The sequence below is a fragment of the Mesocricetus auratus genome, unplaced genomic scaffold (assembly GCF_017639785.1).
Source record: "Mesocricetus auratus isolate SY011 unplaced genomic scaffold, BCM_Maur_2.0 Super-Scaffold_4256, whole genome shotgun sequence".
NCBI lineage: Eukaryota > Metazoa > Chordata > Mammalia > Rodentia > Cricetidae > Mesocricetus > Mesocricetus auratus.
In genome coordinates, this window is record NW_024429182.1 from 82678412 (window position 1) to 82818585 (window position 140174).

The window sequence follows — 140174 nt, forward strand, 5'->3', positions numbered from 1 at the left end:
AAAAAAATTCAAGCAAAACGGGTATGGTGGTGCATGCCTTTAATCCCAGCCTGAGTTTGAGGCCAGCTTGATCTACATAGAGAGCGCCAGGTCAGTCACAGCTACAGAGTAAGATCTTGTCTCAAAATAAGCAAGAAAGAAAGGATGGAAGAAAGAAAGAAAGAAAGAGAGAGAGAGAAGGAAGGAAGACAGAAAGACAGACAGAAAGAGAAAGAAAGACAGAAAGAAAGACAGACAGAAAGAAAAAGACAGACAGACAGACAGAAAGGAAGGAAGGAAGGAAGAAAGAAAGAAAGAAAGAAAGAAAGAAAGAAAGAAAGAAAGAAAGAAAGAAAGGAGGGAAGCATTGGCTGCTCTTCCAGAGGACCCTGATTCAATTCCCAGCACCTATTTAGTGGCTAACAACTATCTGTAACTCCAGATCCAGGGAAATCCAATGCCATCTTCTGGCTGCCTTGGGTGCCAGGCACACATGTAGTACACAGACATACCTGAAGGTAAAACCCTCATATACATAAAAATAACAGGTCAGGCCTTGTGGTGCACAGCTTTAATTCCAGCCTGGTCTAGCTAGAGTTCGGAGCTGGTCAGGATAACATAGCAAGAAAGCAAAACAAAATTAAGTTATAAACAAATAAATTAATAGAACACAGGCTAGTGAGATGGCTCAATAGGTATAGGCACTTGCCAAGCCTGAAACATAAACGGGCTGCCTTTGATGGCTCCTCCTCCCCACAAACAGTGCAATTGTGCCTGCTACATTTCTTCCAGTTGTTCATGAGCCTCACGTGGCCTCTTTAACCAGACAGAGAAAGCAAGACACCATGCCCCCACAACCCACGTGCCTTCATGGTTGCTCCTAACAAGAAGGCTGTCTGCAAGGCAACGTCTAGGATGCTCTGTTGTCTACATTTCATCACATTCTCGACAAGGCTGCAGAAGCAGTCAGCCAGTTCTTCCTCCTCCTCTGCCCTCTCCCCCTCCTCCTTATCCCTGCACTCCTTTGAGACAGGAGCTTGTTTTGTAGCCCAGGCTCGCACTGAACTATGGCTCCTCCTGCCTCAGACTCCCCAAGTGTTACAGCTGCAACCACGGGCCCTACATAACCACTTTCATGACACACAGAATTGATATTCTTTCATAAAGCATATAAACAGCTGACATTTTCTAACTTCATTTTATGTTTTATGTAGTAACTCAACTCAGTGTTTCTTTTTTTAATATTTCAATTTGAATACAGATGCTTCTCACCACTGGCTTACAAAGTAAGGCTTTGTGATTCCAACTAAGGGAGGTGGGGTGTCAAATAGAATTCATTTCATTTATTCATTCAAGTTCAAGCTTTTTGCTGAGTATGGTTGCTCTTAGCCGTAATTCCAGCACTTGGAAGACAGAGGCAGGAGGATTGCTGAGAATCTGAGGCCTCTCTGGGTTACAGAGTTAAGTTGAAGACAAGCCTTGGCTACAGAATGAAACTTTGTCACAAACAAACAACTTGTGCTCTGTGCCAGGCACTGCTCTAAAGGAAATAGTGATGAACAAGACAAAGTCCCTGTTGTCACTGAATTTACTTTCTCATGTAGAAAGAAAAACAACTAAAATTAGAAAACTATAAGGAAATGGCCAGTTCTTCCCAGGGCTTTGAAGTGTCATTACACAGATAGTTCCTCCATGGCTATTTTAGACAGAGTGGTCAAGTAAGTTCTCAGGAAGGAACATTTAGGCAGAGATCTGAAGGATAAAAATGGAGCCAACTAAACTCCAGGGAACAGTATTCCAGGCAGGAGAATCACTAATACCAAACCATTAGAGTAGAAATGGGAAGGAGGCTTCTCTGGCTGGGACACTGTGGTCAGAGGTAAACTGGCTCTGTTTGCAAAAGGTTTTGGGAGCATAAAATTAAAATAAAAAATGATTTTAAAAAATTTAAAAGAATTAAAAAAAAAAGGTTTTGGGAGCAAATGGGAGGTTACTGTAGGTGGGATGGGAAGGTTCTAGAGAGTTTGTCTTGTTTTTGTTTGAGACTGTCTCGCTATGTAGCCCAGGCTGGCCTCAAATTCACAGCAACCCTCCTTCCTCAGTGCCACCACACACAGGTTTATTGGTGAGTTTTAACCAGTTGGTGAGAAGATATTTGCTGTTTTGTTTGGTTGGTTCTTTTGTTGTCATTGTTTTTGAGACTAGATCTCATGTAGTCCAGTCTGGCTTTGAGCAATCCTAAATTCATAGCAATCTTTGTGTTTCACTCTTTTGAGTGCTGGGATTACAAGCATGTACCATTACCCACACCTTTTCTGAATTCTGAGTTGCCAAGCATCCAAATGCAAATATAGGGTAGACAGTTACATAAGGGAGTTCAGAGATGTTAGGGACTGGCTATACAAATTTAAGCATCATTGATCCAAAAGTGGTACTTAAAACCATGGGACTTGATGAACTCCAAGTTGGAAGATATAAACAGAAAAAAAGAGTTGCAATCTAAGTCTTTAGCACCCACCTACCATCAAAGGTTTGATAAAGAAGGAGCTGACAAATGACACAAGGAAGCAGAGAAGGTTGATAAGGTGGTGAATGCCAATAACCCTCAGAGAGTAGCTGAGAATCATGAGTTCAAGGACAACCTGGGACATAAAGAAAGACTGTCTCAAAGAAATAGTTACTCTGTCAAACTCAGAAAAGGGGGCAGGCTGCATGGCAGAGGTTCTCTAAGTGACTGTACTGACAGGCTTTTGGGAAGAACAAGTACATTATCTCATTAAGGGGACAAATATTCCTCCCATCTCCTTAGCATACCTTCAGCTTTTGGCAGGGAATAGATTCCTGTCCCAGTGAATGACAGGCCATCTGGATTAACTTCTCCATCTCTTTTATTTCTTTTTAGATTTCAAAAAGGAGAACTGGGATAGCTCATTGGCTGACTTCTCTAGCATATGTGCCTCAGTTCAATCCTTAGTACTAAAATTCAAAATAGAATTAACTAGCCAGTATGTGAGGAAGAGGAACAGTAGGAAAAGCTAGGTGACCCTAGAGTCCTAGAAGTCTCTAGAAGGAAGTAGTCACAAAATCAAAAGTTGCTGAGCGGTCCAGAAAGACAGGGTCTTAAAAAGACATCTCAGGGTATGTAGGGGATGAGGCTCACTAGGGTGAGAAAGCAGTCAGAAGGCATGGGTGATTCTTTTGAGTTTTGTTATGAGAAGTGGAGAAAGCATGTTTGACAGGATAAAAAGGGTAGATTACTCAATCTGCTCTGAAAAGAATAAAGGGAGGATACAGAGATGTTGAGATGAGTAGGTGGATTATTGAATCTACTCTTAAAAAGCAACTACTGGTTTTTAAATATTTTATATTGGATTGGACTTCTGTATATTGTATACAAATGTATACTGATAAAAATTTGAGATTAGTTTTACTGAAACATACTTTACATCCACTTCTAATACTCAAGGTATTGCATCTATATAGCTCATTTAACAATGTAATACAAATTTCTAGTCCTTGACTATTATTATTATCAACTACATATGGTAATAAGGAAATATAGTTTAGTAATTAGTCAACTATAACAATTAAACTTGTGGTCACTTTAGATATGTTTTCAAGGTCAAACTGATATATTAGAAGACAGGTCATCTTCATACACTTCAGAGATCTACAGAATATGGCATTTAACATGTTTTAGTAACATAGGTTCTTTTGTTTTGACAATGAGACATGTTTGGTCCTGGCAGCACCAATCTACATCAGAGAAGATGATGGGCATCAGAAACTCCACGTGAAATTTGAGTTCTTTGTGATAAAAGTAAGCCAATGGGCAAGAAAGTGCCCTTGCCTTAACTGCTGACAGTATGCTGTCCTAATTGGACAAACAGGACACCAAAAAGAGTGACAGCAACCCTTGCCAAGACAAGGCTGTCAGGTCTTTCAGATTATCCTGGTTCATAGAAATGTCTGTCAGAGATGTTATGCTTATAGGCTGAAGATGGATGCCCCAATGTTGCAGAGCAATCTTGAGTGACTGTTCAGGCAGCCAACTGTTTCTGTCATTTCTCACATTTTTTGGAAGTCATTTGCTCACACTTCCTGTTTACTCAATTAATATTATTTCCTTCTTGGATCTCTGAGGAAATTGAAGACTAAATAGTATAATTATAGTTTTCCTTGTTTACCAGAGTCAGTGAAGAAATCCACTATAGATGTATTAAGGTAATAGGTTTCAAAGATAATTTGTTATGCAAATTAGAATAGAAAGTAAATTATGTACAAGACTTTGGACTCATCAAGAAAGAATAGATAATGGAGTGTTTTCTCAGAATTTGTCATATGCTTATGAACTAGACCTTGTTAATATATTTACTGCCGTGTATATATTGTATATAGTTATTGTACTTATTGTACATAGTTTTCCTCATATTAGTTATAACCTTTTTTAAAATTTAGACAAAAAAGGGGACTATGTGGTGATATCTTTCTTGCACAGATAAAGTCTGTCTGGGGGTCAGAGAATGGAGTTTGCCACTAGCTACCCATAGAGGTCTGGAAGTGTAGACAGACAGACAGGAAGTGACGTAGCTGGGCAGAAACAGGATATAATCAGGGAGAAACAGAAATCACTCTCTTCTATGCTGAGATGCTTAGGAGGTAATGTGTTGTGGCTTGCTCCTTCTCTCTGATTTCTCAGAATTCCCCTGTGTCTGACTCCAGCCTTTTATTATCTAGACCAATTAAGAACTCCATTTACACATGTTATATCAAGAGAGAACAGGGCCCTAGAGGAATGGCTTGGCAGTTTAAGGGCTCTTTGCACTCTTGAAGAGGACCGGAGTTCTGTCCCAAGCACCCATATGGGACAGCTCACAACTCTAGTTTCAGGAGATCTAACAGCCTTTACTGGCTTCCACCTGCACCTGTATACATGTGGCATATACTAATAGAGACAGGTATGCATAAATTAAAATTAAAACATTTTCAAGAGAGACTGTGGGTACTGGTGAGGTGGCTCAGCAGGTAAGGGTACTTGCCACAAATCTGACAAACCTATATTCAAACTCCAGGACCCAAATGGTGGAAGGAAAGAAACAACTCCCTCAAGCTGCTATCTTACCTTCATGTTAGCACCGTGGCTAAAATGCAAAACGGAAATGGAATGATATATGTTTGTGCAGGGTTTTTGAATGGATGGAGAGGGTGAACTAGGAAGCTGTGCAACAGGAAAAGAGTTTTGAACTTTGGTCCTTACTCTTAGAGAGGTTATGATCATGTCTGGCAGAAACAATACTAATGACGAAAACTTTATGCTTGGCTGGGCCTGTTTAAATTCCAGCATTAAGAGGGTGGAGTCAGAAGTTCAGGACAGCTAGGGATGTAGCTCAGTTGGTAGTGTGCTTGCCTAGCATATAAGGTACTGGGTTTGAATCCCAGAACTATATAAAAATTGGACATGATGGAACATTCCTGTAATCACAACACTAGGGTATGAGAAGCAGAAAGATCAGGAGTTCAGGGTCATCTTTGGTTACATGAGTTTGGGACCAGCCTAGGAAACAGAAGACCCTATTTATAAATAACTACATAAAGTTCAGAAATTCAAGGTCATCCATGATTACATGAAGACCACAAGGCCAGCCTGAGCTACATCACATAGTCTCAAAATAAAAACAATTAAGCTTTGAATAAAATATGTATATATGACGTTGAACAGTCACAACTCACTCGATTAAGGAAACTATAATTATAAAAATAATTGAAAACATTAAGAATGCAGTGAAGGGGCTAGGGATATAGGTCAGCAGGTAAGATTGCTGGCTGCTCTTCCAGAAGTCCTGAGTTTAGTTCCCAGCACCCACATGGTGGCTGACAACTATAACTCTTGTTACAGTAGACTGAGGCCCTCTTCTCACCTGGCCATCAGATATACAAGTAGTACACCTACAAACATGCCAGCCAAATACCCATCGTATTTAAAAGATGGGATGTTTTTAAGGATTAATCCAAGAAAATAGAATCGGGACTTCAGTGACTGTACCTTCTCATTAAAAATTAAGACCCATCATATGGGTTAAACCCTGCTAATACAGTCGTGTGAAAAGTCAGCAAACTTCAAGAGCTTTAACTAGCTCAGAGGTAGAATACTTGCCAGCACGCACAAGGCTCGGAATTTTTTTGTCATTAATGAAAAAGGAGTTTACCATTTAGTTCAGGCTGGCCTGGTGCTTACTTAACAAAGGTTGACCTTAGCCGGGCGTTGGTGGCGCACGCCTTTAATCCCAGCACTCGGGAGGCAGAGGCAGGCGGATCTCTGTAAGTTCGAGACCAACCTGGACTACCAAGGGAGTTCCAGGACAGCCTCCAAAGCCACAGAGAAACCCTGTCTCGAAAAAAAAACAAAAAACAAAAAACAAAGGTTGACCTTGAACTCATGGTAGTCCTGCCTCAGCTTTTTAAGTGCTAGGATTAAGGCTCTAGGCTTGACCAATAGTACCATAAAACCACCACAAACAACAAATAAAAAAACCTATTCATGACAAATATTTATTTTTTAAAAAAACTATTTTATTTTATGTGTGGTTATTTTGCCTGCATGTGTGTATGTCATAAGGAAGTTAGACGATTCCCCTGGAACTGGAGTTATGGGTAGTTGTGAGCCACTACATTGGGTCCTCTGAAAGAACAATGTACTCTTAACCACTGAGTCATCTCTCCATCCCATATTGCCAATATTTGAATGAAGGCGATTCCAAATGTCTTCCCTCTGCCCGATGCACAGTCTCCATCTTTTCCTGTTCAACTCTACTCATTGCCCAGGTTGCTTCCTCTAGACGCCTGCTTGCCCCATCCGTGCCTCCAGCTGACTTGGGTGTTTCTCCTTCTCTGGAAATTAGAACTCAATTTTTCTTTACAGTTTTTTTATTGTTGTTACTTATTATTCCATGTATGTGCATATGGTGTGTTGCTGTGTGTGTGTGTGTGTGTGTGTGTGTGAGTGAGTATGTATGAGTGTGGGCTAGGTTTCCAGGAGTGTGCCACAATCCTACTTTATGGGATGCTGGGGCCTCACCCACCAGGGCTTTGTGCATGCTAGGTAAGCTAGTCTCTATCAACAACTCATAACTCCAGTCCTCAGTCAGCAATTACTAAACTCTGTTGAATTTAACAGTGGGACTTTGATGGAAACTTCTGGACACAAGTCCTTGAAGGCCAGATAAAAATCCCACTGCAACTTTGTTTCAGGTCTAGCACACAAGAGTCCTGTATTGTTTGTGTTTTATCTTCATTTTTGTTGATCACTGAGCTTGTAGCCAAACACGTTCACTGTAATCTAAATATACTTCATGCTCCAACTACCAAGCTCCCAGACTTTAAAAGTGTGTGTGTGTGTGTGTGTGTGTGTGTGTGTGTGTGTGACATACCACCACAGATGTGTGAAATCAGAACAAATTTGTGTATTCATTTCTCTCCTTCCCTTTACACAGGTTTCAGGGTTCAAACTCCAATCCTTAGGCATGTGCTGCAAGCACCTTTATCTGATAAGCCATCTCACCAGCCTGATAAGCACATAGTTTTAACATTATGTCATATTATTCTACCTCATAGTAGATATAACTGATTTAATTTGTGCATTAGGGTTCTCTAGATGAACAAAATCAATAGAATGCATTTATCCTATATACCATATATTATGTTAAAAGGGGGATTTGGGCCAATGAGATGGCTCATTGGGAAGCGGTACTTGCTGCCAAGCTTGATAACCTGAGATTGAGCTCCAGGACCAACACGTTGTCCTCTGACCTCCACACATGCACTGTACATGTGTGGGCACACATACACACACAGTAGAAATGTTTCCTAAAACTTTTAAAATAAAAGGTGATTTATTAGGTTGGCTGAAACGATACGGTTTGGGCAGTCAAACAACATATTGGGGAGGCTGAGACACCGAATGTTTCAGCAGTCCCAATCTAATGCTGAAAGCCAGGAGAATTTCTGAAAAGCCACTAGTTTTCAGTCTGTGTTGGAAGACTGAAGAAGCTGTGTTCCAGTGTCTACAAAGGATGGCCATGGCAGCAACAGGGTGTCACACATGCTAAGCAACAAGATACAAAGGGTAGTGGAACTTGCCAGCATGGCAGGAAGGCAAGACAAGCAGGAAAAATGCAAAAATTTCCCCCTGGGGCCTCCTTTTATCTGCCTGATATCTGAAGGTGCGGCCCATATTTAAGGTGTGCCTTCTCACTTCAAATACACTAATCAAGAAAAATCCCTTACAGAGCCTGGAGAGATGACTCAGCAGTTAAGAGCATGTACTGGTACTATTCTTGCAGAGGACTCAGGTTCCATTCCCAGCACCCACATGAAAGCTCTTAACCATCTGAAACTCCAGTTCCAGGGGATCTGACCTCTGCAGACAGCAAGAACACAGGTGGTACACAGACATACATGCAGACAACACACACACAATTCAAAAATAAATCCCTTACAGACATGCCCATTGGTTTATCTCTTAGTTAATTCCAGATCTAGTCAAGTTGACAGTCAAGATTTACCACTACAGGTTATTTTCACTCTTCATGCCATACAATTAATGATTGAATTATGTCACTTGTAAATTCATATATGCAGTACTACACTTTAAGGTCTTAGAAAGCATGCCTATTTGTGAATAGGATCTTTGTGGAGAGAGGTCAAGATAAGCTGATATCCTTAAAAGAAGATGGCCCAGTGGTTGAGAACACTTATTGAACCACAATAATCATAGTCCCCTTCTGGTTTTCTCACTTTTGTGTGTTCTCCTTCCGTTGAATATGGACCATGCTTATCCACTCATAATGAAAACAGTATAGGAGAAGTGACAGGATGCCACAAAAATATAGGTTTCCTCACATAGTCTTGTTCTCTTAAACCTTACTGTTTTTGAGACAAGGTCTTGATATATACTCCTGGCTTTTCTAGAACTTGTTAGATACTCCAGTGGCCTTAAACTTGCAGTGATCCCAGGGGAGCCAGCACTGTGCAGGGGTCTTCTCACTGCCTCATGAAGAAAACTTTACTATTGTCTCCCCCCATTTAAGTCACTAAATGAGACTGATAGCTGAAGTACCAATCTGAGCAATGCTTACATTTCTGACCCAAATAAAATATGAACATGAAAGGCTTGTTCCTTTAAACTGATAATTAGGGAGCAAACAGACATGAAGGCCACAGATAACTAACAAACCTCCCTTTTCCCTGTATCTTTCTTGGGCTTCCAAAGTTATTTGTACAGATTTCTATCAATGCTCATTCCATGCTACGCATCTAAGTCACTCTTCCCAACTCAACTGTCTCCAAAAACAGGAACCCTAGCTCAGATAGCTTAGTATTTACTGTGTCTTATGCAAAGTCCAAGGCACAGATATTCTAATTTCCAAATTAGGCTACTTGAATCCTCTACAGCCCCAATCTTGGGCATTTTCCTAGTCTCTATGAAATCTTTTAAAAAATACAACCCTGATCATTTGAAAGCTTGGAATCCACAGGGCCTTACTATGCCTGGTTGGCTAGTAACTCACTATGTAGACCAGGCTGGCTTTGAACCTCCGAGATCTACGTTTCTGCTTCTCTAGTGTTGGGATCAAAGACTTACGCCATCATTCCCAGCTAGTTTGTTAAAATTTCATTTTTAAAACATTTAAATTATATGGTGTTGTGTTTTGTTTTGGCATGAATCTATGCAATGTGTGTGGGGGTACTCAAAGAGGCCAAAGGTATTGGATCTTCTGGAGCTTGAATTACAAGCAATTGTGAGCAGCCTGATATGGTACTGAGAACTAAACTCAAGTCTTCTGGAAGAGTAATACATACTCTTAACCACTGAGTCACCTCACCTCTCCAGTCCCCAGAGACAAAGTTGGATATAATCCAGGCTGATGTTTAACTCTTGAGTCTTCTGCATCCACTTCCCTAGTGCTGAGATTATAAGTGTATACTATCATTTGACAAGATCTAAAATCTTAACACTGTCTCCACAACCCAGCATGAGATGCCTGCTTGTCTCAACAGGGAAATAAGTTACTTCCCTCTTATTCCCACTGTAACAATGACATTGGCCTTTCATTTCCTCTGCTGAACCTTACTCCCTCAGTGTCTTTGCACACAGTTTCCCTTTGTCCTCTTTAGACTTCTTTCTGTCCCTCCTGCCTTTTGAGATAGGGTCTCAAGCTGGAGAGATGTCCCAGCTGATAAAGGTTAGGCTCACAACTAAAACATGAGATCATATCCCATGTAACCCAGGCCGGTCTTATTTTGTAGCCAAGGCTGGCATGGAACTTCTAATTCTCCTGCCTCTAGCTTCTAAATTTCTACTCGGCCCAATGTCACTTCCTAGAGAAGGCCTTCCTGTTTTCCATTCTAAATCAGAGAACACTGTGATTTTCCCTCATACTGCTTATAACAATTGGGAGTAAGTGATTGCTTAATTGGGTATTTAGTGTTTGTTCCCCATGTACTCCAAACTCTGAGGACAGAGAAACACTGTCTTGTTGCCCAGTGTATCCTCAGTGCAGAGCTGTGTTTGACATAGAAGGCAAGGGCTCAGCATACCCCACTATGTTCCCTCAGCCCCATCTCCTTTTTTACTAAGACAAACATGTCTTACTATCTCCACAAACTTCATATCCTTTTATTGTTTACAAATTTAATATTCTGAGTGTCATTTATCTGTGTCAATGTTATTTGCCATGGGTAATAATTACTGAGTACAGACATAACTTTAAAAAAACAAAACTAGAGCTAGGATTGGAACCTAGGGTCTTATACATGCCAGGGAAGTGATACGCCACTGAGCTATTTCCAGTCCTATTTATTTATTTATAAGACAGAGTCTTACTATGTAGCCAATTGAACTCTTGCTTCTATCTCCCAAGTACGGGGATCATAAGTGTGGGTCACCATTGGCCAGCAGGGACCACAACTTAGAAATTTTGTAGTACAGTCCCACAGTGAAGTCTTCCCGTGTGACCGGAATACAGCATTATGGAAGGAACAGGCAACAGAACTATTTATTAATGGCCTGGCTTATTTGTAATGGGGTATTGATATGTTGTCCAGGCTGGTCAGAAACTTTATATATAGACAAGGGAGATTCCAACTTGGTGATCCTTTTGCCTTTGTCTGCTGAGTTCTGGCCTCTGAGGTGTGTACCACCATGCCTGGTTGTTAATGGACTTTTCAAAAGCTCTTTGGTTAATTTTTAAGGGTAGTGAAATGTTAAAGAGGTTGGTCTATGTGGTAAGATCTGGGTTTGGAGTCTTATTTAATAGCTGTGTGACTTTAGGCAAATTGCTTTTCTCTCTGGTTCTCAAAGTACTCAACTATAAATCAAGGATATAATAATGGCCCCTTTTCATTCAGGCTGGGGAAGGGATTCAGTAAGATAATACAAAGCGCCAAGAACAGAGCCTGGTTTCAGGAAATGCTCAATAAATGTCAGCCATTCTTTTCACAAATGGTAAAAAGAGCACTTCTCACTTGGTACTGAAAGACATTTGGGGGTGCTATAAAATTCTCTGTGGGAAGTTAAGGTTGGAGCAGTTTAAAATGTAATGCTACCCCTTGATTCTTCTCTCTCTCTCTCTCTCTCTCTCTCTCTCTCTCTCTCTCTCTCTCTCTCTCTCTTTCTACTTTGAAGTCTTAAAACTGAAGCCACTGGGAGAAAGTAGCTTCTAGCTAGTCTCTAGTTGGTTTCAAATGACAGCAGCATGGGTTTGCACTTTCTCTCACAGGTCTGTGTTCACATTGTTTAACAACCATCATCAGGTGCCATTGTCAGCCAGAGAAGGAAGGCTAAGAGAGGGCTACTAGCTCAGCTTCTTGACACCTAGCAATCTGCAATGCTGTTTCTTTTGGAAGCCACCTGTGTCTTTGCTTGTTCAGTCTGTTGGTACCTCCTAGGTGATCGGAGTACCAGTAGGGCCACATAAAGGCCATAATCAATGAGAAAAGTCAGAACTTCAACAAGGATTTGACTCAAACCAGGGCAGCTACCTGGATACCACAAGAAAGAATTCTTCCTTGGGGGGGTGGGCATGGATAAACATGTCATTTTGTCTCTGCATAAGACCCAGTATTTTATTTCCTAAAGGCACACTCCATTCTCCATACAGCAAAAGGTAGGAAGCCAGTCCTGAGAGAAAGTCAGTTTCCTCGCCCTTTTAGAAATCTCTCGGAAGAGCTGCCAAGTGTATAAATTCCTTCTTTGATCAGAAGATAAAGCAGGACAATGCTGTGCAGCTGAGCAGATCCCTACGGAACATTCTTCTGGGGCGGGGAAGCTAGCTTGGAAGTGCCAGTGTACAGAGGAAGGTGGGGTTGGTGGACAAGTAGGGAATGGGAGAGTACAGGCTGCTCCTGGACTTCCCCCACAGGATAGCTTTTTGTTTTACTTAGCTAGTACTAGACACTGAACCTAGACCTCACACATGCTAGTTAGGTGCCACTGAGCTAGTCTCTGCCCTGGTTTTGTATTTTATTTTATTATTTTGAGACAGGTTCTAAACTGCTGCGCTTAAGTAATCTCCTGCCCTAGTCTCCTCAGCTTGGACTACAGAAAGATGCCACATTCTCTTCTTCCAGTCTCCAGAAGTGCAGGCATGTTTATTTAAACAAAACGATCAGAGGTCTCCCCTTCCCTAATACAAGAACAGAGAAAATGTTGAGGATAAGCTTCTACATTCCAAATCCCAAGTAGGCACTGCCAATTTTATTTTGCCACCCCTCTCCTCGGTAGTTACCGACTGTTCTCTTTTGCAATCTGTAAAACGCGAATAATTTCCCCATCTGCTTCACTTTTGAACCAGACAGCGGAGGACTAAACGCTTTACAAGCACAATTCCTTTCGGTGCTCACGAGAAAGGTATGATTACTATGGGGCCTGGGTGTGATGACTGGTCGAGCGCTGTTATTATCAGGCAGCCTTCCTCTCCCCGCCTCAGCAAGGCTGTCTGCAAACACCGATGCGAGAACGCAGGCACGCATCCAGCGCTGTACAGGACCCACGTGATGAGCTGCTAACTACAAACTTCGAAGCACCTGAACGTCCGCGATAACTGCTGGAGAGAATGAAAGATTTCGTCCTGGCTGTTCTTTTCTGTCTTCCAATCCGAACTCATCTCCGGGCGGCCTGGGGCTGAGATTGTAAACCAGACTGCCGCAGGCCAGAGGTCGACGGCGCGCAGTGCTGAGAGAGGGCCCGGGAACAAAGGGCGCTTGGAAGTCCAAGGCGAGCCAGGGGGTCCCAGAGTAGCCTCTCCGAGAGGCCCCGAACCGGGACCAGACACCCATTCCTCGGGAAAACCACTCCAGCCAGCAACATCCCCTCGGCGGCCTCGCGGGCCCGCCTGCGCCCCGCCCACCACCTCAGGTAGGCCGTCCGCGCGAGCCAATCGCAAGGCTTTCAAGCACGGGGGCGGTGCTTGTGCCATCGGAAGTGACGTGCAGTGCTCGGCTGGCCGCGGAGTCGGTCGAAGCTCTCCTCAGCGGCCGGCTGAGCCAGCTGAGGCGGGGGAAAAACATGGCTTGGACCTTGGAAGGCGCGAAGGTTTGGGTTGCGGTGGAGACCAGGGCTCCCGCAGCGTGAGGTGAGGGGCAGCGGGTGCGTGTGGAGAGAGGCCTGGCGCTGCGCGGCCGCCGCCGGACCCAGAGGGGAGGGACCGCGGCCGCGGTGCCCCTTCTTCGCTCCATCCTCTCGGACTCGTACCTCGGGGCCCTGTCCCCCACCCGGCGGTCGCCAGGCTCCTTTTGTCGTGATCCGCTGGGCGCTGCTGTCCCCCAGGGGGAGGGGAAGCCACCCCCCTCCTCTGTCCCCGGGACAGTGAGGGAGCTGCCGCGGCGGGTCCCAGTCTCCGCTCTAGGCTGTTCTGGAAAGTGGCTGTTGAACTTCTGCTATGGCCTCTTCTTCCTCCTCACCCAGCTCTGTCTTTGGAGCCTCGGGTGGTTCTTTTTCTTCTCCTGGGACCCTTCACCTCCTTGCCTTAAAAAAAAATCCAGAATCTATTAATATGTGTATTTAGCGCATCTTTCTGGGAAGGCATTAGAGTAAGCATAATTTAACTCTTCTGAGTGACTGGGGAACAAGAAATAATTGAAGAGGAGGAAAAGTGTGTATGGTATAGTTCTTTCCCTGTGTTGTCCTGATGGAAGGTGAAGTTCTAATTCTTATATTTCTGTTTTAGACAGTGGGTGTTTGAATTGAGTGACTCGAAGGAAGCTTTCCTGTTTGAGCAAGATTACTTGTTAAAGAGGTGTCCCTAAATCTTTTCAGGTGGGTGTCAGGAGGAAAATCTGTCTTGGTGAAAATGATTGAATGTATGGGAACATCACAAGCCACAAGGACAGGGGGAAAAAGCTATTCTTAGAGGGCTGGTGAAATAGCATACAGGAAGAGAGGCTACATAGAGGTCCTGGAACACTGATTCCAAGGAAGACTTTGTACTCTTGCCTCCCTGATGATGGTTCAGTCTCCACAAGAAACCTTTCAGCAGCTCTGCTGTAGTTGGAGTTCGTGTGGTTATTCAAGGTTACAAACCACACTTGAAGTGCCTTAGTTGAGATTTTCAAAAATTTGAAGCTGTGTGTTTGACATTCACTGTTTTGAGCACTGAAAAGTACTGTGATTGATAGAGGTCTTTGTTAACTCAAACTTAGTTCCAAGTGATTTTAACATAGGTGCAAAATATATTCAGAACTTCCACAAATTCCATCAATGTTGGCTAACTTAATTCAGAAGCAGTTTGTCCTGGGAAAGTGTCTGTTGTCTTGGGCATGGTGGTGCACTCTTGTAATTTGCACTGCTTGCCTACATTGCAGAGCTATATGATAGAAGGGTGAAATTTAAGGCTAGCCCAAGCTACCTAGTGAGGCACTGTCAACAACAACAATAATATAGAAAATTCTTGCATGATTTGTGTTGTGTACATGATGCTTACAGTTTAATTTGCAGTCATACTTTAATGGTCTCAGTCTTCAGTTTCATAGAGCATATAGGCTAGCATATTTGCTTTCAGGATTTTAGAAGCAACTTTTTGTAATCAGTTGTATATTGAGCTTCTATTTAGAGCTCCAAACTTTCCATTCAGTTTAAAGTTGCTGCATATATTTCTGTGCTCAGGAGTAAATCTGGCACATTGTTTTGAATGTAGTAAGTAGCACATTCAATTAGGAAATTTGTACCTAAAGACAGTCTGATTTCTAGGAGCTCAGAGTTCTTACCATCAGACCAACCCCTGAGATCAGGAGAGGTGCAAAGCACCTTCTTAAAATGCTTCAGCAAAGCACCTGTAGAGATGAGCCTGAACTACAGGAGACCCTGTCTCCAAACAAAAACAAAGCAAAACAATAAAAAGGTTTGTGAACTGGGTGTGTAGCTAAGAATTGGTACAAGGTCCTGGCTTTGATCAGTATTTACAGAATAAAGTTGTAACTTATCTTGCTTTGATAAGACAATTTAATTTGTTTTTACTAATTTATCATATTCCCAAAAGAAATTTAAGGCAAGCAAATGATGGTGTTTTAGTGTGCTGCATTTACAGAATTTGGTCATTTGTTTAATCTCAACCCTCCCATTCCCCCCCTCCCTACTAGGGATTGAATCCAGGACCTAAGCAAGCTCTCTACCACTGAGACATATCCCCTTTAGTTTGGTGGTTTCGTTTTATAGTTGTAACTGAGTTGGGCCACAAACCCACCCTCAAAAACTGGGGAATGAGTAGGAGAAGAGAGAAGGAATGCAAAGTAGAAGTTGTTGTCTAGTCTACCTGGGAAGACAGTTTAGCAAGTTCTAACACTGAAGTTATAAAGACAGTGGTAGATTCAAAGTGCTAAGAAGGATGTGATCTGGGAGGGGAGAAGAAGAAATGAGTGGGTCTCATGAGAAAGATTATGCTCAAATTGAGGCTTGCAGAATGAGTTCTTTCTATTAATGAGGGCAAGATGGATAAATGTGCTCAGGTTCTAAGATCTTTTCCATTACCTCCCAGTGGTAAGGTAATTGAGAAAAGTCTTAATAACTCTGGTGTTTATTTGATAGTATTCATATACAGTGCTCTTTTAGTGGGAATCATGGTCTCACTTGGAAATACTGCCCTGAAGAGGTGTTGTCTACATTGTTCATAGGATTGTGGTTGAGGCTAAAAGAAACCACTTAGTTTCCTTACTTGTGTGGGAGTCACAGTTTTGTTTGCTTGCTTTTGTTGTTGTTTTGAGGTAGGGTCTCTCTGTGTATCCCCTGCTCTCCTGGAACTCACTATGTAGACCAGGCTGGCCTTGAACTCACAGAGAGTCATTTGTCATTGCCTCCCAAGTGCTGAGATTAAAGGCAGCATGAACCACCACATCTGGCCGTGAATCTTTATTTTGTGCATGTATGTATACCTTGTATTTTTTTGCAATCATATTTCTTGATTTAAAATTTTAATTTCATATATGTAATATACTTTAATATTTCCACTCCCTCCTGTTAGTCTCTTTTTTTATCTCTTCCTGGTGAACCATTTTTTCCCCCAACTACTTTCATGTCCTCCTTTTTCCCTTTTGTGGGAAATTTTAATTAAGGTGTCTGCAAGAGCGTGGATAGGTGGTTATTTACTTGACTGAAGACTGTTAGCCAGGGACTGCACCACTGACTTTCCCACCCCTAGCAACCATCCCTATAGCTCATTGAGAATAGGGTGGACTTATAAGTCTCTTCCCAATCCATGATGGAACGTTAATGGGCAGGTCTTGTAGCATTGCTTCTGTGAGTGATGGGTGCAGCAACGTGTCATGTCCTGAAGACTGTTTTACAGCATTCTTTCCCATATTCTGGCTGTAAACATTGCAGCGACTTTGATTGGATGAGATGGAAAGGTATTCTGGTACTTGGGAACCAAGGAATACCACAGGTCACAGTAAGTTTAGCAGCTTATAGCGCTGCTCCAGGGGAGGGCTTCCTGGCAAAGTTGTTACATTTGGTTCCAGTCCTGAGTGTAACTACTCCACTTCCCCCCAGGGGAAGGTTTCCCTGGGCTAAAGTGTTACAGCCCTGCTTAGCTCTCTGTGCTCTGGTTCCTGCTAAAAGTTATTTCTCTCCTCCGTTCCATTCTGGCAAAGGAAGGTCTCACCCAAACCTCATTCAAGAGATTTATTAGGAGGGAAGAATCCAGGAGAGTGGCTGGGTAGCCAGACAGTCACAAACTAAATAGACATGGGGTTTACATAGGGCTTCTTAGGGGCAGAGTTTTCCAGGGAGATTTCCAGATTGGGGATTGGTCACATTTCAATCCCTGAGCTCAGATTGGCAAGATCTCCTACTCAGGAATTGGTTGGTTTTCTGCACTGGTTCAGGGTCAGATTTGGCTCTGGTTTCAGGGCCAAAGTGTGATTCTTTCACTGGTCTTTTAGCCTTTTGGCTCTAATTTTAGGGTCAGGGTGTGTTTCTTTCACTGGCTTTGATCCTAGCAACAATGTGTTTCTTTGGCACTAATTTCAGGTTCAGGGTGCATTTCTTTGGTTCTTGTTGCAGGGCCAAAGTGTGTTCCTTTGGCTCTTCTCAGGGTGTGTTTCTTTGGCTGACCCCTTTCCCTACACTGGCTCTTAAGTTCTTTCAGCCTCTCTTCCTTAGTATTACCTGAGCTGAGTTTTGGAGGGGTGTTAGTGATGTCCTGTTTAAGACCAAGCCCTCAGCAGTCAGTTTTTAGCACCTGGACTAGTCATAAGTTTCTTCACTAACTTACATCCTCTTCAAACAGAAACTTCCCTGACCTACACTGAGAATAGCATTAATTTATATAAACATAAATATCTAGAAAGTAGTTCAATACTCTGTCCATTTAACAAAACAATAGTAATAAGTTTTCTCCTTGGGCCTATCATCCATTTACAGTACAAGTACAGTACAATGCATGAATTTCTCTGTGGAGTGGGCCTCAAATCAAATTAAAAGCAGTTGGCTGTCCCCATAACATCTGTGTGCTGGCTAATTTATGTCAACTTGACACAGGCTGGAGTTATCTGAGAGAAGGGAGCCATAATTGAGAAAATGCCCCCTCAAGATCTGGCTGTAGGCAAGCCTGTAGAGCATTTTTTTATTAATGATTAATTTGGAAGGGTATAGCCCATTATGGGTGGAACCACCCCTGGCCTGGTGGCCCTGGGTTCTATAAGAAAGCAGACTGAGCAAGCCATGAGGAGTAAGCCAGTAAGCAGCACCCTTCCATGGCCTCTGTTCCTGCCTCAGGTTCCTGTCCTGTTTGAGTTCCTGTCTTGTCTTCCTTCAATGATGAACAGTGATTTGGAAGCATAAGCCAAATAAACTGTTTCCTCCCCAATTTGCTTTTGGTTTTGGTGTTTCATCACAGCAATAGTAACCCTAACTAAGACAATAGCAGAGCCACTGTTGCACCAGTGGGCACATCTAGTCAGGAGGTTGATATTATAACTTACAGGATCCTTAGCAGGGTAAGAGTGTTGATGACTTTTCTCTTCTAATAACTTGCATAACGCCTTCTGACATGGTGAAAGGTACTCAGCAAGGAGGAAGTTTCAAGCTCTGTTGTAGCATGATTTCTGTATGTCCTGCAATCAGAAGTATTTGGTATCTGCAGCAATTGTATCTTATTACCTAGTTCTGGTTGGCAACCATGAGCAATAGCCAGTATGGGTTGGGGAGGGGGGCGCGGTTGGGGAACTTTTTTATCCAACAGACTTCCTGAAGGGTATCATATACCATCCCTTACACTAGGATTTTTGTTTTAATTTTTTGGGACATTATCCACTTGTGGTCTTACTGTGTAGCCCTGGTCTAGAATTTGCCATGTAGAGAAACCTCAAACTCAGAAATCTGCCTTCCTCTGCCACCATGCCCAGCCTATGTGTTGTTTCTGATGAGATGTACACAGAAATATTTTGACAGTTAAAGCTGAAATAAATACAACTGTGAACTACTTTCTGGATTTCTTTTTGCTTTTGTCGGTAGGCCCTCGTGAATCCTATGATGGCTTCAGAGTGTGCCCGAGGAGGACCTTGAGGTCTAGCCCCTCCTGCCTCTATCTACCAAATGCTAGGATGAAGTAACCCACCTTGGATTTCTTAAAAATTTAAATTTAGCTATTTGGGTATAAAATAAATGGAATTTTAAAATAACTTTTTAAACAGACTTGAAACCAAATTTTGTTGGCTTAGCTATTGGTATTACTTAACTTTGAGAATACATTAAAATACTATTTAATCAACATCCTTACTGTTAACAGTAATGCTTTCTGTAAGTCTTACTGTGAAACAGGGTCTTATAAATTAGTTGAGATTATCCCAGAAATCACTCTAGGCCAGACTGACCTTGAACTCAATGATAGTTATAATAGTTCTACTCCAACCCTCCAAGTCAGCCTTATAGACATGAAGCACCATATCTACTTTTGGTATTGAGATCCAGTCTTTCTTTGCAGTTCAGTCTGTCCTGGAACTTGCTAGCCTGCCTCAACCTCCTATGTGAGTGGAATTACAGGTATACACTACCATACCTAGCTTAACAGTTACTCTATAGAATCAAAGTATATAATATTGTTTCACTTCATTTGCTGTACATTGAAATTTGTTAGAAACAAACACTAATAGTTTAGACTAGTGATTCTCAACCTGTGGGTTTTGGCCCCATTCTCAGGGGTGACCTGGGACCATTGGAAAACACGGGTATTTACATTACAGTTCATAACAATAGCAAAATTACAATTATGAAATAGTAACAAAAATAAGTTTATGGTTGAGGGTCACCACAACATGAGGAACTGTATTAAAGGGTCACACCATTAGGAACCACTGCTTTAGATCAACAATAATAAAAGACTGCTTTTTACATTGATTGCCGATTATAGCTTAGCTGATGCTTTTATTCCTCAAGATCTTATTATTCAAATAAATAGTAAATATTCTTGTTTTCTTGGAGAAGAAAATGAGGCCTAAATATATTGACTTATGTAGTATAGTATCTAGAAGACACTGCTTGAATCCAGGTCCTATAGTGATGACCAAGTGTTCTTTTCACTGTGTTTCTTAAGTTGGTGTTTTAATGTTTACATGTGTAACATGTAGCACAGTTTTGGAGGATGAACAAGTTTGTAGTCCAACCTGGACAGACCAGTTATAATCCATATGATAATATATTTTCTTTGAGATAGGGTCACAGAGCCCAGGCTGGCTTTGAACTTGCTATATGGTCACAGATGACCTTGAACTCTTGATCTTCCTGCTTTTATTTCCCAAGTACTGGCTGGCTGACTGGCTGGTTTTCTGTCTGTCTGTCTGTCTGTCTGTCTGTCTGTCTGTCTCTCTTTCTCTCTCTCTTCTACCTACTTACCTTTCTTTCTCTCCTTTCAATAAATGGTCTTGAACTTAGAGTAATCTTACTGTCACAGCCTCATAAATGTTAGAGTTGCATTGTGTACTGCTACATAAGAAATCATTATTAAAGTTCCATTGTATAATGAGAGAACAAAGCAAAACCACAACCTCTCCAGGTAAAAGTATATAAGAATGAATGAGAGGAGATTAGTGCTGGTAATGCCTTCTGGTGAGGAGGGACTAGAACATGAGTGATTTTGTTTCAAAAAATTCAGTCTATTAGGAATCAGGAAAATACTTTTTTCAAATGTTCTATTTTCAGTTTGGGAGAGTAAGTAAACATGTATGCTCTTCCTACAAGATAAGCTCTGACGGAGACCAAACTATTCTTAGAAACAAAACCACAGTGCTGTGAGTAGCTGTAACTGCATTGGTTTATTTATTAAGTCACTTTATCTATGTTCATAATAGAATTTATGACTGTTCTAATAAACACTTTGTAGTTTAATGTATAAATCTGTTTTAGGCTACAGTGCTAAGTGGAAAAGAGCTTTTTTGTTGTTGTTGTTGTTCCAGGGAATACAGTTTGTACTTTCCCCTTTTTTTTCCCCTTGAGAGAGTGGGAGACAGATTCTTGCTGGTAATCCAGGGTGGACTTGAATCCCCTCCAATCCTTCTGTCTTAGTTTCCAAATGCTGGATTTATAGTTGTGTACCCCATAACTGGCTTGGAATGATCCACTTTTTTCTGACTAGACTTCCTCCCCTTCCCCTTTTGCATGCTAGAATACTAGGAGTACTTTGCCATTGAGTTCTCAGACTAGAATTCTGTGCATATTGAAATGCTTGACAGTGCTTGATTTGTTTTTTCTTTTTGAGTTATACTTTCAGTCTGTAGCCTAGGTTTGCCTTGAACTCATGGCACTCCTCCTGCCCCAGCCTTGTAAGTGCTAGGATTAAAGGTGTGAGTCACCACACCTACTTACTGCAGTTGATTTTCTTTTTCCAGTCATAGTTACTGAAAGGTATTTTTAAATAAAAAATCCATAAACCCATCCAGCTAGACATCTGTGCACCCAAAGTGAGCACTTCATGGAATATGGAAAACAGCAGTCACAGAACTGGCACCGCAGCAGCTAGGACAGAGAAATGTGGGATTGGGGATCTAGCTCCATTGCTAGAGTAGAGCTCTGGGATCAGGCTTGGTGTCTCACACCTGTCTTCTTAGTGCTTAACAGATAGAGGCAAGAATATCAGGAGTTACCCTTTGCTACTTAGTGTAGTGAGTCTGGGGCAATGTGAGCTACACAAGGATCCTGACAGCAAAAAAGAGTGGAGAAAGAAAATGAAAGAAGAAAGATTGTGTTTGTTTTTTGTTAGAGTCTAGTTTTGTAGATCAGGCTGGCCATGAACTTCTTGCTCTTCCTACCTCAGCCTCCTGAGAGCTAGGATTAAAAGCATGTGAACCTGGACTCAGTGGGTACAGGATACTGGGACTTGAACCCAGGACCTTGTACCTACTAGATAAGAATTCTACCACTGAGCTATATCCCCATGTCAGTCAGTCTCTCTCTCTCTCTCTCTCTCTCTCTCTCTCTCTCTCTCTCTCTCTCTGTGTGTGTGTGTGTGTGTGTGTGTGTCTTATATATACACACACGGACACCATTTGCTCATTTATAGTTCAGTGGCATTAGTTACAATGTTGTCTATCACTGTCTATTTCAAAAATCTTTATCACTGCAAAATGAAACTCTGCTTGCTAAGCAGTAAGTTTTCCACCCTCCTAGCCCATGCTTTCCTTGATAGCCATTACACTACTTTCTCTGAATTTTCTTATTCCAGTATTTCTTGTAAGTGGAATTATACCATATTTGTTTCTTTTGTTTGGTTTATTTCATTTATTTAATGTCTTTAAGGACCATCCATAGTACAACATTTGTCATTACTTTTTATGACTATATAATATTCTGTTCTATGTATATGCCACATTTTGTATATCAATTCTTTGATGGTTACTTGCTTATTTCCATCTATTGGCTATTTTAAATAATGATGCTTCTAATATTGATGTGTAAATATAAGTGTCTGTTTTCCATTCTTTTGAGTAGAAGTAGAGTTGCTGGTTCAAACAATAATTATGTTTACATTTTAGAGGAAGCACACAAAAGTGTTTTTCAGAATGACTGTACCATTTTCCATTCCTTACCAGCAAAATGCAAAGAGTTTCAGTTTATGCATGCCACCACTTCATATTTTTCATTAAAAAAATTAAAGTTGTCAAGTAGTTTTGAAGTGTGTCTGGTTGTGGTTTTGATTTGCATCTCCCTTCTGACTAATACTACTCAGCATCTTTTCATGGGCTTGGACTTCTTAGTGTTGGGAGCATATGAATGCTTATTTCAATGGTTGGACACAAATATGCACACACATATATACAAACATATTCTTCATGCATGTTAAGCAAACACTCTACCAACTAAGCACATTCCCAGCTTGTCTTAGTTTCTTATTGTTTATTACTGTTCCTTACTTTGTAATTCCTAGTTGTGTTTCTCAGTTTTATTTTTTCTCCTCTTTTAAACCATGTTGAAAATGGAGGTATATGCCATAACATTTAGCACACAAGATTTACTATTATTCGTCATGTTGAAATTTCGGTAACATCAAGGTATATTTAATGATTCATGTCAAATGAATGAACAGAAAAGTAGTCCAAAGTTCAGCCATTCTCCACCAAGTACTTCTGTTGGGAAATTTGTGGTCAGCATGTTGCCTTTGAAAATAAACTTTTTTCTGTGACTGTGTCTTCTCTTTCTTGACCCCTCCCACTCATATGCAGTTAAGACCCCTGTCTAGACACAGAAAGTTGTTGTGGCTGTATGCTGGATGTTTAGAATGTTGTCCTTAAGGACTGAGAAAGGAACAATGATTAGTGCATACTAGGTTTACAACATAGATATTGATTTTTGCTAAGGTAGAAGACTTAAGCTCTTTATTAATATACTTGTGCAAAACATTTTAAGTTGTAAAGATATGGGCTGGCAAGATGAGTTAGTTGGTAAAGGAACTTAGCACCAAAACTGACCATGTGAGTTGGATTCCTAGGACCGAAAGAGATAACCAACTCACAAAGTGCTGTGGTATGAGCACCCCTACACACCTCATACACACACCATGGTAATAATAATAATAATAGTAATTCAACTAAAATAAAGACAGCTAGAGTTGCTTCCCATTCCACACTTGAAATCCCATGCTCCTCTCTGCAGTTTATGTGGCAGCACTTTATCCACTGTGCCATCTCACTGGCTCACTGAAGTCTATCTTTGTCTTCCTGTTATACTGATAAGTACAGTAAAGTGTCTCCAACACCACACACTTTTCTTTCTTCTATTTTGTAGCTAGACATTGAACCCAAAGTACAGCTTCAGCTAACTTACTCATCTTCATCAAAAACATTTCACTAGATCCATAGAATAAACTTAAGTTTGCTTCAAATGAAAATTTTTCATTGTGTCAGACTGTAAGGCTATATTACTGCACATTTAATGTCAATTTGGAGAACAGAATTAAAATTTTCAAATCAAGTTTGATGTTGAAATGTTGATGTTTGAGTAAATCTTACTTTTCAATGCATAACCACTTTATTTACTGGAGAAATGGGTTTCCTGAGACGTGAAAAGCCTAATCAAAGCTGAAGTGCAGCTAGGATAAGAACCTAGTAATTGGTCTCAATGTCAGTGAGTCCCCTCCCCTCCTCTCCCCTCCCCTCCCCTTCCCTCCTCTGCCCTCTCACAGAATCTTTCTCACAGATTCCACTTTATTTCACTCTCTTGCTCATATGTAAGCTTGGGGGTAGCCTTGAACTTATGGCAGTCCTCCTTTCTCAGCCTCCTCACTGCTGAGATTACAAATGTGAGCCTCTATGCCAGTAACTCTTAACCTTCTTAATGCTGCAACCCTTTAATACAGTTCTTCACGTGTGGTGGCCTCCAACCATAAAATTATTTTTGTTACTACTTTGTAACTGTTACATTGCTACTGTTATGAATTATAAATATCCAGTTTTCTGATGGTCTTAGGTGACTCCCATGAAAGGGTTGTTTGACAACCCTCCCCCACCCCCACCCCCCTACCCCACCTCCACTCTCGCCCAAAAGGGTTGCTACACACAGGTTGGGAACAACTGTTCTATGACCTGCTGTCAATTTTATTTGGTTCTTTGTAGTTGTCTATTATAAGGGCTATATAATATATGAGCTAATAATGAATATAGTAATATAGCTTATTATAAAATCTAGGACTATTTGATTTAGATTGATCTAGAGTATTGAAAGCTTACATAAATCTACTCAAACTGCAAATGGATGGATGGATGGATGGATGGATGGATGGATGGATGGATGGATGGATAGATAGATAGATAAAATAACTTTGGAGAAGAACCATGATATTGCATCAGCAAAATATGGATTCTGAACACTGACATGATTCTATATGTCTCTATTTGTCAGCCTCACCAACCAGCTTGTCTGTTTCCAATCTTTTGTGCATACCTCTGAGTGCATAATGCCCATAAGACTACCCTCATGTTAAATATGAACTGCACATTGAAAAGCAGAGTTCTCCTAACCACCCTTAGGTTTGAGAATGTTAGGATTCATAAAACTTACTGATCGCTGTTATACTTGTGGTTAATGGTTTATTACGGGGAAAGGAAAGATTAAAATCAGCCAAGGAAAAAGCATGTAGAGCAAAGTCCAGGAGTGTTCCCAGTGTGGAACTTCTGGTAGTTTTTTCCCTGTGATATCAGAATGTCTTATGCTCCCAGTATCTGTGTGTAATAAATAGTATAAGTTTCAGGGACCATATGTCTTAATTACACAGGTGTAGTTGGTAGAGTGCCCAGTGTGGTTGAACTCAGTCTCCAGGTTGAATTCAGATCACACTATCACCAGAGTTTTCTTTTTCTGAGTCATAGTTGGTCGTTCTATATGACATTCCTGTCAGGTATGCCAAAATAAACTTTTTGTACATGGCTAAATTAATTACACAGTATATATAATTACAGCTTGCTTCCAGTCAGGCATGGTGACTAGTGCCTATTATCTACATGGAGACTAGTGGAGGCAGGAGAATCGAGTTCAAGGCTAGCCTGAAATATATGGAGCAAACACAAACCCTTTTACTTCCTTAGTCAAAGAATATACCATCTATGTAATAAATTGATTTGATACTAACTTCATACATATTACTAAGGGAGTTGCAGGTAGTTATGAGCTACTTAAAATGGATGCACTGAATATCATAATTTCTCCCTGGGAACTGAACTCCGGTTCTTGTCAATAGTGGTGCTTACTCTTAACTACTAAGCCATCTCTCCAGCCCTGTGGATTTAATTTAATTGAATTGAATGGGTTTTTTTTTGTTTTGTTTTGTTTGTTTTTTGAGGTAAGGACTCTACATCTGTCTCCTGAGTGCTGGGATCAAAAGCATGTGCCATTACACCTGGTTTGAGTGAATTTTTGGTTTTGGTTTTGGGTTATTTTGTGTGAGTGGCAGGTTCTCATGTTCTCTCTGGCTGTCCTGGAACTCTCTATAGACTAGGCTATCCTCTAACTCAGAGATTCTCCTACCTCTGCCTTCTAAGTTCTTTGATTAAAGGCATGAACTTTAAAAAAATTTAATTAATTATTTTAATTTTAAATAGCTTGCTTCATATGTCAATCCCAGTTCCCTCTCCCTTTCCTCCTCCCACCCCCCCATTCCTCCCAGCCTCCCACCCTATCACCACTTCCTTCCACATAGGGGATATCTAGAGTCTGTCATTTCACTCAGGGCAGGGTCCAGGCACTCCCCTAAGAGTCCAGGCTGAGAGAGCATCCCTCTTCTGAACAAGGGAGAGCTCTTGGCCCCCAGACCAACAGCTGGGAGGCCAGCATGGGACTGATCCAGACCCCCTGAGTGTGAGAGTCAGTGAGGAGGCCTGGGCAGTAGATCAGTGTTTATCCCTGGCATACAAACGGACTTTGTGTGTCCATAACACAAAGGCATGAACTTTTAGGAGAATGTATTTCAATAAGTGTGTTTCTCATAAAGTCACTGGGGAGCTTTTAGATTCCCCCCCTCAGTCCTTATCCTGTCTCTGTGGATTCTGACAATATTGATCCTTAGAAATTCCTGTATTTCCCTGTCATTCTTTTCCTGTTTTTGTGTCCTACTTGAGTATTATTGGAATTCTTGATTTCTCTCTTGCCTCTCTTTTTATTCTCTACATTCTCTGAGGGCAGAGAATTGCTTTCATGTCTTTAGGTCTTTAGATATACATAGATGTCACCTGGGGTTTTTCTTTTTTATGTTTAGCAAAATTGCTCTATTGAACTCAAGGCCTGGATAACTACTTCCCAAACAGACATGAAGTATACTTCTCGAAATAACTTCACAGTAGTAATGTATTTTTTCTTTTTTTTTATTATTTCAATTTTAAATAGCTTGTTTCACATGTCAATCCCAGTTCCCTCTCCCTTCCCTGTAGTAATGTATTTTGATCCAGCTAAAAGGGATCATATCATAAGGCTTTGAAAAAAAAGGATGCACATGATGTTCATCTGCATGAGAAAGAAATTGGTGGCCTATAGTTTGTTCCATTTAAGATAGCTCCCAGGCTGGGATAGAGAGCTTGTCTAACACATATGAGGTTTCAGATTCAATGCCTAATACTACTCCCAAAACTCCAAAGTTATCAAGTTATTTGGTGGCTTACAGCAGATTTTGGGAAGCTGAGACAGGTGGGTTGCCATGAATTCAAGATCAGCTTGAGCAATACAGCAAAATTTTGTCTCATAAAACAAAACAATGAGAAGAAAACATATATTTGGGCTCTGTATAAGGTGTGTATTAAATATGTACCTGTTTAGAACTTTTATACATCTCAATATGCAAATATTCTAAAATCTGAAATAGTTCTAGTCTTAATAATTTCAAATAGTGGACAGCCAGCTAGTAGTTTAATTTTCCTATTTGCTGCTGTTATTTCTTTTTCTTACCTTAGTGTACTGTCTAGAACTGGTTGAAATGTTGAATTAAGGTGATAGTTGGCATTCCGATTTTGTTTATGGCCATAAGGAAAATTTCAAGGTTTCCCATTAAGTGTGAATTGTTGATACCTTCAATAGAGGAAGGAGTTTCCCTGCTGCTCATCATCAGTTAACTACCATAATAAGCACATCTTTTATTTAAAATACATATTTTGTTTTAGGTGTTTTGCTTTTGAAACAGTTCTCATATAGCTCAGGCGGCCTTGGACTCTGTTATATTATAGCTAAGGATGTTGTGGTTTGAGTCCCAGCCCCCACATGGCAAGTAACAACTGTTTGTAATTCCTCTACCAAGGGGATCTGACACTCTCTTTTGGCTACCATGGGCACTGCATGCATGTGGTACCCAGACATACATGCAGTCAAAATACTCATACACATAAAATAAATACATTAATAAAGTTGGTGAAAATATTAAATTTTCATTTAAATTCTGTGCATTCTGTATCTTCTAATCTTTTTTGTGACAAATTAGTGTTTAATACCAAAGTACTTGGCTTCTCTTTTTAAATGAGTTCTCCCTTCCCATGAATCAGAGATAGAATATTCTCTTTTCATCTATTGGTATTTCAGTCTCTAATAGAGATGGAGCACCTATTTTTAGTTCTCTGTTGTCATATTCCTTTAAGATAATTGCCTCTCCCCACTTATTCTAAACCCAACCATTTGATTTTTTTTCCCCAGTAAAGAGAGAATTGTTAATAAATGAGCTGTTTTTGCCTGATTTTTGTTTTCCAGTTTGAGCTTCTCTTTGATAAAAGGAAGGGTATGTCTGGTCATTAGAAATCTGTTTATAGAAGTGAGGAAAAATTCTTACCCTCACTGAAATTATAAATGCACTAGTCATTTGTTGATGGTAAATTAACAGATAAATTGTGTATGTTGTAATTAAATAGCAGTGTTAACTGTCTCATGATAGGACTGAAGCAAAATTTATCAGTGCAGGAAAAAATAGTCCAAGATTGAGAAGGAAATTTGATATTTATGATGGATAGTTTATGGTGATTTAAGCCTATATTGGTTCCAGTTAATTTAAAAGTGTATCATGTAAGTTAGTAGTGCTTGGATTCATTCCACACTTGTTATCTGCTATAAGTTTACTTTTATTTTACTTTTTAGATTTATTTGTTTTATGAGTATGAATTCTTTGTCTGCGTGTATGTATGTATGTACACCATCTGTGTGCCTGGTGCCTTGGAGAACAGAAGAAGGTATCGGACTCTCTGGACCTCGAGAAATGGATGGTTTTGAATCACCTTGTGAATTCTGGGAACCAAACCCAAGTCTTCTGAAAGAGCAAGTGCTGAGTATTTTTTCTAGCACCTACCTGCTCTAACTTTAGGCATGTTATGTAACTGTGCTTATGTTTCTTCATTTGTGAACCAGAGATATTAGCAATAGGATTTTGTAAAATTTGCAAGGATTAAATTGCTTATATACTATGTGACAGTATCTATATGTATCTCTAGCTCTATATAGATAGAAATATGTAGGTACTTACTATTGTATTTTTATCAAGCATTAGTAATTATAATTTTCATGAGAGAGAGAGAGAGAGAGAGAGAGAGAGAGAGAGAGAGAGAGAGAGAGAGAGAGAGAGTGATTGTGTATCAGAAGTCAGTGTTGGGTGTCCTTCCTCAAGTGCTGTCCATCTTCTTTTTGAGACAGGGTCAGTCACTGGAAGTCAGCTGATTAGGCTAGGCTGGCTGACCAGTGAGCACCAGGGACCCATTTACCTGAAACCACCTCCTCAGTGCTGTGATCACAAGCCTGTGCAACCATGTCTGGGTTTTTACATGGATGCTGGGGATCAAACTTAGGCCCTTGTGGCAAGCACTTTACTGACTTGAGCTGTCTTCCCAGGTTCATAATTTTATTTCCAATAGTGGCATAATTGATTCTATATCATTGTCATATTAGGATAGTGTCTAGTTTTTTTAAGTGATTTTATTACTTGAGTATTTAAGATAGATTTATGCCACTAGAACAGAGGTCATGGATGACTCATACTTCCAGTTGAGAGGAGGATCTGCTTAGTTTTATAATAAGTCAATGAAATTCATCTGTCTATCGCAGTAAGGCTTAATTTAACATCTTTATCCTTTCTGATCCTCAAGATGCTTTCAGACAGTGACTGCTTTTTTTTTTTTTTTTTGGTTTTATGAGACAGGGTTTCTCTGTATTGTTTTGGAGGCTGTCAGTCCAGCCTGGCCTCGAACTCACAGAGATCCGCCTGCCTCTGCCTCCCGAGTGCTAGGATTAAAGGCGTGCGCCACCTCTGCCTGGCCAGTGACTGCTTTCTTAATGAAATGGTAGAAATACTCAGGAAGATCAGGGGTAAGGCTTTGGACTAAAGGACTCTTAAATTTTATTGCCAGTTACAAAACAGACCTGTGGCACCATGAGCCCCTCAAGATCACACTACTCTCTGAGGCCAGTTTGTAAATCTTATCCTTGACACCATGGGATGTTACCTTCAGCCAGGTTGGGGATATAGGCAGTAGAGCAATAGAGCAGAGCCAACTGGGACAAGCTCTTCCAAGGAGCATACATTCAAGCCATGATGGTGACTGACAGCAGAAAGAATTGTGTCTGTTGTTGAACTACAACCATTGCTTCTTTTTCTTTTGTTACTTTAAGTTTTAAATTTTTTGTTATTTTGTTACTTTAGGTTTTAAAAATTGTGTTTGTGTGTATGTGACAGTGTTTAGAAGATAACCTGGAAAACCTGGAAGAATTGCCTTTCTCTTCAGGAAGTGGCTTTTTCTTTCACCCATGTGGGTACTGAGAATTTAAGCTCATGTTGTCAGATTTCTTTTTTTATAAAGTTTGACAATATAGTACAAGTTAGACTGGGAACTCATGACTGGTACACACCCCTTGATGCACCATCCCCCCCTCCAACTTTCTGGAACATCATCCTCCAGTGTTCAGGGAGCCAACCACGCTTGGCTAAGTTTCTTGAATTGTTAAGATCAGAAAACATTTAGATGAGTAACAAGACTGACTTGTTTTATTTTTCCTGAAGTTTAAATTTAAATTGTAAATGAATGTCTGCCACAGAATGAGCAAGGAGCTTTTTAATTAATTCCTTTGTTTTAGGGCATGCAAATAGTGTCCAAACATTTGATTGACTAGTGTAATTGCCCTGGTTTAGAGGATTTTAAAGTAGCCACAGCCTTTGTGATCAGCAAAGAGTTACTGTGAAGGTTAGTGGTAGATACTGCATTATATCTTTAATCTGGCTTTTAATTTTCCATCTTTAAAATTAAAATTAGAACACTTTCACTTGCAAAAGATCATATAGCTCCTTCTTTCCTTCCTTTTTAAATTAAAATACAAAACAATTATTTAGAAGCTAGTTTAGATTGCTCAGTTTTTTAAAAGCACTTGTTCTTGCAAAGGACTTGGGCTCCATTCTCAGCACCTGCATGGTAATTCACAACCATCTGTGACTCCAGGGGATCCAATGCTTCTTGCTGACCTCTATGGATACCAGGCATGCATGTGGTGCACAGACATACATACAGGAAAAACAATTTTATGGATAAAAATTATAATAAGATTAATAAGAATTGAACATTTTATTGTAGATATAATGGGTGTTTTGTATACATGTGTGTGTACCACTTTAATGCCTGGCACACTTAGAGTGCCAGAAAAGGACAATCAATCCTTTGGAACGAGAGTTACAGTTAGTTATGAGTCAGCGTATTGATGCTAAGAATTGAACCTGGGTCCTCTGGAAACCATTACTCTAGCATCCCATCCCCTTCTTTTTTGACAGGGTCCCATGTTTTTTGTTTTCCTTTTATTGAAAAATATATTTTTTCGCATAATTTATCCTAATTACAGTTTCCCCTCTATTTCTCCCAGTTCCTCCCCACCTCCCCACTCATCTAGATTACCCCCTTTCTGTCTCTTATTAGAAAACAACATAATAAAATATATAATATAATAAGATAAAACAAAAGCTACCACATCAGTGTTGGACAAATAAAAAACATGAGAAAAAGAGCATATTATATTGGTCATTCTGGGTCTGGGATTCCTCTCTCAGGATGGCTTTTTCTAGCTCTGTCCATTTGCCTGCATATTTCAAATTGTCAGGTTTTTTGTTGTTGTTGTTGTTGTTTTGCTTTGTTTTATCAAGTTGTACTCCATTGTGTAAATGTACCACATTTTCCTTATCCTTTCTTTGGTTGAGGAGCACCTAGGTTGTTTCTAGGTTCTGGCTATTATTAATAATGCTGCTATGAATATAGTTGAACAAATGTAGATGGATTTTTCTTTGGCTGCCAGCTCACAAAAATAAGACAGAGACTTCTTATTAATTATGAAGATTTGGCCTTATCTTAGACTTGTTTCTAACTAGCTCTTATAGTTTAAATTAGCCCATTTCTATTAATCTATATGCTGCCACATGACTTGTGGCTTTTACCTCTCCTGTTTTCTCTGCATCCAGCTGGCAACTCTTTCTTCCTTTTTCCCAGTGCTGTCTCTATCTAGAAGTCCTGCTTATACTTCCTGCCCACCTATTGGCCAGTTAGTTTTTATTAAACCAGTCACAGTGACATATCTTTTCACAGTGTAATCAAATATCTTGCAACCTAAAACTATACGATGAATTAAATTACAATAAAATATTTGAGTGGAATATTATAGCATTTTATAATTTTAACGCTTGTTTTACTGTTATAAGCTGTGATACTTTATACACTTTAAACATTTCTGCAGTATAAAAAAGTTTCAATAATTTTTCATAGATTTTGATCAAGAAGAGGTGTTTATTTTATTAACTGATAAAGTTTGCTCTTGAGCAGTATAATAAATAAATAACAAGAGGATCATAGCTATTTTGACTTCTTAGTTGCATAATCATAAGCTCTATCTTGGAAATATGTGAATGGTACTTGTCCTTTCATGCCAAGAATAAAGCCAGAGTGCCACTGGGAAATGACAGGCGTTGTGACAGCTGATGTGAGCCTCTTTAACTTCACTTGCTCTGCCAAGTATTTTGATAACTCAGGAAGTAGGGTAAAGTGTGTGGTTCAGAGTCTTCTGAACCTAAAAGTGGATAAGGTTTCCATTAGTATTTCATGAAGCCTTTCACGTATTTTATTTGTGTGTATTTAACTTATTTGTTTGTTTTTTGAAATGGCATGTAACTATGTATCCCTGTCTGACCTGGAACTCACCATGTACACCATACTCACCTCAAACGCAAGAATCTGCCTACCTCTTCCCCTTAAGTGCTGGGATTAAAGGCATGTGCCACCACATCCAGCAGGGATAGGTTTAAACAAAATAAATTTGTGTCTAGAAAATTTAACTGAGTGTTATGTTTATTTTTATATATAGGTCTTGGTATTTTGGAAGCTACAAGAAAAAAGATTAAGAGGTTTGTTTTGTTTTGTGGACATGGCTCAGATTTCCAACAACAATGAATTCAAACAGTGTTCATCTTCACATCCAGAACCAATAAGAACCAAAGATGTGGACAAAGCAGAAGCATTACAAATGGAAGCAGAGGCCTTAGCAAAACTGCAGAAGGATAGACAAATGACTGGCAGTCCTAGAGGCTTTGAGCTGTCTAGCAGCACTAGACAAAGAACACAAGGTTTTAACAAACAGGAATATGATCTCATGGTGTTTCCTGAGTCGGACTCCCAAAAAAGAGCAGTAGATATTGATGTAGAAAAGCTCACCCAAGCTGAACTGGAGAAGATACTGCTGGATGACAATTTTGAGACTAGAAAAAACCCTGTATTGCCAGTTACTCCTGTTCTGAGCCCTTCATTTTCAGCACAGTTGTATCTTAGACCTACTATTCAAAGAGGACAGTGGACCCCTGGATTTTCAGGGACTTCTACATATACTGTACCTTCTATTTATCCTTCAACATACAGTAAACAGGCTGCATTCCAAAATGGCTTCAGTCCAAGGATGCCTGCTTTTCCATCTACAGAATCTGTGTATTTAAGATTTCCAGGACAGTCTCCATACTTTTCATATCCTTTGACACCTTCCACATCATTTCATCCGCAAGGAAGTTTACCAGTCTATCGGCCACTAGTCAGTCCTGACATGGCAAAACTATTTGACAAAATAGCAAGTACATCAGAATTTTTAAAAAATGGGAAAGCACGGACTGATTTGGAAATAGCAAATTCGAAAGCTTCAGGCTGCAATCTACAGGTATCTCCAAAGTCTGAAGACATCAGTAAATTTGACTGGTTAGACTTGGATCCTTTAAGTAAGCCTAAGGTGGACAGTGTGGAGATGCTAGAACATGAAGAAGAGAAGAAGAATCCAGTTTTGCTAGCAGAGGATCCTTGGGATGCTGTTCTTCTTGAAGAGAGGTCTCTGGCAAGTTGTCACCTAGAAAGAAAGATGAATGGAAAATACCTTTCTGGGGCAACTGTAACAAGAAGCCAGTCTTTAAACATTCGGACAGCTCAACTTACAAAAGCCCAAGGCCAAGCATCTCAGGTATAGTCTCTGCTTGCTAACTTCTTAAATTCAGTAGTAAAACAGAGTATACTTTTATGTGAATCATTTGTTGGGGTGTGGGGGAGTTTTTCTTAATCTTGCTTTTCTTTGTCACAAGGTGACCATGGTTCTTTTTGGGGTGGCAAAAGATTAAATGTGATTAAGTTAACTGAAAAATTGCTTAGTTTTTTTGTAAGACTAGAAATAAAAACCTAATTAAGCCTGTGTTACCAGAGGCAGGTGGATCTCTTGTGAGTCTGAGGCCAGCCTGGTCTACATAATGATTGATTACCAGGCAAGCCTCAAAAATAAACAATCAAGATCAGCCTAGTTGAAGGTCCTCTATCACTGAGGTGAGTTGAAGATATTCTAGGTCTTTCTGTATTATATGTGAACCTTCCTTTTTATTCTCTTATTTTCAGGGCAAGCAAGCGATTTTTTTCTGCCACCCATTATACAAATTTGAACACACTTTCTTTTGTTCCTAAACATAAAAGATACAAAGAAAAACATAATTTCAGAGAGCTAGGAAAAGGGCCATTTAAAGGTTTTTCCTTAAATACCCATATTGATAAAGGAGAAGAATAGAATTGTAGTATAAAGGTTATTACTAGTTTATGTTGGTTTTTTTTTCAATTCTTTGAGGGTTTTTTTAGTTAGAATTTTTTAAAGACTTATTTTTATTTTATATGTGTGGGTGTTTCATCTGCTTGTATGTCTGTGCCCCACATATGTTGAGTGCACATGGAGACCAGAAAAGGACATCAGAGTTACAGATAGCTGTGAGCCACCATGTAGGTGCTGGGAACTGAATCTGGTCATTGGTGAGAGCACCAATGCTTTCCAGCTCCTTTATTTGAGACAAGTCTCAAACTGGCCTCAGATTTGGAATGGACCTCCTACTAGATCTGCCAAAGTGCTGGGTGTGAGATACTGTTAGTTAAAGGGTAACAGAAATAGTATGTCTTTGGTCAGAAAAGAGTCAGGCACACTTTAGAATTTTCCTTTACAAGCATGCCATTACAAATATTATAATATCTGTAGGTCTTGGAAATGTTTAAGGATTAGAAAAGAAAAGCACCAATGCATGGCGTTCATACCTTTAATAGAAGCACTGAGGAAGCAGAGGCAGACAGATCTCTGAGTTTGAGGCTAGCCTGGTCTGTATAGCAGTTTCCAGGCCCACCAGGACTACATAGTGAAAGTCTGCCTCAAAAACAACATGGCAGTGGTGGTAGTGGTGGGGAGTGAGGTGGGCAATGTACTTGAGTGGTCATATGGTAGTTTTCTGTATAGTTTGTTTGGTTTGGTTTGGGTTATATAGTCTCTCACTATGTAACACAGGCTTGGCCTTGAACTCATGCTCTTCATCCCTCAGCCTTCTAAAGGCTGCTGTTTCAAACAGGCGCTAATATGCCCAACTATGTATATGTACTGTTTTCCATAACATTGCACCACTTACATTCCTACCAGTGATGTATGAAAGTTCAGGAACTCTGTAGACCAGGCTGGCCTCGAACTCACAGAGATCTGTAGACCAGGCTGGCCTCGAACTCATAGAGATCCGCCTGCCTCTACCTCCCAAGTGCTGGGATGAAAGGTGTGCGCCACCACTGCCCAGCATAAATAATTTTTAAAGGGGGCAAATGTGTAGAAAAAGGAAGCAAATTAGTGTTTGTATGGGCCAGATTGCTGTATGTGGAATGGCATAACAGTACAGGCTGCTCTTTGAAGTAATGAAACTTCTGAAATTGTTGGTGATTGTACCAAATTTTGAATGTCCTGAACCTGCAGAGTTATACAGTTTTAAATGGTTAAAATTGTGACTTTTTTGTTTGTTTGTTTTTCGAGACAGGGTTTCTCTGTAGCTTTGGAGGCTGTCCTGGAACTCACTTCGTAGACCAGGCTGGCCTCGAACTCACAGAGATCCGCCTGCCTCTGCCTCCAGAGTGCTGGGATTAAAGGCGTGCGCCACCAACGCCTGGCTAAAATTGTGACTTTTGTCCAAATTTTCTTAAGTGAGTGGAGGAGAAGGAAAGTTAGTCGTCCCCAGATCTTCCACCTTGTACTGTAGGGTACTGATGAGTTCCCGCTTGTTTGAATAGCAATCTATATTTTATAAGTTAAATTCTGTGTATGGTGCCACTAGTCAGGGCTTGAGATGTCAGCTGTTTGTAGTTGTTTGAAAAGGGCAGCTACCTGGAGCCCACTCACTTTGGGGCAATAGAAAGTTGTAATCTCACTATCAAAGAAAAATTGAACCTTTGATCTTATAGGAAACTTAAATAGTTTATCAGCTGTATGTGAATTTACCCCTAGTTTAATTCCAATTGATCATCGTTTCTTCCTCTTCCTCTCCCCCTTGTTAAAATGCAGTAATCAAGGCCTGGCATGGTAGCACTCTCCTTGCAGGGATGGTGCACACCTTTAATCTCACCACTAGGGAGGCAGAGGCAGACAGATCTCTGTGAGTTTGAGGCCAGCGTGGTATACTCAACTAAAGTTCTAGCATGGCCAGGGCTACACAGAGAAACCCTATCTTGATAAAACAAATGAATGAAATGAAATGAATGAATAAATAAAATTTAATAATAAAAAGATGCTTAGTCAGACTTTATCATTGGGACTGTCTGCTCTCTAATGACACAGAGACTTATTATTATGAAAGCTCAGCCAAAAACTTGTTTCTAACTAGCTCTTATAACTTAAATTAACCCATTTCTATTAATTTATGGCCTGCCATGTAGCTCATGACTTGTTACTCATATCTTTCCTATATGTCATGCTTTCTCAGCTTCTCTTCGAGACCTTGCCCTTCTTCCCAGCATCCTCTGTGCCTGGAAAGCCTACCTAGTTTTTCATTAAACCAGCCAGTGACATATCTTTAGTGTGCAAAAAGGATTATTCCACAATAAAGATGTAGTAACTATCTTAAACAAATTGAAGTTTCTGGGTAGACCGGTTCTCTACTGTTTTAAGACTAGGAGTCAGAATATAAGAACGTACATAGTTTTATCTGGATTGTATATGTTCATATTGAATTGTTTTGTTTAGAAAGCTACTGAGATAGTTACATTCACAAGGGCAGGATAATGTATCCCTATATTTACAAAAAGTGAATGAAATTGTTATGTAGAGAAGTTAAGGAATTATGTTAATAATTTGGTATAATACTGATTATAGTTAAATCAGTTCTTATAAGATAGATAGATAGATAGATAGATAGATAGATAGATAGATATTGATTGATAGGTGGGTGGGTAGGTGGATAGGTAGTTAGGTAAATGTATTTGTAAATGGACCAGCAGGTAGGAGTGTTTGCCACCAAGCCTGATGACCTGATGATCTGATGCCAAGGATCTACATGGTGGAAAGAGAGATTAGATTCCCTCAAGTTGCTTTCTGATCTCCACATGCACACTGGCAAGAGTGTGTGAGCACACACCAAATTAATTAATTGATTTTAAATGATTTGTAAATGAAATTACATGTAACTTAAACCAAGTGAGGTGTCATGATAGGAAGAGTTATAAGTGAAATACGATAGTTGTTGAAGCCAGATACATAAGTGTTTTACATTATTTTTTTTTGTGGTATTTCAAATTTTCCATAGTAACGTTTTAGTAGTGTAGGGGAAGGAAGGGAATTACTTGTTCGAAGCAAAGATCTGGTGTCAGGATGTTTTAGATATAAAAAGCTCCTGTTACAGAAGATATTCAAACATGTACTCCTTAGATCTGCTTGTATGTCATTGTGTCCTGCGAAGTTGAGACCACTCAATTCTGATTTGGGGTTAGGGTGAAAGAATGTGGAATTTGAGGAGAAAGATAGTTTTTCAAACTTTCCCCTAAATGGTCCTGATGATGCCTAACTCCCTTGGACTCTCTTGATGGAAGACTTAAAAGTTACCTCAGGCCTTAGAAGTCTATGAAGCTGGGGGGTATGGCAAGAAAAATAGCAAACTAGAACACACTGGGAATACTTTCTTTAAGGCCCTAAACCCATAGCTAGATTGCAAAGACTGGTTACTTTCCAGCCTTTGATGAGGGAAGGGGTATAATATTTATGCATGTCTGCCTGTGTGAATCTTTTCCTGCTTGTTTTAAATATTTTTCATCTTCAAATGTACCATCAGTACTATCCTGATATTTTCCCTGTGTGGTTCCCTTCAGAAGGCATTCTCTAGGAATAATAGGAATGGATAATTTCCTAAATACAAGATTTGTCCCTGTCTGAGCCATCTGGTCAACTGATTGTCACAAACTTCAGGAATTAATCATTGAAGTTGTCCCACATAAGCAGGGTTTGTTTCTCTTTTTTGTTGGTGACAAGAATTGACCCTAAGGCCTCTCACTTCTGCTAGGTAAGTGTTTTACCCCTGAACTACATCCCTGTTTTTTTTTTTTTTTATTGTTGTTATTGGGTTTTTTTGTTTGTTTGTTTGTTTTTCTCACTCTAGCTCAGACAGGCCTCGGACTTCTGGCTATCCTCTTTTCTCAGCTTCCCAAGTGCTGAGATTAAAAGCGTGAACCATCACACCTAACTTTGGGCAGTGTCAGATGTTTTAAATTAGTTAAATTGGGAAAGGATTAAAGAATAGGAAAACAGGTTAATGAGAACTATTGGTCAAAACCAAGTAGGTAAAAGTAACATAATTGGCCAGATGATAAGTTGGAAAAGGAGCTGACCTTGACAGTGCTGAGCACCCACAAGTTGACCAGTAGCATATCATCTGCCATGGAGTAGCTTAGAGTAACTGAAAAGTGGCTGAAGAGGCAATATGTGTTTATCATTCTGTTGTGCTTGACTCAATTGGAGCACATTCTGAGAGGGGTACCAATAAACAAGTGTCATGAAAAGAAGACAGTAGTTAGTCTTCAGGATCTTAAGGTATCTGAGAACTGTTGACAAAAATTACATTTTTCCAGGCTGGAGAGATGGCTCAGAGGTTAAGAGCACTGGCTGCTCTTCCAGAGGTCCTGAGTTCAATTCCCAGCAACCACATGGTGGCTTACAACCATCTGTGATAAGATCTGGTGTCCTCTTCTGGTCTACAAGCATACATGCAGACAGAACACTGTATACATAATGAATAAATAATTTTTTTTAAAGTGAGATTCTTCTGTTGAGAATTCTCTGTTTAAAAAAATACATTTTTCCATAAAAAGAGAGTATTAATTAGGTTTAAAATCACTATCTTGGGTCTGAGGGCTTTTTAATTTGTTTGTTTATTTTGGTCTTTTTGAGGTGGTCTTAGTAGATAGTCCTGAATGACCTTGCTATTTAGACTAGGCTGGCTTGGGACTTGATCCTCCTGTTTCTGCCACCCCAGTGCTGAGATTAGCAGATTTGTACTGCCATTCCTGGTTTCAATCTATGTTTCTTCATCTATGAAATAGTTATGCTAGGTAATTTCTGAGATCACTTTTGGGAACTATACTTAAATTTAGAAAGTTGCCATTTAAAGGAGGACGCTAATCATTTTAGTCTTAGTGTGATTGTTGTGCTTGTGCTAGGAATTGAAGACAGTGCCTTCTACTGAGCTGCATCCCTTAGGCGGTTTTCTACTTCCAGTGTATATTTTCAAACTAATGCATAAAATAGGATCCCTAGAAGGTATGGTATTCTTGTAAAGTATGATGAAGAAGTAATAAACCAACTTTATTTTTTATTTATTTATTTATTTTGGTTTTTCGAGACAGGGTTTCTCTGTGTAGCTTTGGAACTTCTCCTTGCACTTGCTCAGGCTGGCCTCGAACTCATGGAGATCTGCCTGTCTCTCTGTGTCCCAAGTGCTGGGATTAAAGGCGTATACCACCACTGCCAGCTTATACCAAATTTCTAATGCTTTAAATATCTAAGTTTTCCTTTATGCATGTTAAGTAAAATAGTTTGTGCTAGATTTGAATCGAGACAAGTACTCACTGCTGAAAGTTACATTTTATAGGAAAATCTTAAAGTCAAGCAAATTCTACATTTCCTATAATTTGAGAATTTAGTTTAGTAACTTAATTTTATAGTTCAGTATCTAAAAAAGTAGAACAAGTTCAGATGGGGAAGAAAATGAAGTAGGCAAGTTTGATTTCTAATTATCTACAAGGAATTTATAAATAGCTATTTCATAATGGTGACTCTTGGGTTGCAAATATAATTATTAGAAGCGTTCAATCAGAGTTTGATTGCAGACTTACAAATACTACAGCAGGGATTTTTTATATTAAAGTTTCAGGCCTATTTACTTGAATTTTTGAAAGTTCATATACTATTCATTTGTGCATACATGGGCATGAGAGTTTGCAGGAGTCAGTTCTACCATATGAGACCCATGTATCTACTCAAGTGGTTAGACTTAGCAGCAAACATCTTTACCTTCTAAGTCATCTTACCTATGCCTTACTAATTTTTTTTTTTGACCCAGGGCCTTGATATGTAGTTTGGGCTAGCCCCAGTCTTTCTCCAGATGCCAAGATCTTATACTGTTTGTGAGATTTTATACTGATTATACATGTACAAGAAGAAAAGTTGGGCCGGGTAGTGGTGGCAGACACCTTTAATCCCAGCACTCGGGAGGCAGAGGCAGGCGGATCTCTGTGAGTTTGAGATCAGTCTAGTCTTCAAAAGCTAGTTCCAGGACAGCCTCCAAAACAATACAGAGAAACCCTGTCTTGAAAAATAAAAATAAAAAAAAAGCAGAAGAGGAGTAGTTGGTGCACAACAACATGAATTCAATCCCCAGAACCTGTGTAAAGATGTAGAGAACTGATCCCACAGTGTTGTACTCTGACCTCCGCACATGCACAGTGACGCTCATACAGACACACACACACACACACACGAGAGAGAGAGAGACAGACAGGAAGGGAGGGAGGGAGGGAGGGAGGGAAAGAGAGAGAGAGACAGAGAGAGAGAGAGAGACAGAGAGAGATCATTCACATGCACTATAATAACAAAAGAAAGTTTGGTTTATATAGTCCAGAATGTAAAGAGAGCACCAATAACAGACAAACTTTGGAAGTCATTGGATTGGGGCTTTTACATGCTCACTCACATACCACTCATCTCTGTCTATTTATAAGTATTTCCCTGCAGCTTATGCTTTCTGTTGGGAAATAGTATTGCACTGCTTATTCTCATAATTACTGTGTGTACTTATGTGTTCATTTCCTGTTAGAAATTCTGTGTGTTACAAACCCCACTCTAAATGGTGTTTTTCTTCTTACTCAGCAGGCTTACTTCCTGTTTCCTCTTAGTGTCTTTTGTTTGGTTAATAATAATCTAAATACTTAAGTGCAGTTTTTGTGTGTGACTAAAACCAGGAAAAGGAACAGTATTAATAAGATCTTTTGGTACTTTAAGCTTAAATCAGACTGGTGGTCAATAACTATTTTAGCTAGTTTGAACGAATTTCAGAGATTTTAATGGTGAGATTAGATTACTTTCATAAAATTGGTTTTGCTAGTAGGGTATGACAACATGCATCTAAAATATTTGGAGCTAGAGACATGGCTACATGGTTAGAAGGCTACATGGTTAGAAGCATTTATTGCTCTTCAGAGGATCTAGTTTGTTGTGGAATATTAGATTAAGACATGCTACTTTTTTTTATGCTGTGGAACATTTGCTTAGTGATGCAAAGATGTGTTACATTCTTTTATGTTGCATTTGTTAATTCTGTGAAGCTGTGTTACTTTGTTTAAAACACCTGATTGGTCTTAATAAAGACTAAACCACCAATAGCTAGGCAGGAGAGACATAGACAGGGCTGCCATGCAGAGAGAATAAATAGGAAGAGAGACCAAGGAGTGAGGGGAGGAAGAGGGGAAGACTCCAGGAGCCAGCCATCTGGCTATACAGCAAGCTACAAAGTAATAAGAAAAGTATATAGAATAGAGAAAGATAAAAACCCAGAGGCAAAAAATAGATGATATTAAAAAAAAAAAGCTGGATTGAAACAAGCTACCATAAGGCTGGGCATTCATAAGTAAGAATAAGACTCCATGTATTTATTTGGGAACTGGGTGGTAGGATCCCAAAGAGTACAAAGAGCAGAGAGTTAAAAAAACAACAGCTACACTGGGCTGTGGTGGCACACGCCTTTAATCCCAGCTCTCGGGAGGCAGAGTCAGGCGGATCTCTGTGAGTTCGAGGCTGGGCTAGTCCGACAGCCTCCAAAACAGTACAGAGAAACCCTGTCTGGTAAAACCAAAAAAAAAAAAAAAACCAGCTACTGGGGCTTGAAAGATGGCTCAGTGGTTAAAAGCCCTGCCTGCTCTTCCAAAGGTCCTGAGTTCAGTTCCCAGCAACCACATGGTGACTCACAACCACCTGTAATGAGATCTGGTGCCCTCTTCTTGCCTGCAGGTATACATGCAGGCAGAAAACTGTATACATAATAAATAAATGTTAAACAAAAAATAATAAATTAAAAAAAAAAAGATTAACAGCTACACTAGTTTGGTTCCCAGCATCCATGTGGTGGCTGATAACTGTAACTCCAGTTCCAGGGCATCCTATTCCCTTTTCTGACCTCTTCTAGCACCAGGCATACACATGCAAGTAAAAAAATATACATATACTTAACAATGATAATAGTTAAATATAAATCACAGCACTTGGAACACCAAGAAAGGAAGATCAAGACAATGTCTGAGGCCAGCCTAGGTTACATAGTCCAGCAACGCCCTATTTTTTTTATTGTTTAATAAATTTATTTATCTGTTTGTTTTATGGCTCTGCTTCAGTTTCCCCTCTTTCCTCTCCTCCCAGTCTCTCTGCCCCACCCTATTCTCCCTCTGTTCCCACCCCCCATCTGTAACTAGAGGTTCTTTGTCCTGGCTGGTCCTACCCCCTTCAGCCCCAAATGAACACATGGACACTATATTAGTTATAAAACTGTTGGCAGGTGGCTTGGGCTTTATTGGCTAGCTCTGTCTTATTTATTAACCTATACATTCCCACATGGTCTTGGCTTACCGGAGAATGCCTGACACATCCTCTCTTCCCAGGCTCTACATGACAACTCTGTCTACCTACGTTTCCCAGAATTCTCCTCATCTCCTAGCCCTGTCTATACTCCCTTCCTGGCCAATCAGCCAATCAGTGTTTTATTCATCAACCAATAAGAGAAACATATATACAGAAGGACATCTCCCATCACCCATCCACTCCTTTTCTGTTTAGGAAAGGGCAGCTCTTCCTTGAATATTTAAAAAAAAAAAAACATGGCATATCAAGTTGCAGTAAAACTAAGCACCTCTCCATGTATTAAAGCTAGGCAAGGCAACCCAGTATGAGGAGTAGGGTCCCAAAAGCCTATAAGAGTCGGAGACAGCCCTTGTTCCCACTGTTAGGAGTCCCTCAAGAGGACCAAGTTATACAAGTGTAACATGCACGTAGAATGCCTGTGTCAGTCCCATGTAGGCTCCTGGTTGTTGTTGGTTCAGTCTCCCTGAGCCCCCCAGTAAGTCCAGGTTAGTTGATCCTATGAGTTTTCCTGTGGTGTTCTCGACCTCTCTGGCTTCTGCAATCCTTTCCCTTTCTCTTCTGCAGGATTCCCCGAACTCCACCTAATTTTTGGCTGGCAACACCCTAGTTTTAAAAACAAAAATGTGGTTTTATAAATGTGCATACTGGATGTTTCTAAAAGTTTATTGTATTAAGAGTCTAACTTTAATATTGACAATTTTATTTTATTTCTTTTGTTTATTTGAGGCAAGGTCTCATGCAGCCTTGAACTCGCCATGTAGCTGATGCTGGCCTTCAACTCCTACTTCCCAAATGCTGGCATTGTAGGCATGTATCACTGTGCCAGTCTCTACCATTAATATTCTTACCTTTCCCCCCTCATTTTTCTCTCATTAATTTTATAGAAGGAAAGTTCAAAATACTTTTATTGTATGACTTATCACATTTAATAACTCATATTTCTGGAAAATAAAGTATAAATAAGGAAGCAATGCATTTAATTCTGAAGAATAATATTCTTAGAGTACATTTACTACTACAGACTTAGTGCTTTTAGCCCATTTAATTTCTGAGTAGTGTGTCAGAGTCTTTAAAACTCATATTGTCATGAAGCTTTCCCTTTATAATATCTTACATTATCCTTCTTTCTTTCTTTCTTTTTCCTTTTTTCTTTTTCTTTTTTTCTTTTTTTTTTTTTGACAAGGTCTTAGTCTGTAGCCAATACTGGACTGTTTACTTATTATATAGCCTGGCCTGACTTTGATCTGGTGCAGTCCTCTTGCCTTAGTCATCCTAGTGCTTAGATTATAGGTCTAGGCCATTAGGTCTACCTTCCCAGTTAATATTCTTTTGTTGTTTTGAGACAGGTTCTCCCTATATAGCCCTGGCTGGCCAGGAACATTTTGTATAGACCATGATAGCCTTGAACTCACATAGCTCTACTTACTTCTGACTCTAGTGCTGGGAATGCTGAGATTAAAGGGATGTGCCATCAGGCCCAACCCATACAGTATTATTATTTTTTGTTTTTTTGGAGTATTTTTGTTTGTCTTTTGAGACATGGTTTCTCTGTGTAGCTTTGGAGTCTGTCCTAGAACTCACTCTGTAGACTAGGCTGGCCTTGAGCTCACAGAGATTTGCCTGCCTCTGGCTCCTGAGTGCTGGGATTAAAGGTGTGCATCGCCACTTCCTGGCCTCCATACAGTAGTCTTAATACAACTTTTTGTTTGTTTGTTTGTTTTTTGAGACAGGGTTTCACTATGTAGCCCTGTCTGTCCCAGAACTCATTCTGTAAAACAGGCTGGCCTTGAACCTACAGAGATTCACAGGCCTCTGTCTCCCAAATGCTGGATTAAAGATTTACACCACCACCACCTGGTAAAACAACTTTTTTTAATCAGAGGATATACTGGTAAATTTTTGTGCTAAATATATCCCATTTAGGGCTAAGTGCTCCTAAGTCTCATACTCTCTGCACATTGTCCAGTTATAGGTCTCTATGTTAATTACCATCTAATGAAGGAAGCTTCTCCATGGAAGGTTAGTCAATTCACTGATCTATGAGCAAAATGTCATTAGGTGTTGTTTTATTGCTGTATTTAGTAGAATAATAATGACAGGTTTTCCTGTAAGGTCCATGACCTATGTAGTCTTAGGCCCTATGCCTTATTTATAGTGTCTGCTATGGGTTCCATCTCATGGAGGAGGCCTTAAATCCAATTTTAAAAAACTGTCTGGTTACTCCCTCAACATCCATATCACTATTGCATTACTAGGCAAATCTTACAAGTTGGTCACTTTTGTAACTCATAAATTTTGTAGCTGGGAGAAACTGATGATTACTTTTCTCCTACAGTAGTGTTTCTATTGCCTTCCAACACTTTGAACACTAGACAGTAATTAAGGGTGAAGCTTCCAGTTGAGTACCATCTCTATGTTTCCTTGTTCTATGATGGCAGGAATAGATCTCATCTCTCTACTTATCAGATGTAACTCCTGGTATATCTCTTAACTTCACAGAGACTATCTTCTGTTGTTGGAGGTTAACCCCAAATTCCCTTTGGTTGAGGTGTTCTTAAAATGATGTAATAGATGTCAACAGTAATCAGGAGAAAGAGATTTTCCTGTAGAGAATTCTATAAGTAGGATGACACCTAAATCTGTTTTTATCTCTGGAATTTCTTCTAGAAATGGCATTTCTGGAAGAGAACAATTGGATGGTGACCTAAATATTTACTTGGAATTCCAAACATATGTTTACTTGAAAACTCAGTATCTTCCCCTACAGACATTTTTTTATTCTGTATATTGGCTAACAGCATTAATAGTTTTATTGATTATTGTGTCTTTTTTATTTGTTAAGAAAAAATGATTGAGGGTGGATGTAGAGTAAGCCTTTTCCTTGCCAGCGGCTTTGGTTTTTCCCCACTAGTCGCCTGGGCTCTGCCTCGTTGCAGTCCCCAAATAACACACAAGATGCTGTATTAATTATGAAGCTGTTGGCCTTGCTTGTTTCTTACTGGCTAGCTCTGACTTAAGTATTTACTCCATCATTGTTAATCTAAGTATTTCTCTTACCAGAGAAAGGGGTCCGAACATCTTACTTCTCTGGCAGGCTACATTGTGACTCCCTGTGTTTCTCCTACCCAGAGTCCTCCTGGACTCCAAGTCCCACCTATCTTGCTTCCCTATTGGCCAACAGTGCTTTATTGACATAGAACTTCCCCTTCAGGTGGAGAAATGGCTCATCTATTAAGAGCACTTTAAAGGACCTGGATTCAATTCCCAGCACCCACACGAAGGTTCACAACCATCTATAACTCCAGTTCCAGAAGATATGATGCCCTTTCTCACTTTACAGGTGCCAAGCATACACATGATGCTCAGACATATATGTGAGCAAGATACCCATACACATTACATAAGTATAAAGATTTATAATATACCATGTGTTATAACTGTTATTTTCAGACAAGATCTCTAAAAGAACTTGATCCAGAAGGGGGATTAAGATCGAGAACTGAAAGTATCAAACAGAAAGCTTTGAGTGCCACAAAAGAAAAAAGTCTTCAGGATTAATGGAAACAGAAGCTAATTGATGCTTTTGGTTGTTGGTGTGCTCTTAGGGATGTAGTGGGACATGGCTCAAAAGGATAGATTTAAAATTGTGTTGTTCCAGAGAGGAGGAAGGACTCAAATGGCTGTATGTGGTGGCACATGCCTACAATCTTAACACTTGTGAAGCTGAGGAAGTGGGGGCTTATAAGATTGTGGCTATTCTGAGCTATATAGTGAGACCCTGCGAAACAGAAACAAAGGTGATGTTAAAATCTGAGGTAGCCTAGGTAGCCTTTTTTTTTTTTAACCCATTGTGGGCATGAAACTTTCTTAATTATATTATAATCTTGAAATTCTTTTTGTCTAGTCAGTTGAAATTTAGTAACTTAGCGAAAAGAAGGGCCTCATTAATAGAAGGTATCATGAAAAATACATACTTTAAAAAAAATCTAAGCATGTCACTAAGAAGACTGGGAATCAATTCAGCAGAGCACGTTTCATGTCATTGTCGCCACAAAGGCCACAGTATTGTCTTCTAGCTTTCTGTGGTTTATTTGGTTTTGGTTTTGTTTTGGGGGTTTGTGTGTGTGCGTGCGTGCATGCATTTGTGTGTTTTGCTTTTTTGTTTTGGGTTTGTTTTTGAGACAGTTTTCTATTCTCAGACTTACTGTGTGCACTTGAGGCTGGACATGAACATCTGACTCTTCTGCCTCTGTCTCCCAAGTGCTAAGAGGTAGGGCTTCCCCCCTTTTCAGGGAGACTTGTTTTTTGTTGTTGTTTGTTTGTTTGTTTGTTGTTTTTCTTTAACTTTAAACACAGGTTATTCTGTTCCCTCCCCTCCCCATCCCCCCAATCCTCCCAACCCCCTACCCCACCCTATTCTCCCCCCCCGCTCCCCAGGAAGGGTAAGGGCTTCCATGAGGGATTTTCAGAGTCTGTCATATCATCCCAGGCAGAGCCTAGGTCCTCCCCCATGTGTCCAGGCTGAGAGAGCATCCCTTCATGTGGTATGGGCTCCCAGGGTCCAGTTGTATGCCAGGAATAAATACTACTCTACTTTCCAAGGTCCCACAGATTGCCAAGGCCTCTTCTCTGGCACCCAGGTTGGGGGGTGGGAGTCTGGATCAGTCCCATGCTGGCCTCTCAGTCATTAGTCTGGGGTCCATGCGTTCCCCCTTGTTTAGGTCAGCTGCTTTTGTGGGTTTCACCAGCCTGATCTTGATTCCTTTGCTCATCACTCCCCTTTGCAACTTCCAGGAGTTCAATTCAGCTGTGGGTGTCTGCCTCTGCTTCTGTCAGCCACTGGAAGAGGGTTCTAGGATGGCATATAAGGTAGTCATCAATCTCAATATCATGGGAGGGCATTTAAGGTAGCCTTAATGACAGATCATTCTTGTAGATCTGTGAAGATCTCACTAGTGCCAGATCTCTCCTCCAACTTATACTGGCTCCCTCTTTTATGTTATCTTTCATTCTTCTCTCCTCTGTTCTCTCCCTGGCTCAACCTTCCTGCTCTCCCATGTCCTCCTCTCTCTCTTCCCTCTTCTTTCCCCCTCTCTTTCTCCCATCTCCTTCTGTCCACCCCCCTCCAATCCAATTAGGAGATCTCATCCCATGACCCTGATCTGGGTTACCATGCAGAGGATCTTAGGGTCCTCCCTGCTTCCCAGACTCTATGGCAGTGGGACTTTAGGCAGGCAATCCCCTGCTCCATGTCTAAAATCCATATATGAGTGAGTACATACCATATTTGTCTTTTTGTGACTGGGTTGCCTCACTCAGGATGGTTTCTTCTAGTGCCATCCATTTGCCTGCAAATTTCAGGATTCCATTGTTTTTTTCTGCTGAGTAGTACTGCATTGTGTAAATGTACTACATTTTCTCTATCCACTCTTCAGTTGAAGGGCATCTAGGTTGCTTCCAGGTTCTGGCTATTACAAATAATGCTGTTATTGCTCTAGCAAGAACTTCAAGTACAATATTGAAGAGATATGGAGAGAGTGGACATCCTTGTCTTGTTCCTGATTTTAGAGGAATCACCTTGAGTTTTTCTCCATTTAGTTTGATGTTGGCTGTTGGTTTGCTGTATATAGCTTTTATTCTGTTTAGGTATGTTCCTGTTATCCCTGATCTCTTCAAGACCTTTATCGTGAAGGGGTGTTGGATTTTGTCAAAGGCCTTTTTCAGCATCTAGTGAGATGATCATGTGGGTTTTTCTTTTTTAGAGTGTTTATATGGTGGTTTACATTGATGGATTTTTGTATGTTGAACCATCCCTGCATCCCTGGGTGAAACATACTTGATCATGGTGTATGATTTTTCTGATGTGTTCTTGGATTCGATTTGCCAGTATTTTATTGAGTATTTTTGCATAATTATTCATGAGGGAAATTGGTCTGTAAAAAATTCCCTATCTTGGTTGTGTCTTTGTGTGGTTTGGTACTAGGGTAATTGTAGCCTCGTAAAAGGAGGTTGGCAGTGATCCTTCTGCTTCTATTGTGTGGAACAATTTGAAGAGTATTGGTATTAGCTCTTCCTTGAATTTTTGGTAGAATTCTGCACTGAAGCCGTCTGTCCCTGGACTTTGTTTGATTGGAAGACATTTTATGGCTGTTTCTATTTCCTTAGGGGATATAGATCTTTTTAAATTGTTTATCTGTTCTTGATTTCATTTTGGTAAGTGATGTCTATCCAGAAAATCATCGATTTCCTTTAAAATTCCAATTTATTGAAGTACAGGTTTTCAAATATGACCTGATGATTCTTTGGATTTCCCCAGTGTCTGTTGTTATGTCCCCTTTTTCATTTCTGATTTTGTTAATTAGCATGTTCTCTCTGTGTCTTTTGGTTAGGTTTGATAAAGGTTTGTCTGTCTTGTTGATTGTCTCAAAGAACCATCTCTTTGTTCCATTGATTCTTTGTATTGTTTTCTTTGCTTCTACTTTGATTTCAGTTCTCAATTTGATTATTTCCTGGCGTGTACTCCTCCTGGGTGAGTTTGCTTCTTTTTGTTCTAGAGCTTTCGGGTGTTCTGTTAATTCTCTAGTGTGGCAATTCTCCAGTTTCTTTATGTGGGCACTTAATGCTATGAATTTTCCTCTTAGAACTGCTTTTAAAGTATCCTAAAGGTTTGGGTATGTTGTGCCTTCATTTTCATTGAATTCTAGGAAGTCTTTGATTTCTTTATTTCTTCCTTTACCCCAGGGTGATGCAATTTAGCATTGTTCAATTTCCATGAGTTTGTGAGATTTCTGCAATTTGTGTTGACGTTGAATTCTAATTTTAAGCCATGGTGGTCTGACAAGATAAAGGAGATTATTCCAATTTTTTTGTATCTGTTGAGGTTTGCTTTATTGCCAAGTATGTGGTCGATTTTGGAGAAGGTTCCATGTGGTGCTGAGAAGAAGGTATATTCTTTTTTGGGTGGAATGTTCTATAAATGTCTGTTAAACCCAATTGGGTCATAGCTTCTGTTAATTCCATTGTTTCTTTGTTAAGTTTCTGTCTGGTGGACCTGTCCAGTGTTGGGTGTTGAAGTCTCCCACTATAAGTGTGTGGGGTTTAGTTTTAGCATGTGATTTGAGTTCTAGTAATGTTTCTTTTATGAACATTGGTGCCTTATATTTGGGGAATAGATATTCAGAATTGATACTTCTTCCTGATGATTTTTTCCTATGATGAATATGAAATGACCTTCTTCATCTCTTTTGATTAATTTTAGTTTGAAATCTATTTTGTTAGATATTAGGATAGCTACACCCGCTTGGTTCTTACGTCCATTTGATTGGAAAGTCTTTTCCCAATCCTTAACCTTGAGGTAGCATTTGTCTTTGAAATTGAGGTGTGTTTCTTGTATGCAGCAGAAAGATGAATTCTGTCTTCATATCCATTCTGTTAGCCTGTGTCTTTTTATAGGTGAGTTAAGACCATTCACATTCAAGGATATTAATGACCATCGATTGTTGATTCTTGTTTGCTTTGGATCCGTTTTTGGTGGTGAATTTGTGTGTGAGTTTTTCCCCTATTTCTGACTTCTAGTAAAGTAAGATTATCTATTGCTCATGCTCTTTTGAGTGTAGTTAACTTCCTTGAGTTGGATTTTTCCTTCTAGAACTTTCTGTAGGGCTGGATTTGTGGATATGTATTGTGTAAATCTGGTTTTGCAACAGAATATCTTGTTATCTCCATCTATAGTGACTGAGAGTTTTGCTGGGAATAGCAATCTGGGCTGAAATCTGTAGTCTCTTAGTGTTTGTAGAACATCTGTCCAGGACCTTCTGGCTTTCATAGTTTCCATGGAGAAGTCAGGTATAATTCTGATAATTTTGCCTTTATATGTTACTTGACCTTTTTCCTTTGCTGCTTTTAATATTCTTTCTTTATTCTGTATATTTGGTGTTTTGATTATTATGTGACGAGGGGACTTTTTTTTGTTTAGTCTATTTGGTGTTTGATAAGCTTCTACTTTCATAGGCATCTCCTTCAGGTTGGGAAAATTTTCTTCTATGATTTTGTTTTCTGCACCATTGAGCTGGGCTTCTTTGCCTTCTTCTATTCTTAGGTTTTGTCTTTTCACGGTGTCCCATATTTCCTGGATATTTTGTGTTAAGGATTTGTTGTATTTAAGACTTTCTTTTGTCGATGAATCTATTCCTCTAGTTTATCTTCAGTGCATAAGATTCTTTCTTCCATCTATTGTATTCTGTTAGTTATGCTTGTATCTGTAGTTCCTGATTGTTCAACTTTTCTGTTTCCAGCATTACCTCAGTTTGTGGTTTTTTTGTTGTTGTTGTTGTTGTTTTTTTTGTGTGTGTGTCTCCATTTTGGTTTTCAGGTCTTGAACTGTTTGAATTATTTCCTTCATCTGTTTGATTGTTTTTTCTTGGCTTTCCTTGCTTTCTTTAAGAGATTTGTTGATTTCTTGCTTGTGTGTGTGTGTGTGTGTGTGTGTGTGTGTGTGTGTGTGTGTGTGTGTGTGTTTTCTTCTATTTCTTTAAGGGATTTTCTCATATCCTCTTTGAGGGCCTCTATCACTTTCATGAGGTTGTTTTGAAGGTCATTCTTTTCTGTTTCATCTGTGTTGGTATGTTAAGGTCTTGCTGGTGTAGAGTTTCTAGATTCTGGTGGTGTTATACCGGTTCTTCTGTTTTGGCTGTGTTTTTATATTGCCATCTTTCCATCCCTTCTTTCAGTGGGAGCTCGTGGAGTCTCTTCCTCTCCTGGTGGTTTGGGTCTGAGGATCTCTTCCAGTGCATTCAAGCAGGTCCAATACTCTGATGGGTGCAGATGGGTCTGAGACACTCTCAAGCACAGGGTGGAGACCAGAGGGAACTGAAGACTCAAGCTCAGGAAGAGTGCTGGAGGGGACTGAAGACTCAAGCACAGGCTAGGGGCCGGAGGGGGTTGAAGACTCCAAGGGCTCAACCACAGGTCAGGGACCCAAGAGCACTGAAGACTGGGGTGTGGCCAGAATCAGGGTGATCATTCCAGGTGGGGCGGGTCCTCTCTAGGCCCAGAAAATGCCCAGGGAGACAGAAGGCGATGGATGTTGGGATTTAGAGCTCAGAGCAGGGCCTTCAGGGAGTCTTGATTGTGAGTCTAGTCTTCCATATCCCCATCTGTAAAAACAAGTTATAATAGTATGTATCTATTGAAGCTACTTAATAAACAAATAAATGTGTGTGGATTTTGTACACAAGAGTCTGGTAGAGTACCTGCAGTATTTGTTGCAAGTTATTTTTAGAATAATACTAATAATTTAGAAAACTTATTTTAGAGAATTAAATATTAATCAAAGTTGCTGCTGCTCTTTTTAGATTGTTGAAGAAAGCACAGAATTAGAGTTAATTCTCTCAATGTTTTGTGGTGTGTTTTTAGAGGAAACAAAATATTCAATGAATTGAACTGATTGATGGTTGAGTACCTTTTCAGCTGGGTGTTATGTTCTGTAAAAACACAAAACTCAGGTTGATGCTTGTTCTCCAGGTTTTTACACTAAGACTCAAGCAGAATATGGTTCAGACTAAACAGTTAGAGGTGATAGGGTGGAGCTGGAAGAGATAGTTCAGTAGAAAGTTCTTTGTCTACAAACATGAAGATCTGAGTCCAGATTCCTATCACCCATGTAAAAAGCTGGCACGTAACCTCAGTGTGGATTGGGGGATATTACAGAAATAAGCACTACTGCTCTTACATGGGTGCTGAGAACCCAAACGTGGGGGGTGGCATCTGGACCAATGGTCAGTCAAATCTCAATTCTTCAGAGAACTGAAGTCTTACCTGTTACAGTACTTGTTTCTATAATGCAAATTAACAGTGTTAAAGAAAACAATGGACTTCTGGTTCAGTGAGAGATCTGTCTCAAAAAAAAAAAAAGGGTGGAGAAAGATTGAGGATGACATCAACCTCTGGTCTCAGCATGGGCATGCTTATGCACACATGTATATGAGTGCATCAAAAGCAGGGGGGCAGGGGTTACTTACTTTACAGTAAGAATGTAGAATTATATTCACTGTACCTTAAAAACTTGCTAGGTTTTTTTTCCATGCTTCTGAGGGGAGAAGAAGAAGACGACGTTTTAGGCAAAGAGAAAGTTCAGAGCCAGGGTAAGCCCATTGTGTATTGTGTGAACAGGATATGATTCAAACTAACTGGAGCGTAGAAGTCAGTGGAAAGGTTAGACAAGAGAAGTTGGAGTAGACAGTGGCTGACTTAAAGTTTAAATACAGGAGATTGGGCTGGAGAGATGGCTCAGAGGTTAAGAGCACTGACTGCTCTTCCAGAGGTCTTGAGTTCAATTCCCAGCAACCACATGGTGGCTGACAACCATCTACAATTCAATCTGGTGTATATGTAATAAATAAATAAATAAATCTTTAAAAAAATAAATAAATACAGGAGATTTGCATTTTTAATTTAAATTTAATGTAATTTTGTGGGCATGTTCATTTGTGTGAGCCACCTGAACCGTGGTACACATGTAGAGGTCATCGAACAGTTTTATGTGTCAGTTCTTACTTTCCACTGTGTGAGATAGGGTTGAGCTGCTGAGTACACCAGGCTAATTGGGGAACTTCTGAGGGATTCTTAGTCTCCAGTTCCCATCTTCCCATAGGGGCACAGTGATTACAGAAATGAATGATAATGCTTTTATCATCAGGCTTTGGGGAGGCAACATTTTACACATTGAACCATCTAGAACAGAGGTCAGATCTCATTCTTTAAGAGATCTGAAGTCTGTTACAGTGTTTATTTCTATAACACAAATATGTTATTGATAATTGCAAATTGGTGTCAGTACAATAATGAAGTTATGCTAGTTCAGTTTTCCTAGCATGTTCCTAGCATGTAGCAATCATGAACAAATTTTTCTTACAACTTAATAGAGACCTTTAACAATATAACAGGTTTTTGTGGAAAATACGGAATATCTTGCAGAAGACTCCTCTTTTAGTGAATTCAAAGTTTCAGGAATAGTTCAAAGTCCACAGTATTGAACTGGTGAAATTGAGTACCTAACTTCTGTGAGGACATTAGCCCTTAGAAGAACTTTTGTCTGCTGGTTAGTTGAGAGGTCTTCATCCTCTATTATGTGTTTGTTATTCAGCAGTCTTCAAGGGAGCAAAAGTCCTGAAGAACTTCCATCACAAAACAAAAAGAAAGATGGGCTTTAGAGGATTGAAGGCCATAATGCGAGGGATAAACATGGATGAGCATTTAACTGTTAGGTTTGTTTTGGTGTATTTTTGCTGTTTGAGACAGGGTCTTAACTCTTCTCCTGTCAGTTGAGAGCCACCATGCCTAGCTGTGTTAATTTTTATTATAGAGATTTATTTTTGTCTTAGTGTGGGGTTTCTTGTTGTTGTTTTCTTTTCTTTTTTCTTTTTTTGTTATTGCATGTTGAATAGTCTATATTAACTATCTTCCCCAGGAACTGTGCTGTTTTTACTTGTGATTTTGTAAATGCCACCCACACACAATACACATATCACATTCTAGCAAAAGGTCTCTGGCACCATTTAAACAAAGGAAACTCATAAAGTAACTATTGTCCTTAAAATTTTAATTTAAGCATCTTCATAGGCATCAAGATCATTGAAATCTATTGGCTTTTGAAGTTTATATGCTGCTTATCTGTTTTTACATTTATTTATTTACTTAGAGTATGTGTGCACAAGCACAAAATTCAGCACAAATTCCACCATGTGGGATTGAACTCAGACTTCTATGTTTGGCAGCAAGTACCTTTGCTTGCCGAGACATCTTTCTGTTTCGTCTATTTTTTATTATTAATTTGTTTATTGGCATGCAGGATAGTGAACCCAGGTCTGTGCCATCTCTCTGCCATTGAGCTAAATCTTTGGTTCTTTGTTCACTTAATTTTAGATTGAAACTATTCCTAATTTTAAAGGAAATTTATATTTGAAATTTGTGTCAAATCAAATGTTTCTATGTTGCATGTCAAAACACCTCTAAGTGAATTCTACTGTTTGTATTTGATAGTAAATTGATCTCCCTAAATACTGCAAACAAACCTGGCCAATTTTAACTTATAAAAAACTACTATGGTATTTGTGTTTGTTTACTAACATACAAAAACAATAAATTCTCCTAAAACCTCATTCTCTACCTAAAACGCCAGTTCTTCTCTTATTACTTGAGGCTTGAGTTGGATATATGAATGTCCTGGTTTATTACATGAGTCCCAAATGAGCTTGATCTCCTTTCTTTAAACAGGTGGCAGGCTTTTCATATCATCCATCTGCTAGCTAACTGCAGTGTTCAGGAGGGAAAGGTCTTCGCTGTTCCAGCTAATCAGTACAGCATGTTCTTAGTTTTTATCAATTAAAACAATGAGTTAAAACTGGACTTAGTTGGTACTTTACCATGATAGAAATCCTGTTTTTCTTGTGTTGCTTTGCTTTCCTGAGATGGGTTCTTGATTATATGCAGTCTGTCTTTGAGTTGAAGATCCTCCTGACTCAACTTTCTGGGTGATGAAATCCCAGGTGTAAGCCAAGAAATGTGTTTTTAGCCAGTGGTAGTAGTTTATTCTTGTAATCCCCATGTTTGTGAAGCTAAGACAAGAGAAGCACTTAAAGTCAGGACTGTCTGAGTTCTAGGATAAAATACTGTGTTAAAGAAAGTCACTTTAAAAAGCTTTGCTAATTAAATGATTTATCTTATCTCTATAACTTTGTATAGCTTCATAAAATTAGTTTGTGAGGCGCTACTATGTAGCATTTTGGAGACCTTTCACTTTTAAAATAAAACCACTTTTTTAATTACAGAAAGACCCAAATGGGACCAGTAGTTTGCCAACTGGAAGTTCTCTTCTACAAGAATTTGAAGTACAGAATGAGGAGGTGGCAGCTTTTTGTCAATCCATTATGAAGTAAGGAATTTTTCTTCTTTAAATTAAAATGTCATTTAAAAAAATACTTTGTCTCGAAAAACAAACAAATCAAAGCTGGGCAAGGCAAACCATGTCTCAGAGTTCCAGGCCAGTCAAGGCTACGTAGTGAGACTTTGTCCCAAAAACACAAAAACTAAAACTTGCTACTTATGCCAATCCTAATTTTTTTCTTCATGTAGCTAAAATTTTGAAACAAACAGTTAATTGGTACCTAATCACAAGCCACAGATGAATCTAGATCTTAACTTATTGGGCTTCTAAGTAAGGCCAGGAGTGGATCTCTGGTCCCTTACTAACAAGTGAAAATCTGGATTGCATGTGTGTTTCCACACACCTCAAAATTGCCTCCTTTTGTTTTTAGACAGACTTCCATCTTCTGAAAAACATGTAGTCTTTGTTTTTAGACACATTGTTCAGTTTGTAGCCCAGGCTGGCCTCAAACTCTCAGTCTTCCTGCATTGGCCTCCTGTGTTCTAGGTTAACAGGCATACAGCCCATTTTCTCACAAACTTATCTAGCATTCAGAATGCTAACCCACTTATTTACTAAAAATATATTTTATAAATATCAGAAAAATATTGCTCTTAAATATTTTCTCACTCCTGTATGTCTTAGATAATATTGCTTATTTTTTGTTTTGTTTGTTATTGCTGTTTCAGAAATGGTCTCTAGTCCAGGCTGGCCTCAAAGTCCTGGGTAGTTGAGATGATCTTGAACTTTTTCTTTGGATTTTCAAAACAGGGTTTCTCTATGCAATAGTCCTGACTGTTCTGGAACTCCCATTTTTAGACCAGACTGGCCTCAAACTCGTAGAGATCCACCTACCTTCGGATCTTGAAATTTTCATTGCTCCTGTTTTCACAAAGGGCTGGGATTACAGTTATGAGCTACCACTTCCACTTTTATGCAGTACTGGGGATGGAACCCAAATCTTCAAGCATATTAGGCAAGTTCTCTACCAACTATGAGCTACATTTTCAGCCCTTGTACCATATTCTTTATAGATGGAAAAATTGAGACTCCAAGGAAATACCCTAACAAAGTTTTTTCTGCTGTCAGTACAGTGCCACATCGTTTTTGCTGCTGGTTAAATGTTTGTCTCCATTACATGATTGTATCTGTTAGGACTTGTGTTATGTTCTGCTATGAGATCTGGGGATCAAACCAAGTTGTCAGGTTTGTGCAACAAACACTTGCCTGCTGAAGTATCTTACCATTCCTGTTTTGTTTGGTGAAACAGGGAAGACCTCACTCTATAGCCCCTGCTAGGCTGCAACATATTATATAGGGTTCACTATCCCTGAACTCATGGCAATTCTTCTGCCTCAGCTTCCCTAGTGCTGGGTAATAGGTATGCATCAGCACTCCCACCTTGAATTCACTTTTTTTTAAAATTTGAAATAGGGTTATTCTTTGTATATCCAAAGATGACCTTGAACTTGGATCCTTTTACCTGTACTTCTCAAATCCTAGGATTACAGACCTGCTACTGTGAGGGCTTAAATTCACAATTTACTTCTCTCTTCAGACTTTCTGTGTAGTTGTATGCTGTTTTTTACTCTTGGCTTTTTGAGGAGCCTTGCCACCTAGCTCCCAAGTAAATTACCCATGGAGGCTTATGAATGTTTAACCTTAGCTTGTCTTGTTTTTAGCCAGCTTTTCTTAATTAACCCATCTACCTCTACCTTTCCCTCTGGGCTTTTATCTCTCTCTCTTTCATAAATCTTTCACTCGTGCTCCCTGGCTGGCTGGGTGTCTGGCCCCTGATGTTCTCCTGAAAATAATATTCCCTACCATTTCTGTCTTTCCCTTTCCTTTCCTTCATTTTCTTACCATGCTTACCTCCATGTGATTTAGCTTAATTTTTCCTATTACAAACGGGACTTCTTAAGACAGGGATTATAGCCACAGACTCCATAGTCTGATGTTTTTGCTAGCAGAGAGGAAAAGTGAATCTTATCCAGTCAGAGAAAAGTTATGCAGAAGACTGGAGCAGCAAACTTGAAAGCAGAGGACAAAAATCTGCTTTCTCATGCAGGAAAAGTGATCACCAACAGGGATTTATTCTGAATCTAGAGCTGTCTTTAGTAAAAAGAATTCCTTTTTAAGCAGGTCATGGGATCCGCCCACCAGATCATTTTTGAGTATATATGCTATTTTGGTTAATGGTTTAGAAGTAATCTTTTATCCTAATGCTTTAGAAATAATGTTACATTTCTTTTTGGTTTTTCGAGACAGGATTTCTCTGTATTGTTTTGGAGGCTGTCCTGGAACTCGCTCTGTAGACCAGGCTGGCCTACAGTGTGATGTTACATTTCTTACATAGTTTCACCCACCAATAAGTATTATATGGTTTGTGTTAGATTGTTTTGACTAAGTACTACGTTAAACTTTGCAAGTTGAAAGATTAAGCTCTTTATGATTTGCATTTTGAACTGTAGAGCTGTTTTCAAAAACGTCCCAGCTTAGCTAAGTGATTACAGTCCTTCCTTGGCTAGGATGGGCACATTCCATAACTCGTCAGCAAATGTCTGAAAGTGAATACTGAGTCCTATGTGAATTCTGCTTTGTAAAACATGTGTCTGAAAAAATTAACTTATAGAGGTCATTTGATGGCTCATTAGGTAAAGGTGCTTGCCATCAAGCCAGGTAACCCAAGTTTGATTCCTGAAATCTACTCCCTCTGGTTGTCCTCTGGACTCTACTATATGCCCCCTTCCCACATATATTAATTGGCTTATTATTTTATGTGAGTGAGTGTTTTGCCTGCTTGTATGTGCATACCTGGTTCCAGAAGAGGGCGTTAGATTCCCCCCAGGGTTGGAGTTGTAGACAGTAGTGAGCTGCCATATCAGTGCTGGGAATAGAACCTAAATCCCCTGCAAGAAGAGCAAGTGCTTTTAATCACTGAGCCAACTCTCCAGCCCCATCAGATAAATATTTACCATCAATCTTAGGAGCCTGAGCACATAATTTTTTCTTCCCTTATTGGGTCAAGATTTTTCCTTTTTGCTCACTGGAAGTATTTTCAGACCATAGTTGACAGGACAGTAACTGCAACTGAATAAGGATGCTGACATATATGTGTGTGTGTGTGTGTGTGTGTGTGTGTGTGTGTGTGTGTGTGTATTCAGAGTGGCTTATTTAATATGTAACTCCAGATGAACCAAATAGAAAATGAGTTCTTATCCCCTGACTTCCAGTAATACAGTTGCAGCAACTTTTAGAACAGAGGTTTCTGAAGCCATGTTCCAGGAATTTTTGTTTTTGCTCAGTAAAGATGAAGACTCAATACATTTGTTCCTCAAGTGGGTGCTTTTCTTCAGTATAGTCTTCCCCACAACTCCAGTGAACTTAAACACACACACACACACACACACACACACACACACACACACACACACACACACACACACGAGACTAAAATAGTTTCAGCCCTTCTGCCCATGCTGGGAGTTGAACCCTGGACCTCATGTATGCCAGACATCACTGTAATACTAAGGTTCTTGGCTCTCTTCTCCACTCCCTTTTTGAGACAAAAACTTGCTTTATAACCCAAACTGGACTAATTTATAATTTTCTACAATGCCTGACCCATTGGGGGACTGAACCCAGCATACACACAGCTGCTGAGCTACATCCGTAGTACCTAATTTATGCTCTTTTAAAAGTCTTTTAAAAATTGTTCATGCCATATTTTGATTCAGTTGTGAAATCAACATCAGACTGTTAGGGTGCTGTATGTGCTTACAGTTGAAATTACAGTATAGCAGTTTTAACAATTCACTGCCAGTTCTAGGCCTGGGCTTTTGTTAGTGTTTGTGTCAGTGAAATCTTAATAAAACTTACTAGATCTAATAGTCTAGAGAAAAATTTTTAAAGGATATTTATGTAGCAGGCTTTTTTGGAATAATGAAGATTGAGCCTAGGGCACTAGGCATGGCATCTAGTACCGAGCTCCAGTCCAGACCTGTGGTTATTATTGCTTCCTCTATGTTTCTCTATCACAAAATGAGAAACTATATTCTATGCCTACCTTCTCCTTGAATGTGATTCAGATCTCATACTTATGCCATATAATAATCTTTATTATTAGTCAGTGTTGTATAGAAAGGCTCATTGCAACAATTTCATACATGCAAATAACATTGAGCATACCCTCTCCCCCATAGTATCTTCATTTTAAGACATTCCATATGTTTTCAAAGATTGACTTCATCTTTGAATTAATAACTACTTATTAGGTACTGTCTCTTACAGTCCAATTTCACCTTGAACTTGCCATAGAACTGAGAATGACATCAAACTGCCAATCCTCTACTCTCAGTCAGTTCTCAGATTAACTATGTTTTGATGTATCTATTTTATGAGTTCTATTTATTAATTTTTTTGAGACAGGATCTAACTATGTAGCTATGCTGACCTAGAACTCTCTTGGTAGACCAGGCTGACCTCAGACAAAGAGATCTGTCTACCTCTGCCTCCTGAGTGCTGAGATTAAAAGTCCAGCTTTATTTCATGAATTTTAGCAAACAATACAATCCAAGTATGTGTGAAATAATTATTATATATAATATATATTTTTATATATAAAAATGATAAGTGTTATAAAGGGTAAGTTTAACAGCAACTAAATATCTTACAGTGTTCATATGTGAAGATAAGGTTCTGATATCAATTCAGATTTTATCACTTTGATCACATTTCATCTTTTTAGAAAAATTATTTGTGGGGGCTAGAGAGATGACTCAGCGGTTAAGGGCACTTGCTGCTCTTCCAGAGGACCAGGGTTCAATTCCCAGTGCCCACATGGCAGCTCACAACTGGCTGTAACTTCAGTTTCAGGGGATCCAACACCCTTTACACAATGCACCAATGCAAGTAAATAAATAAATTATTAAAAAGAGAAAAAAATTTGTAAATTTTGTATATATAGTTTGTATGCAGTTATGTGCATGTGAGTACTGGTGCCAGTAAATGCCAGAGACATTGGATCCCCTGGAGCTGGAGTTAAAGGCAATTGTGAGCCACCTTACATAGGGGCTGGAAATCAACCTTGGGTTCTCTCCAAGAAAAGTATATACTTTTAACCACTGAGCTCTCTTTCCTGTTGTGTATTTTTTCTTTTTGATATTGGATCCTGTGAGTGTCTTCTGAGATCACAATGTAGAAACCACATTTGTTCTTTCACTGATTCATTTATTTTATGAGACATTTGCAGTATTTGTTATATATGTAGTAGGCACTAAGTGCTTCATAAACTTATTTTACATGTTCTTATGACAACCCTGAAAAATAAATAGTCATATTACCCTGAAGCAAAAGAATGTCAGTAACTCAAGAGCATTTACACAGCCAATAAGTAATAAAAACTAGGTTCAAATTCAAGTAGTCTGCCATACAGGTTTTGTATTGACTGTTGAATTTGCTCTTGACATCTCAGACTGTTTTATTCTGTATGTATGCCTTGAATAGTTGAATATCCATAGAAGCACAAAAGTATTTCCAGCATGCATTCCATTTAAGACCTCATAAAAAACAGATGATTGCTAAATATATAGCTCAGTAGTGGTAATAGCCTATGTGCCTACCATGTATGAGGCCTTGAGTTCAATCCCCAGCTCTGCAAAAAAGGGTAGAAAAAAAGGAGAAGAAAACAGATGAGATGAGGGGACTGGGACATTTTACCAACCTCCAGAAAAAGGCAGTTACTGGAACCTGTGAAGTTGACAGTATTAAATCTCCCCTTTCTTAAAAATTGTTTATTATGTTTATGTGTTCATTGTGTTGTGCTCATGTGTGTATAAGTGAATGTGAGTTTTGTGTGGATGGACATGGCATGGTAAACGTGTGAAGGTTAGAGGACACCTGGGAGGAGTTGGTTCTCTTTTTCTGCCCTGTAAGTCCCAGGGATTGACTCAGATTTTCAGGCAAGTGCTGTTACACACCAACCCATCTTACTTGCTCCTTCCTCGAATCCATAATGGCAGTCCTGTCTGGAGATGAGACACATACTACATTCATGTATTTACATCTAACTGTAAATACCTTTATATGTGACCCCTAACTTTTTCTTCTTTTTCTTTTTTGGGGGGCTCAGGAAGTATTTTGGGAGGTTGTTTTTCTAGACAGAGTTTATCTGTGTAGCTCTGGCTGTCTTGTAATCACAAAGATCTGCCTGCCTCTGCTTCCTGCATGCTGGGATTAAAGGCGTGGGCCACCAAGCCTAACTTGACTCCTAATTTTTTTTTTCCTTTGGTTTTTACGAGACAGGGTTTCTCTGTATTGTTTCAGAGGCTATCGGTCCAGCCCGGCCTCGAACTCACAAAGATCCGCCTGCCTCTGCCTCCCGAGTACTGGGATTAAAGGCGTGCGCCACCACCACCCGGCTTGACTCCTAATTTTTAATGTACCTTATAGCACTGTAAAGGCTTTGTAGTTCTATGAAAACTATTTTCTATTTTTCCTTGTCTTATAACCACAAACAGTATTTATAAGGAAAAAAATCCTGCTTAGAAAAATACTACTTTGAAAAGAAAGAAACTCAGGTATTTACAATTTTTTTGTTTGTTTTTTTGTTGTTGTTTTGTTTTTACGAGACAGGGTTTCTCTGTATTGTTTTGGAGGCTATCGGTCCAGCCCGACCTTGAACTCACAGAGATCCGCCTGCCTCTGCCTCCCAAGTGCTGGGATTAAAGGCATGCGCCACCACCGCCCGGCGGTATTTACAATTTTTAGTTACATTGTTTGTATCAATAATTCATTTAAAACAGGCCTCGTTATGTAATTGCATTGGGTAGCCTAAGAATATAAGGCAGAGAACCTCATTTGATGCCAGCCATCTCTGGAATGCCTACATCTTGTTGACAGTATTACCAATGATATCCTGGCACTAGTTAATCTCTTCTTTTTCCTTGGTTCCCCTTCATTTAAAAGGCACATGCTGCTATTTGGAGTTTTAACAGGAGTTCATTCATTGACATTCATTCTCATGAGCTGCTCAGGAGTTGGACAAAGATCCAAAATTGAGTAGCTGAAAGCATGTAAATCTTTGTTCAGGGCTCTCAATTTCAGTATAAAAAAAAACAAAAAAATATTAAATATCTTATTTCTTACGACCAGATTGAAGACCAAATTCCCATATACTGATCACTGCACAAATCCAGGCTATTTGTTAAGTCCAGTCACAGTGCAAAGAAGCATGTGTGGAGAAAATGCCAGTGTGAAGGTCTCCATTGAAATTGAAGGATTTCAACTACCAGTTACTTTTACATGTGATGGTAAGTTTTTCTTTGACTGGGAAGAAAATGTTTCAAATGTCAGTCAGTATATTCTTTCTTTTCATAAACCAAATTTGTTATCATTATGTATCCTTTTTAGAACATTTGTATTCATTTGGAAAGTTTTCTGGTTAAGTGAACCAGGTCACAGTAGGACTATTTCTCTGAGTATAATAAATTCGTTCTTAGCTAAGGCCCAAAAGCATTAGCTATCAAAGCTAATTATAATACTTTCCTCTCTGCTTTTATGTCAAGAGAAGTGCTTTCTTTTTATTTTTCTTTTTATTTTTTTATTTTTTATTTTTCGAGACAGGGTTTCTCTGTATTGTTTTGGAGGCTGTCCTGGAACTAGCTTTGTAGACCGTACTGGCCTCGAACTCACAGAGATCCGCCTGCCTCTGCCTCCAAGTGCTGGGATTAAAGGCGTGCGCCACCAACGCCCAGCCTGAGAAGTCTTTCTTACAGAGAACTTTCAGTGGCACAAACCTTCAGATCACTTCCTAATCTGTGCAGGGAAGGTAGTTCTCCTTTGGTGTTAATTTTCCCTTCCAAGCTTGGGTAAATACTCTCTCTAGATCTGTACCCTGGATGTCTGTAATAGGCTTATTACCTTTTCTTTTTTAAACTACTTGGCTTTCTTTTAGTTTACTTATAGTGTATATTATTTAAATGAGCTATGAATGGTAGAGAAAGTTTTTCCTATCTCTAGTAATTTAGCTTAAGACTGAAGCCCCCTTTTTTTTTCTTTAATGGTTTTAACCAGTAGTGTGTCTATTAAGTGTAACTAGGCTGAGGGCATAGGTCAGTGGTACAGTACAATCCTGTGTTCAATCCTTAGAACTGGAAAAAAATTGTGGGTATTTTATGGTAAACATATAGACTGTATTATCAGATTATATATTTTTATTTGTTTTTGGGTCTGTTAAAAAATAGAGTTGTGTTATATTTTGGTACATAAAAGCTTTTGATGCCATGTTTATCTTTTAAAAGTTGGACAGGCTGTCCAGCTGGTGACTCATGCCTGTAATCCCAAATTTAAAGGCTGATGCAGGATTGCTATGATTTTAAGAGCCTCCTGGGTTACAGTGTCAGACTCTACGAAGAAAAAAAAGAATTGAACACAGTTTTAAGCATAAAAATTTATGATTTTTAAAACTTTAATTTGGGGCTATAGAGTTGACTCAGTGGTTAAGAGCACTTGATGCTCTTTCAGAAGACCTGGGTTCAATTCTCAACACCCACATGGCTGCTCACTGTCTGTCTAACAGCACTAATAAGAGGCTCTGTGTGTGTGTGTGTGTGTGTGTGTGTGTGTGTGTGTGTGTGTGTGTGTGTGTATGCATGCAGGCCAAACACTCATACACTTAAAAATAAATATATCTAAGAAAAAACTGAAAGCTTTAATTTTCTGTTCAATTGTCATATCAGTAGCTCACCTTTATCAAGAGTAAGACTGCCAGCCGGGCATTGGTGGGTGCACGCCTTTAATCCCAGCACTTGGGAGGCAGAGGCAGGAGGATATCTGAGTTCAAGACCGTCCTGGTCTACAAGAGCTAGTTCCAGGACAGCCTCCAAAGCCACAGAGAAATCCTGTCTTGAAAAACAAAAAAAAACAAAACAAAACAAAAAAAAGAGTAAGACTGCCTTCTTATTTGCTCTATTTTTGTTCTTTAGAAAATTCATTATACAAATATCTGAAGTAGTAATTCTTTTTCTATATAATTTGTTTTAAGACACTGCTCTCTAGGTACTGCTGACTTCTGCCCTATTTGAAGGAATCTGTAATATGGATGTGCCTTAGGGTTTCTATTGCTGTGGAAAGCATTTACTGGGGCTGACTTAAAATTCAGAGGTTTAGTCTTATTGTCATGTCAGAAAATATGGCAGCATGCAAGCAGACATGGTGCTAGAGAAGGAGTTAAGAGTTTTACATCCTGATCCACAGGCAGCAGGCATAGACTGTGTCACACTGGATGTAGTTTGAGCATATACGATCTCAAAGCCTGCCTCCAATGTGACATACTTCCTTCAACAAGGCCACACCTACTCCTACAAGGCACACCTCCTAATGGTGCCATTCCCAAGGGGTGTGGTGGTGTTCACCTTTAATCCCAGCACTGGGGGCAGGGGAAAAGGCAAATCTCTGTAACTTTTAATCCAGCCTGGTTGAAGGCTTCACACAGAGAAGCCCTGTCTCAAAAAAAAAAAAAAAAAATAGTGTCACTCCCTGTGGGCCAAGCATTCAAATATATGAGTCTGTGGGGGTACTATTCCTATTCAAACCACCACAGGATGTAACTTTATTTAGGCTTTCACTTCCTAACAGTTAATAGAGGCTGTGGACCCCTTGAAATATGGCTCATCGATATTGTTAAATGCTTTGAATCCAGAATACACACTAGAGTTCAGAGCCTTAGCCTAAAAAAAGTGTAAATAAATATAGATAGTGCTAAAATCATATATTTACATAGCTTATTTATTGCTTAGGATAGGGTGTTGTTATGTAGCCCAGGCTGGAGTAAACTCTGGTCTGCCGGCCTCTAAAACATATTATTAAAATTAGCTTTGCAAGGTAGAGATGTAGATTAGTTGATAGAGTACTTGTCATGAATCCGTGAGATAGGTTTGATCCTCAGCACCATATAAGCAAGGCATAATGGTACACGCCTGTAACCCCAGCACTTGGGATGGAAAAACATAAGTATCAGAATTCAAGATCATTCTCTGCATAAAACCTACCACATACACACGCATGCATGCACACACGCAGGCATGCATGCCCACGCAAACACTGAGTGTGGTGGTGGATAAGAGGCAGAGGTAGATGGATCTCTGACTTTGCTTTTTATTTATGTATATGAGTATTTTGCCCATGTTATCTGTTCCATTTTGCATACCTATTGCCCTTGGAGGCAACAAGAGGGCATTGGATCCCTTGGAACTAGAGTTATAGATGATAGAGAATTGTTATGTGGTGCTGGGAATTGAACCTGAGTTCTTTGGAAGAGCAGTCAGTGCTCTTAACTGCTGAGCCATCTCTCTAGCCTCTCTGTGAGTTTGAAGCCAGTGTGGTCTACATAGTAAGTTGCAGACCAGCAGAGGCTATATAGTGAGACCCTGTCTCACAGAAAGAGAGAGGATTTAAAGTGATACATGTGACCTACAATATGATATGCATTACATTTCTGTTATAGTGTCTTCTCTTAGATTATAAGTAATATTTAGAGGTAAGTGAGCAAAATGAAAATGACAGCTAACTCTCTTTCAGTGAGTTCTACTGTAGAAATAGTTATAATGCAAGCCCTTTGCTGGGTACACGATGACTTGAATCAAGTGGATGTTGGCAGCTACGTTCTGAAAGTTTGTGGTCAAGAGGAGGTTCTACAGAAGTAAGTTAATTTACTTACTATGACAACTGAATGGTATCTTTGGAGATTTCATTCTTAATGCCTTAAATTAGAATTTTTTTCAGTTTAGATTTATAATCTAAAAGTATATTTGGATGCCGACATGGTGTCACACACCTTTAATCCCAGCACTTGGGAAGCAGAGGCAGGTAGGTGGATCTCTGTGAATTCAAGGCCAGCCTGGTCTACATAATGAGTTCCAGGCCAGCCAGAGCTACATAGTAAGACCCTGTCCCTAAATTCATTCATATATTCATTTATATTTTTGTGTATTTATAAAATATAATATATTTGATCCTATTGTTAAAACTTGTGTTGAGGTTTGCTGTATCTAAGATAGTGGTAGAATTTCAGAAATAAGGAAGATATAGTATTCTCTTAAGTTTAGTAGCTTTATATGCTAAAAGTTGTAGCCAGTTGGTTAACTGCGAAATAAAATAACCTTCTAAAAAGTCAGTAATCACATCATTTGTAGACTCCATTCTCCTTTGCAGCTTGCAGTTACTATATATACAGAGTCTGCTGTTGTTGTCTTTTATTGGCCTGAAATAATAATTACATGAACTTTAGTAATTTGCTATAGCTTACAATTAGTCCAATTGTTTTAACGATCTAGGCTTTATACTCCTATCTGCCTCTTTATCTCCTTTCATCTTCACTGACTCACATAGAAAAATTCCTGTTTAAATGTTCACAATTGGCTTGAAAACATTGTGTTTCACCATTTTTTTCAATTTTTCATACAGACACAATTTGTATTTTACTTTTATGTCTATAACTTGTGATTTGAATAGGATAATGCTGATGGATAATTAATGTATTTTAACAGTAATCATTGCCTTGGAAGTCATGAACATATTCAAAATTGTCGAAAATGGGACACAGAGATTAAGTTACAGCTCTTGACCTTCAGTGCAATGTGCCAGAATCTGGCTCGAACAGTAAGTGTGTATGAATTGCATTTAGTGAAACAGAATAATCCTGATACTTGAAAGATTTTCAGGCTGTATGTTTTTTTCTGCACTAGACTGGGTTGATACTTTTGTTGTTGTTTCTAGCAGAAGTCTTCTCAGAAGATCTTTAGTCATAGAAGTTTAGCTAGCACATCCTTCAGATATAGAAGTATAAATTGGAAAAGCAAAAAGAATGAAAATTTGCCTTTTTTTATCAGAAAGAGATACACTATATGACAAGTTTTATACAGTGTTGGAGACTGAGCTGAGGACTTTGTGCCAGTCATTCTGATAACTTTACTACATCCTTAGCCCTTGATCCTCCCCCCCTTTTTTTTTTAAAGAAAAAGCTAAGTTTACCTACTTCACTGCAAGAGTTCTGAAGCCAAGGGCAATAACAGAAGAACTGCCTGTCCATATCTCATATTTAGTCAGTCTTACACAAGAGTGAAAATTTCAGAGTTAATTAAGAGGGAACAAAGAAGAAAGGGGTATTGAATACTAAATAAGGATTTTCAGTTTCTCTTGAATATGTTTGCATAATGTGGAATGTAGGAGAGACTACTACTTTTCTCATTGGTGGTGAGCAATGAGACAAACTTACTGAGGAAAAAAAAAAGCAGAAATTCAAATAAGCTTGTCTCCATCTGGCCCTACCATAGTTTTTGCCCAACGTTTTCCCCCATTGATTATTTAGGACAGTATCTTGCTACATAGCTCTGGCTGGCCTGGGGTTCATTATATAGACCATATTGACCACAAACTTGCTGCTATACCTGGATTGCAGGTGTATACCATCTGGCCCGCCTCAGTTTTTGCTTTGTTTGTTCATCATAGACTAGATTTAGGAACATTTACCTTTTCCATTTTTTGAGAAATTTATCACATATATTTATTTTGTGTGTGTTTGTGTGCTCAAATGTGCCATAGTATGTGTGTGTTTAGGTCAGGAGACAACTTATGACAATTGGTTCTTTCTTTATACCATGTTAGTTCCAAGGATGGAACTCAGGTTATTAGGCTTGAGGACAAATGCCATTATCTGAACCATATTGCTAGCTCTGTAAAATATGTGTTTGTGGCTGGGTAGAGTACTCCAGTATTAAGAGCACACTGGTTGTTCTTTCATAGGATGTAAGTTTGATTCCCTGTACCCACATGATAGTCCACAATCATCTGTAACTTAATTTCTAGGAATCTGACACCCTCTTCTTACCTCTGAGGTCACCCGGCACACACACGATTCACAGATATACACACACAGGTATAACACCCATACATATAAAATAAAATTTTAATAATAGGAGTTTTAGTCAGATTTGATAGTATTCAAAGAGACAGAAGGGTCAAGAGTTCAAGGCCAGTCTGAGATACATGAGATCCCCTCTTTAGAATTAAAGGGGGCTGGGGGTGGGTGGAGGGAGTTGGCACTAACTCAATGAATAAAGTGCTTGAAGGCTTGATTTTGGATTCCCAGTACCTATAAAAAGCTGGGTACAGCAGAGCATTAGGGAGAAAAAGACTGACAGATCTCCCAAGCTGGCTAACCAGCCAGTACAGCCAATAGATATTAGCTCAGAGTTCAGTGAGAGAGCCTGTTACAACAAAAGCTGAAAAGCAATAGATGAAGACATATGACATTTGACTTCTAATCTCTATGTATGTGCACTTTTTTTTTTTTTTTTTTTGGTTTTACAAGACAGGGTTTCTCTGTATTGTTTTGGAGGCTGTCGGTCCAGCCCGGCCTCGAACTCACAGAGATCCGCCTGCCTCTGCCTCCCGAGTGCTGGGATTAAAGGCATGTGCCACCACCGCCCAGCTTGTATGTGCACATATAACACACACCCTTGTGTGCACATATGCAAAAATAAATAGTGGAACATTTAAAGATTTATTTATTTTTATTTTATGTACTTGAGTGTTTACCTTTGTGTATGTAGGTGTATCTCATGCATACTTAGTGTTCATGGAAGCCAGAACTGGGTATCAGGTGTCTTGGAATTGGAATTACAGATGATTGTGAGCCACCCGGTAGGTCCTAAGAAACAAACCCAGATGCTCTGCATCAACATCAAGTACTCTTAATTTCTGAACCATCTCTCCAACCCCATTAATGAATCATTTAAAATAATTAAAATAATTTTTTCTTAATATTGACTAACTTTTTGAGTCAGTTATAAATAGTAGTTTAGGTAACATTACATTTATTTAAGATTTAATCATCTAACTATACTTAATTTGATAGAATGACCAAAGAATTATTTTTGGTTATTCTTAAACATGTGTGTATGCATTTTAGGCAGAAGATGATGAAGCACCTGTGGATTTAAACAAATACTTGTATCAAATAGAAAAACCTTATAAAGAAGTCATGACAAGGTATGGCATTTAAAGTATTCATTGCAGGTTTTCAAACTTAGTTTTGAATGTGAATATATTTATTTTCTGTAATATCAAAACAACTACTGTGATTTAAAAAAATACTTTTTTTGTTTCAGACACCCTGTTGAAGAACTCTTAGATTCCTATCACAACCAAGTGGAACTGACTCTTCAAACTGATGTAAGTTTTGGCATAAGAACTTAAAAGATTGCTTCTGTTTTCTCTGAATTAGATTAAATGTCTTAAAACGATATTCTTGGTTTTAGTCACCCACATAGCAGTGGGTAGCAGGTAGTGAGAGCTTTGGAAAAAGAGAAAGAAAGCCCAAAACATCAGAGTTTAAAAGCATACATAGTCTTTAGCTAGTATATGAAAGAAAAAGTCAGAAGAGAAGACAAAGCAACAGTTAACACCTTTCTGAGTCTTGACTTAGAGAAACAGTCAGACCCAGATGAACCAGACTCATGGAAACTCTCTGGCGACTCATAAACACAAGTATACATATATGATATATGGAAATAAGCAGTTCTATAGTAGTGTGTAAATATGAAATGAAGTTGAAGAAGAGTTCTTGAGAGAGGGCTCATTGGTTAAGAGCACTGGCTGCTCTTCCATAGCACCTGAATTTGATTCCCAGCACTTGAACAGTAGCTTACTATCATCTAACTCTAGTCTCAGGATACTTCACACCTTTTTCTGGCCTTCTTGGGCACTAGGCACACAAGTGATACACGGACATGCATGCAGACAAAATACCCATATACATAAAATTTTATGAAAAGGTAAGGATATAATGTTAGAAATGGCTAGACATAAGTAACTGCCTTATAGTTCATAGTAAGGAGTTTCACTTTATTCTGAGGTTAGGTTACTTTCTGACTTCGTAAATAAGTTTTTTTTTTTTTTTAGTCACTGAACCTATTTGTTCATATTGTTTGATGTAATTTTCATTTTGTATTACAGTATTAGATTTGATTGGTTATAATGTAGACTTTATTTCCTGCAAAGCCTAAACCATTTTAAAAATTTAAAACATTATTTATTTATGTCTGTGAGAGTTTTGCCTACATGTATGTGTACCATGTGCATACCTGGTGCCCTCAAAAGTCAAAAGAAGACATCAGATCTCCTGGAACTGGAGTTACAGACAGTTGTGAGCCACCATATGGGTACTGGGAATTAAACTCAGGTACTCTATAAGAAGAGGAATGAACAAGTAGTTGTAAACACATAGCCATCTCTCTCTGTCTATCCCTTTATTATTTGATCCTTTATAGAAAAAGTTGGCTGATCTTTTACAGAATAGTTGGATCTAGTCATTTAAGGTGTTTTTAGCTAAACCCAGACTGGGGTAATTGTTTAGCCCTGTCTTCTGAAGTTAACTTGAACATAATGTAGAGGTTAGGCTTAAAGGTGACAGAATTGGTTTCAGAAAGAAGGATTTTTGTAGCAATTCAGGTAAAAGATAAGCATTATGATTGTTACAGAGAGAACTGACAACAATACTTGGAGGCAAAATTGCTAAGAGTTAGCAGGTTGTGAGAGATGGGAATGTAAAATGAACAGATTGCTAATTACTAGTACATTTTTTCCGTGTTATGTGTATTTGGGCATACACATATCACAGCACACTACAAGAACAACATGCAGGAGTTGGTTCTCTCCTACCATGTGGATTCCAGAGATTATACAAAAGTCGTATGTCACCGGCATTGGTGGCTCACGCCTTTAATCCCAGCACTTGGGGGGCAGAGGCAGGCAGATCTCTGTGAGTTCGAGACCAGCCTGGTCTACAGAGCGAGTTCCAGGACAGCCTCCAAAACAATACAGAGAAACCCTGTCTCAAAAAACCAAAAAAAGAAGAGAAAAGAAAAAAAGTCATATGTCAGGATTGGCAGTGAGTTCCTTTACCCACTGACCCATCTTGCCAGTCCTACTACTAGTACATTCTTATCAATGCATAAAAATACTGAATATCACATCCTAGACAATATTGGTCTGAATACTGAACCCTCTGAAACAGTGAGCTCAAATAATTACCTCCCTTAAGGTATTTCTTGAGGTGTTTAGTGACAAGGAAAGTAACTAATTTGGGTGTTTGCGGTAGCTTTAACTATCCAAAAGAGACATTGAGTGAGTAATTGATATGAACCTGGAATTTAGCATAAGAGGTTCAAGTAGAGATAAAGCACTTAGGAATCATCAGAATATAAATGGAATCTTACAGCTGAAGACTAGTTGAGTTACAAAAAAAAAAAAAAAAAAAAACCCATTGCAGGAGGAGAAGAGTTATCTCATCAGGTAAATGACTGCCCTTCCAGAGGACTTACCTGGATTCTATTCCCAGCACCCACGTGGCAGTTCAAATTCACCTGTAACTCCAATTCTAAGGGATCTGGTGCCCTCTTCTGGCATTCTTGGGTACCAGGCACACATATAGTGCTCATATATACATACATACATACATACATACATACATACATACATACATACATCCCACAATGTTGAGAGCCTGTGTGATCTTGTGTTGACCACACCACTTCTCTATTCTTTTTGCAGCACAACTGAAAGTATGTGGTTTTGCTACTTCTCTCTCCTCCTATTCTCTTAGGTACCCACTCCAACTATGCCGTCCTTGCTAGCACTCCTTTAAAAAAAACATTTTAGTTGTTTTGTCTGTAAATGGACACAGATACGTCTATAAGTATGTATGGAAGTATGCATGTAGAAGTTAGAGTACATTTTAAAGGTGTTACTTTTCTCCTTTCATCATGTACATTCCAGGGATCCAACTCAGCTTATCAGGCTTGGTGGCAATCACCTCTGCCTGCTAAGCCAATCTTGCTGGCCTACTACTAGCACTTAAATGAAACTGTACTTGAGGTCATCAGGTATGCACATAATCCCAATCTGGCAGTACTTATATTTTTTTCTCAGTCATTCTATGTATTTTTTTACACCTGCTTTTTTTAAAGATTCATTCATTTATTTTGGTTGGTTTAGTTTTGTTTTTAGACAGAATCACAGAATGTAGCCTTAACTGGACTAGATCTTGCTATATAGATCAGATTGGCCTCAAACTCATAAGAGGTCCACATGTCTCTGCCTCTCAAGTACTGGCATTAAAGGTGTGCTCCACCATGCCTGGCCAAAAAAATTTTTGTTTGTTTGTTTGGTTTTTCGAGACAGGGTCTCTTTGTGTAGACCTGGCTATCCTGGAACTCTCTCTGTTGACCAGGCTGACCTTGAACTCACAGAGATTCACCTGCCTCTGCCTCCCAAGCACTGAATTAAAGGTGTGTGCTGCCACCACTCAGCACAATTTATTTTTATTTTTATATGTGAGTATTTTGTCTGCATGTATACTTGTACACTTGTATGTATGGTGCCAAAGTAGGCCAGAAAAGGGCACCAACTATATCCTAGAACTAAAGTTATGTTATGAGCTACCATGTTGGTGCTGAGGGTCTGTCCTCTACAAAAGGAGCAAGTACTCTTAATGTTTGATCATTTCTCTAGTCCTTTAAATAATTTTTACACAACCATGTATACATACACAAATTGGAAGGGGTTGTGTAGACATGCCTGTGTGGAGGTTAGAAGATACCTTTGGAGGTTAGTTTTCTCCTTCCACCATATGGCCATGTAGGTCCTAGGGATTGAATTCAGATTATCAAGCTTGGTAGCAAGTGCTTTTACTCACTGGCCCAAGACTATACTTTAAGAGAAGTTTTGGGTTCAGAGCAAAATGAGAAGATATCCCATTGTACCCCTGGTACTACCCATATGTAGTCTCGCTATTTTGCAACTCTGTTCTATTTGCTCAGGCTAAAATCTTGGTGTTATCCTTGACCTTTCAAGAAAAAGATATTTCATCTCCCATATTAAACCTAATTCTTACCATCTCTAACATTAAAACACATGGAGAATGTGACCATTATCATTCCTAAGTCAATTCTGTTATTTTTTTACTGGTCTTCCAAATGCCTTTCCTTCTGCAATCCTCCCGTGCCCCCCAGGCAACCAAAATGATACTTTAAAAATAATCCACTAAATGTAGGGATGCATCCTGCCTGTTATATCCTAGAACAGAGTAGGAAAACACTGGTATGGCTGAGTAAGTCTAGAGTTTACTTGATTGTATGCCACTGCTCTAGTCTTCATTTTGACAAATGCATCATGGTTATGCAAGCCACTGCTTGACTGGTTTATATGGGAACCCTCTGTACTATTTTTGTAACTTCCTAAATTCTAAAATTATTCCAAATGAAAAGTTTACTTTAAAAGTGAAAAATAAGAACAGAAAACAGATGTCAAATTTTTAGAAAAAGGACTTGTAGAGCCAGGTAGATGTGTAAGAGAACACATCTTTAATCCCAGCACTTGGGAGGCGGAGGCAGGTAGATCCCTGAGTTCAAGATTAACCTGATCTACATAGCGAGTTCCAGGAAAGTGAGGGCTACATAATAAAGAGATCTTGTTTCAAAAAAAAAAAACTTTTAGAAAAGGTAGTTAAAAATTATGAGCTATAAAGCAAAGTGAGCTCTTAAGCTAGTTTGAAGTTACTGTTTAGCCTGGACTGGCCTTGAACTTGTGAACCTTCCTCCTCAGCTTCCTATATCCTAGGACTGTATCTTTGGTTTATAATCTTCCAAGTGTGTTCCCCAGCAGGGAGCCTGGGACCTGAACTCTCTAGTGCTCTTCCCTCTGGTATTTGCTTGGCTTTCCCTTCCTTAATGTAAATATGTAGGAGGATGTTTCTTTCCCAATCCTTTGTAGATTTTTAAACATACTGTACCAGTCTAGAGATTTTTTTTCCATCTACTCTGTCTTTACTGCATACCTGTAACCATTTTCTGCTTGCATGAACAAAACTCCAAACCCACCATGTATCATTATGGCAGAGCTTACACTGGTATCTTCAGCCTGCAGGCAGTGACTAAAAGATGCCTCTTTGTTCCACAGCCTTGTGGGAGACTGCAGAAACCCACCATGCAGCTTAGTTTATGGTTGGCAGCTGGATCCATCTTGCAGGCAGCTGTTAGGAGACTAGTCCCTGCATTGTGGTTGGTGTGAGACTAGGAAGCTGTGTCTGGCTCCATTTTTGTGTGTTTAGAATCTTTTCTTAAGCATTTTTAGGTCTTATGTGGATCTACATCCCACATTGGATGCCATATGTAGATGGAAGTTTCCCATCCTGACAAGTGCTTCCAAATAACCACTCTAAGGTTTATATTAACTGTAAATGCTCAGCCAATAGCTCAGGCTTATTACTAACTAGCTCTTACATTTTAAGTTAACCCAGATTCCTTATTTACCCTCTACTACATGGTGGTACCTTTATTAACATGGATATTCTGACTGTTTCAACGTCTGTTCCCTATGTGCATGCCTGGTGCCTGCAGAGACTGAAAGAGGGTGTTGGATCCCTCTGGCACTGTAGTTACAGACAGTTGTAAACTGCCATGTAGATACCAGGACTCAAATTCAGGTCCTATAAAAAGCAGTCAATGCTCTTAACTGCAGCGCCATCTCTCCAGCCCATAAAGAAGATTCTAAGGCAAGAATTGACATAAAGTTTTTGTCTCTTATTTATTGTCTTTACCCTTAAATGAGTAGAATTGAATCTCACCAGAGGATGACTCACAAAATATAAAATATTTACTTAGCTAATTATTTGTTTGGTTTGGTTTTGAGATAATCTCAATATTGCCACCTCAGACTTTCAAATCACTGTAAGTATAGCTGTTGTCTTAGTTAGGGTTTTTATTGCTATAAAGAGACTCCATGACCACAGCAATTCTTACAAAGTAAAACATTAATTGTGGTGGCCCACTTACAGTTTAAGAGGTCCAGTCCATTATCATCATTGTAGGAAGTATCATGGTATGCAGGCAGACATGGTGCTAGAAAAATAGCTGAGAGTCCTACCTCTTGACAACAGGAAGTTGACTGACAGTCACACTGAGGGAAACTTGAGCAAAAGAAATGTCAAAACCCACCCCCATGGTGACATACTTCCTTCAACAAGACCACACCTCATAATAGTGCCACTCCCTTTGGGGACCTTTTTTTTTTTTCAAATCACCACAGATGTGTATCACCATACCTGACAATTAGTGGCTTTGGGGGAGGTGCTAGTAGGGGGCAGGGTTTTCCTGTCCTTGCTTTATAGCCCTGGATGACTTGAAACTCACTGTGTAGACCTGGCTGACCTTTTGGTCAAAGGTAAGACTTTTTGACTTACCTTTGCTTCCCAAGTGCTGGTATTACAGATAGGTGTCACCATACCTAAATACTTAATGATTTTTTTAAAGAAAATTTGCTCATCTTTATTTAAGATGGATTCAGAAGTTACAAATGTATAAAATCAATTGCCATGACAAGACTGTAGAGAAATGGACAGGTTAGGACATATAAGTACTTCTCCAGACTGAACTTTAACCTCTTTGAAGAGCATATGGATACCACAGGAAGATAGAGGTAAAGAAACTTTCCAAAGAACTTTAGCCAGAACTACCAGATAAAAAGAACATGGTCTGAGGATATAGGTGGTAGGGTATCTTTGAGAACCACTGAACTCTCATAGTGAGTTGAAAATAAATGAATAAATGCATATAGGACTGGAACCCAGCAGGGATATGTGTCCCTGTTGTTTTGGGGTTAAAGTGTCCTTTTAGTGCCCTCTGGTGACAAAATATGCTAGTGTGAGTTTAATTCTGGCTCTACAAAAGCAGAGCAAAGGATGGGTGGGTTTAGAACTGTTAGACTACACACTGGTCCGTTACATGTTAAGAGCAATGGAGAATAGTGCCAGACAGTGTCACAAACTTCAGATTGAAAAGGATTTTACATGAAGGCGAGTTAAAAGAATAAGAAATATAAATTAGATCACTAAAAAGGGAGGACTTGAAAGCTGATCTTCAATTCAGACCCTGAGAACTGCACAGTAATGGGTATTTAAGAAAATGAGATGGTTTCACTTATGCTTGAAGGTGAAATGAGCATTTGGATTATGGTAACCAAGTCTCAATAATAAAAATAAAAATAAAAAAACACTAAAAAGAAAGATGCAGGCCGGTCGTTGGTGGTGCACGCCTTTAATCCCAGCACTTGGGAGGCAGAGGCAGGCGGATCTCTGTGAGTTCAAGGCCAGCCTGGTCTACAAGAACTAGTTCCAGGACAGCCTCCAAAGCCACAGAGAAACCCTGTCTCAAAAAAAACAAAAAAACAAAAACAAAAAACAACAAAAAAAGAAAGATGCAGTACTTAATTGCAGCTTTTCATAGTACTTGACATAAAAGTGTAGTGTGAATGCTTCATGAATCTTTAAGCTTGAGCTTATGAATTTGAGACCAGCCTAGGCACTATAGTGAATCGTTGTGTAAGAGAAGGAAGGTTTTTTTTGCTTTGTTTTGTTGTTGTTTATTTGGTTGGTTGGTTTTTTTGAGACAGGCTTTCTCTGTGTAGCCTTGGCTGTCCTAGCACTCACTGTGTAGACCAGGCTGGCCCCGAACTCACAGAGCTCTACCTACCTTTGCCTCCCTAGGGCTGGGATAAAAGGCGTGCGACACCACCACCTGGCTAGAATTTAGTTTTTAATGCCAGTTTTTTTGTTGTTGTTGTTTTGGTTTGATTTTTGTTTTGATTTTGCAAAAGAGAAGGTTATTTTCAACATGAAAATTACTTCCAAGTGAAAATTTAAAGGATAATCTGGTTGTGCTTATTTTTTAGATTTATTTCGTTTTAAATGTGTGAGTGTTTTGCCTGTATGTATGTATACCACATGTGTACCAGATCTAGTTTTAAAAAGTGATTTAGTAATCTGTTCCTAATTTATTTTCTTTTGATTCTAATATGAAATTAGTAGCATTTGCATAAGATTAGTTGTGTCAAAGTTAAAAAAAAACTATGCCTTGCTTTAGTACATTTCACATATACCATATAATTGAGAAGCTATCTCTTTTCTTTTTCAATAGAGACCATCTATTTTTAGAATTGTCAAAATTATCTAGCTCTGACTTCATCTTTGACATGGGTAGTACAGCATTTTACCTAGTTATTTTTATTTTGCTTTTCATTTTTAAAGAACCAGCACCGAGCTGTTGATCAAGTAATTAAAGCTGTAAGAAAAATCTGTAGTGCTTTAGACGGGGTGGAGACCCCCGCTGTTACAGAAGCAGTGAAGAAGCTAAAGCGAGCAGTTAACCTTCCAAGGAACAAAAGTGCTGATGTGAGTATTTGTTTGGATTTATGAAACTACTTACTTCAACAGGAGGATATTCACCTCTTGTTATTTTAACTTTGACTTTTACTTTTGAGTTTACTGAATTGCTTCATTGGTGATGTAGGGATTCTTTGCTGAAATGATGGAAGAACTTTGTGAACATTGACACTAAATAGTGAATTCAAATTGCCTTCCTTATAGGTGGGACCCCCGGCAATTTAGGGAGCTTACATAGTAGTAGCTGCCAATCCTCTCTTAATGGAAATGTCATTATACATGGAAGTGTTCATTATACTTGTCTTACCCCCGCCCTAGTGGCAGTGGCCTTGCCTTAGAAGCAGCCAGATACTGAGCCTTCTATTATGCCATATGTCAGCTTTTAATAAAACTATGTCCTATGATACTTCCTTCCATGGGTCCTTAATAAATTCAGTTCATAGAAATGTTTATGCATCTCTGGGCAGTGGTGGTACAGGCCTTTATTTAGTCCCAGCACTCAGGAGGCAGAGACAGGTGGATCTCTGTGAGTTTGAGGCCAGACTGGGTTACAGAGCTAGTTCTAGGACAGCTAGGGCTGTTACACAGAGAAACCCTATCTCGAAAAAACAAACAAACAAAAATTTTTACGTCTTTGGTTGGAAGGAGTAAAGAAAAAGTGAATCTTAAACTACTTTAAAGGAAAAGCTATGTGTTTGCCCTGCTCCTCCATGTCTAGGTGCTCACAAGTCTACTCATTTTCAAAGAAATTCTAGCTACATGACACAACACTTGGAGAGAAATTCAGGTTTCCTTTTTGTTTTTTGTTTTGTTGTTGGTGGTTGGTTGGATTTTTATTGGGGTGGGGTCCTATTTAAAAATTACTGAAAATTGGGCTGGAGAGATGGCTCAGCGGTTAAGAGCACTGGCTGTTCTTCCAGAGGTCCTGAGTTCAATTCCCAGCAACCATATGGTGGTTCACAACCATCTGTAATGAGATCTGGTGCCCTCTTCTGGCCTGCAGGCATACATAATAAATCAATCAATCAATCAATCAATCAATCAATCAAAATTACTGAAAATTATTTGGAAACTATCAATCACCATAAACACTAGTATCTGAAGTGGCTGTTCTTTTTACTCCTTTACTCCTTTATTAGGCAAAGGAACACTAAAGGGTAGTTGAGAGAAGAGTTTACCTTAAATAACTATAAGAATTTCCTTCAATAACCAAATGGTAATAGAATTTAGACTCTTTTCTTTAAGTACATTACGCTCATGCCAATGAAAAGTTACAAAATAATTATTAGTTCATTTAAAGTAAAGGGCTGATTTTGTTATTTTCCCATAGCTAAAAATTTTAGGTGCTCTGATTTGTTTGACTTCTTAACACAGGTCTCATATTTTCCAACTTATAATTTAGCCAAGAAAGTCCTGAAACTACTGTCCTGCTTTTATTCACAAGTGCTGAGATTGTAGGCATGAACTACCACGCCTGGCTTTTTGTTTCTTTCTAATTTTGAGTCAAGGTCTCACTCTGGCCAGGCTGACTGGCTTTGAACTTGCTATATTCCTCCTTCCTCAGCTTTCCAGATGCTGTAATTATAGGCATGAACTCCCACTCTAGTTTGCCTTTATTTTCTTATTATTAAAAATCATTTGTCAGGCATAGTGGCACACACCTTTAATCCTAGGGCTTGAGAGTCAGAGGCAAGCAGATATCTGAGTTCTAGGCTCGCCAGGGCTACTTAGTGAGTACCTGTCTCAAAAAAAAATTAATTTACTTAGGTTTATGTTTCTACTTCTTGTTTGTTTGTTATTTTGCAGATTTTATGTGGGTGCAGATATTGGTGCAAGTGTATGCATTTTGAAACAGGGTCTTCTGCAGAACCTAAAGCTTATCAACTTAACTAGTAACTGGCCAGTGAGCTCCAGGGTCCACCTTCTGCCTCAGACCCTCTCGCTTACCTGAGCTGGCATGAAAGACTGGGTACAGGGAATTCTAACTCAGGCTTTTTTTTTGGCAGTTATTTTATGGATTGAGGCATTTCAGACATGTTTGGCAGATTTCTTCCTAGAAGGGTTTATTTGACTCTTAAAGAAATATATCAAAAGTAAAATTTATTTAAAAACAAAAGCAAAGGCCCCATGTGGTGATACATTCCTGTTATCCCATCATTTTGGATGTAACAGTTTAGCAAGTTTGAGATCAATGTGGGCTACACAAGACCGTGTCTCAAAAAAGAAAGAAAAAGTAAACATTTTATATTAAATTATGGTCAACTTATGACTAACTGATATATGTATATACAGGTGACTTCATTATCTGGAGGAGATACTAGCAAGAACTCAACTGGGGGTATGTTTTTAGATTCTTTACATTTTGGCAATGATTTTTGATTTTTCAGAGAATTAACACTTTGTTTCAATGTAGGCTCACTGAATCCTGAAAATCCTGTTCAAGTAAGCATGGACCACTTAACGGCAGCAATTTATGATCTTCTCAGACTCCATGCTAATTGTAGTAAGAGTTCTACAGACTGTCCTCAAAGTAGCAGAAATATCAAGGAAGCATGGACTACAGCAGAGCAGCTCCAGTTCACTGTCTTTGCTGCACATGGAATTTCCAGTAACTGGGTATCAAAGTAAGTAGATGGTTAAAGCACATGCGCAGCTGTATCCAGAAGCTACACTAATCTTAGTGTGATAACTACTTTCATTTTCTTTGTTTAAGTGGGTGATAGAAAGGTCACTGAGTACTTTGTAACTTAGTGGCTTTAATAAAATTATAGAGATACCTGAAGTCATTATAGTGAAAAACATCATTCCTATGACATGAAAAAAGAGCAAGAGAGCCAGGTATGGTAGTGTACCCAGGAGGCAGAGGCAGTCAGATCTTAAAGTTCAAGGCTACCTTGGCCTACATGGCTAGTTCCAGGACAGCCAGGGCTATGCAGGGAAACCCTATCTCGAAAAACATATACATACATACATACATACATACATTGCAACTGACAAGCAAAAATATTATTTAAAAAATAAATTTAAGATTGCTGGGCCTTTCTGCTTTCCCTTTAGAATCAAGGTAATACAAAAAGGAATGTAATGGGACTAGAATTCCGGCCCATCCCCTTTAATAGCTCACAGTCTACTAATTGTTAATCTTTGAATTCTACGAGAGCATGTTTCTTCTACTGAAGTTTTGATAAGGGTTTTCCCTTTGATTTTTTTTTGTCAATATCTTTAAAGCATAGCATTTTGGGGGCCAGTTTTAATTTATTTTGTAATAATATAAACTGAAAAGTCTGAAATGAGTATTTTTATTGAAATAGGTTTATAACGGTTCAGTGCTATAAGGTCTAGTGAAGTTATCAATAAAAATCCCACTTGAATTAAGCTTCAGATTAAAATAATGGTGTGACTTAAAAGTGGTTTTGGGTTTTACTTTGGTTTTTTGTTTGTTTGGTTGGTTGGTTGGTTTTGATTTTTTGAAGCAAGGTTTTTCTTGTATACTCCTGGCTATTTTGGAATTTGCTATGTTGACCAGGCTGGCCTCAAACTCACAATGATCTGCCTGCTTCTGCCTCCCAAGTGCTGGGATTAAAGGCATGTACCACCATGCCAGTTGAAAGTGTTTTTTTAAGTCATGGAGTAAGTGATTACTGATCCACATCTATAGGAAGAGTTCTCATTATTGGAAATCTGGTAACAAACAAGAATAATGCCTTTCTGGGACTTCCTTTTAACTGGCTACTAGTGCCTGTTTACTTTTGTTTATCTTACTATTGAAATGATGTCTCACTATGTTGTTCAGGCTGGTTTTATCTTCAGAGACTGAGGGATCCTTCCACTGCAGACTCTAGGGTTGTAGGTATGTGTCAAACCCAGCTGAAAACATGGCAAACAACTTGTATGGAATTTTTTTTGGTTTGTGTTTTCTTTTGTTCCTGGGAATTCCATATGGGAGGACCCACATAGTAGGAAAGAACCAACTCCCTTTGACCTCCTTATATCTAAATAAATGAAAATTTTCTTTGTTTTGGTTTGGTTTTAGGTTTTGTTTGTTTGTTTTTCGATATATGGTTTCTCTACGTAGCCCTGGCTGGCTTTGATCTCACAGAGATTGCCTACCCCTGCATCCCTAGTGCTCAGATTAAAGGCGTGTACCACCACTGCCTGGCTAAGAAACAGTTAGGGTATAGATATAACTGGGCATGACACGCATTCCTTTAGTTCTCGTACTTGTGAGGTGGAGACAGAAAAATGAGACGTCTCAAAGAACAGCAATCATCCTACCTACTCACACTCCAAAGAAACTATGGATATGAATAGAATGATTAACATGTAAACCTAGAAGTAAGTTAGAATATAAATATTATACAGTTTCATTGAGTCCAAGTCTCTCAGTAGATTGCCTTATTGTATCTGTATGTGCAGCAATTTGGAACTAAATCATTGCTGTCTAGTGAAAGAATACAGCAGTATCAGTGAAAATCAATGAATTGTTGAGTCCGTGTACCATTAATACGCTTAGCTGAGTATTTCAGTGATGTAGCAAAGGAAAGTAGCATCTCCACCACTGCCAAGAAAGAGAGCAAAAGAAACTAAACAAACCTCAACAAAAAGCAGGATGTAATGGAAGTAGCACCAAGGGAAGATAATATTGATTCTTTATTCCTGGGTTTTACCTAGAAATTGATAAACACATATTCAGTTGTCATTCACCTGTACTCTGAAGCTAGTAATTAACTGACCACAGTACCTGAAACAGCTTATATTGCATGGGTATCGTTAACAGTTCCCTTGAGACCGACACTTAGGGGCATATGTTCCCTCTCTATTCCTTTTGTTACACCACTTCTCTGTTTCTGTAGAAATTGCAAAAGTTAAATTTCAGGTGGATTTCAACAAAAAAAAAAATGAATGGTGACCAGTTTGTTACAGTTTGTCACTTGTGGGAAAACTGCTTATGTACCTGTGTTAGTTAGATAACTATTACTAACCTAGAAATCAAATTAAGCTTTCTTTTCTTAGTTATGAAAAATACTACTTGATATGTTCCCTGTCTCACAATGGGAAGGACCTTTTTAAACCTATTCAGTCAAAGAAGGTTGGCACGTACAAGAATTTCTTCTATCTTATTAAATGGGATGAACTGTAAGTGGAATTTTTTGCTTTTCTAATTATTTCACTGTATCCTGTTCTTTAATTTTTCTAATGTATGCGTTATTTTTTATTATCATCTCCATTGAAATACAATAAATTCTTACATATGTTAAAATATCTTCTATACAAAATTCTATAAAACAAACTGAAATTAATGTGAAAAATTCTCAAGTATTCCTTTAAACCTTTATATTTTAAAAATTTAATAACATAGTATTAATTCTTCCTAGATTTTGTCATGCCAAAGATGGAAATTTACTCAGAACTCTAGAAATAGTGTTTAACAAACAGCTTACTTAAGTGTTTTATTATATAATAACACTGTACAAGAATCTAGCTCTTGATTAATAGACAACCAAACTAAATCTTTAATCTGTGTACATGATGATATTCTGTATTGTTAATGTTTTTTAAATGCTGTTTTCTTTTTAACAGAAAGAACTCATAATTATTTGGGTAAATAGCTAATTTTATTTTGCCTGATTATCAAACTTCATATCGTTAGGTACTTAGACTTTTTTTTTTTGGTACTTAGACATTTTTACAGAAAGAACTGGTACATTTTTTAAGTTTTATGCTGATAATGAAACGTAAGACTTAATAGTACAAGTTAGCCATAGTTGCTACTTAATTAAAAGTGACTCAAAAACTAGATTACTTTATAAATTAAGTAAAACACCTAAATTAGTCTTCATTAAATGATTACTAAGCCTCACTTTTAATCTAATTTTTTTTCTTAACACCAGTGAATTTTTTTTCTGCCCCGTAGAATCATTTTTCCTATCCAGATATCACAGTTGCCATTAGAGTCAATTCTTCATCTTACTCTGTTTGGAATCTTAAACCAGAGCAGTGGAAGTTCGCCTGATTCTAATAAACAGAGAAAGGGACCAGAAGCTTTGGGCAAAGTTTCTTTAACTCTTTTTGACTTTAAACGGTGAGTATTACTGAATTGTCATAGCGAGTTCTTGGACACATCTCTGCATTACAAACAGGCTAGGGACAGGATGGAAACGGTGACATACATGAGCTTTGAGCCAAGCAAAATAGTCACTTTGCTGTAGTCTCAATGTAATCTGTTAGGTGTGCAGAAGATTGCTTGCCACTCATTGTTCAAGTAGCCAATGACTGTCATTCCTGTAAAGTATATCATGACAGAATGCCATGGCTCTATCAGTTTTTCTTGATGCTAAAAGAACTCTGTTTTTCATATTTCCTGCCTTTCTCCAGTTTTAGAGATGTGACATGAATTTACTATTCTCACTAACCAGTACATAGTGTTGTAGGCCCTTGGTCTAAAGGATTCTAAACATTTCATATGTGGATAGTAACCTATTTGCGCTTGTGGAGGCCAAGTGCAACCCAATTGCCTTCTTCCAGAATACCATCCATCTTATTTCTGAGGTACAGGGTCTCTCACTGCCTGGGGCTTGTCAGTTAGGCTAACTTGGTTGGCCAGTGAGCTCCAGGAACCTATCTATGCACTGGCATTGAAAGTGTACACTGGCATACCTAGCTTCTTCTTCTTTTTGGTTTTTACGAGACAGGGTTTCTCTGTATTGTTTTGGAGGCTGTCGGTCCAGCCTGGCCTCAAACTCACAGAGATCTGCCTGCCTCTGCCTCCCCAGTGCTGGAATTAAAGGTGTGGGCCACCACCACCCGGCCATACCTAGCTTCTTAATATGAGTTCTAGAGATCAAACTCAGGTTCCCATGCTTGTAGCGATCACTAACTAATGAACCATTTCCCCAGCCTTGAAATTGATTTTTGAAAAATATAAAAGTTTATAAATGGAATAATGTAATGACAATTTGAATTTATCCCCTGGAACTAGAGTCACAAATGGTTGTGAACTGCCCAGCATGGGTCCTGAAAACCAAACTAAGGTCCTCTGGCAGAGCAGTAAGTGCTCTTAACCACTGCATCTCTCCAGCCTTTGTACATTCATACACAAAAAGTTTTAAAGACTAATCTTGGGAAAAAAGAAAATTTAACTGTGTAATGATTTATCAAAGTCTGTAAATGTTTTAAATAGACCATAAATTGGTAGTTGAGGGTGAGGATCAACATATGTAAGCCCCACTGTCTTTTTTCTTTTTCTTTTTCTTTTTTACATTTATTTTTAGTGTATGCATGTTGAGGTAAGAGAACAGTTTGCAGCAATGAATTCTCTCCTTCCACCATGAGGGTCTTTGTAATTGACTATAGGTTGTCTGGTGTAAGACATCTTACCAATCCCTACTGCCTAAATATATTTTGTTACAATATATCATACAGCATATTCACTTGCATATTATTCATAGCCACTTTGTATTATTATAGCCAAATGGAGATTTTGTAATAGAGGCTGTTAATGCTGAAGTTATAAGCATGTCCTACCATGTCCAGCCTTTTAACATTTATTTATTCATTTATATTTAGGTATGTTTCTTTTATGCATATGAATGTTTTGCCTGTATGTGTGTCTGTGTACCATGTACATGCACAGTGGTTACAGAGATCAGAATAGAGTGTAACTAGAGTTACAGACTGTTTTGAGCCACTGTATGAATGAAGGGAAATAAACCTGGTTACTCTGCAAGAGCAACAAGTGCTCTAACCCACTGAGCCAACTTTTTTTTTTTTTTTTTTTTTTTGCAGTAAGTCACTCTGTAGCCCAGGCTTATGGTTTTCCTGCCCCAGCCTCTGGGATACTGAGATTAAAAACACGTGCTGGTTCCTAAATATTTATTGTCTAGTCTTTTTAGAGAAAAAAACTTACTGAAGAATACGCAAATATAACTTACCTCAAATAATTTGTGCTTCAGTTCAAAGCAGTTACTGATTTTCTTGGCATGTGCTTTTTATTCTAATGGTAAAAATCAGGATGTAGTTCTATAATCCAAACCATGACCTTGAAGTCATGATCTCTCAAGAAAACTTTGAAAGACAATTTCTTTTTACCTTCCTATTTATAGAATGTTTTTGGGGACAGTGGTTGACCTTTCCCTTCTATGTTCTATCCTGAATGCCATTCTTTCCAAGATGCATTTTTATTCTCCCTTTCTTTATTCCCATCCCACACTTTTTTAATTTTTAATTTTTTTGTTTTGTTTTTTTGTTTTTTCAAGACAGGGTTTCTCTGTATTGCTTTGTAGGCTGTCCTAGAACTCGCTCTGTAGACCAGGCTAGTCTGGAACTCACAAAGATTCGCCTGCCTCTGCCTCCCGAGTGCTAGGACTAAAGGCGTGCGCCACCAACACTGGCTTAATTTTTTATTTTTAATTAATTTTTTTCATTTATTTTACATACTGAACACATTTTCCCCTCCTTCCTCTCCTCACACTTGCCCCCCTCCTTAATATTTTGCCAAACTTCTCAGTACAATTTGGCAGCTGACTCCTCCTAATATGTTATTAAAGACTATACTGCTTTTACTGTATTTCAAGTTGATTACCATGATGAAGATCACGGTATTGTTTTTATGTTCATGAAGGTTTTTAACATGTGGAACGAAACTTCTCTACCTTTGGACTTCATCACATACAAATTCTATTCCTGGAGCAATCCCCAAAAAAGGCTATGTCATGGAAAGAATTGTGCTACAGGTAATAGTAATTCTTGATACATGCAGGGCCTTAAATGTGAATGTCTTTGTAAAAAGTGTTTATGTATACCATGACTTGGGTTGTTTTAATCTCAGAATCTGTCTTCAGTTTAAGTGCTATAAAAATCATTTCCTGGGCCCACTCTCCTGTGTGCTATAGCTGGTGTGGGGCAGGGCAAAAGATTTTTTTTTCTGAATAATTTTATTGATTTCACTTACTCAGTGCCTAATACTTCTCCCTTCCTTCGTTTCTTTCTTTCTTCCTTCCTTCCTTCCTTCCTTCCTTCCTTCCTTCCTTCCTTCTTTCTTTTGGGGTTTTTCAGACAGGGTTTCTCTGTGTCTTTGGAGGCTGTACTGGAACTAGCTATTGTAGACCAGGCTGGTCTCGAACACACAGAAATCCACCTGCCTCTGCCTCCTGAGTGCTAGGCTTAAAGACTTGCACCAACAACGCCTGGCCTTTTTCCTTTCTTTCTTTCTTTCTTTTTTTTTTTTAATTTATTTTACATACCAACCACAGTTTCCCCTTCCTCCTCTCCTTCCAATCCCTCCCCCCCGCCATCTTCTACCTCAAGATCTTAATCTTCAGATATAAGGTTTTGTCATTAATCGCTCTCCACTGGAATGATCATGATTAGAAGACCTTAATTTAGTTTATCTGAGCACAAATTAAATAAGATAGGATTTTTTGTTGTTGTTTTGTTTTTGAGACAAGGTCTCTCTGTGTAGCTTTGGAGCTTGTCCTGAAACTCTATTTATAGACCAGGCTGGCCTTCAACTCACAGAAATGTGCCTGCCTCTGCGTAAGATAATATTTAAAAAGATTTCTTATGTCCTTTCAAAATTAAAATGCTATTAATTGAATTGTTTTCTAATTTGTCAGCTTTTAATGTCTAGGATTATGTACATTAATAATGTACTTCCTAATATTTAATTTGCATTTCTATTCTCAATTTTTGCTTCAAATAATAATCTAGGTTAAAATGTCAAATAAAGGGATATTAAACAATCTGCTTTTCAGGCATATGTAGAGTGTACTTGGATCTTATTTATATCCTCTATTAGTGCTTTGTATCTTTTCTCCCATTTTAATCTTTCCACATTCTACATCCTTATTATTATTCCATTTAATTAGATGTCCTTCCCCCATGCTGGTTTCCACACGTGAGAAACAACATATGGTATTACTTTTTGTAGTGTAGGGCTGCCTTCTTAACTCAATATGATGATTCTTTAGTCCCATCTCCTTATGCAAATAACATGATGTCATTCAATGTTATGGCTGAATAAAATTCTAATAATTAAAAAAAATCTGCTTATATTTCAAAGCAAATGTCATATTAGAAGTCTACCAGATCCCAGCTGACCTGAACAAGTGGGAGATCTTGGACCCCAAACTGATGGCTGAGGGGCCAGCATGGGATCTATCCAGACCCCCGAATGTGGGTGTCAGTGAGGAGACCTAGGCAATCTATGGGGCTTTGGGTAGTAGATCAGTATATATCCCTTGCACACAAATGGACTTTGGGCATCCATCCCACAATGAGGGATGCTCTCTAAATCTGGACACTTGGGGGAGGGCCTAGGCCTTCCTCAGAATGAAATGACAGACTCTAGAGATCCTCCATGGAAGGCCTTACCCTCCCTAGGGAATGGAGTAGTGATTGGGTGGGAGGCTGGGGGAGAAGCGGGTGTGGAGGGGAGGGAGAGGGAGCTGGGACTGACATGGGAAGCAAGCTTGTTTCTAATTTAAATATATAATAAAAAAAGTGTTTCAAAAACAAAAAGAAGTCTACCAGATAATATAATTATAAATTGCTTATATGGATAATATAAGTAAATTAATTTAAAAATAATAATATCTTCCATAAAATTACATTAAAATCTGTAACTGAAACTCACCCTGGTAGTGAGGACAAGGGAGAGCTGACGAGCTGGCCAGCCCTGCAAAACTTCCTAGGCCCTGAATCGGGGTTATGAGTTGGCCCACCTCAATATCCACCCCATCTATGTTCTGCTGGAGCACATGAACGGGTGCTGGTCCTGCAGATCCAACACTGCAGAACCTCCACAACACATGGCAACAACAGAATATCCAAGAGGAGTCCCAGGGAGGGCCTGGCATCAACAGTGGAGCAAAAACCAGAGGCCTCAAACCAGATCAATGACTCTTTGCAATGAACACTTGCAAGTAAAGACATATGGATAAAAGGGTTTACTGCATGACTCACTGTGTCACGCTACAGCTTCCACAACCAGATTGGTTTTTTTTTCCTTTTATTTTTGGGGGTTGGGGGGTTGCAAGGGCAGAGGACGGATACAAAAGGATGGGGAAATGAATGGGATCAAAATGCATGATGTGAAAGGCACAAAGAATAAATAAAATGAACATTTAAAAACAAAATTTCCTGTTCCTGAGAAAGTAAAACATGCCCTGTATCTATCCCAAGAACTATATACATGCTTTTGAGAGTGACCAGCTATTGGTAAAAGAAGCACCAATATTATACTTAATATAAACTTTCCTAGGTTTTTATGAAAATTCAATTTCCTGAAAGACAAAGATGCTAATATGGAAAATGGGCTATAATTTGAGCAGTTTCAGTAGGCATTGGTAGTGCATGCCTTTCATTGTAGCATTCAGGAGACAGAGGCAGGCAGACCCCTGAGTTTGAGGCTAGTCTGGTCTACAGAGCAAGTTCCAGGACAACCAGGGTACAGAAAGAAACCCTGTCTTGGAAGAAAAAAAAAAGTTAAAAAAAATACAAAACAAAACACACACAAAAGTTCAGTGTTCTGTTAATTTTTTCAGGTTGACTTTCCTTCTCCTGCATTTGACATTGTTTATACATCTCCTCAAATTGATAGAAACATTCAGCAATACAAGTTGGAAACACTGGAGAACGATGTAAAGGGAAAACTTCTGGATATTCTTCACAGAGACTCATCATTTGGGTATGCATTATTTATTATTTTCTTGGGAATCTCCTGTGGTATAAAACTCAGGTTAAGGGCTTATATTATAGCCTGATTCCAAAGTGCTCTTGATATGAAGGAGGCTGTATGGGGGCTCAGAGTACAGCATGATCCCAGCACTGCCAATGAAAGACTGGCTACATACAAATCAGGCAATTATATAAATCTGTTGTTTAGTCTCTTTTATGTTAGATATTTCTACAGTGCATTCGTGTGTGTCCATTCAGATAGAGATCAACAGGGGTGTCTTTGTCTCTGTCTCTTTAACTTTTTTCCTTTTTTTTTTTTTTTGTTGTTTTTTTTTTTTTGAGACAGACTTACTGAACTTGGAGCTTGCCAGTTGACTAGGCTGGCTAGCCAGAGAGCTTTAGGGGTCCTCTTGTCTCTTCATTCTCAATGCTGGGGTTACATATACATACTGCCACACCAAAGTTTTATGTTAGTACCAGGGATCCAATCTCAGGTCCTCATGTTTGCACAACAGGCACATAATCCACTGAGCCATTTACTAAGACCGTTTTTTACTGTATGTATGTGCATATAGAGACCAGAAGTAAACATTAAGTGTCTTCCTTCATCATTTTCCACCTTAGTTTTTGAGAACTGGGTCTCTGACTGAATCTGGATCTTGCTAGCAAGTTGAATAGACTGGCTGGCCATCAGGTCCTAAGAATCTGCTTGTCTAGCATCCAGCTGTTTTAAAACAAAACACTTCATTGCTAGGAATCGAATTCATGTTCTTATACGTGCATAACAAACACTTTCCCAACTGAGCCATTTTCCAGTCCTTATATTACCAAAACAGTTTGAGAGATTTATAATACCAGTTGATTAATTTGCTTAACCTATAAAGAACCTTTTCATAGGCCAACAAGGTGGTGCAGCACATAAAAGTGCTTGCCAGTAAAGCCTGGTCACCTGAGTCTAATCTTATAGCCCACATAAAGGTGAAAGGAAGCCGGGCGTTGGTGGCGCATGCCTTTAATCCCAGCACTCGGGAGGCAGAGGCAGGCGGATCTCTGTGAGTTCGAGACCAGCCTGGACTACCAAGCGAGTTCCAGGACAGCCTCCAAAGCCACAGAGAAACCCTGTCTCGAAAAACCAAAAAAAAAAAAAAAGTGAAAGGAAAGCACAAACTCCAAAACTTGTTACCTGACTGCCACACATGCTATATGGCATGCATACCCAAGCACACATAACACACGCATGCACACACACACAAAAATAAAATCAATAATTTGTTTAAAGAGCCTTTTATGTCAGTAAACAACTAAATAGTAACAGAAATGGGATGAGCAGGAAGTTCTTTGGGAAAGAACTTTAATGCCTCTCAAACTTCATATAAGACAAGCCCTTAGTAAAACTTAGATATAAATTAATACAATGTGGTATCTAATATCCAAGTAGCAAAAATTTTAAATCATCGTCCTATGAAGCTAGATTGAAAATACATTTTACAAACAGAGACAGAATTATTTTATGAGACCATATCCCTTTTGGAAAGCATTTTGACAAAATCTCTAGATATTATAATGTATGTACCCTGCAACTCAGCAGTGCTGCTTCCTAGCATAAAGTAGAGAAAACCTTCATCTATTTCCTTATGGGAACAAGAATGTTCTTTGTGATAATCATTTGGGTGGTTAAAGCCTGATGGTTAATGTCCATTGGTAGAAATTAAATTGGCTAGTTAACAATAGTGACTATTAAGGAGAATATAGATGTATATACTAGTACATGATAGACTAACTAGATGGAGAAACCAAGCAGCAGTTTAGGATAGTGTTACCATCAACACAAAGGAAATAAAATCTAAAACACCGCATGGATACTTCTGTGTGACTAGACCATCTCTGGAAGCATAGGAAATGTTTGTGTGTAGAATTAGGAAAACTTCTGTCTTAGTTAGGGCTACTGTTGCTGTGATAACACCATAACCCATGCAACTTGGGAAGGAAAGTGTTTATTTGGCTTATGCTTCACATCACTGTTCATCACTGAAGCAAGTCAGGACAGGAATTCAACAGGGCAGGAGCTAATGCAAAGGCCATGAAATGGTGCTGCTTGCTGACTTGCTTCTCATGGCTTGCTCAGCCTGCTTTCTTATAGAACTGGGATGACCAGCCTAGGGGTGGCCCTATCCACAATGGGCAGGGCCCTCCTTCATCAATCACTACTTAAGAAAATGCTCTGTAGGCTTGTAACTATAGCTTGTGTCAAGTTAATTTTAAAGTAGCCAGCACATCTTCATTAGGTGCTTTTTGTCAAATTTGTGGGTTTTTTATGCTACACATGAGATGAATATATTAGTGATATTTGCTATACATTGAATATTTCTGCTTCATATTAATGTTAGCAGTGTCAAGTAGTAGTCACTTGTCATAAATGAGTACATTTCTTCTTTGACTGTTTAATTATTGAGATTATTGCTGTGTTACAGTTCAACTGAGAAGTAATTTAATTCTATTATATATGCAGACTTTCTAAAGAAGATAAAGTCTTTTTGTGGGAAAAACGCTATTATTGCCTCAAACATCCAAATTGTCTTCCTAAGATACTAGCAAGTGCTCCAAACTGGAAATGGGCTAATCTTGCCAAAACTTACTCATTGCTGCACCAGTGGCCACCATTATGCCCATTAGCTGCATTGGAGCTTCTTGATGCAAAGTAAGTTAAATATATTTGATTTTTTATTGTCAAGTTTTCCAGCAATGTGTTATGCTCCAGGGGTACTTCCCTATTAATATAAAAACAGCATTTAATATAAATATAATATAAATGTGTACTTGTAATTTATATAAACATAATCTTTTTTCATTGAAATGGTCAAGAAAGCATTTTGTGTCATTTAAAGCTTACCTAAAGAAAGAATTAAGTGTAATTTTGAATAATTTATTGTATTAATATTTTATTAGTTACTTGTAATTTATGATTATTTTAATAATAATTATAATTTATGGGGACAAAGTTAATTTTTAATAACGCTAAAGTTTGGAACTAATCTGGGAACTGAATCTTTATTTACACAGTAAATTTTTCCTCCTTTTGAAAAAAAGAAAGGTGTTAAGGGAAGGGTAATAGAAAATACAAGAAGGAATAGTAAGAATGGAAGGTTTAAGTGGAAATTGTTGGGGAGGGTCACCCAGAACTCAGTATGTATGAAAATTCCATTAGGAACTTTCTATGTAAACTAGGCTAGCCTTACACTCAAAGATTGGCTTGCTTCTGCCTCCTAAGGAGCTGTTGACTCCTTTGGGAATCAACAAAGTTTGGCATACCAAGTTGAGGGCAGGACCAAGCCCCTCCCCATTGTATCAAGGCTGAACAAGGTATCCCACCATAGGGAGTAGGTTCCAAAAAAGCCAGTTCATGCCCCTGAGATAGTTCCTTGTGCCACTACCAGCTCCCCCCCCCCCCAACCAACAGATCAAATCACATAACTGTCACCCACATTGAAAGGATCTAGTTTGGTCCCATGCCGGTTTCCCAGCTGTCAGTCTGTGAGCTCCCTCTAGCTTAGGTCAGCTGTCACTGTGGTTTTTCCCATTGTGTCTTGACCATCACCCTACCACCATTTATGTGATCTCTCCTCCCCCTCTTCAACCAAACTCCAGGAGCTCTACCCAGTGTTTGAGTTACTGGATGTAGGTTCTGTGATGACAATTAGGGTAATCTGATAAAAGGGGAAGGCCCGTTCTGACAGCCCCTACACTATTACTGGGAGTCTTAGTAGGAGTAATCCTTGTGGTGGGTTCCTGATCATTTCTGTAGCACCAGGTTTCTCCCTAACTCCCATAAATGGCTCCCTCTATCAAGATGTCTCTTGCATTCCTCTCACCCTCTCTCCATCCCTCCCCTAACTTGGTCTTAACAGTACATTGGTTTTGAGTAAGAGCCATTTGAATCTTCTTTGTCAGGGACAGACTAAAACTGTTTTCAGTTAATGTTGCTGCATTCGCAAGAAATCACTATTAAATATTCATTTTCTGATATTCTAGATTTGCTGATCAGGAAGTACGATCTCTAGCTGTAAGCTGGATCGAGGCCATTAGTGATGATGAGCTAACAGATCTTCTTCCACAGTTTGTACAGGTGGGAGTTTTTACTATGCTACCTTGCTTCCTACTCACCCTAGCTTCAGTTAGTAGGGAACTGGCTATGGGACCCCTTTTATGTTTTAAAATGCCATTGTAGTACAGCAGAAATGTTGAGGACATTGTGGGAGAATATAGTAAGATCTTCCATTACTATTGTCTTTCTCACTTGAGTATGGCATAGGTAATGTGGCATATGACCCTGTGAACTTTAAATTTTCAGAATTTTTTTTTAATTTTTCAAGACAGGCTTTCTTTGTATAGCCCTGCTGTCCTAAAACTAGCTTTGTAGTCAAGCTTGTCTCAGACTCAGAGATCTTCCTGGCTCTGCCTCCTGAGTGCTGGGATTAAAGGTGTGCACCTGGCAATTTTCAGAAATTTTCCAGACTTGAGCTTTTTTTGCTTTGCCAGTGAAACATAACCATAAATAGATAGTGGTATTCCTGTTGATTTCAGTAATTTGGTCTATATTCATATGATTTTTATTTTTTGAAACAGGCTCTCTATGTAGCCTTGGCTATCCTGGAACTCACTTATGTAGAGCAGGCTGACCTTGAGCTCACAGAGATCCATCTGCCTTTGCTTGTTGAGTTCTGGGATTAAAGGCATATATCATCACACTCAGCCCCTATAGTAATTTTTTAAATATTAATTTATTTGCAGTGCTATGGATTGAAGGAATGGCAGGAATGGCATTGCTTCTGCTAAGCAAGTCTTCTACCACTGGGCTATAAAACCTAACCATTTTGGGGGCTGGAGAGATGGCTCAGAGGTTAAGAGCACTGGCTGCTCTTCCAGAGGTCCTGAGTTCAATTCCCAGCAACCATATGATGGCTCACAACCATCTATAATGAGATCTGGTGCCTCTTCTGGCCTGTAGGCAGACATGCAGGAAGAACACTGTATACTTAATTAATAAATAAATAAGGTCTTGAGGGAAAAAAAAACCTAACCATTTTGTTTCTGCAAGTATATTTTCACCAATGAGTAGTATTTAGTCTACATATTTGATGGCTTTTATCTGAACTATTTGGTAGGTTTGACTGCTAATAATTCTTGTTTCCTTTTATGCATAGGCTTTGAAATATGAAATTTACTTGAATAGTTCACTGGTGCGCTTCCTTCTGTCCAGGGCATTGAGCAATATCCAGATAGCACACAGTTTGTACTGGTAAGATGTAAATTTCATTAAATGGCTCCTTTCTTTTGCAGATATTGGCAGAGTTGGCATAATTGCTAGATATAAACAGTGTGTTCATGCTACTTGCTATGAGTAACCAGTTGTGTAGTGAATATTATTTTAAAGAAACTGAAAATTTTGTCTTTAGAAATAAAACCAAAATTAATAAAACTGAACAGTATTTGAGCATCACAGCCTTATAATAACTAATGGACCTTTTCTTACATATATGTGACTTAATTTCCTGGATATCCAAAGTAGAACTTGTTAAAGTGATCTTTGAGGAAGCTTCATCCAGTTCTCAAAAGTGGCTGACATAAGTGTTTTTTGTTGCATTAGGCTTCTCAAGGATGCTTTGCATGATACACATTTTGGAAGCAGATATGAGTATGTGTTGGGTGCTCTCCTCTCAATAGGAGGAAAAGGACTCAGAGAAGAACTTTCTAAGCAAATGAAACTTGTACAACTTTTAGGAGGAGTAGCAGAAAAAGTAAGACAGGCTAGTGGATCAACCAGACAGGTATGTATGAAAGAGAACACAAGTGTTTTGCTTTTGAGACAAATCTCTCTCCATAACTAGGCTAGTCCCTGTGTCCTGCTGCCTAAGCCTCCTGAGTGCTGAGATTGCAGATGCTTGCCACCACAGTTGGTCAGCTGGAATTTTAATAAGAACTATGTTGACTCTATAATTATAATAATGTACCTTTATTTTTTATTCAGTTTTTTGTTTGTTTGTTTGGTTGGTTTTTTTTTCTAGAGAAGGGGTCTCTCTAAAAAATCCTGACTATCCTTGAACTCACTAGGTAGGCCAGACTGATCTCAAACTCACAAAGATCCTCTTGCTTCTGCCTCCTAGTGCTGGATTAAAGTGTTCACCATTACACTTAGCCATAATAATGTATCTTTATTCTTGAACTCAACTTGCCTTACAGTTCATGAACACAGAGAAGGGAAATGTTTTTATATTTAGATGTTCTTAAATTCTTTCAAAAATTGTTCCTGTTTTTGTTTTGTGTTTTTAAAAATGACTTTTTTTTACTTTATCTTAGAAAATTCTTGTGAGCACAGTTACACTTAGCATTCAATAGGTATATAATGTCACAAAGTACTTAGAATATCATTTGTGAACCTCCATGTCCATTGTTTATACATACTTCTTTCCCAAGTAATGCTATGAATATTCATGTACACATACATAATTGCAATCATCTTTACCTGTTTCCTAGCATTTCTTCTTTCTATCTTTTTTTAAAAAATATTTTATTTATTTACTGTGTATACAGCCTTCTGCCTGCAGGCCAGAAGAGGATACCAGATCTCATTCAAGGTGGTTGTGAGCCACCATGTGGTTGCCGGGAATTGAACTCAGGACCTCTGGAAGAACAGTCAGTGCTTTCAACCACTGAGCCATCTTTCCAGCCCTCTTCTTTCTATCTTTTTATGTTTTGAAAGGATGTTGTCCAGGATGGTCTCAGACTACTGAGTTGTCTTGCAATCCTGTTTCAATCTCCCTAGTAACTTTTTCTATAGATATCTGTTACTGCTCCAGGCTTGCTTTAGTTTCTTTATGGAATATTCCTATGGACAAAATAGTCAAGTTAAGAGTTATATACATTTTAACTATAATGACTTCATTAGATTGTTAGATGGTTTCTCTAAAAAGCCACACTGGGCATGATGACACATGCCTTTAATTCCAGCACTTTCCAGTCAGGCAGATATCTGTGAGTTTGGGGTCAGCCTGATCTACAGAGTAAATTCCAGGATAACCAAAACTATATAATGAGACCCTATCTTAAAAATAAATAAAATAAAGGATAGATATTAGGGGGTGACCTCTGGTAGGTTTCCTATAACCCAGTGAATGACCCCACACCCTTGTGTATATGGGCATTCCCAATTGGACTCAGTGAAAAAAGAGAGTTCGTTATATTGGGAGGGACATGTGTTAGGGTATGTAGAACAAGGTGGAAATGAGCAACATGCATTATATATACATAGATGAAATTTTCGAAGAACATATCTTCAGTGCTCAAAGATGGCTCTGTCAGTAAAGTACTTGTAGCACAAGTTTGAATTTGGATCTCCAGAACCCACATAAAAAGGCAGACCAATGGTACCCACCTGAAATCCCAGTGCTGGGGAAGCAGAGACAAGAGGATACCTGGGACTCACTAGCCAGCTAGTCTAGCCTAATCAGCAAGCTCCAGGTTCAATGAGAGAGACTATCCAGAAAAATAAAGTGAAGAGTGATTACAGAAGACACCCACCATTGACCTGTGGCCTCCTATGAGTATGTACCTGCACACACATGTTCATACTCAAGAATGAATAGATCTTCATTTTCATGATGTACTTACAGAGGCAATCTCTTTCATAGGTGGTGCTCCAAAAGAGTATGGAACGAGTACAGTCCTTTTTCCTGAGAAATAATTGTCGTCTTCCTCTCAAACCAAGTCTAGTGGCAAAAGAATTAAATATTAAGGTAACACAATACTTTCAAGTTCATATAAGCATCAAAATAAAGCACCAGAAGAAGTGTTGCTTAATACAAGTGAGGATGAGACCTGTAGTTTTTAAGTACCTAGGAAAGGGTGCCATTGGATCTATTTTTCAGTTTTTTTTTTTTTTTTTTACCTAATCAGTATTCCTGAAAGGCATAGTGTCAGATTTTTTTTTTTAATTACTTTGGGTCTTGTTTATATTCTTAAATTATGGTGATGGTCTTACACTAGCTTTTTGCAAGTTTTAAGATAAGATTTTGTAGCTTTATGGTAACACTTGTCCAGCATGTGTAAGGCCTGAGTTCAATCCCCAAATGTGATTTGATCTAGGCCGTGAAATTATTACAGTGTTAGTATTTAATTGCACCAGTACATATGGGAAAGTGGAGCTGTTATCTCAGATCAGAATGAGTGTCAGACAACTGTGTGTTCTGTTGGGAGATTCAGATACTTAACAGTTCAGACAGGCTCTAAAAGGTTTTTGCACCAAATTTTAAATTTTTTTGTTTTTCTGCCTTTATAGAGTAGCTATTTTACTGATATATGCTGTTTAAATTTCAAGAGCTATTTACATATCCATATTATTGACAGATCATGTAAATGCTAATTAACATCCATTGTTTGATTTGCTGTAATTTAAAGCAGCAGATGAAAAGGAAAAATATCAGGAACAGTAAATTTAAACTTTACTTTCATGCTACTGTCTGCCTTTCTAATGCTCAGTGTTGTGCTTGCAGTCATGTTCTTTCTTCAGTTCTAACGCTATGCCTCTGAAAGTCACAATGGTGAATGCTGATCCCATGGGGGAAGAAATTAATGTCATGTTTAAGGTGAGATGAATAGTTATTCTGTGGTTTTTGTTTCTTGAGGTTTTTCAGGAGGGATTGGTTTGGGTTTCAGACAGGGTCTCTCTATGTAACGTGGCTATCCTGGAACTTGCTATGTAGACCAGGCTAGAATGAACTTGCAGTTATCTGCCCATGTGTACCACCATACCAGGCTTTCTCTTGTTTTGGGGCCCATCCCACCCACCCCACCCTACCCCCAGACATGGTTTCTCTGTGAACCTCTGGCTGTCCAGGAACTCAATTTGTAGGCCAGGCTGGCCTGGAACTCACAGAGATCCACCTGCCTCTACCTCTCAAATTCTGGGATTAAAGATGTGCGCCACCACTGCCTGGCTAAACATTTATTTAATATCGAAGTTAAATCAGTAATATTTAAGATCGTAGCACACACCTGTAATTCAATGCTTAGGAAGTATAGGAAAGGAAGACCACAAGTTCTAGGCCAGCATCAACTGTGAAACTCTGTCTCATAAAAAACAGATGAAGCCAGGCATTGGTGGCTCACTCTTTTAATCCCAGCACTCGGGAAGCAGAGGCAGGTGGATCTCTGTGAGTTCCAGGCCAGCCTCGTCTACAGAGTGAGTGCCAAGATGGGCTCCAAAGCTACACAGAGAAACCCTGTCTCAAAAAAACAAAACAAAACAAACAACAACAAAACATAAATGATGGGAGCAATTTGAATATTTCTGTAAAATTATTATAACAAAATCTTCACAGATAGGACTGGGGACAACTGTAGCCATTGGCCAACCAGGTGAGCATATCACAACAGGCAAGCACCACTAGGTTTGCCAAGCTGCAAAACCAGAAAGAGTGACATTACTTAAAGGATTGCTTGTGTGAGACAGCATCTCACAGTATAGTCCTGGCTGGCCTTGAGCCCTGGATCATCCAGTCATGTGCTGGGATTACAGGGGTTAGCTACCATACCTGACTATTAGGTTTTAGAAACATAGAGATTACCTATGTGAAGCAGAGGACTGGAGTATTAGGAAAAATATCTATTACCTATTGAAATTTTGTTAGTTGTGATCATAATGTGTATATGTTGAAGAAAGGATGAAGACTTCTGAATAATTCATTAAATTCATTAATTGGAGGCTCATAAAGTGTAAAAGGAATTCTTACTTGGTCTGAATAATAAAAATCTAGAGTCAGATGTAGAGGAAAATGCTGAGAGATCAGAGAGAAGGAGGAGCAAGCCACAGTCACACATTACCTCCTTAGCATCCCAGCAGACAAGAGAGCGAGTTCCTGTTTCTGCCCGCTTATATTTCTGCCTGCTTATGTCCTCTCTCCACCTGGCTATCTCACTTCTTGTTTAGACCTGTACAGACCTCCAGACCTCTGTGGCTAGCTAGTGGCAAGCTCCATTCTGTGACCTTCAGACAGGCTTTATTTGTACAAACAAGATATGACCACAATAAAGATAGCTTAAATTGAACCTTCTTTGATAGATACAAATATCTATTTGTTTATTGATATTTGTGCCTTTTCTTAAAACAATACCATCTATTTTAATGATAGATATTTTACAACTTGTCTCAATATTTGTTAAGGCAAATCCCACTTAATCTTTTTCATAATTTTCTTGGCTAGCCTCAAAACTATATTTATCATTGTTTATGTTAAAACTGTTATTCAGCCAGGTGTGGTGGTACACATGTTTAATCCCAGCTCTTGAGAGGCAAAGGCAGAAGGCTCTTTTAGTTCAGGGCCAGCCTAGTGAATATAGTCAGTTCCAGGCTAGCAGCCAAGGTTGCAGAGTGAGACCCTGTCTCAAAAGATAATAGCAAAATAAATTATGTGATCCAGTTTTTAAAAGAAAGTGAAATTTTGCTAACATTCCTGTTAGACTTATTCATTCACGGAGGGCTAATATTTAGATTTGTTCATCGTATGTGTATGAATGTTTGTCTGAGTGTGAGCCACCAAGTTTGGTGCTGGAAACTGAATCTAGGACCTCTGCAAGAGCATCAAGTGATCTTAACCTCTCCAGTCCCAGAAGGACTAATATTTTAAGTGACCTTTTATTTTGAAATGATTGTAGATTTATAGACAATTATAAGAAATTACCTAGAGATTCTTTTTTTAAAGAAATTTATTATGTATACAACATTCTGCCTACATGTATCTCTGCATACCAGAAGAGGGCACCAGATCTCATTATAGATAGTTGTGAGCCACCATGTGATTGCTGGGACTTGAACTCAGGACCTCTGGAAGAACAGCCAGTGCTCTTAACCACTGAGCCATCACATAGGGATTCTTGTTGGACCTCTTATATAACTGTAATGTAATATATTATAGTCAGAATGTTAGTATTGATGTCAAGAAACAAACTATGACAAGATCTCTATGATTTCCTTTTTTGTTTTGTTTTGTTTTTGAGACAGGGTTTGTCTGTAGCTCTGACTGTCCTGGAATTTACTCTGTAGACCAGTCTGACTCAGATTATAGTGTCTCTGCTTCCTGAGTACTGGGATTAAAGGTGTGCTACCACCACCTAGCTTCCTTTTATATTTTAATTGAAGGTAAAAACATACTCTTAAAATTCAACTTTTTTTTCCATTTAGTAACATTAACATTTATTCCTACACATCCACCAGTGATATGACATTAGTTTATGAATTTTTATATTGAATCTTAAACTTGGACATTATGAATCAGCAAATATTATTCTTCAATACTTTGGTGAGTGTTAATCCAAGTTTTTGCTTTTTAAGACTGTATATATAACATTTTGTGCAAGACACTTGAGTTAACACACAAAGTGTAAATGAATTGATTATTTAGCAGTGTTAACTTTTATAATTTGGAAATGAAAATTCCCATTTATTTAGACATTTTAGATATTTTTACTAGATACCTAAAAATTTTTCGGCCGGGCGTTGGTGGCATACACCTTTAATCCCAGCACTCAGGAGGCAGAGGCAGGCGGATCTCTGTGAGTTCGAGGCCAGCTTGGTCTACAGAGCGAGTTCCAGGACAGCCTCCAAAACAATACAGAGAAACCCTGTCTCAAAAAAAATTTTTTTCACACATTGACCGTGCCAGGACATAAAGTAATTTTAGCCAAAGAAAAGTGCAATTAAAATTCAACTTTTTAAACATACTGTTGAACAGAGTGTATCTCAGTGATAGAGTACTTGCCAAGTGTACACTAGGTCAAAGAGAGTTGGTCCCCAGCACCTCAGAATTAATTAAAATAAAATACACCCTTCATGAAATGGAGACAGAAAGCATTTTAATTAAGTTTCTCTAGGACGACACAGAAGAGTACAGTGCGGCTCTGAAAATCCCTTTTGTCTGTGCATGCCCTTCCAAACACCCCTCAGATCTTATAGCATGTAGCAAACTCTTGGGGAAAGGTGCAATATTTACTTCCTTAATTTCAAGGTTGGTGAAGATCTTCGGCAAGACATGTTAGCCTTACAGATGATAAAGATTATGGATAAGATCTGGCTTAAAGAGGGACTGGATCTGAGGATGGTGATATTCAAATGCCTGTCAACTGGCCGCGATCGAGGTAGGTTTATTAGTTGAATCTTGATTTCTTTCTTTTGTCACATGAGCATAGCTTACTCTTGAACTTACTTTGGGTTGTATACTTACAGCTCCTGGTGCCAGCTTACTGGGGTCTTAGTTATTTGTATCTGGTATTATTTGTTGACTGGATTATTTATGATTAAATCCTTTTAAAAACAACTACACGTCGATGGGTGGTGGTGGTGCATGCCTTTGATCCCAGCACTTGGGAGGCAGAGGCAGGTGGATCTCCTATGAGTTCCTGGACAGCCAGGGCTACACGAAGAAACTCTGTCCCAAAAAAACAAAACAAAACAAAAACTACAAAGCATTTAATAGAACTACTACTAGCTAGGTGGTGGTGGCACATGCCTTTAACAGCACTTGGGAGGCAGACAAAGGTTGATCTCAGTGAGTTCAAGACCAATCTGGTCTACAAAGCAAGTTCCAGGACAGACAGAACTGTTAGAGAAACCCTGTCTCAGAAAAACAAAAACAATAAAGAACTACTAAGAAAACAGCTCAGTAGGTAGTCCTAATAAACACTTTGTAGTAATCAGAAGTACAAATTAATTTACCCAATAAGGACTTCACTTAATTAAGCCAATTTTGAGTTCATCTCCTTAAATAAATAGTGATTTTGCTATTTGTGTGTGTTGGGTGGGGTAGGCACACGTGTATGTAGATCAGAGGACAACTTTCAGGAGTCGTTATCTTTTTTTTCTTCTATGGATTCTAGGGATTGAAATCAAGTTGTCAGCCTAGCATGGACACTTTTACTCACTTAGCCACATTGGTACTCAGTTGACAAGTTTTTGAAATAATGACTGATAACAATTCATTCATTATGTGATATATTTTACATGTTCATTAAATGACATCATCATTGTTCTTTTTTGATTTGTTTCTGGTTTGGTTTTTCTAAGATAGGATTTCTCTATGTTGCTCTGTCCTGGAAGTCATTCTGTAGACCAGGCTGGCTTCAAACTCACAAAGAGCCACTTGCCTCTGCCCCCCAGTGCTGGGATTAAAGGCATGTGCCACCACCCAGCATTATTGTTATTTTTAGTTTATGTTATGTATGTGGGTGTTTTGCTAGAATGTATCTATTCGAGTGCCTGGTGCCTGTGAATGCCAGAAGGAGGCATCAGATCTTCTTGCATTGGGTTGTGCCTAGCTACCATGTGAGTGCTGGAATTTGAACCTGGTTCCTCTGGAAGAGAATCCAGTATTCTTAACTGCTGAGTCATTTCTCCAGTCCTTGGATGCTTTTAAAAAATAAGATATTATTTAGGCTGCTCACATTTTCAAACATGACTTGCCAGATTTGGTGTCTGATTTCAAGGATTGAAAGCTAAATGTATTTTAGAGACTTACTCTGTGGACACATTTTCACACAGCTTGATATTTTGTTTGTTAAAGGCATGGTGGAGCTAGTTCCTGCATCAGATACCCTCAGGAAAATCCAAGTGGAATATGGTGTGACAGGATCTTTTAAAGACAAACCACTTGCCGAGTGGCTGAGGAAATACAATCCTTCTGAAGAAGAATATGAAAAGGTGATCAGCATGTTTACTTTGTCAAAATACATTTTGAAACTTAATATTTCTCTTAAGACCTGTTATAGTATTACTATGGCTTAAGGAAGACTCATAATTACTTTGAATGGTAACCTAAGAAGGCTCCAGCTTTGTTTAGTTTCAATTAATGTTTTTAGTAGCTGGTGAAGAATTATGTTTCCATATGGCATTTTTCAGATAAACTTTGCTTTTGTTGTTTGTCTTTCCTCCTCTCTTCCCTGTCCTCTGCTCCTGTTTGAAAAGTCCCCAGTTGGGGCTGGAGAGATGGCTCAGAGGTTAATAGCACTGGCTGCTCTTCCAGAGGTCTTGAGTTCAAGTCCCAGCACCACATGGTGGCTCACAACCATCTATAATGAGATCTGGTACTCTCTTCTGGTGTGCAGGCAGGAACAATGTATACACAATAAATAAAATTTGAAAAAAAAAAAGAGTCCCCAGTTTTGGGATCTGTTTTGGTTTTTGGTTTGTTTGTTTTTCTAGACAAGGTTTCTCTGTAGCTGTGGAGCCTGTCCTGGAACTAGCTCTGTAATCCAGGATAGTCTCAAACTCACAGAGATCCACCTCCCACTGCCTCCCAAGTGCTGGGTCTAAAGTTGTGTGCCACCACCACCTGGCAAGACCCCAGTTTTAATGTCATTTAGATTCCTAATTTAGGTGCTATTAATGTCATTTTTATCCTATCTGTTGACTTGTGAAGGGAAAGCAAGAGAACTTTATGTTTTCTTGGTCTTTTAGAGTGGTTTAGTTAGAGCATTCCCATTGTTTAAATACTTTTTGACAGGGTCTTTCCACATAGCCCCTGACTGTCCTGGAACTCACTATGTAGACCAAGCTACCCTTAAACTCACAAAGTTCTGCTTGCTTCTGCCTCCTTAGTTCTGAGATTAGTACCTACCATGTCTGGCTCCATTTTTAATTTTTTGTAGTCTTGGGAAGCAGTATGGTAGAAGACAATAGTTCTTCATTTTAATATTGACTTGTGATTCCTGATAAGATGTTGTCCCAAGGGGGCTGGAGAAATAACTAAGTGGTTAAATAGTACTATCTACTCTTCCAGAGGACCCAGCACCCACATGGCAGGTCACAACTGTCTGTAACTCCAGTTCCAAGGGATCTGACACTCTCACATCAGTGTACATCAAATAAATTAAAAAAAAAAAAGAAAAAGATGTTGGCCCAAAATGGTTGTTGAATGTAGATGGAGTTTTCCTGTCCTGACTGCCTGCTCCCATATAATGGGTAGCTACTTCCTAAATAACAGACTTGGAGACTTAGTATAAATTATAAATGCTCAGCTGATAGCTCAGCCTTTTTACTAATTAGCTCTTACATTTAAATTAGCCCATTTTCTTTGCTTTGCCTTGGGGTGGTGGTCTGGCTGGGGTCTCCTCTGACTCTACCCTTCTTCCCATCATTCTTGTAGTTTGGCTATCCCGCCTGTAATTCCTGCCTGGCTACCAGCCAGTCAACATTTTATTAAACCAATTCGAGTGACAAATCTTGACACTGTACAAAAAGAATCGTCCGCAGCAGCTAAACAGTGAACACTAAGCACCTTGTTTGCATTTAGCCCTATTGCCTATGTTGAATTCTGGCTTTGCTACCTCTACAATTAAATGATCTTGAGAAACACTGAAGTCTTTCTATATCTGAGTTTCACTTGTCTGTAAAATGGCATTAACCTTAATATCTAAGTTACTGATTTGTGGTTGAGTTTTTAAATACATAGTTGTATAAAGAGAGAGATTGGTGTTAAATATTATATTATCATTTTGCTGTTATCATTATTGGCAATGTTTCTGGAGGACTGTAAAATACCAATAGAACTGTACCACTTAGAAATCCAGTATTTTGTTAGTATTAACATTGTGGTACAAACCTGCAGTTTCAGTCTTACAAGGCTGAGACAGAAGGATTGTGGATTTGATTGGGATACAGATTCTGTCTGAAAAAGAAGAAAACAAACACAATATTTTGAGACTCAATGAGCATGCTTTAAAATACTATGTACATTTTACATGCTATGTATACTTCTGTGTTATGCTGGTAATCCCCAGGAATAACAAGCCTCACTGAAGAAATGTATCTAACTTTGAGACTAGAACCACATTATTGAATGTTATAAGTTGACTTTTCTTGTCTTCTTCTACATGCTAGATAAACAATAGCTTACATATACTTAGCCCCTAAACTGACTGACTTTTAAAATTAGGTTTATTTATATGTATGATGTATGTGTGCCCTTGTGCGCTTTTGGAGGACAGATGATATCAAATCTTCTGTAGCTGGAGTTACAGGCAGTTGGGAGCCACCTGAAGTAGGTGTTGGAATCAGGAAAAACAAACAAACAAACAAACAAAAAAACCCAATTGCTTCTCAGGCCTGAACCATCTCTGCAGCTCACTTTCTTTATATGTGTTCTCTGTACTATTAGAGAGGAAAATTAATTTGGTCTGTTAAAAAGTATGTTTTCCAGCCCTTGTGAGGCAGAGGTAAGCAGATCTCTTGAGTTTTAGACTAGCCTGGTGTACAGGTGAGTTCCAGGACAGCCAGGACTATGCAGAGAAACCTTGTCTCAAAAAATAAAAAAGCAAAACAAAAAAAATTGTATTTTCAATGCTGGGGATTGAACACAGAGTTTTGTGCATGCCGAGCAAGCACAAGATTAATTTTTGTCCCCATGATAACCTCATCTACAAACAGGATGCTTAAAATCTGATCATAAGCTATTCATATTTTGTTTTCTCTGTGAAACTCTGGCTGTCCTGGAACTCTCTGTAGACTAGTCTGGAATTGAACTCAGAGATCCCAAGTGCCTCTGCCTCCCAAGAGCTGGGATTAAAGGTCTGCACCACCATTGCCTGGCTTATATCTTAAGTAGAGACTGGTAGAATCCATACCTAATAAAAGATAGAATCTAGAGAGAATGCAGTAATAGTTACATTTTCAAGGGGTATTTAGCTTTTGAAATATGAAAAGGTTGGCTTTTTTATATTCCCATGGCCCAGTGGGTATGCTGATACTGTTGAGAGGTTTGCAAATTTTTTTTATTTACCTTCAATTTTTTGTTTGTTTTGTTTTTCGAGATAGGGTTTCTCTGTGTAGCTTTGGAGCCTATCCTGGCACTCACTCTGTAGACTAGGCTGGCCTTGAACTCACATAGATCCGTCTGCCTCTGCCTCCCGAGTGCTGGGATTAAAGGCATGTGTAACCAACGCCAGGCCTACCTTTAAGATTTTTTTGTCCTAGGGTTTTTTTGAGACAGGATCACATTCTAACTGGCCTAGAACTCTTAGCAATCCTTCTACCTCTACTTTTTGAGTGCTGGTATTAAGGATGTGAGCTACCATACCCAGCTCTGCAAATACTGTTTTTAAAGTAGTGAATTGGGCCTGATGTGGTAGCTCACGACTTTAATCCCAGCACTTGGGGCAGAGACAGGTGGATCTCTGAGTTTGAGAACAGCCTAGGCTACAGAGAGAGTTCCTGGACAGCCAGGGCTACACAGAGAGACCCTGTGCCCACCCCCCCAAAAAGTAATGCCAATCCTGCCTCCTTTAAGACATTTTTCTCTCTAACATAATTTTATGTCTTTATTGCAGGCTTCTGAGAACTTTATCTATTCTTGTGCTGGGTGCTGTGTAGCCACCTATGTTTTAGGCATTTGTGATCGACACAATGACAATATAATGCTTCGAAGCACAGGACACATGTTCCACATTGATTTTGGAAAGTTTTTGGGCCATGCACAAATGTTCGGTAGCTTCAAAAGGTACTAATGTTGTTATTACTGTCGCTGAAGGGACATGTGCCAGGGCTTGTCCTCCTGCTGTGCTTTGTTTGCCTTGTGGCTCTTTTTGAACATAACTGGGAATAGAAAAGGCCCTAAGAGATGACCTTACCACATAATACACAAAACCAGTATGCATTACTTTGTTGAAGTAAATGGATGTTTGTTTAATCTAGTTTCTAGTGTCTGCTAGAAGTGGTTCCATTTGTATAATGGTAATGAGTATAAATTTTCCTCTGCATATTTTTTATGACCACTGTTGAATTTCTCTTTGGGCATATAGATTCATGAGTAATCACATTTGTGAAAATTTCATACTTAAGTTCTGTCCCAGTGCTGAAGTTGCTATGTAATATTTTCCTCAAAATGTTAACACTCAAGGATTAGGGAAAGACAAAACTGTCTGATGCTGTTTCCTACTTGAAAATATTGTAGCCCACGTGGTTTATTTAATATCTTTTAACAGCAATGGCAGCATGTATTCTGAGTATGTTCTGTAAATATGTTCTGTGTGTACTTTCAACAGAGATCGAGCTCCTTTTGTGCTTACATCTGACATGGCATACGTCATTAATGGGGGTGAAAGGCCCACCATTCGCTTCCAGTTGTTTGTAGACCTCTGCTGTCAAGCCTACAATTTGATAAGAAAGCAAACAAACCTCTTTCTTAACCTTCTCTCACTGGTAACTGTTCTTTACTGACATTGAATTGTGTATTAGAACCTTTATGTTTTGATAATTTAGAAAGGATGCTTTATGCTTTTGAAATAAAATAGTCACAGTTGTCAAAATTTTAGTGCAATATTTTTAGATTACTGCTATAAGTACTCACTGTCTGATTCTACTGATTAAAAACTAAAAAAAGTCAGGAGAGTGGTGACCCCAGAATGGAAAGTAGTAGTATAACTGGAGCTTGAAAGGGGCATTGGCTGCTAGTGAGTGAGTGTGCATTTGTGTCTCTAGATCTAGTATATTCAGGGGGCAAACATTCCCTTAAGTTGTATACTCAGGATTTCTGCACTTCCTAGGATAAGAAGCACATCTAAGTTAAAAGAATAAAAAAGTGCTGTAATTATTATGACTGGAATTGTTATAGTAAACAGGCCTGGGAGGGAGATCTGGATTCTGTGTTTCATTACATAAATGGGCTTTACTTCCAGCAAGTTATATGACTCCATTAACTTTACTTTTCTCATTTGTAAGAGTCACTTAGTTACCCAAGACATTAACAGACTGAAGTATATGATAATTTTTGTTCCTTTAATTCTAAGTACTGTCCAAGAGAAAACTTTAACTTTTTTTTTTCCTTCTACAGATGATTCCTTCAGGGTTGCCAGAACTTACAAGTATTCAAGATTTGAGATATGTTAGAGATGCACTTCAACCCCAAACTACAGATGCTGAGGCTACCATTTTCTTCACTAGGTATGACTTGTATGTGTCAAAATACAAAGGGCTAGGGATGTAGCTCAGAGGTAGAGTGCTTATTCTCTCTGTAAGATCCTGGGAGTTTATTCACCAGTACTGAAGGAAAAAAGGTTACTAAAAGTTGAGCAGTGCTTAGAAAAATGTTTATTCCTTTCAAAGTATAATCTCAATGTTATTTATTATATAATTTCCATTGGATGGATCCTTCTTATAAATATATTTCTTTTTTTTTTTCTTTCTTTCTTTTTTTTTTTTTGGTTTTACGAGACAGGGTTTCTCTGTTTTGGAGGCTGTCGGTCCAGCCTGGCCTTGAACTCACAGAGATCCGCCTGCCTCTGCCTCCCGAGTGCTGGGATTAAAGGCGTGCGCCACCACCGCCCGGCATAAATATATTTCTAAGAAACATGTATTCCATGGCAATGATATGTGCTTCCCCCCACACCCGGTGGGGGAGTATTCAAGACAGTGTTTCTCTGTGTAACAGCTCTGGCTGTCCTGGAACTCACTTTGTAGATCAGGCTGAGCTCGAACTCATAGGGATCCACCTGCCTCTGCCTCCCAAGTACTGGGATTAAAGGCATGTGCCACCACTGCCTGGCGACAATGTGCTTTTTAAGGTTTCTTTCTGAAATGATTTTTTTTTTCAAGATTCTACCATAATAGCTTCTATGGCTACCACAACACAGCAGCAGGCTGATAAAGTAGGGCTATAAACTATTACTTTATGACAGTATTTGAAGTGCATACTGGTGAACAGCTAATGTTTGAATGCCATTGTTGTTTTCAATAAAAACATCTTCTTGGCAAACTTGTTCTAAAGACCCAGTGATCATGTTCACTGACTTCTGCAGTCATGTCTTCTTGGCAGGGAAGAATTAGTTCATACTCATGTGTTCTTTTTTTCTCCTGCCTTCTTCCTCTCAGTAGAGAGGAGGAATAGAGCCCTGATCTAATCTTTCCTAGAGTCAACAGTTTAGCTGAAATGAAGGAAACTGACTTCATATGCTTCACAACTTAACCTAGCAATTGGGTGTTCATAGTTTTTATTGTGGTGGTTGTTCCCCTCCATTAGTGCTTGGCACCAAACCCAAAGCTGTGTGCACTTGCAATCATTTTACTACTGAGCAAAATCCTCAATCTTCTGTAGGTTTTGTTTTAGTCGGTGTTTCTCCCATGCCAAACAGTTGCTGAACCCCTGAACTACATCTTAGCCCTTCAGTATGTTTCTGCGTCTTGTTGCTCCTTGGTGATCTAAATGTCTTATTATCCAGGCCTGCCTTACAAGTGCTTTTGCAAACTCCATCCATTCAAAACTTCCTTTTATTATTAAGTGTGATCATGTTTATCTGAGAGTCTTGCTAGAATTTTTTTAATGTAGATTAAAATAACAGCCATCTTTTTAGTAATGCAGTAATCATTTTCTAGTTCTAATAGCTCTTTGGTCTTGAACCCCATATGTTCAAGAAATCCAAACATTATTTCTTCATTGCACTGAGTTGTTGTTGTTGTTGTTGTTGGAGTGAGATGCATTTTAACAGTTTTTCTTTAGCCCAAAGAAAAAGAGAGTCCTTGGCAGGGCAGAGTGAAAAACCTACTTGCCGGGTGTTGGTGGCATATACCTTTAATCCCAGCACTCGGGAGGCAGAGGCAGTTGGATCTCTGTGAGTTCGAGGCCAGCCTGGTCTACAAAGCGAGTTCCAGGACAGCTTCCAAGACAATACAGAGAAACCCTGTCTCGAAAAACCAAAAACAAAAAAAAACAAAAAAACTACTTAATACTGTACCTTTTAAAAACATTTTTATCATTTCTTGTGTGTGTGGTGTATACTTCGTGCTTGTGTGGAGAGAAGAGGATAATAATGTGTGGGAGTTGGTTCTCTCCTATGATGTGGGTCCTGGGGATTAGCCTTGGGTCATCATGCTTGGTGGCAAATACCCTAACCTGATGAACCTCCCCCAGAGCCTACCCATACTGACCATTTTAAGAGGAATTTCTTGTTTTATTAGCTTTAATTTAGCATGTGTCTCCACGAAAACTTACTATTAACAAGTGTTTCTTGTTTTCTAGGCTGATTGAGTCAAGTTTGGGAAGCATTGCCACCAAGTTCAACTTCTTCATTCATAACCTTGCTCAGCTACGTTTTTCTGGTCTTCCTTCTAATGATGAACCCATACTTTCATTTTCACCAAAAACATACTCCTTTAGACAAGATGGTCGGATCAAGGAAGCCTCTGTTTTCACATATCATAAGAAATACAACCCAGATAAACACTATGTAAGTTTGTTCAATATGTGTAGATAAATCATCTGTAAGGTTTTTGTTATCATTCATACATTTTTTTCACTGACTGCTAAAGTTCTAAGCATTAATTCTGTTTGTGCTTGTTGCTTCCATTGATGGTCCAAAAATAAGTAAATATACTTAAAGAATTCTTTTAATTTGATTCTTTTTGTGTATTGTTAAATTTGCTTAAAAATCACAAGGGTCAAAAATACATTCCTTTTTTTAGTGTTAAAGTATTTTCTTATTTTTCCATCTTTTCTTAGTTTCAAAGGTAAATCTTACATGCTGAAACAGATTTAACCAATACAATTCAGAAAGTCTTAAAAGTTCCATTTGGGCATGGTGATGCACGCTTTAATCCCAGCACTCAGGAGACAAAAGGCAAGGACGTCTTTGTGACTGAAGCCAGCCTGATCTATTTACCTAGTTCCAGGACAGGCAGTGCTGCTTAGGGAGACTTCGTCTCATAAACCAAACAGCCAACCAACCAACCAAAGAAGTCTTAAGCTCTCATTCTATTTTCAGTACAGTATTTTCCTATTTGTTTGTGTCACTAGGAATCAAACCCAGGGCTTTAACGATTACATATCATTCATTAAACATACACATAAAGGTTTTTTTTGTTTGTTTGCTTTTCTGTGTCTTGGGTCTTACTATGTAGCCCTGGTTGCCATGGAACTTTGTGTAGACCAGGCTAGCCTCAAACTCAGAAAGCCATGTTTGTCTGACTTGCAAGTGCTGGGATTAAAGGCATTTGCCACCATGCCATGCCAAACCATAATTTTAAACAAATACAGGATTTGTATTATTTTTTTCCACACTCTTCATGGCTATTATTATTCACCCTTGTGCTATTTAGTTTTTTGTTTTTCCTCCTCTTTTTTCTTTTTTTTTGGGGGGGGTTGTTTTTTTGTTTTTTTGGTTTTTTTTTTTTTGGTTTTATGAGACAGGGTTTCTCTGTTTTGGAGGCTGTCGGTCCAGCCTGGCCTCGAACTCACAGAGATCCGCCTGCCTCTGCCTCCCGAGTGCTGGGATTAAAGGCGTGCGCCACCAACGCCCGGCGCTTCTCTTTTTTCAATGCTGGCAGTCAATCCCAGGGTCTCAGGCATGATAGCTGTATGCTGTACCACTGAGCTACACCTCTATCCTCCATGCTAATATTTTTTTAGATAATGTTTTTCTTTTAATCTATGATGAATAGATTTTTAATCATTTTGAGGTTATATTGCCATTGGTTTATAATGGCACTGCAACGTGTACTAAGTTTATACACACACATATGCCCCTGGTTTTCTATGGATATATCTGATTTTTCTTACAATAGTTGAAATATACAGTAAAACGTGTTCCTTTAACTCCTACTCCATTAACTGTTTTTTTGCCTTTTTTATATCTACTTTCTTAAATCTTAAATAACCCTTTTTCTTTTTTGTTGGAAATGTACTAAGTGTATATGTTCAAGAAGTATATAAACATGAAAATAAATGTGTTGACTTTCAAGTTTTTGTTTTGTTTTGTTTTATTGGTTTTTTGTTTTGTTTTGAGAGAGAGGGTTTCTCTGTGTAGTGATGGGGAAGTCCTGTGTATATGTCAATAAAGCACTGTTGGCCAATAAGGAAGCAAGATAGGTGGGACTAGGAGTCGAGGAGTAGTCTGGGAAGGAGAAACACAGGGAGTCGAGATGTAACCACCATATGAGTAAGAAGCCCAGACCCTTTTCTCTGGTAAGAAAAATACTTAGATTGGCAGTTATAGGTTAAATACTTAAGTCAGAGCTAGCCAGTAAGAAACAAGCAAGGCCAACAGCTTCATAATTAATACAGCGGCTCACTTGTTGTTTGGGGACTATAATGCGGCAGAGTCTAGGGGACTGGTGGGGAAAAACCAAGCGGCTTGCGAGGAAAAGGCATCACTCAACAAATGGTACCAGAAGTGGGGATAAGAAAAAGGCTTTTCTCTACAGTATAGCTTTGGAGACTGTTCTGGAACTCGCTTTGTACACCAGGCTGGCCTTGAACTACAGAGATGCATCTCCACCACCCGGCCACTTTCAAGTTTTTATTTGAATCTTCCAGTAGCTAAGTTCAGTCTCAGGATGCAGTTGTGTGTGCTTATAAATACAATGAATTCTTATTTTATAATGTAATGTGCCAATCATTGATTTCTTTTCAGATTTATGTAGTCCGAATTTTGAGAGAAGGACACCTTGAACCATCATTTGTATTCCGGACATTTGATGAGTTTCAGGAACTTCACAATAAGCTCAGCATTATTTTTCCACTTTGGAAGTTACCTGGGTATGTTCCTATCCTCACAAAAAAAAAAAAAATTCAGTCTTATTTTCCTATGTAGAAATTATTTACTTTTACATGTGGGTGGAAAACTTTGGTTAACATTCAATTACAGTTATGATAAGTACCTCATACAGTACTGAAAGTAAATAAGGAGCTTGAATTTTGTGTTGAATGAACATGTGACTAAAATCATAAAACTAGGCCTGCCTGGTGGCACATGTACATGGGAGGCAGAGGCAAAAGGACACTGCAAGTTTCAGGTAAGCCTTGTTTCAGAGGGCTACTTTAAATATGTAACTTAAGTATCTATTGTCTTAAAAACCAAAACAACAAACAAGGTGTGAGCTTTCAAGACTCCAGTTTTGTCGCCTTGATTGTATACACACAGCACAATTTCAACTAAGTTAATGGAATCTTGTTTTTAAAAAGTCACATGCTACAGCTGCAGAAATCATCCATTGAGCCATACTGATCTCCTGTGATACATAATAAACCTGAGGCCAGATGTTACCACTCAGCTGATAAAGGCTCTTTCTTCCAAACCTGACAACTCTGACCTCAACATGTGCCATGGCATAACACTGACCCCTCACCAAGTACCACTGAAATGCTTAGATGTAGTCATCTTTTTTTCTTTCTTGCCCTGGCTGTCCTGGAACTCACTCTGTAGACCAGGCTGGCCTCTGCCTTCCAAGTGCTAGAAGTAAGGGCTTGCTCCACCACTTCCTGTCACATGTAATAATCTTAATGCTTAGCTTTTTTTTTAAGATAATTTTTTATTTTAAATTGTGTATGTGTGTTTGCTGTGTTGGTGCCTGCAGAGGTGTCGACCCCCATAGAGCTGGAGTTACAGTGGCCATTGTGAGCTGACCAATATGGGTGCTGGGACCTGAACTCAAGTTCTCTGCAAGAGCAGTACATGCTCTTAACTGCTGAGCCATCTCTTGCTCCTAGTGCTTAGCTTTTTTTTTTTTTAAGTTTTTTTATTTGAAAAAGTTTTTGTTTTTTTATTAGTGCTTAGCTTTTTATCTTACTTGTTTTGTAAATCATCAGATTTACTGTAGCTTAAAGATCAGTAGCTTTCCTTTGCCATATTCTTCTTAAATACAAGATTTCAAAAACATTAATTCAAAATAGCTTATCAAGGTATGTTACTGCTAGGTGTGGATCTCTTTGAGCTCAAGGCCAGCCAGGGATATATAGTGAGACCTTATCTCAAACAATATATAAAGTTTGTTACTATGTGTACTCTCTTTTTTTTTACCACCACCAAAATAAGAATTAAGATATGGTTTTGTACCTGATTTGTGGCCTGTGTCATTGTGTGTATTTTATTTTGTGATTATTGGGTAATGATTCTTTCAGAGATAAGATCTGGTAAATATTTGTGAATGATTAAAGTTGAAACCAAGTAACAGAAAATTAGTAACATACAGGAAACTATTAAGACATGCATCTTTTTCTTTCCTTTTTTTTTTCCTCTCCTAGGAAAGGAATTGTTGAGATAGAATCTCACATAGTCAAGGTGTGCCTAGAATTTGCTATATAACTGAGACTGGCCTTCAACTTCTGATCTGCCTGTCTCTACTTCCCAAGTGGTACTGGAATTCCAGGCATGTGTTACCATGCCCAACTAACACATGCATCCTGATGCCAAGACTTACTCATATAAAGAAAATGACTCATTGAAAGTAATTTATTCCCAGTGTTTTGAATCACACAGGCAACAATACAGTAGATTAAGACCCCACTTTTGTATCTTAAGTATATTACACAGTATATTTCTAAGTAAATATTGTGCATGATACTCTACAGATTCTGATGAAATAATTTAAATCCCTTTTTTTGTTTTGTTTTTCTTTTGTAGCTTTCCTAATAGGATGGTTCTAGGAAGAACACACATAAAAGATGTAGCAGCCAAAAGGAAAATTGAATTAAACAGTTATTTACAGAGTTTGATGAATTCATCAACTGATGTAGCAGAGGTGACCTTCCAGTATAAGTTTAATAACATATTCTGCCTTTGTGTAATTAATATTTAACTAATGAACCTTTTTTCTCTTCAATCACAGTGTGATCTTGTTTGTACTTTTTTCCATCCCCTACTTCGTGATGAGAAAGCTGAAGGAATAGCTAGGTCTGCAGGTGAGATTATACTTTTCCCTTCTGGTGGATAGTTCATTACTTTTGTGACAGAGTTGAGGTGGATGTGTGTAGGGGCACATGCATGTATGTGGGGCACTTGCAGGTGTCTATTTTAGATTTTTTAAGATTTATTTTATGTGCATGAGTATTTTGCCTGAGTGTGTGTGTGTGTGTGTGTGTGTGTGTGTATCATGTGCAAGCCTGCAGAGATCAGAGGAGGGGGATGTTGGATTCCCTGGAACTAGAGTTATGAATGGTTGTAAACCACTCTGGTTACTGGGAGTATAACTCAGGTTCTTTGTAAGAGCAATAAATTTCTCTGTTTCTCTCCCCACCCCACCCCCAAACAGGTTAGTCTTCCTAAGACAGTCTATTTCTAGAAAAACTTAGCATTCCTAATAATTAGCTTGTGATTTCAAAAAAAAAAAAAGTACAAATTAGTGGAATATGAGGTTTACTTTTCCTGTCCACTTCCCCATACCCCACCCTCATGCAGCAGTTCTTTTGTTGAAGTGTGAACCATCACAGGCACATTGAGATAAAGAAGAAAGTATTTCTGTTTTCAGGTTCAGGTTCCTTCAGCCCTACTCTGGGCCAAATAGGAGGAGCAGTGAAGTTATCTGTGTCTTACCGAAATGGCACCCTCTTCATCATGGTGATGCACATCAAAGATCTCGTGAGTAGCTACAAATGATGACTACAGAACAAATCTGTACCTTGGTAGGAAGCATTACTGTTAAGAGACTGTTTTTCTTTATAGGTTACTGAAGATGGGACTGACCCAAATCCATACGTCAAAACATACCTGCTTCCAGATACCCACAAAACGTCAAAACGTAAAACCAAAATTTCACGTAAAACTAGGAACCCAACATTCAATGAAATGGTAAGGTAAACTTTATTTCTCAAAATTTCCTAGAGTTTTGTTTTGAGATTTCAATGTTTTTTTAAAGATTATTTATGTGTATTTATTGTTTTTGTATATATGTAAGTGCATTGGGTGTGTGCCTTGTACCCACAGTGGCCAGAAGAGAGTGCTGGTTTCTCTGGAACTGGAGTTACAGGAAGTTATGAGCTGCCACATAGGTGCTGGAATTGAACTCAGGTCCACTGCAAGAGCGTCCAATGCTTTTAACTGCTGAGCCATCTTTCTAGCCTTTCCCTTAATGTTTTATTCTCTTTGGAGGCTGTCCTGGAACTCACTTTGTAAACCAGGCTGGCCTCAAACTCCAGAGATCCGCCTGCCTTTGCCTCCCGGGTACTGGGATTAAAGGCATACGCCACCAACACCCGGTCATGTTTCATTCTCTTAGAAACCCTCTTACCAAAACAAAGTGTCAGCTGAACAGTAGAGTGTAACTGTGACTGAGATACTCAAGGCCCACTAGCCCATCAGTAACCAGTTAAAACCTACTAAAGTTTCCTCACCTTGCTCCTTAGTTCAACTATTTTTTTGGGGGGGGTAGACACATTATTTAATTCTTACAAAAAAATGACTGGGTTCAGATGGGAAGACAACTTGAATTATTTCTTTGGCTTTTGTTTTTGAGACATAGTGTCACTGTGTAGCTCTGTCCTGGAATTCACTATGTAGACCAGAGTGGCCTTGAACTCACAGAGATCCACCTACCTCTCCCTCCTGGGTACTGGGATTAAAGGCGTGCACCATCACACACCCAGCTGAACAACTTGAATTTTTATCAAGATTATAAATTTATCAAGACCTGTAGTAAAACCAGGCATAGGGCTAGGAAAATGGCTTAGCATATAGGAACACTTGTTCTTTCAAAGGCCTAGAATTCAGTTCCCAGCATCTATATCAGGGGGCTTACAACTGCCTATTAACTCCAGTTTCAGAGAATCTTAACACCATCTTAGATACCCACACATGTATGACATGTACATGAATTTGTTTGTTTGTTTTTCAAGACAGGGTTTCTCTGCAGCTTTGGAGGCTGTCCTGGAACTCACTCTGTAGACCAGGCTGGCCTCGAACTCACAGAGATCCACTTGCCTCTGCCTCCCGAGTGCTGGGATTAAAGGCGTGCGCCACTACTACTATTACTACCACCACCACCACCACCTAGCTGAATTTTTTAAGTAATGAATAAATTTTAAAGAGAAAAAAGCTAGGTGGGCTGGTACATTTCTGTACTTGTAGCTCTTGAAGAGTCTAAGCAGGAAGATCATAATGTAGACTCACGGTCAGCCTGTATTACATAGCAAATTTGAGGTCAGCTGGGCTATCTAGATACAGAGATTGTGTCTCAAATACATACTCACACAGAGACCCTCTAGAGGGTCATTCACTCTTTAAAAACACATGCAAGCTAGGCGTTGGTGGCACACGCCTTTAATCCCAGCACTTGGGAGGCAGAGGCAGGCAGATCTCTGTGAGTTCGAGGCCAGCCTGGTCTACAGAGCGAGTGCCAGGACAGCCTCCAAAACAATACAGAGAAACCCTGTCTCGAAAAACCAACCAAACAAATAACAACAACCAACAACAAAAAAAAAAACACATGCAAACACATGCAGTGCTTACCAAAGAATACTTGATGTTAGTCTTGTTAAACAGCAGTGGGTTTTTAGTGAATTCTCCACTAGTTGATGCTTTACTGTGGATAAAGAGATACAAGTAAGTGTTCTGTGGTTGTTTTAGTCAAAAAGTGAGAAGGTCTAAATTAAAGAAATATTTCTCACAACTTGCTGTGAAGCTTTGTGGGAAAATAAAAATTTTAAGTGTTGTGATGAGCATTTAAAATAGCAGAAGCTTTGAGCACTGCAGATCTGCTGCAAACTGCACTTTCAATGTGGGTTTGTATCTCCTCGTGAATAAAAAGTTACCACTTCCTGGTATATGGCATTTAATAGAACGGAAGAAAACAATGAAATTTTAATCTGTTTTTACAAAATAATTTTAAAATTGTATTTTCCAACTTGCTTTCCTTTCATCCTCTTTTTTTCTCCAGCTATTAGATCATCTTAAGGTAATCACCAGGTAATCTCTTTTCCCATTCCCATCATTTCCATCTCACAGAAACCATGACTGAAGATTGGGGGTGTTTTGTTTGTTTTGATTTGATTTTTGACTATGATTGGTCCTGCTTTATATAATCTCTTTATAGACACTGATAGGAATTATAGTTCAATCCAATATTCAAGAAGTTAAAAACATGCTTCTGATACATTGAGGCAAGCCCTGCTTCTATAGTCAATGCCATTCATTGTATCACTCTGATACCTTCATATTTTACTGAAAATATTCCAAGAAACCAAACCTTATCTTTTTCCCCCCTCTAGCTTGTGTATAGTGGATACAGCAAGGAAACCTTGAGGCAGAGAGAACTTCAGCTGAGTGTACTCAGTGCAGAATCTCTGCGGGAGAATTTCTTCTTGGGTGGAATAACCCTGCCACTGAAAGATTTCAACTTGAGCAAAGAGACAGTTAAGTGGTATCAGCTAACTGCAGCAACATACCTGTAAACCATGTAATTCGGAGCTTTGGAAGAAGCAAAGAGTTATAAACGTATGCATATATGTACACACACAAACACACACACACACTTGGGAACTTTGTATATCTTTTATACTTTGGTGGAAATTATGAACTTAAATATACTTGGAGTGTTTCAACATATATGTTGGACCAACTGTCACATAACTAACTTTTACAGATTTTGGGAAGCCATTGCTGTTTCAAAGTCATTCTGTTAAATGCTACCAATCCCAGACTTAATATATGGTGTATAGTAAGACCTGGAAAAGACTTTGAGATAATACTGTGTCATTTCAGCCACCTTGTCTGCATTCTTCCTATACAGACACAGCAAATTGGTTTTCCTGTTATGCACCTCACAGCCTTTACCACTGTGTATGCTCACAGACACCAAAGGAAAGATGCAGCTGCTACTCAACAGGCTGAAGAGCAAAGCACAAATAGTAGACAGAATGCTAACAACTACTAAGTAGTTTACAGAAGTAGAGGGAAAAATACTATTTTTATTCATTGTTAAAGCCTTTTCAGAGTAAGTGCCAATCTCTGGAGTTGTAAATAATGGTTGGTGCCTTAACTTTATATGCTTCATTGGCACTTCATTTCTGATTAAAGATTAACTAGTTTTCATTCATTTTCACCTTAATGAGGACAAAATATTGGTACATTCACTATAAAGATTTCCCCACAAAAATACTATTTTTCTCTACTTCTGATTGTGACTTAGTTATTTTAACTATTAAGCTATTTGATTTAATGTTTGTTGCCCAGTAGTTGAATGAGATTCACTGATATAGGTGTATTCTAAATTCTATCATTCCACTATAATCCTGCATTTATGTGCAGGGGTGTGAACTTCCATGTATTTATACAGTACTCTCTCATTAAACAAATGGAAATTGTTAGCCTTGTGCCCGTTTTTGTTTGGTAAAAGACCCAGGATAAGGATTATAGGCTCCAGACTGAATTTTAATATAAACATTTATGGAAGGTGTTGTGTAAACTGTCTTGTATTTGTAAACATTGTACATTCACATGAAAGAATTATTTTCGGTAATACAAGGAAATTCAGAACCACATGAGAGAAATTTGAAGTTATTATGGAGTAACCATTAAGAATAAGATTCATTTTTATTTGTTTCTCATTTCAGATATAACTGTCTTGTTTTAGTAAACATGTAAATATAATAAATTTCACGGTTAAAAGTTCAAATATTTTTAGAATGGTAATAGAGATGTAGCAAGTCTGGTAACCATGAGAAAACTGACAAACTACTTAATGAAGGGGGTACCAAGACAGGACAATCTGATTCAGTTTGCTAGAATAAATTTTTTATGAAGTGTACAAAGTGATTAGCAGAAATGATGATGCTTACAGAGCTAAATGAAGAAATCAAGGGTGTTATCATTGGAACATATTTTTAAAGAAATTAAAACTTGAAATTTTTGGTGCCTAACACTATGGTCCATTTGTAGGGAAATTATTGAGTATAGTATATGAATTTTTATATTAAAATATGTTGTCTACTTGATAAATTAATTAAAATAAAGATCATCATTGTTTGCTTTTTCCACAATTAACATTTCCTTAAGTTGTTTTGCAGATGTAAGTAGCACTAGATTTTTTTTCTTTTGAGGGAGACTTAATTCCATTCCATAAGTTACCAATCTACTTTTTTAAAAAAGATGCTATTTGTAAAAGGTTGTCATTGATTGGTCTCAGTGTGGACTTTTTTGTGATGTTATAGCATACCTTAGCACAAATAATAGAACTAGAGAAAGTAATGTCACTTCTCAGTGACAAGAAATCTGATTCATATCTAAAAGTATATATTGTGATTAATACTGTATAGTTAAGAATTCAGAGCAAAAGGTAATATTTTCTCTTAATTTAACTCAATCTGTGCCTCCTTTGGTCATTAAAGCACATATATTTTAATATAAGTTATTTCTTTGTAAAATGCTAATCTTCAGCCCATACCAAAAAATAGCAATAGGGAAAAGAGAGTAGCTTCTTTGCACTACCATTGCAGTCAATTATAAATCAGCTCGTTTTCTAAAAACCTCTTAACACTTACCTTAAAATAAATCTGAAAAACAAAACTCTAAACTGGCCAAGACACTAATTTTTATGTATAATCACATTTGTAACTACCTTTGTCAGGTAAAAATAATTCTGCTATATACAAGTCCTGTGCCAGAATTCTTTGTTCTTGATAGTGCTCCAGAATTAGAAGATGACGGTCCCTGTTTACACCGAGGGACCCACTGAAAACTGCTGGCACCAATGCTTTTTATTACTGTGTTCATGTGTTCATGTGAGTTGAGTTGTTAAAGCATGTATATCTTTTTTACTTTTTTTTTCAAATTAAATTTGTATAAAAGTTCAAAAATCTTGCCTTAAATTGTTTCTTTCTAGGATTCATGAATTGTGGCATTTAAAAAAATTCACTTTGATAACTCAGATTTAAGAAGAAACACTGAAGCCCTGCTTTATAATACACATTTACTTACATGCTGTTTACTAGCAGTGCAAATGTGGATGTGCTTACTGGTGTCATCTGTTAAGAACCAAATGCTTTAATTATTATATCAGCATAGTGAGTGAGATGTATAATATTTTTATTAATACTTGGAATATATTCAGTGGAATGAATGTGACTTTATAACTATACCACAATTATATTAAAATTTTTCTGAAATAAAGGAACTCAGTTGTCATTTCTTTCCTTGTTTTAATATTTTGGTTTCAAAGAACTATGTTCTTTGCATTCACCCAGAAAAGTTTAGTGACCTTGAATTTCAGATCTGGTCTGTCAGACTTCCCTAAAATGTGTAAGAGAATTTGAATTGATATGTGAGTGTGATTGTTTGAAGGTCTGGATATTGTTTTGCGACAGCCCGTTACTATTCCTGAAATGTGAAATCTTCTGTAGATGCGATTCTTGGTCTCTGATCGTTCACTTAAGTAGTAATAAGAGAGCAACAGCCACATTCTAGGCATAGCTCACAGAACAGTGCATATTCTAACACCATACCTTTATCCTGACAATGAGCATCACTTTTCTCTGTAATGTGAGAAAGGACAATTAAAGCCAAGTCTCCATGCTGCTCATGAAAGATGGCTTATGTAGGCTTATTCTTTGAAATAACTGAGTACCTGACTATTTGGGGGTACTGAACTGCAAATAGGCTCGTGGATAAAGAGCTAGAGAGATGGATCAATGGTTATAATGGCTTCCTGCTGTTATAAAGGACTAGAGTTTGGTTCCCAGTACAAACACACAACTTATTACTCTAGCTCTTGGGCACTGTACTCAACATGCACAACCATGTATATGCATGTAATAGTTTTTTAAAATCTTAGAGGCTGGAGAGATGGCTGAGGGGTTAAGAGAGCTTATTGCTCTTACAGAGAGGACTTGGGTTCATTTTTAAGCAACCACATGGCAACTAAGAATTCTGTAACTCCAGTTCCAAAGGTTCTAATACCCTCTTCTGATCTTCATGGGCACTGCAGGAACTGTGGTGCAAAGACTACATACATAACACTCATAAACATATTCAAAAATATCTTAATTTTTTTCAGGTAGACAACATGTCAGTATGTGTAGGACCAGAAATGTGCCTGGAATGTTTAGAAATAATGGCAGAGCAGGAAGACATGAGGCCAGGGCATAGTTTTACTTCAAATGCATTGATAAAAGTATAGAAAGGGCCCCTGGGATGGCTCAGTAAAAATCTGTACACTGACAATCTTAGTTTTGATAGCCAAAGCCAGATAAAGATGAAAAGATTGAACAGACTCCATGTTTTCCTCTTACATACTATATGTTCGCATTTTTTAAAACTTTGTATTTTATGTGTGACTGATATACATGTATATCTGCATGCCAGAAGAAGACATCAGACACTGTGAGCCACCATGTGGTTGGTGGGAATTGAACTCAGAACCTCTGTAAGAGCAGCCAGTGCTGTTGACTGCCAAGCCGTATTTCCAGTCCTACTCCCACCCCCCTCTTTTAAGTTATGTTTTTGTTTTTTTTAATTTATCTGACCACTAGATTGACAAGGAATTGTATACAGAATGGGGTACCATTTAAGCCTCCTGAGAGATGATGGATAGGATTGGGGTACCAGTAGAAACAAGTAAATGTATCATTACATTTCTGAAGTAAGATGTGTTTGGGGTGCCGGGCGTTGGTGGTGCATGCCTATAATCCCAGCACTCGGGAGGCAGAGGCAGGCGGATCTCTGTGAGTTCGAGGCCAGCCTGGTCTACAAAGTGAGTTCCATGACAGCCTCCAAAGCCACAGAGAAACCCTGTCTCGAAAAACCAAAAAAAAAAAAAAAAAAAAAAAAAAAAGATGTGTTTGGGGTGACTTACGGAAATAAGAATAAAGAACCGCCGGGCGTTGGTGGTGCACGCCTTAAATCCCAGCACTCAGGAGGCAGAGGCAGAGGCAGGCGGATCTCTGTGAGTTCATGGCCAGCCTGGTCTACAGAGCGAGTTCCAGGACAGCCTCCAAAACAATACAGAGAAACCCTGTCTCGAAAACAAAAACAACAACAACAACAAAAGAATAAAGAACCCTGCATTTTTATTTTGGGCAATTGTGTCGAGTTCTGGTTTAGGGATGGCGAATTGAATCCAAGTTTGATGTACGGGTCACAAATCTGGGCTAAAAGTATGAATCTGGTTAATTTTTCAAATATGTCTTTGCAGTCCGACGGTGGTGGCGCACACCTTTTTTTTTTTTTTTTTTTTTTTTTTTTGGTTTTTCGAGACAGGGTTTCTCTGTGGCTTTGGAGGCTGTCCTGGAACTCACTTTGTAGACCAGGCTGGCCTCGAACTCACAGAGATCCACCTGCCTCTGCCTCCCGAGTACTGGGATTAAAGGCGTGCCCCACCAACGCGCACACCTTTAATCCCAGAATTAGGCCAGCCAAGGCTCCACAGAGAAACCGTGTTTTGAAAACAAACAAAAATCAAATATATCTTTGCTAGGAAAAATACAAATTTGGTTCAAGTTCCCAATATTTTGGGAAACATTATTCAACCAGGATGGTGGCTCAGGCATCTGAGCACTATCTCGAGGCAGAAGGCAGGAGGACTTCCGTGGGTTTGAGGCCAGCCTCGTTTACAAAGCGAGTTTCTAGACAGCGAGAAGTACATAGACCGTGTCAGTACTGTCTTGTTTTAAACCTTTCACCCATCACTTTTCAACAAGGTCTTTTAAATTTGCTTCCTCCTATCCGGGTCCTTGCTTTTGATGTTTTCTGTTGCATTTTTTTGTTGTTTATTTTTCGAGACAGGGTTCCTTCTCCTATCTCTGCCTTCCGAATGCAGAGACTAAAGGCGTGCGCCACCACCGCCAGGCTCTTCTGTTGCTTTTTTAACGAGTCTTCAATTTACCCATTCTTGGAACGTAATGATGGACCGGCACTAGGTCAACCGTAAAAGTTCAATTCCCTAGTCGTGTCAGTCGGGTCCGGGACTCTGCTTTCCAGGTGTAGACCGCAAAGGCACTGTCGGCAAAGCACAGGCGGGCCCGGCGCGAAAGCCTAGGGTTTGCAAACTAGAGAGGAGGGGAGGAGCCGGCTGCGGTGAGGCACTGTGGTCTCTCTAACGCAGCGCTCATCCCGCACCTCTCGAGTCCTGGCTGGTGACGGAGCCCTGACGAATCCCTGACCCCATAGCTTATTATCCAAGTCCTCCAGTTCTGGGCTCCAACGCATCCTAGGTTCCACAAACACCCTTCTACTGCTAGGGGTTAGCGGCTGACTTCCGGATCTGTCTACAAACCAGGCCAGAAATGGAAGGACGGCGGGAAGCGGAACTAACTAATGAATGGTGCGTGACGTCTCGCCGCAGTGCCTTCTGGGACGCGTAGTCACAGGGGTACGAGCGGCCGCGACTTATGGCTCCGCCCCGCGTGAGCGGAAGCGTGGACGTATGACGTCACTTCCCGCGTGTGGCTTGGCTTCCTGCGTTGTTTCCTCCCTCGTTTTCTCTTTGCTGCCAGACCTCCGCCATCATGGGTCGCATGCACGCTCCCGGGTGAGCCTGCGGCGCCAAACCGGGTTGTGGGGCTGGGGCTGGGGCACGGGGGGCAAGGAGAGCAGGGTGCAGGCTGCGGGCGGAAAGACGGCGGGGCTGCTTGAGCCGCCAGTTCACTCACTTTTCTGTTCTCAGGAAGGGCCTGTCCCAGTCGGCGCTGCCCTACCGCCGTAGCGTCCCCACGGTGAGCAGAGGCTGAGGGTCGGAGGGCAGCGTGGGGCGGAGTAGGGATCAGTGTGGGTGAGGGAGGATGGGGCCCGAGGGGGAAGGTTGCTGTCGCGCTTTCTTATGCTGAGGCCCAATTTCTGTTCCATGTACAGTGGCTGAAGCTGACGTCTGACGACGTGAAGGAACAGATTTACAAACTGGCCAAGAAAGGCCTGACTCCCTCCCAAATAGGTGAGTGTTGGCAGCCTCCAACTTATGCTCTCGTGTGATCTGCAAAGACAAGTGTGTCTAATCCCTGCGTTGAAAACGCGTTGTCCCTGCCTCCACGGCTAAACGAGAAGCATCTGGGATCGAGTCGCATTTAACTGAATTGACTCTTAAACTGCTGTAACTGTGTGCAGATGGCAAATAATTTATTTGTTAACATGGTTCCGGGCCTAGGATAAGTGGTTATAGGAGGAAAGCATCCTTGCTAAGACTTAAGAGTTTACTGAGGATATGGAGAAAAAATTTGAAATGGACCCAGACAATCAGACATAATTTGAGTTTTAAAGGGAATAACATGCAGTTGTAAAGATTGGTATGAATAAACGTTAAGCTGATTTTCGTTAAGACCAAATACAAAGGTAGGAATTTTTTTTTTTTTTGGTTTTTACGAGACAGGGTTTCTCTGTATTGTTTCGGGGCTATCCGAAAGGTAGGAATCTTGCTGGTTCCTTTGGTCAGCTGTGTTCTGGCATACTCACTGTGATGATAAGTGTTCCAACATTCGCAGTTTCCACCAGAAGGGGCTTCCTCCGTGTTGGGTAGACCTTCCTTGGATGTCTGAGTGAGCTTGCAAGCACTTAAGTTGCCTGTTTGCAGGAAATTTGAAGAGTCTTGCTAAATACTAGGACTTTTATCACATGCTCAAGTTTGTGTTACAAGTTACATGCTTTTTTCAGGTGTGATCCTGAGGGACTCTCATGGTGTGGCACAGGTTCGTTTTGTGACTGGTAATAAAATCTTGAGAATCCTTAAGTCCAAGGGCCTTGCCCCTGATCTCCCTGAGGATCTCTACCATTTGATTAAGAAAGCCGTTGCTGTCCGAAAGCATCTTGAGAGGAACAGAAAGGTAAGTAAGGAAACGACCTTGGAGTTGTGTAGCAATGCTTGTACTGGTCTTCAGGATGTGAAATGCATTTGAGTTTAATTCTCTCGAGTGCTTTTAGATACTAACTAGTCAACATTGTAGGTTCCTTGAAATGGGTAATTTGATCTTTAGCTCCCTTAAACATAATACCCAGTTGGTTCCAAATATTGGGTGCTCTTTTGTAGCTTTGTGACCATTCTTAAAGGCCTTGTTCTAGGTAATGCATGCCTGTAGTTTCAGCAAGACTTTATACACTATTTTAAAAGCCTTAAGGACTTAACCATGGAAGATACTGAGTTACTTTACTTGGTGGCTTTCTTAATTCTTTCTAGGATAAGGATGCTAAGTTCCGCCTGATTCTGATTGAGAGCAGAATCCACCGATTGGCTCGATACTATAAGACCAAGCGGGTCCTCCCACCCAATTGGAAGTAGTAAGTATATACACTTTTGTTGGTGGGAGTCAGCCAGATAGTCAATAACATGGTAGTAGACACGGTAAAGGACTTCATGACAGATACTTTGCCTTTCTGGGTCCTGTGGTTAAGTGCCATCTCAGCTCGTCTCTGTCATGGTAGTGGGGAAGCACGCAAACTTTTGGATCTCAGTTTGATAAATTGTATGCAGCTTGGTGTTTCAGCTGTTTGGGGATAGCAAAGAAAGTTGTGAGTAGATCCCAAAAACCAGTACTAATCCCAGTTTCCTTTTTTTTTTTCCCCAGTGAGTCATCCACAGCCTCTGCTCTAGTGGCATAAATTCTCTTGTGTACACAAGCAATAAAATCACTTTGAATAAATTTATGTTTTGTGTTTTCTCTGTTGGTGATGCATGTATGTTGCTCTTTTCTTGATGGGAGGGTTTTGGCAAAGTTACTCATCAGAGGGAGGAACAGAAAGCTATCGTCTCTTTAGTTGACGGTTTCCCTCCCCCTTAAGCTGCTAGTCCAGCTGGTTGTACAGACTGGTGGGTTACCTATGTGTGAGGAGAACTGACTAACTAGGAAGTGGGAGTGTATTCCATCATAAAAAGCATTTGAGCCCTTGATACATTTGTGTTGGATGATGTGTATGTTTGGCTACCTCACAATCATGCAGTACTTCCAGATACCAGGAGAGGTTCTTGGATCCCCTGGGAATGGAGTTAGAAAAGGTTATGAGTTGCTTTGTTGGTGCTGGTAACTGAATCCAAGCCCTGGAAGAGCAGCCAGTGTTCTTAACTACCTAGCTGTCTTTTTAGTATATGAATATATATAACTGGACAGAGGCAGGTAGGTCTCAGTTCCAGGGGGCAGCCTAGTGTACAAAGAAAGTTCCAGGATAGCCAGGGATACACCAAGAAACCTTGCTTTGGAAAACAAAACTGTATTTGTCTATTATATATTGGGAGTTTTTAAGATTTATGTATACAGTGTTCTGTCTGCATGTATCCTTGCAAGCCAGAAGAGGGCACCAGAACTCATTACAAATGATTGTGAGCCATGTGGTTGCTGGGAATTGAACTCAGGGCCTCTGGAAGAGCAGCCAGTGCTCTTAACCTCTGAGCCATCTCTCCAGCCCTATATTTGTAGTCTTATTGGTAGACAAACAAAATTCAATTTTATTTTATTTTTTATCATTCAGCCCTTTGAGTGTAGACAACAGGATGGAGTCAAAATTCAGTTTCAGAAATAGCCCTGACACTTAGAGGCTGTATTTAGGAGGTAAAATTCTCAGTCTCAAATTGTAGGCTGAATATGTTGCCAGAATAATAGCCATGCTATAATAAAATAGCCTCAGGGCCAATGATAAAGTTTAGCAGGTTAGGACACTTGACACTAAGCCTGACAACCTTGAGTTCAATTCCTGGGAACCATTTGGTAGAAGGAGAAAACTTCTACAAACTGTCCTTTAGTTATGGCACGTGTACACAAATGTTTAAAAACATGTATCAAAACTCTTCATCCTTGAGACAAAATGGGATGAAGGGAGGTGTAGGTCTAGGTATTGTCATATATAACTACCATGGAAGTTACTTTAATGTGGAGATAAGCATGATAGCCAAAGACTACCAGGTGAATAAAAGGTGTGCAGCATGAATGCTCTGAACAAGGGGATGCTTCTGTGTCCTGAACAGGACAGTGAGGTTTAGTCACACACTTGAAATAGCATGTGCTATTTTTTTCCCCTCCTGGGAACCCTGGATGACCAGGAACTCCCAAATTTGTCTGCCTCTCTGAGTATTGGGATTAAAGACACTACTGAGCCCACCAGCATTAGATTTTTAAATAATTATTCCTGGAATGTTCAGATCACATAAATTACCTTTTAAGTTATTTCACTTTGCATGCCTCCTAGGTCTGTCCCAAATGACAGTATTTTATTCTTTTTAAGGGTTTCTCTGTGGCTTTGGAGGCTGTCCTGGAACTTGCTTGGTAGTCCAGGCTGGTCTCGAACTCAGAGATCCGCCTGCCTCTGCCTCCCGAGTGCTGGAACTAGCTCTTATAGACCAGGCTGGTCTCAAACTCAGAGAGATCCTCCTGCCTATCTCCCAGTTAATAGCCCATCTCTAACATGCTTAATCTTACTGTACAAGACAATGTTTTCATGTTCCTAGCCAGAAACTGGTGGCATACTCAAATTGAAAAGTAGTAGGAAATGGGCATTTGTTTGCTTTGAGACAGGGTCTCTGTGTAGCACTGGCTGGGCTGGAACTCAGTGTAGGTGGAAATGATAAGTCTTGGAAACTCGTTTTCAGGCTCTTGCTGTTAGAAAAAGAACTGGAAAAATTCTAGTTTCTGTAAAAGTGTCTTAGTACTAATTGTTCCTGACTTGTAAGAGCAAGCAGAGATTAGTGTTGCTGGTTGCTGTGGTGTCAGATTCCATTCCGATTCTAGCTCCTAACCTGGCTCCACCTACCTACTCTGTGCTAAGGCGCTCGCTCTCATTGCTCAGCAGTGCCTGCTCTGCAGTAAGTAGTACTACCTAGCTTTTGCTTGTGTGTTCTGCAGAGTGCTCCATACCATTTCAGCCTGCAACTGCCTACTGCCGTGGGAAACATTCTTGAATTACTGCTTTGACGACTTCACCCCACCCCCATTTTTCAGACTCTGCATTTAGAGATTATTATTTATGCATTAGGCTCTCTGGTCTTCTAATTTTCTCATCTTTTTACTGGCTGCCCACCTCTTTCCTTGGTAAGTTTCAGCATTATCTTCAAATCTTAGTAATTTTCTCAGTTTTACTTTCTAAGTTCCCAACCTCAGGTTGTCTCTCTGAGACAACAATATTGACTCTGATCAATGGTGCTTGCCTATTTCTGCAGTGTGAAAACCCTCACAGTGCCTGCCTTCACACTGCTAACGATGATACAGCATGGAGCTTGGAGGTAGCAACTAGCGTAGCTACACAGATAAGCAGGCATAGATGCTGCAAGAGCTCAGATAATAGTAACAATGTGAAGTAGGAAATGGCGCATTGTGAGTACTGATGACAGTTTTCTTGAACATTACGTACTCACAAGTCTGATTTTATAAACCCATAGAAGCCAGCTCCAGCATACCACCACTCCTCCAAGCTTATCTTTTTTTTCCCTGAATGCTTTTTGTAGAGGCCAGTATCAATGTAGTATGTGGTCATCCTAGAAACACACCTTTGAAGCTGTCCTTGCCTCTTCATTATATCCTGTGTTCCGTTTAGTGATTTCTTTTTTTGTTTTGTTTTGTTTTCGAGACAGGGTTTCTCTGTGGCTTTGGAGGCTGTCCTGGAACTCCCTTGGTAGTCCAGGCTGGTCTCGAACTCACAGAGATCCGCCTGCCTCTGCCTCCCGAGTGCTGGGATTAAAGGTGTGCGCCACCAACGCCCGGCTAGTGATTTCTTTTAAAAAATTATATTAGACTGTGCAGGCATGGTGGTGCACGCCTTAATCCCAGCACTCAGAAGGCGGAGACAGGTGTATCTCTGTGAATTCAAAATCAGCTTGGTCTACAAAGCAAGCTCCAGGGTAGCTAGGGCTGTTACACAGAGAAACGCTGTTTAAAAAAAAAAAAGTTATTTTCAAACGTAGTAATCCTGTAATTACCTGCATTAGGGTCCTGCTATAGGCATCCAACTAGGATTATATTCTCATATCAGCTGTAGGTGGCATATATTGCTGTTGTTGTTAACATTGACCCAATACCTTTAGCTGCTTGTAATTTGAAAAGTCTCTCACATTTGTTTAGTTAATTTTATAACTTCCCCAAAAGCTGACTCCAGACTATTTTTGGAAGGAGGCTAGATCTAAATTCATTAATGAAAAAAATTTGTACCCATTTTAATTCTGTTTATATACTTTGTTAATTTATTGTGTGTATGTGTGTGCATACATGTGCATATCAAGGTGACTGGAGAAGCTAGAAGACAACTCGCAGGAGTTGGTTCTCTCCTACCATGTGGGTCGCAGGAATTGAGCTCAGGTTCTTAGGCTTGGTGGCATGTGCCTTTACCTGTTAAGCCATCTTGTCAGCCCACCCCCATTAAAAATGATATATTTATTTTTATTTTATGTGTATGGGTATTTTCTTTTTTTTTTTTTTTTTTTTGGGTTTTTTTCGAGACAGGGTTTCTCTTTGGCTTTGGAGGCTGTCCTGGAACTCACTTTGTAGACCAGGCTGGCCTCGAACTCACAGAGATCCGCCTGCCTCTGCCTCCCGAGTGCTGGGATTAAAGGTGTGGGCCACCAACGCCCGGCAGGGGTATTTTGTTTCTATAGATGTCTGTGCACCACATGTAAGCAGCTCCTGTAGAGGCCAGAGAGGTTGTTGGGTCCTCTTGGACTGAAGTTACAGACAGTTGTGACCCACCATCTGAGTGATATGAACTGAATCCCAGTCCTTTGGAAGAGTAGTTAGTGCTCTGAGCCATCTCCAGCCCACCCCCATTTTAAAGACAATACAATTGTCATGTGTAGTGATGCATGCCTGTATCCCAGCCCTCAAGATACAGAACGAGGAGGAGTACAGCAAGTTTGAGACCAGCCTCATCAACAAAGCAAGTTCTGGGCCAGCCAAAGCTACATGATAGATAGAACCCTCTCCCCCCCCCCCTTTGGTTTTTCGAGACAGGGTTTCTCTGTATTGTTTTGGAAGCTGTCCTGGAACTCGCTCTGTAGACCACCTGGTCTCAAACTCACAGAGATCCTCCTGCCTCTGCCTCCCAAGTACTGAGATTAAAGGCGTGCGCCACCAACGCCTGGCAGAACCCTGTCTCAAAAAATCAAAATAAACAAAAAAAGGGGCTGGAGAGATGGCTCAGAGGTTAAGAGCCTCTTCCAGAGGCCCTGAGTTCAATTCCCAGCAACCACATGGTGGCTCACAGCCATCTCTAATGAAATCTGGTGTTCTCCTCTGGCATGCAGACAGACATGGAGGCAGGATTTTGTGTTCATAATAAATAAATAATTATTTAAAAAAAACAAAAAAATGATGAAGGTAAAAAAACCTGAAGCTCAGAAAAGTAAGACTCAAACTCAAGTCACTGAAAAGTATAGAGTTTCTATCATCATGACTTTATTCTTATAATACTTTCTGTTTTACAAAGAAGAATTATCTGGGGGCTGGAGAGATGACTCAGTGGTTAAGAATAATAGCTGGTCTTCCAGAGGTCCTGAGTTTAATTCCCAGCAACTACTGTGAGTTGGAGGCCAGCCTGGTCTGTGTAGTTCTAAACAGGGAAAGCTTGTCTCAAACAAAACAAGAATTGTAAATAATCCTTTTTGGGAGTGCGGGATCGCTTGGTTTTGTGTGTGTGTGTGTGTGTGTGTGTGTGTGTGTGTGTGTGTGTGTGTGTGTGTGTTTTGTTTTTCCAAGACAGGGTTTCTCTGTGTAACAGCTCGAGCTATCCTGGAACTTACTTTGTAGCCCAGGCTAGCCTTGAACTCACAGAGACTCATCTGGCTCTGCCTCCCAAGTGCTGGGACTAAAAGCAGGTGCCCGCCACCACCCTTTGTTTATCTTTTTTGAGATAGAGTCGCATGTACTCTTGAACTGACTGTGTAGCCGAGAATAAAGAACTCCTGATCCTCTTGTCTCCATCCTCCAAGTTCTGGGAATGCGGGTGAGTGTCACCATACCCAGCTAGGTCCCCTTGGTCTGGAGAGGTGGGTCCTGGGGATGGGATCCAGAGCCTTTGCAGCATTACCATGTTCTACAGCTGAGCACCTTTGCCCCACTGTTCTCTTAGACTGTCCATCTGTCTAATGTTACTAATGAGAAATAGGGTTGCATACCAGTGCGCTGGGGAGGCAGAGGCAGGGGGATCTCTTTGAGTTCCAGGACAGCCTCCAAAGCCACAGAGAAACCCTGCCTTGAACTCCACCCCCCAAAAAAAGAAAGAAATAGGGTTGCTTTTCAGCTCCTGCAGCTCCTTGCTTGTGCTGGTTTTGGCATTGCTGCCCTACCTCAAGTCAATTCCTTCTTACACCCTTATGTGTTGCTATAGCTACAAACCAAATGAAATATTTAGCTGAACTCCCAAATCCAGATAGTGGTCCCTCCTTGAGTATTAGGCAAGGCCATCTGGGGAGTTTGAGCTGTGGCTAATATTTCAGTTATAAGTGAGGTGGCAGGTGCTTTGTCACAGTTGATTCCATAGGGTTTCTTTTTTATTCTTATTGCCAATAATTTCTTTAACTCTCTGTGTGGTCCAGAATTGTGAAAGCAGTGCATTCACTGATCAACTGTTAAGCTTGTCACTTTTGTGACTGGTTTAGGACCTGACTCTATGACTAATTAAATACATTTATTGGGTGCCTGCTATAAACAAAGCTCTTTGCTAGGTGCTAATAAGATGGTCACAAGTGATCAAGTGCCTTAGAAGATTCACAGACTGCTGGACATGGTTCCACACCTGTAACCCCTGCATTTGAGAGGTAGAGGCAGGAGAATCAGGAGCTCAAGGTGCTTTTCGACTATATAGCTAGTTGAAGGCTACTCTGGGTAACATAAGACCCTGTCCCCCGCCAAAAAAAAAAGACTCAAGACTAGTTGTGGGGTGTGCTTTATGCATTAAGTGTGTTTGCCTTTGTGACTTGGAAATGAACTTCAGAAGAAAGGTGAAGATACAGATTAAGAAAAGACCTCAGAGCTTTTGAAGCCTTCAGGGAGACCACCATTGGATCTTGAAGAACTTTGGGGAGGGGGGCAGAGGGAGCAGCAAGAGGAGGTTATGGAGAAAGGAGGGGGCCGTATGACCAGTGATCACTTTAGTTTGGCTAGTGAACTCTAACAGGGAGAAAAGTGAAAAAGGAGCTAACTCCCAGAGGCCTGGGGCCAGACTGCTACTAGCAGCGTGTGACTGGGGGATTTCTGCCACAGCCCACAGTCCTTTGCAAGTATAAGCACCAGCAGGGCAAGAAGTGCCACCAGGTTGCTTTGTGAGGCCTGGGTGGGCATTAACAGTCATTGTGCCAAAGCACAAAGAGACAGGCTTAGGGACAAGTGGGCCCCAGCAGCTGCCTACGCTTGGGTCCATCCTCTTTAGATGACAGGAAGGTCAGACCTTGGGAGGAATTTGGTCTCACTGTTGGGAAGTACCTCCCCGCTAACAGGCCTAATGTGAACACCCCGTCACAGGACAGTGGTGAGAGGAGAGCTGGAGGAGCACCGTGCACCAGGGAGCCTCTGTCCCCCAGGGGCTGCTTTTCTCTGGTCCCAACAGTAGTGTGTCTGAGAACAGGGCTGGGGGACCGTAGTGGCCAGGGCCTGCTGGGGTGCTTAGATCTTCTGCACCAGGCAATGACCTGCATGCTGGAGTCTAAGCCCTGGGTTGCTGCTGTGGTGCCTATATAGGGATATTGTGGACCTGGAATGTCATGCCTGATCGGGGAAATCAGGACAGAGACTGCTAAGACTGCAGCTGTGAGATGATCCTGCCTCAGCCTGGATCCCGCTAGGTCAGCATCTCCTAGGGGAATGGCATTCTCAACTGCTCTGGGACTCTGGCCACAAGGCTTACCAGCATTGCCCAATATGGTGGTTTGAATGAAGACTGTCTCAGGCATTTGAACGCTGGGTGTCAGTGTTTGAGGGGGTTTAGGAGGAAGTATGACACTGGAGGCAGACTCTAAGAGTATGTAGCTTCATCCTGCTTCCAGCTCCTCTCTGCTTCACACTTGCCAATGTGGTCACAACTTCTGGCTTCAGCTTCCTGGGCCTCCCTGACATGATGGACTCTAACCCTCAGGAACCCATTAGCTCAAATAAATTCTACTATGAGTTGCCTAAATTGCGGCATTTCATCACAGCAACAGAAAAGTAACTAACACACCTTCATACCCACTCATGTGTTTTTAGCAGTGTTCTTCAAGGAAGACTGATTGGCATTGGACAGATCCCTGACCCTTCCCCTCGTATCTCTCACTAACTTGTTTCAAGGTCTGAATTCCAGTCGCTGGAGAAGCACATTGATGCCTTAGAGGAGCTGGCAGCTGTTCCAGGACTGAACAAACAAACCCAATAGGTTCACAGACCCAAACGGAGTGTGAATGCAAGCTATAAAGCCAGCACTAACTGAAGCACTCGAACCTGGCCTCATGTTTTAGGATTCACGGATTACATCTGTAAAACCCCATTCTGTCTGAGCTTACATGAAGCCTGTGCTGGAGAAGTTAGTAAGCTGCTCTTGGCCTCCACTTCTCTTTTTCCTGTCTTTCTTCCTTTATTTCATGTCGGGTTCTCTTGAAGCCTCTAACTCAAGATTAAAAGCCAACGACAACTTTGAAATTTTGATTCTCCTGCCTCTCTACTCCTGCTGGATTACAGACCACACAAACCCTTGAAAAGACATAACCTGACAGGCGGCAGGCTCTGGGCTACCTGGGAGCCCAGCAGAGGGCAGCAGGGTCCTGGTCCCAGCCTTCTTTCAGTCTCTGACTCAGGGCGCTCCCGGAGAATTGGGTTCAGTACTCAAGAAGGGGGTAGAAAGTATCCTGTGGGCTTGGGAGAAGATGGCCTATGTGAAGAAGAGAAACAAGAATTAATGCATGAAAATGTGTGTGGGTGGAAACAATACCAGGCCAGTGTAGGCAGGGACTGTTTTTGTCTGCAGCTAGTCGGATAGTGCCTGACACCAGCAATACGTAGTAAAATTCAGGGATGGTGGTACTGCAGAAGGAAGGAAGTGAGGACAGGGGACAGATGTAGGTGCCTGAGTGGAGGGCAAAAGAGAAAGACATTTTTACTGGCTGAACACCTACTAATGCCACTTGATTACAATAAAGTTATTTCAATTCATATTTTTATTATTTTTAATTGGTATATGCCATGTCTAAATAATATTTTAAAATATGTTTTAATAGTTCTTTGAGAATTTCATACAATGTGTTTTAAAATTATGATTACTTTTAAGTGTATGCATGTTTTGCCTATATGTGCATCTTTATGCTGTATGCATGCCTGGTGCCTGCAGAAGCCAGCAGAGGGCATCAGATCCCCTGGAACTATAGTTACAAATGGTTATGAACACCACATAGATACTGGGAATCAAACTCACGTCCTCTGGAAGAGCAACTGGTGCTCTTAACTGCTGAGCCATCTCTCTAGCCCCATGTCTAAGTACTGAACAATAAAATTTCCTTTTTTAAAGTTTTAGGGCTAAAGCTATAGCCCAGTTGGTAGAGTGCTTGATTAGAATGCACAACGCCCTCAGTTCAATACCCTGCACCACATGAAGCCAGGCGCGATGGTAAGCAGCTACAATTCAGGTGGGAAGCAAGAGATCAGAGGTCATCCTCTTCATTCAGAATCATTCATTACTCAAGGTCACTCTCAGCTGCACCCTGAGTCCAGGCCAACCTGTGCTAAATGAGGAGAAAAATTCATCCATATTTCTTTCATTTTCTTTTTTAATTAGTTATTTTATGTGCATCAGTGTTTTTCCCAGCATGTATGTCTGCATGAGGGTGTCAGAAGCCCTGGAATTGGAGTTACAAACAGTTGTGAACTGCCATGTGGGTGCTGGGAATTGAACCCAGGTCCTCTGGAAGAGCATTGGCCAATGAGCCATCTCTCAAGCCCCATCCCCTTTTTGAGACAGGGTCTCATTATGTATCCCTTGCTGGCCTGGAACTCCCTATGTAGACCAGGATGGCCTCCAACTCAGAGATCTGCCTGTTTATTCCTCCTGAGTTCTGGGAATAAAGACCACCATGCACTACTCTTGCTTATTCTTTTTTATTTTTTATTTTTTGGTTTTTCGAGACAGGGTTTCTCTGTAGCTTTGGAGGCTGTCCTGGAACTCACTTTGTAGACCAGGCTGGCCTCAAACTCACAGAAATCCACCTGCCTCTGCCTCCCGAGTGCTGGGATTAAAGGCGTGCGCCACCAACGCACGGCGCGCTCTTGCTTATTCTTTTAGAAACATATGTGCATGTACCTTGGTGGGGCATCTGATGCCTCCTGCTTCTCCATTCTTTAGCAGCATTGTCCAAATTGTGATCTGTAACCACCTTCAACAGTCACCTTATTACTAGCAAGACACAATCTCAAGCCTCACACCGATCCCTAAAAACAGAAAATCTGTATTTTAACTAAGTGTCCTAGGAACTCTGATGCCAGTTAAAAGTATGAGATGTAATCTTAAGCTCCATAAAGAACTCTAGGCAAGCATGAACTGGAGAAGACCTTGTCTCAGGGAGAAACCAACAAACAATTAAACAAAAGTGGCTTTTTCTGGGATTGAGAAGCTTATACTAGAACCCAGGACCTTACACATGTTAAGCATTCTTCCTACATTGAATTGCTATTTTTAATTCAATAAAATCATGAAGCAAATGAAAAGAATTATGAGATGTAGTTAGGTGGTAGTGGTGCACACCTTTAATACCAGCACTTGAGAGGCAGAGGCAGGCATATCTCCGTGAATTAGAGGCCAGCCTGGTTTACAGAGCAAGTTCCAGGACAGCCAATGCTACACAGAGAAACTCTGTCTTGGGGGAAAAAAAGTATGAGACATATTGGCAAAATGGGTTAGTTATTTTCTTGTTGCTTAGTCTCTCACCCAGGGTAGCCCTGAACTTACTCTATAGCTCGACCTGGTCTTGGCTCTTAATCTCTTGAGTGCTGAGGTTGGGTATGAGTCATCACGCTCATATTATAAGAGTTCATTATATATTTTGTATTGTTTGTCAGATAAATCCACATTTTTCTATGCTCTCATCTCTCAGGGTCTCTCTCTATATAGAATCAAATTTGAGTTCTTCCTACTTTAGTGTCCCATGTACATTATGGGATTATAGTTATATGTCTTCATTTCCAGCTCTTTTCTTTTTTTTAAGACAGGGTGTCACTATGCAGCTCTGGCTGGCCTGGTTTGCTATGTAAACCAGGCTAGCCTAAAACTCACACAGATTTGTTTGCTCCCGCCTCATGAATGTTTTAAAAGGCATGTGTCACACCATGCCCAGTATTTTAAAACATATTATTCTTATTGTATGTGTATGAGTGTTTTGCCTGCATACTATGTGTATGCTTGGTACCCACAGAGGTTGAAAGAGGATATTAGATCTTCTGAAACTGGAGTTATACACAGTTGTGAGCTGCCATGTAGATGCTAGGAACTAAACCCAGGCCCTCTACAAGAGCAAGTGTCCTCAACTGTCAAGTCATCTTCAGCCAGGCTCTTTATTTTTGTTTATTTGTTTTTAAGACATGGTTTTTCTGTGTAGCTCTGGCTGTCCTGAAACTCTCTTTATAAACCAGGCTGGCCTCAAACTTAGAGATCCTCCTGCCTCTGCCTCCTGAGTGCTAGGATTAGAGATGTGCACAGCCCAGTTCCTAGCCATGCTTTTTAATAAAGGATTGATTTTGTTTTTGGATGTGTATGAATTTGAGTGTTTATGTGTGTGTGCAGGTGCTTACAGAGAACAGAAAGGGGCACGGGATTCCTTGGGGCAAGGATAAAGTGAGCTGCCCCATTTGGATGCTGGGAACAAAACTCAGGACTGCAGGAAAAACAGTGAGCAAGTACTTTTTTTTTTTTTTTTTTTTTTGGTTTTTCGAAACAGGGTTTCTTTGTATTTTGGAGGCTGTTCTGGAACGCACTTGGTAGACCTTGCTGGTCTCGAACTCATAGAGATCTGCCTGCCTCTGCCTTCCCAGTGTTGGGATTAAAGATGTGCACCACCAATGCCCGGCTGAGCAAGTACTCTTATTGTGTTGTTTTTATTTTTTAAGGTTCTTTTTTTCATGTGCATTGGGTGTTCTGCCTGCATGTATGTCTGTGTGAGGGTGTCAGATTCCCTGGAACTGGAGTTACAGACAGCTATGAGCTGCCATGTTAGTGCTGGGAATTAAATCCAGGTCCTCTGGAAGAACAGCCAGTGCTCCTAACAGCTAGGCCATCCCTCCAGCCCCTTGTTCCTTTTAAAAAGTAATCTTTCATTTTGTTTTTAAATTCCTGTTTCAGTTGAATGCACTTGAGCTGTGGGAAGCAGCAGGGAGCCCTGACTTCCCAGATACTCGGGCTGCAATCCACAGCAGTCTTGGGACCTGTCTCTAGCTTCGGCTACTCCCAAAACTGAACAGTGGAGTTTTAGATGAGAATTCCCTCCTCTTTCCTCCTGCCCCATCCTCTTTGTGTCCTCTTCTCTTTCCTAACTCCTTCCTTCCTTTATTTCCTTCTTCCTCTCCATTGCCTTCGCCAACACAAACTGTTCTTTGCTGGGAATTGAACAAGCAAGTGTTCGGTCCCTGAGCTTCCCAGCTCCAGATCAAAATCTCTAAAATATGTCCAGGTTCAGCAATGGAAAGGAAATATCCAACACATAGTAGAGAGGCAGTCCTTCCTTAGTAAGTGTGGTAGCTCCAGAGGGCTAAGGGACATATTATTTAATCCCCCCTCTCTCTTCTTTCTCCACAGTAGGGATGGAACTCAGAACATCAGGCATCCCTGACAAGGGTTCTAGCATCTCTTTGTGAAATACTATTATTCCCATTTTATAAATGTGTCTGGCTAACAGTGGTGGGATAGAAACGTGTGCCTGCGGTGGTTGGAATGAGATGTCCCCATATTTAGGACATGTGAATACTTGATCCCCAGTTGGTGGCCTGGTTTAGGGAGGTTTAGGAGGTGTGGACTTGCTGGAGAAAGTACATCCCCAGGGGCAGGCTTTGAGGTTTCAAAGTCTTGTGCCATTTCCAGTTTGTGCTCTCTGTTTCCTGCTTTAGGTTTAAGATGTGAGCTCTCAGGTGCTGCTCCTGTTACCACGCCCGACTGCTGCCATGCTTTCCAGATGTGGTGGTAATGAAACCATAATCCCCACCCCCCAAAAGCCTTCCTTTATTGAAAAATGGTCATGATTTTTTATAACTTATTCAAATTTATTTTCTGTGCATTGGTTGAAAGTGTCAGATGCCCCGGAACTGGAGTTACAGACAGTTGTGAGCTGCCATGTGGCTTCTGGGAATTGAACCCATGTCCTGTAGAAGAACATCCAGTGCTCTTAACCACTGAGCCATCTCTCCAGCCCAGTCATGATGTTTTATCACCGCAGTGGCAATGTAACTAATTCAGTGTCCATAGGACTTGGTTAAAAAATAACCTTTAAGAAAAAGATTCATTTATTTCTTTTATGTGCAAAAATGTTTTGCCTACATATTTGTATGTGTACCATGTGTGTGCTTGCTGCTTGTAGGGGTAATAAGAGGGTGTCAGAGCTCCTGAAACTGGATTACTGATAGTTGTGACCTACCATGTGGATACCCAAATGTGAACTTAAGTTGTCTACAAAAGCAGCCAGTGCTTTTAGCCACCAATCCATCTTTCCAGCCACCATGGGATTCTTCATCCTTGATACTTTTTGTTTGTTTGTT

The 140174-nt window shown here is 39.5% G+C and overlaps 2 protein-coding genes and 1 non-coding gene across 6 annotated transcripts; all 3 read left to right on the forward strand.

Annotated features, from left to right (window-relative positions):
* The first annotated feature begins 13456 nt into the window (after positions 1–13456).
* Positions 13457–121695, forward strand: Pik3c2a (phosphatidylinositol-4-phosphate 3-kinase catalytic subunit type 2 alpha). Of its 4 annotated transcripts, none has more exons than XM_040755880.1 (35): positions 13458–13610; positions 14205–14293; positions 32801–33931; positions 55744–55847; positions 62991–63148; positions 66417–66537; positions 67385–67496; positions 69808–69887; positions 70007–70070; positions 77980–78123; positions 80407–80452; positions 80528–80738; positions 83128–83250; positions 84029–84196; positions 86735–86846; positions 89658–89800; positions 92300–92488; positions 93820–93913; positions 94992–95086; positions 95435–95615; positions 97476–97580; positions 98337–98429; positions 101847–101976; positions 103398–103534; positions 107158–107327; positions 107872–108028; positions 108660–108769; positions 110841–111048; positions 113230–113354; positions 115219–115336; positions 115424–115496; positions 116063–116172; positions 116257–116382; positions 118797–118940; positions 119318–121695. In XM_040755880.1, the coding sequence occupies exons 3-35, from the start codon at positions 32861–32863 to the stop codon at positions 119459–119461; spliced, it is 5166 nt and encodes a 1721-aa protein (XP_040611814.1). In that variant the 5' UTR covers positions 13458–13610; positions 14205–14293; positions 32801–32860; the 3' UTR covers positions 119462–121695. The 4 variants fall into 4 exon arrangements, with proteins under 4 accessions (XP_040611820.1, XP_040611814.1, XP_040611825.1 ...); XM_040755891.1 differs by lacking the exon at positions 119318–121695 and adding an exon at positions 118466–118494 and having other exon boundaries at positions 118797–118971; XM_040755886.1 differs by lacking the exon at positions 14205–14293 and having other exon boundaries at positions 13457–13610.
* Positions 121696–124932: 3237 nt separating this feature from the next.
* On the forward strand, positions 124933–127145 carry Rps13 (ribosomal protein S13). The gene is made up of 6 exons (XM_005075631.4): positions 124933–125050; positions 125186–125234; positions 125371–125449; positions 126163–126332; positions 126683–126783; positions 127071–127145. The coding sequence occupies exons 1-6, from the start codon at positions 125028–125030 to the stop codon at positions 127102–127104; spliced, it is 456 nt and encodes a 151-aa protein (XP_005075688.1). The 5' UTR covers positions 124933–125027; the 3' UTR covers positions 127105–127145.
* On the forward strand, positions 125961–126051 carry LOC121135694. The gene has a single exon (XR_005872791.1). It is a non-coding gene; the product is annotated as a small nucleolar RNA SNORD14 (small nucleolar RNA).
* Positions 127146–140174: the final 13029 nt, after the last annotated feature.

Coding starts and splice junctions, on each gene's coding strand:
- Pik3c2a (XM_040755886.1), top strand. CDS start 32,861: ATGGCTCAGATTTCCAACAACAATGAATTCAAACAGTGTTCATCTTCA. Junction 83,251..84,028: donor CTTATTAAATGGGATGAACT/GTAAGTGGAATT, acceptor TCTGCCCCGTAG/AATCATTTTTCCTATCCAGA. Junction 101,977..103,397: donor GTCAACTGGCCGCGATCGAG/GTAGGTTTATTA, acceptor TGTTTGTTAAAG/GCATGGTGGAGCTAGTTCCT.
- Rps13 (XM_005075631.4), top strand. CDS start 125,028: ATGGGTCGCATGCACGCTCCCGG. Junction 125,051..125,185: donor GGTCGCATGCACGCTCCCGG/GTGAGCCTGCGG, acceptor TTCTGTTCTCAG/GAAGGGCCTGTCCCAGTCGG. Junction 125,450..126,162: donor CCTGACTCCCTCCCAAATAG/GTGAGTGTTGGC, acceptor TGCTTTTTTCAG/GTGTGATCCTGAGGGACTCT.